Source organism: Lichenostomus cassidix, chromosome 1Ab (genome assembly GCF_008360975.1).
Source record: "Lichenostomus cassidix isolate B80296 chromosome 1Ab, HeHo_3.0, whole genome shotgun sequence".
Lineage (NCBI taxonomy): Eukaryota > Metazoa > Chordata > Aves > Passeriformes > Meliphagidae > Lichenostomus > Lichenostomus cassidix.
In genome coordinates this window covers 924,519-1,067,344 of record NC_139481.1, presented here as the reverse complement: position 1 = coordinate 1,067,344, position 142,826 = coordinate 924,519, and the positions used below count along the sequence as shown (strand labels likewise).

General features: G+C 42.5%; 2 protein-coding genes across 11 annotated transcripts; one reads left to right on the top strand and one right to left on the bottom strand.

The window, feature by feature from the left end:
* The first annotated feature begins 60,624 nt into the window (after positions 1-60,624).
* On the top strand, positions 60,625-132,514 carry CALD1 (caldesmon 1). 9 transcript variants are annotated; one of them, XM_085049269.1, is made up of 15 exons: positions 60,625-60,694; positions 75,520-75,629; positions 108,996-109,142; positions 110,345-111,323; positions 111,883-111,957; positions 114,699-114,841; positions 116,243-116,495; positions 118,052-118,192; positions 124,700-124,743; positions 124,835-124,913; positions 125,887-126,015; positions 127,454-127,549; positions 129,219-129,299; positions 129,698-129,731; positions 130,489-132,514. In XM_085049269.1, exons 2-15 carry the CDS (start codon positions 75,559-75,561, stop codon positions 130,515-130,517), a joined length of 2,301 nt encoding a protein of 766 aa, XP_084905395.1. In that variant the 5' UTR covers positions 60,625-60,694; positions 75,520-75,558; the 3' UTR covers positions 130,518-132,514. The 9 variants fall into 9 exon arrangements, with proteins under 9 accessions (XP_084905395.1, XP_084905393.1, XP_084905401.1 ...); XM_085049267.1 differs by having other exon boundaries at positions 130,486-132,514; XM_085049268.1 differs by lacking the exon at positions 60,625-60,694 and adding an exon at positions 74,703-74,836 and having other exon boundaries at positions 130,486-132,514.
* An 817-nt stretch (positions 132,515-133,331) lies between these two features.
* LOC146442712 (aldo-keto reductase family 1 member B10-like) lies at positions 133,332-140,522 on the bottom strand. Of its 2 annotated transcripts, none has more exons than XM_085049279.1 (10): positions 140,377-140,522; positions 139,117-139,284; positions 137,948-138,064; positions 137,222-137,299; positions 136,631-136,753; positions 136,375-136,481; positions 136,085-136,166; positions 135,004-135,087; positions 134,125-134,207; positions 133,332-133,815 (listed from the first exon to the last, which is right to left on the bottom strand). In XM_085049279.1, the coding sequence occupies exons 1-10, from the start codon at positions 140,443-140,445 to the stop codon at positions 133,773-133,775; spliced, it is 954 nt and encodes a 317-aa protein (XP_084905405.1). In that variant the 5' UTR covers positions 140,446-140,522; the 3' UTR covers positions 133,332-133,772. The 2 variants fall into 2 exon arrangements, with proteins under 2 accessions (XP_084905405.1, XP_084905404.1); XM_085049278.1 differs by lacking the exon at positions 140,377-140,522 and adding an exon at positions 139,850-139,981.
* Between the last annotated feature and the right edge of the window lie 2,304 nt (positions 140,523-142,826).

Here is a 142,826-nt window from a genome sequence, read left to right as displayed (position 1 = left end):
TATCATCAAATTGGAAATTTCAAGTTCCAAAAGGCATTTCCTTCCTTATTCCCTCTCAGCTTTCCATCTCGTGCAGGCAGCAGTAGTTTCCACGCTTGCTGTTCAAGATCCCATGGATCTGGAGAGCTCGTGGTGACTATCATTTCATTCTGCTGAGTGCTTTAAAAGTTGTAATGAGACTGTGTGGTAAAGTTAATAGAGCCTCCTGGTTATTCTCACAGTACTTGTAAAAAATTACTTGGTGTCATGACTTCATATCCAGATGACTGTATAAAATTAGGAATGCTCTAACGCTTGTTCTTCGAGGTAAATATATTTTTAATTCATTGATACCATGAAAATGCAATAATTTTATCAGGGAGATAACTCAGAACTTCCCAAATGCTGATGGATAGCATGGCAAATCTTTTCAGTGTTCAATAATAAAGTTCAAGGCAGAACTCATTGGGCACATGGGAAAAGTTCCCTTTTGCAGGTGATTGATGTGCCAACCTTTCATTCTGCTTCCAGCACTCTCAGGCTTTGAGGTGCAGATTATTTTTTTTTAAAGAAAAGCTTACAGGTTTTTCAGAACTTTTTCTCAATTATACTATTTAGGAACTTATTGTTTTAGCCATGAAGTTGAATCAAAATTAAGTTTCACATTGTCCCTTGCAGGACATTTTTAGGGTCTTGTGGAGTAAATGATTGAGCTCAGAAAATGTCACCCACCTTGTGGTCTGGAATAATGAGATTTGTGTCTAAGTAGCTTTCCTGTGGCATTGGATTTTTTATTAATCAAGTGAGGGGAGGAAATGAAATGCTAGCATGGTTTTCATCAAGAGTGGCTCTTTGTTTTGCAGGATGTTTAGTGCTTACAGAGCTTTATACCATTATGCAGTCTTGTCAGCCCATTTCAGGTAAATTGTTATGGCTGAAAAGATGATGGGCAATTGACATTTATTTGTGATTACTGGGCTGAAGTGTGCCAGTGGGTGTTCAACACACAGACTTACTGGACCTGCTGTTCTCTGATGTCTCAAAGCCTGTTGGTGGAATCAAAACAAATACAATACACAGAATGATGCATTTCAGTCTGAGATCAGCTCAGCTGATCAGAGCATGGAGATGATGATGACTGCCAAGGTCAAGGGTTTGACTCCCAAATGGGCTGTTCATCTGAAAGCTGGACTTGCTAATCTCCATGGGTTCCTTCCAGTTTGGAACACTCTGTAATTGCTCAGTAATTAAAGCACAGGAAATGTATGCATGACAAGTTTTCATAAGCAAGGGAAATACATGCTTTGAATAATTGGCTCAGCTGTGAGAGGCTACTGAAGTCGATGGGAATGTTTTGCAGATTTGGGGTTCTTCCTTTGTCTGAACACTCAGTGGATCCCTAAATCAGCACGAGAGCAGCAGTTCATCTCTCCCAAAATTATCACTGATAATCCTGTGAATGTGAGGAACTGGTGGGTTTTTGGGATGGAAATTCCTATTCCTTAGAGATCCTTTTAACCTGTTTGGGTCCCTCCATGGCTGGTTGTCATAATGCCCTAAAGGAAATGATGCTTGCATTGTTATTTCAGGAGAAGCTGGTACTGCTCTGGCCATAATAGCAACTGGGATTTACCTGGAACCTTGACTATCTACAAACCCAGCATGTCTGTTGGGCTTTTTCCCCCAAGAGGAATAACTTTGCAGTAAATGGGAAAGGCTTAGCATTTCCACCATTTATTAATTGTCATATGAATAAGCTCTAAAGATAAAAAACCTGCATTTTCAGATGTTAACCACATGTTATCCCATAACTGAGGCTAAGTAGGTTTGTAAAAGGTCATGAAGAATGCTCTTCTAAAAGCTGGTAGTCATATTTCACCATGATCTTTGCTTGATACTAGTGATGCTGAAGAATTACTAAAAAAAATAAATGCCTGTGGGGAAAAATAAAACTCATTAAGACAAAGAATACAAATGGCACCTATAAAATCTATTTCTTCTTTATCTGAAAATCTGGACTGGGTGCTGAATCAAATGTTCTGTTCCAGAGATGCAAAACCATGCAGCTTCTGGCTCATCTGCCTAAGTACAGGTGAGGCTGGAGAGCTGCTTTGCAAGGTGGATGTTTGTGCTAATTGTGAATTTGGGCAGCTGGTGATGATTCTCAGCAGCATGAGCAGTGAGAGGTGATGTGTTTGACCAACAACTGCCAGGACTCAGGAGTTCTGCAGGGATTCAGCAGCTGCTCTCTCAGAAGAACTCCCTCTGTTATTTTCAGTTGAAATTCACCCCTCAGAGGTGTGTGAGAGCTGCAGAGGGTTTCACCATTGCCACGATGCCTGCAGGTTGTGTTTTGTGCCAAATGAAGCAGCAACACTCCTGCATGGCATATTCTGTAATTAGCTGTGCAACTCCAGGCCAACGTTTGACCTCAGGGAATTGAATTCAGCTGATTGCAGTGCTGGTGGGAAAATGAATTCCACCACTGAGGCTGAGATCTGATGTCCCCCACAGCATTTGGGTATTCAAACACCAAGTTTTGGGAGAAGTCCATTTCTAATATTCACACCAATTTATCATTTCAACTGACACATTTGGATTCCAGAACAATTGTAGGTTAAACAAAAGGAAAACAGGATATTAAAGGATCTGATGGGTTCCATCCAAGTTTTGTGAGAGTTTCTCTCTACTGGCTCTCATGGAATGTGGTTCACTCTGTAGAAATAACTCTTGAATTCTTTTCACTGGAAACACTGACAAAAATTAATATTCCCCTAAAGTGAAACAGACCTGGGAAACAAAATAAAACTCAGCTCTTGGAGTTGTCCAAGCCAGAGGAAGCACAGAAGCGAAACAAATACCATGAGAATGTAAGGGAAGATTTATTATTTCAGTTTTAACATTTCAAGTATGAATAACAAAGATAAGGGAACTGTGGTCTGTCTGCTAATTGGACTAGTGCTGCAGATAGAGTGAAAATGGAAATTTAAATGTTCAGAGCCTTGCTGGAATTGAGACAGTGGGTGTTTGAATGACATGATTTTTAGGATATATCTCTATTTACATAAACAAAAGTGGGAAAAATTAAATACAGAAAGCTTTTTGAGATCTCGATACATCCACCTTTCATTGGGAAGGAGCTGTTCCTAGTGAATGGCATTTTCCTTTGCTATTTTCATTGCTGTGGAATTGTTTCCACTGTGTAAGCAGAGCAATGTGACTTTTTCTGTAGTGATGACGTTGGTTTGCAGTGCTGTGCAAATGGAAATTGTCAGGATATAAACATGGATCATGGCAGTTTTTGGCATATGCTTATCCCAAAAGCATAATGAAAACTATTTTGTCCTTTTTCTATGCATTAACTGCAATGAATCAGATGATGCAGAATCTCTGCTTTGAGGTTGATTTTTTTTTTTTTTTTTTTTAAAATTTGTTGGGGTTTTTTTGGGTTGAAGTTATTCTGGATGCAGTGCTATTGTGGGAAATCCCCACTCTTCAAGCTGAGAGTGGTTTTACTGAGATTTAAATGGTGCCAGTCAATTTAACTTTAAATGCAATGAGCTTTAATCCTGCAGGAAGGCAATGCTGGGCGTGAAAAAGGACATCAAAATTTCAGTTTTTCAATGGAAAAAAGTTCTAGTGGGCTGTGATAGATAAATGTGTTTTTCCAATACTTATTTCAATACTATTTGGGGAGCAAATCCTGCTTGTCAGAATGCAACAATGGGCATTTACAGAATTGTTGTGGGTGATTTCCAGTTATTTGTTTGGGCTTTGATTGGATTTTTCACTCGAATTTTGGCCTCTGGTTTGCAATTCTTAGTGAAGAAGGTATGAAGATGTGTTTGCTGTGAGTTCTCTTCAGCTGTGGTTTGCAGAAGGTCCAGAATTCCCCTTTGGGCTCTTGGTGCACTCTGACCTCCCAGCCCAGGGTGGCTCTTGAATTGTGCTGGAAAAAACCATCTCATGGCCAAACCCCACAAACCCTGAGTGCTGAAGTCAAGCAAAATCCCTCTTCCCTTGCAGGTGACCTGCAGGAGGGAATTCCAAATGCAACCTGCATGAGGTCACTCAGAGCAGAGGGCAGGAGGAGCAGCATGTGATTTATTCATTCCTCCCCAGTAACCATCCCAGCAAAATGTATTTCTGGCTTTATTGATGTCCGTGGGGTTATTTATAGGCACTGCTGGGGTGTTCACCACTGCAGAGTCATCTCTTTGCTCTCAGGGCACTCATGCCTTTCATGGAAAAGGAAAAATGGGTTTTTCTCTGAGTTTTGCAAGTGAGGAGAAAAGCAGTGAAATTCATCTCAGGCTGAAATTGTTCATCTAACTAAAATTATAGGGTTTTCTTCTAAGGAATGCTGCTGTTCAGCAAGGAGTTTTTGGCAGCTTTTTTAGCAGAAGTTGAAGCAATGAGTGCACTCTGTTTCTTTAAATGCATTGTGCATTAGATGTGAAATTAAATAGAAAAAATTCTGCTATTCATGGTTTTCCTGACTTGCAGCAGTGTTTGTTTATCTAGATGTTTGCTTTTTCTGCTAAAGGGCACAGGGAGTGCAGGAAATACGAATCCCTTCAGTGGCCTCCTTCTGCCTCAATCCCCCAAATTCTGAAGACAATGAAAAGAATTTCACTCGTTAACAAGAAAATTCTATTGAAAGCTTAATTTGGAGGAAAAGAAAAAAAAAAATCATCTTAACCATGACTTTTCTAACTGAAATAAAAACATTGTGGAAAGTAAAGTTCTCAGTTAGAATTTGGGACTGCTCTCTGTCCCTGCAGTCCCTCAGATCCCAGGGGATAATTCAGGATTTTTCCCACCTGGAAAGGCACCATGAGAAGCCCAAATCTGCTGAAAAACTCAAAAAAGTGACATTTTGAAATATTTGTCCTAGAGATCTCGAGAGCTTCTAGCATTTCTGAGGCTAAGTTTTGAAGAAAAAAATCTGGCATAATGCTTTTAATATCAATTTGGCATTTTATATCAATTTATATGATTTTATATCAATTTTTGACTGGAATTTTTTGGTTATCCTAAAAAGAATATTAAACAGCTTGAAATTTTAATCCTGCTGCTGACTTGAATCCTTAAAATCAATTTATTTCCCCTGATTTTTGGGATATCACTATGAAGCCACTGACTGGAGGAAAAAAACCTCTAAAGATTTAAATTAGATAGACCTTTGCATACCTGAAACATGGTAAATAAGCTTTAATATCATCTCTGCTATCATTCTGGGCCAAAATTCTCTTTGCAATGCGATCCAAAAGGAGAACACAGAGATAATTTAGAAAAAAAATCTGTAACTGTCAGGTCTTTAATCTGCATTATTAGCACACCTCGTGTGGTTTCCCTGCAAACCAAAGGCAAGGGGAAAGCTTTGACTCTCTAATTCAGGTGTACAATAAATATGTCTTCTGGTGGATGTTTTATGATGTTTTTTGCCAGTCTTGACAGTGCTGAGACCTGCAAAGGAGCCTGAGGCTAGAAAGAGAGTTCTAAGTAAAGAACAAATGGAAATTCAGAGGAACTGAAGCAATTTGATGCTGGAGAGATTCCTGGTAGGGCAGAAAGGCTGAGGAGGAAGAGGGGGAGAGGAGTCTTCAAAGCCACAGTTGTTAGAAATGAATATTCCAGTGAAATAAAAAAAAAAAATTAAATTTATTTTCTCCTGTAAGGTTGAGGAGGAAGAGGTGGAGGTGACTCTTCAAAGCCACAGTTGTTAGAAATGAATATTCCAGTGAAATAAAAAAAAAAAAATTAAATTTATTTTCTCCTGTAAGGCTGAGGAGGAAGAGGTGGAGGTGACTCTTCAAAGCCACAGTTGTTAGAAATGAACTATTCAAGTGAAATTAAAAAAAAAATTAAATTTACTTTCTCCTGTAAGAGCAAGACCTCTTTTTTAAAGGTTGGTACTGCTCTGCATGAAGCCTTGCATATAATAAAGATGAAAATTCAGGAGCAATCCCTGCTGGGATGCTGGAAGTGCTGAGCTCTGGGGGATTTTGGCTCCTCGTGGGATGGAAGTTCTGCTGGCTCTGGTGTTGCTGGTTTGGGCAGAGCAGTGGGAATGATAGTGAGAAATTAGGGGAAAAAAAGAGCATTTGAACTTCTGAGCAGCAGTTCAGCTATGCACCAAAATGTAAACATTTGGCACAACTGGCTGCATCAGATGTTTCGTATTTCAAAAGATGAGTTAAAAGTTTCTAAAAGCTTTAAGGGCTTTGATGTTCTCTGGTTCCTTCAGAATGAATTCCTCCTAAATGAATCTGGGAGGAATAGATTCCCTTCTTCTATGAACTTATGATATATTTTGGAATTTTTACTTTTTTGTCTTTGCTAAAGGGAAGTGTGGGAATGTATGAAATGAAAAAAAATAGAAATATAGAGACAAGTATCCAGGTTAAGGCTTACCAAAAGTTCCAGAGGTCTTGGCTGTGGAAATTTGTTGAATTTCCACACAACAAAAAGAAATTAAAATTTCAAGTGAGAATATTTACTCTCCAGGATCACTGTCCTTGCTCAAGCAAAACCACATGTACAGCAATTCTGAGCTATGAATGCACCAAGTCCTAGAGAGGAAGATTGCAGAAAAGTCTACCCAATGCTCATGAGGAAAAACAATCACAAAAATACTTCATGTTGGTTATTTTTGCCACGGGGGAAGCAATTTCTGACTAAAACAAAACCATGTCTAACTAATGTTAAACAATCCCCAAAAATGAATAGATGCAGAGTAAAGTCTATCTGTGGGCAGTATTTTGCCACATTTTTTTGGTGAGAGTTGTGTTATGAAATTAAAAGTATCCATCAGTGGATTAAAGAGCAAACTAGCAGATATTCTCTCCCTTTTCTCTTGAAAAATGTCAGAGGTCATTCCAACCTCACAAGGACCCCAAATCAGCAAGAACCATCCTGTCTGGCTTGGTGAGAATTGTGGTTCAGGATGAAAATGGCTTTTTAACTTGTGCCTCTCTATCAAATCTGAAGTTTCTGTGCTCTGAAGCCTGGAAATTCTCAGCTATAAGAACACTTCTCATGCTGGCCAACATTTTATTTAAACTTCTGTAAACACCCAGAAAAAAACCCCCAAAAACCCCTTTACCAACAGCCCACCCCCCAAAACTGTCATCAGGTAATGTGACACAAGTGGAAACTTCTATCCAAACACTTCCCCCTGAATGAAGTTCCAAAGTGCAGCCCAGGGGTGTCTGTGATGGAAAATGTGATGCAGGAGGAGCAGCTGAGGAGCTGCAGCTCAGGGCTGCCAGCAATGCAGAGCCATGGCAGGTTTGTTCTGCTCCTGCCTTCCTTCCCACCTGAGCTCTGGGAGCAGCTTCTGCCACCCAGGCTGGTTTTGCATTCAATTTCCAACTAAAAGTAGGATTTACAAGCTAGTTTTGGGCTGTGCATGCTTTTTTAAAAATTATAAATATATATGTTTTCAAGTAGGATCTTTCAAATGTAATGCTGGTGGAATCATTTATACTCAGGTTGTGAAAAAGGAGTTTTATTCGCTGGAGAATTGAACAAACTCTCAGCTGCTTCACTTCTTTCTTTCCCCTCCCCACCACAGAAAAATGACATAATTTCTCTACAAAGTGCCACAGTGGCCATTTTATTTTCCAGCCCAGCTCCTTCTGGGAATTTTTAGACTTAGTTTGAAGACTCATAAAGGTTCCATGACTCTTCTAATTAGGAAATAAAGAAGGCTCATTATTTCGAGAGGGGCAAAGGACTTAAACCTTTTAAGCAATTATTTCCATGGTGAAATTCACCTATAATTGGGAAATAAAAATAGAAGCCAAAGAGATTAGGATCCCAACAACTGGTTTGAGATGAGAAAGAAAGGGGGAAAGATTTGATTGCCTCTTTTGTAGTAATTCTTCTTGCCAGAATGCAAAAACCTCCCAAACATCTGGGAGAGTTGGGTTAGCAAGAGTGAATGGAAGAATTTAGAGACACAGGAAGGGTTCAACAGCAAGCAGGAGATTATTTGTAGAAATAGAAATAAATTTGTAGAAAATAAAATAACTTTGGATGTGCAAAATCCCCTAAGAAGTGGGAAGGAGAGGAGTGAAAAACAATGGCCCAATTTGGCCAAAATCTTTGAATTTTAGGAGTTGAGGAGTACAGAGAGATATTGCTTAATACAAAAGGAGATATTGTGGGTAGAGAATTAGAATTAGTGTTCTGAGCAGTGATTATATTTGTGTGAGAGTTTTATAAGGAGGGAATTATATCTGAAAATATTCTCAGAAGCCTCCATGCCCAGGGGTAGGGGAAGATAGAAATCTAGCTTTCCATTTTCTTTGGAATATTCTACATATTCAGAATTATATTTTTATATAATAGAATTATATTATATTAATATAATTAATAATATAATCAGAATTATATTAATAATAGTTATTATAGTTATTAATATACTAGTTGTTATTCAGAATTATATAACTATATATATTGTTATTTTCAGAGGGAATTTGTCTTAAAGTGTCTAAAACAACAGGGAGAGTTCAGGCAGCTCCTCAGAGTTTTAAAATCCTTCATCACTCACTACTGTCCCACTTGATTTACTCTGCCTAAGGTGAGCCAACCACACTGGAGCACCAGAATGGCCAAATACATCATAAAAAGCTGAAAAAAAGTAATAAAAGTTTTACACAGAGGATGTGAGCAAGATAAACAGCTCACAATGTGTTTCCAGTGCTCAGGATAGGTGTCTGTGGAGCAAGAAAACAGTCATTGTTTAAAGAAAAAAAAATGTTGTTACACTAGACATTTAAACTTCAATACAACAGGATAGGAAAAATAATAATGCAGGAAAATTGTGAGGTGGCTTAAAGACTGAATTATCCAAATAGTTAGACCAGGGCAGCAAACTATTTATGTTTTTGTATTTGTGCATTCCTTCAGCAGATATTTATATCTCAGAGAAAAACAGGCAAAATCTGGAGAGAAACCTTGTGAGGTTGGGGTGGTTTGGGTTTTGAGAATTTCCATAGAATGAATATAAAGTTATAAAGAAAGGATGATTTTTGCTAAAAGTAGAATTAAAAAAAAATCTGACCTTTTGAAAAGGAAGATGTTTTTGTGTGAGCAAAGGGCTCTGTGATGGCATTGCCTTGCAAGCACAGCCATCTGGGCTGGTTTGGTTTTGTTTTATTTTATTTTATTTGTCAGACCAGCCTCTCATGTGACACTTTCTGAAAGCTGCCAAATCCTCCCCAGTCTTGGGTGGCCTGAAACAATAAGTGGTCCAATTTCCCATCCTTCTGCAGAATGTAACCACCAATGTGTTTTTATTCCTGATTAAATTTGGACAGAGTTTACAGAAAATATTCTTCTCCTCGGAGAAAATGAATCAAAATGCCTTTTACTAATCCTTGTGAGCATGTGAAGCTGAAGTTCATTAGGCAGAGCTTGGGGTGGAGGAATTTTGTAATCAATCACAACTAATCTGGAAGATAAGGTGGAAAAGCAATGGAGAAATTGGTCATTGTGTCAAATGTTTTTCTGGATGTTTCTCTGTGCTTCTTCACACATCCCTAATGGCTGCCAAGAGGTCATAATAGTGAACAGTGAATGAATAATAGAATTCCAGGAGCGAAAATTTCTTCGTTTTGAGTCTTTATTTATAGATTTCCTGAATATCAGTGGAATGTGTTTCACAGGAGTTATTTTTTCTCTTTTTTTGTTAAATGTTGTTGAAGGAATTCTGAGAGCAGTTGTTGGATATTAATGGAGAATTCATTTCTGGGATCTCCCTGGAGGAGGGTGAATTTATCCAGGATCTAATCAGAAATGGGAAATGTTGCCAGTCAGACCATGCAGGGACTTCAGACTTTCTCTGATATTTGATTTACAAACATCTGTGTATGAAACCCTTAGTGGTTTTGAGGAAACATTCAATTGTATTTAACTGCTCAGAAGCCAAATTAAAACAGCTGAGTGTCATTTTATTTCAATCAAATATGGAATATTTAGGACTTGTTTTGAGTACTAAAAGTTGGCAATGAAATGCAGAAGTGTGTTTCTGACCATTATCAATCTAAAGCCTTTTGAAAAGCCAAGGATGCTGAGAAAACCTAACAACTCTGACGTTTTTCCTTCTTTGCTTGTGGTGTCCTAGTGTGCTAAATTCTAGAAAAAGTCAAGCTCATGATACTTTTTTCTAACAAATCCAAACAATAACTATTAGTTTATCCTGATGGTCACAATATCATGTCTGGTGGATGCTGCCAAGGACATCTCCTGCCTTTACCCAAAAGCATTCAGCAGTGGTGAAAAGCCTTTTGTCAAGGCAGGCAGAATTCTGTCCATATTTGTGCTTTAAGAAAAATTCATTGATTATTTTATATTTATTGTCTCTGTGGCTGAAAATTGTAAAGATGTTAACCACAAGCCATGGTGACTATTTTATATCATCAGCATCTGAACTTGAGGCTCTGGGAATTGCTCCTGATGACTTGTGAGACTGAGTGCTAGAAGGGAATTTGGTATATTTATTAGAATATTAGTATATAAATGTGCTTTGCATCTATTTAGTTGTCTAAACTGAGAGAAATAAAATTCTTCACCCAGCAAAATGGATAGATGCACCACACCAAAATGGATGGCAGAGGCAGAATTATTTGCAAGCTTCTTAATTATATTAATTCAAGGTGAGCAAGTGCTCATTGACTCAAATTTGACATTTGACTCAATCCTGAGTGAGGTGATGGTGCTACCTTAATAAAGGGTAGCATGTGGTGATCTAGGGTTCCATGGAAGAATAAGTTTTTTCTTTACATGAAAATCTAATGAATCCTCAACCAGATGTCCTCAAAGATGTCTTTTCAGTCTCTAATGGTGTGTCTGGGTTTGGAGAGGAGCAAATGCAGCACTGAATAGTTGGCAAAACCTCTCCATGCCTCTCTTTCCATGGGAGAGGAGCCAAGAAAAGATGTTCTAATAAATCCATTTTTGCACTCAATGCTGCATCTTCAGAGAAAACTCCTCTGAGTGGCACAGGAGACCTAAATGGAGATCACAAGTACTGTTTGCAAACATGGCCAGTGTGGCATTTCCATGGGAATTGTGTTTTTAATTGGAATCCAATTAACCACCTTGTCCCAGCCTCTGCTCTGCCTGAGCCAAACTGCTGAGGCTGAATAGCTCATCAGCAGCAGAGCACAGAGAGACCTCATTGTCACATTGCTGGGACAATGGGAGGTGACAGAGAATACTGATTTGATTAGCTGATATTTGGTGCAGCCTGGGCTGAGCCAGAGGAGAATCAAGGCCGAGGAATAAATATTCCTCACCCTCCAAAGTGCTGGACCAGCAGCTCTGCACTCTGCAAGCCTCTTGCAAAAGTAGCTGATGGCACCAACTCTGCTGCCTGGAAAACAATACCCAAAATAAAGCCAAACTGACAAGGGGGGAGGATGTGCAGTGCAATTGTTTGGGGCAAACACACTGGATTTTCTCAAAATAAAGCAAAGTGTGCAAGTTTGTGAGCAGTGCTACTTGCATGGCATGAGATTTGTCAAGGCTGGCAGTGGGAAATGGAGATGTTTGGGAAGTGATGCTCACAGTTGGTGCTCTGGGTGAGAAGTGGCAATGCTCCTCAAACTCTTCTGCCTGTGCAAAAGTCCCACTTTCGGAAGCAATGCAGAAAAGCTCTTTTTTTGACTTTTCTCCTCGTGAGTGAAGGTGCTGTGAAGTCTCTGTTCTTTGGGGGGCACTGTGTACCAATAGCTAGGCTTGGCTTTGTCGTGGGGAAGTGTAGGTAATTCTGTCTGCTTTGGAATTTTGGGCCACTGAGGTGTTTGCTTTGCTTTTAGTGAGGTGAATTCACTGTGCCCATCATTTCTTGTTGTGGGTAACATAGCTTTTCCCAGGAGGTTTTTGGATGGCTTTTTAGTTTCGATCTTTTTTAGTATAAAAACATGCTTTGCATCTATTTAGTTGTCTAAACCAAGAGAAATAAAATACCTCACCTAGCAAAATGGAGAAATACATCACACCAAAATGAATGGCAAAGAGGCAGAATTATATGCCAACTTCTGAATTACTTCAATCCAAGGTGAGGAAGTGCTGCTCATGGAAACACTTGACTAAATTCTGCTCTCATGGTGAGTCTCTCTTCCCTGTAGCCTTTCTTTCCCAATTTCAGCCTTTCTTTCCCAATTTCAGCCTTTCTTTAGGCTGAAAACTGATGTCATTTTCTGCCTTGCAGTCCCTGTTTGGTTTTCATGGACTAATGCAGGGAATGCTGTTTGATTCCTGCACCTCAAGCACAATACATTGTTTTTTTCAGGGATTTTTGTTAGCACTCTGAAGGATGGTGATGCTTTTCAGGTAGAAACAGAGCTCAGTCCCTGCCATCCAGGGGGTTTGGGGTACTTGGAGTGAGAGGCTCAGAGCCCTGGGATGTTCCTCTGGATGTGCTGGAAATAAATCCACAATTGGAATAGCTCACTGCAGGGCTATTAGAAATAATAGATATTATTAGATAGAAATACTGTATTATATTATATAGATAGGAATGAGTCCCAGGGAGCCTGAGGCTGGAATTTGTGTCAGGAACTGCACCTTTCTCAGTCCCCACACTGCTGTGTGTGAGCAGCACGAGGTTGTGTGGTTTTCAGCTGACTGACACTGCACTGCACATAGCCCTGCGTTTGAAGAGATGTTTGCATTTCCCTGCTCTGTTTTGTGGTGGTTTTTCCACCCTCTCAAAGCCTGCTGGTGGCTTTGAAGTCTTATGGATTGTGCTGCTTTGGGCCAAAAGATCTTGCCTGGAGCAGCACGTGTAAAATTTTCCTAAAAAGTTCCCTGTGCCTGCCGAGCAGAGCAGCAGCTTGTGTGCCCAGGAGGGAACTGCAGGATGATCCAAGCTGCTCCTGCTGGGTGGGTGGGCTGCTCCCTGCTGCCCTGTCAGTCCCCAGCTGGGTGGCTCCACAAATCCCACCTTGCTGTCACAGCTGGAACAGCTGGCTGGGCTCTGGGTGAGGTGAGCTGTGGGAATGGCACAGCCATGGCAGCACTGAGGAATGGGCTGCTGGGCTGGGGAACCCACCCTGTGCTCCTCTGTGCTGTGAGAGGTGGGAGAGAACCCACACTGCTCTGTGCTCTGCTCTGCTCTGCAGTGAGGGGAGCTGAGAGGCAGCCTGGGGGATGGACATTGCCTGCTGCTGCTCCTCAGGGCAGGGAAATGCAAAACCTGCAGGAGAGCCCAAGTGTGAGCTGCTGAAGCTGCTCCTGGTGCTTTGCTCTGGGGATCTCCTCATCCCACCAGCTCCTGGGGTGATTGTGTCCCTTGGGGGACAGGGGAGGTTGAGTTCTCCTTCCTTCCATCCAGGCAGGTGACACAGATGTCACCTACCCTGGTGTGTGCAGTGAGGCTTCCTGCAAGCTCTGCTTAGCCTGGATATCCTGTGTGATCTCACAGAATTCCCCTCACCTCTGCTCCTGGTGTTCCCCTCAGCACTTTGCTCTGGGAGGGCTGGCAGGGCAGGGGGATGCAGTTGTACTTTGTATTTCAGGGGCTAAATACTCCAATACATCCTCAATACTCCAATATCCTCAATACTCCAATCATCTCCTCAATACTCCAATACTATCATTTTGGACAATGTGGATCTCTGCACCTTGCTGTGCTGGGGGTGTGCAGGAGTGGGGTGGCTCAGAATGTGACCCTGAAATGACAGCTGAAGTGACAGTGACAGTGCTGGGACTCTCAGTGCTGCTGATCAGATACACCATGCCCAGTAAAGAGAAGAGAAATAATTTTGGGAAGCTCAGTAATTAAAATTACTTCATCTGGCAAAGCATAATGTTATCACTCCATAAATACCCCAACCTTTTCCAGGTAGGGCTCCCAGCTCTGGAAACAGAAAAATGAAAACATTAATTTTTCTGTTCTGAGAGTCCACATCCCTCAATCCTGCTTTTTTCTTAGCCTGGATTCTTCAGTGTTTTACATCCTAAAAATCCAGGGGATGCTAAGATCCAGCAGAGATTTGTAATTCCTTCCTAATTAATGTCACTACTGCTTTTTATTGGGTCATGGATCCATAGGCTAATACTTTCTGCCGTTAATGGAAGGACTGAGAACAAGAATTTCATTCTCTCTTGTCTAGTAAATCCTGCAAAACAAAGTTACATACATGCTGTAGGTATTACTTTTAATATTTAAAACCATCATGGCCACATCATGGGAGCTGTCTGGCATTAGAAGAACTTTCCAAAGGGCTGTTAAAATGAAGGGAAAAAAATGCTTTCCAAAAACAAACACCACTTTTTGCTTCATATAATAAAGCAGTGAAATTTAAAGTGGCACTAGAATAATTACGATTTCTTGCTGTGAATCTGCATAGATTTGTCTCTCTTTGAATTTTTTTTTATGCTATGAAGATTAATTTACTGTCTGTGGATCTTTCCTGCATCTCACATGTGACTAAATCTGTGGGGCCAGGAAAAAACACCCTGAAAGGTATTAAAATAGTTTAGCCCATTGAGCTGCAAAGTCATCTTGCACATAGTTTCCCCCTAACTGGTTTTGTGTATGTTATTGTCAAATGTGAATCTGCAGAACATCTCCTGCTCTGGAATTTTCTTCCCTTGGAACAGTCAGCTGTTCTCCTGCAGCCCTTCTTGTGGCTGGGATATCCTCATGTCAGGATCTCTGTGCTCTGCTGCTTTCCAGGCAATAATTTTCATCTTTATTTTCACTCTTAATTAGTTTATGTGCTTTGTATGTTTCCATGGTCAGTCTTTATCTGTTATTTTTTTAAAAATATGTGCTTAGTTTGCAAACTTATCATCAGAGTATGATTAGAGAAGCAAAACAAAGATAAAAATTAATTTAAGTTTATTGGAAATATTCGAAGATAATGAAAGTATTGGTAATATTAGGTAGATGTAGGGCTGTTCTCCTAGGAAATAAACCAGTTTTAATGTCTGAATGAACAGCTGTAGCACTATAAACCAAACCTGTGTATCCAACTAGCCCAGCTTGCCAAGGATCACCATCAAAGCTCTGAATCTCTTTAAAAGTTATTTTTCAGAACATGGCCATTCTCTCTGTAACTCCTATTGTGCTGTTTGAAATGGAATCAGCCTGTGGAGCTGCCAACTCATCTTTCATGTGCCTTTCCCACTGCTGTCTCTCTCTTTCTGCAGAACCAAGCTTGCACAGCAGACTATTTCTGTTGCCTTTTACATGTGGTCCTCGTTAAAAAAAAAACCACAAGGAAGTTTAGCTGCAGCGAAATTATTTATTTTATTTTTTAAAACGGTGCAAAAAGCAAATATGTTTAGTGCATCCCTTTCCATCCAGCACGTTTCCTTTCTCTAAGCTCTGTCTGTGTTCAACAAGACAGCCTCCTTCTCCAAGATTAACATTTCTTATGATCGCTGCTGACAGAGGATTTACTTTCAGAGGCCCTGCTAAGGATAACCAAAAAAGGGCATGTAGCAAGACAGTTTTGGCAGCTCGCACGGATTTTCGGAGCTTTTTCGGTCTGGGTTTTGTGATGAGTGGCTTCCTGAGCATGCCTGGGGAATGACAGGCATCTCTGCAGGCAGGCTGAGCCCACCTTGGCCAGCCTGGCCATTGGCTGCCAGCAGAATAAATTGAGGACAATGCATTCTGGCTGCCAATTGTAAACATCAGGGATATGGGTTCGCTTAGCATGGGCTGCAGGGAGGGGCCAAGGCAGAGCTGCTCTGTTATTGCCTAGCTGTGTGTGTGAGAGAGAGGCTGCTGAGCTCTGCTGCTGAGCTCTGCTGAGCTCTGCTGCTGCTGCTCTGCTGAGCTCTGCTGCTGCCTCCTGCCCAGCCTGAGCTGCTCATCTCCTTCCACTCGCCCGGAGCTTCGGGCAGAGCTCAGGTAAGGAGGTATGGCTGGATTTGGGGAGAGAGTGAGGCTCAGGCTCTGTGCTGGGCTCAGGGTCTGTGCTGGGTGAGCAGCTCAGGGATCCAGAGAGCTGCTGGGGGTTCTGTGCTCTGCCTTCCAGATGTTCCTAGGGAGCTGCAGGGATGTGTGTTTGCTCACCCACTGTACCCACCACCCCAGTTTTGATCCTTTTGGCCATTTTTGATCCTTTGCTGGGTTTCTTAGGTTTTGCTCCACTATCTACCCTTCCTTTTCTTTCTTTTCTTCCATCTCCCCCCCTTATTTTTTTTTTTTTTTAAAGGCATTGCAATGAGAAAGTTTTTAGCACGTTAAGGTCTGGTGAATTGCTTTTAATTTTGCACCTTAATCTGTGGATTTGAGGGCAGCCTGGCTGTCAGGGCAGCCTGCAGGGGTAACTGATACAGACCCAGCCCAGCTCTGGTTAGTGTAAGTGATCTGATGCCTGCTGGAGCAGATGTCCCCATGGCAGCCTCTCACACAAGCATTGCTGACAATAGATGGCATCAGATTTTGTTTTCAGCCTTCAGCACTGCATTGCCAGAATGTTTCTTGTGAAGTTGTCTTTCCTGTTAAAGGGTGGGAGAGAAAAAAATGCACTTGGGTGGGACTGGAGCTGTGAAAATCTGTGTTTCAGTGCTGCTGGCAGAGCAAACTCCCCTTCCAGCTCCTTGACATGAGTTGGGCAGCTTTGTGCAGGGCTGGCTGCTGATAGCAGATATTCTGCAGAGCAGGGAATTTCTCAGGGAAAGGGCTGGGAAAATGAAGAGAGGGAGGGAAGGAGGGAAGCTCACTGCAGATGAGGATTTGGTAGCTGCAGATTCTGACCAAGCTGCTCATCTCTGGCCAGACCTGCAGGGCTAGAATGGATTTCTCTCATATGTCGTGTGTTGTTTGGAAGAATAAAAACGTAACTGTTTTAAAATGACTTTTTTTAAATGGAGTGTTTGCTTTCAGAGGAGAATTTCTTTTCAGAGTATGCAGTTTTTGTACAATTTGCCTGAGAGGGATTCCCGTGCTAAAAGGTGACAGGAGAATAATTTGGGAAAATAACACATTCCCTCCTTGGCAGCAGCTCAAAGAAAATAAGGAGGCAGAGTGGGATATTTTTGTGAGAACCACGTATTTATTATAATTTATCTATTTTAGATACCATGCTGTGAATGGTTGTGTTTGTGTGATTTGCCAGTGAAGAACCCCAGGGCTCTGCCTCCATTCTTTCTCTGTCCCATTAAATGCAGCAGCAAATCCTCAGCTGCAGCAAGTCTCATCTTTTTCTCCTGCCATTTAGACAGCCTGGGATCCTAAAATCTCACACTCCAAAACCAATGGAACAGACCCTTTTAGCATGAATTACAAATGGAGCAAAACTTTTAGTCCATTGGCTTAATTGGATTGCCTTTAAGGTAAAGCAGGGCAGAACTTCCCCAAATATATCTGAAGAAAGTGTAGGAATGCCTTTTTTGGGGAAGCTGCTCTGACAGGCAATCTCAGTTAACACAGTACCTAAATGATGATGGCAGGGCAGAAATACCAGCTGAGATGTCCCTGAACAAGAGACTCAATCGGAATAATTTGTATTTCCTGAAAACTCCTCTGTGTTGCCACTGGCAGTGACAAGAGGATCAATTCCCCAGCTTTCATTAATTCACAGCATCAGTCCTGCTGCAATCAATACCATCATTAATGGATCCAGGCCCTGGTGCACTCTGGCAGTGAGTGATGTAAGCATATTTTAGGAGAATAAGGATTTCCCACAACTGCTGCTTCATCCACTCCCAGCATTATCCTGCCATGGAGCAGCCTGAGACAGGAATCACTTCCCTGGTGCTTTTATTTCTTGTCCAGCACTGATGGACACAAAGCAACAGTGACACTGAGAGATGGGGGATCTGAAAGGGAAGTTTTGAGGGGGTTGAAGTTCCTCTGGCTGGTGTCAGAGGGAAAACTGAACTGCATTTGGATGGGAAGGTTTTTTATTCCTTCCTGGGGTCCCTTGTGGCACAGAGCATCACTCCAATCCCACACAGGGTTTTAGGGTGCAGTGATCATTATCCCACTTGGGGAGATTACCCTACAAAGGCCTTGGCTTTTTCTCTCTTTTGTCCCATGAAGATGCCAGGGAGGGTCTGGCAAGAGGCTGACTGGAAGTGCTCCTTGTTCCCCACTTCCCTTCACACAGCTGGAGCAGCCTGGCCTGGGGGAGATTTTTCATTGCAGAAAAGTGAGAGCCTGCAGGACTTCCTTCCTGCAGGACAAATAGAACTTGAATGTTCTAGTGGTGAAAGTACTCTGATTTCTCAGTAGTTGCTAACGTGAGACCTGTCCTGGTGGGCTGCCTGATTTTTATTTTGTATTACAGATCATTGGAGTTCTTAACCCCTACTTGAATGTTCTAATGGTGAAAATGCTCTGTTTTCTCAGTAGTTGCTTCCATCAGACCTATTCTGGTGGGCTGCCTGATTTTTATTTTGTATTAAATATCAGTGCAGCTCTTAACCCCTGTCTGCCAGGGGTCCATCTGATGGCAGTGTGTGACCCAAGAGGGATAGAAACCATATATGCCTAAGAGTTAGAGGGCCAGGAGATCATAACTGCCCATCTGCTGGGCTCCCCTGGGCAGGGCAGGAACACCAAACAAGGGAACAGGGCAGCAGGGAAAGTGCAGCCTGAGAACCTTTTGCTGCCTTTGAGAGGAGCTGCATGGGGAGTGGGCAGGGTTTGCCTGCAGGGTTTGTCTGCAGGTGTACACAGCCCGAGGCACACCCACCTGGGGCTGCACAGAGCGCGAGTTTGCCTTCAAAGCAAGCTTTCCTTCTTTAGCAATTGTCTCCTCGTGGTAACTCACCCCTGGCAGCTTGTAGAGAGAGAGTTGCTGTCTTCCAGAGCCTTGGGAGAGGTGGGCAGGGATGGTTTGGTGCCGGGCAGGGATGGTTTGGTGCCGGGCAGGGATGGTTTGGTGCTGGGCAGAGCTGCTGAGGGGTTACAGGGCTGGGAATGGGTTTGGGGGAACTGGGATGGGAGGAAATCTACTCCCTGTGAGCAGGAACTTCCTCCTGGGGTGCTGCTGGGAGATGGATTTGCCTCCCAGTGCCTTGTGAGGATTTGTCTAAAGCTGAAATTTGACTCCGAGGCATTTGAAGATCAGATTAGATCTGACCTTTCTGGATGAAACACCAAGGTCGAAGGACAGTTGAATTATATCACATTTTTTTCCCCCTACCGATGCTTTTGTACATTGAACCAGCCCAGGATGCTCAGTACTCTGTAATTTGGGATCCCTCCCACCCCCGGGGGAGCTTGCTCCTGCATTTTTGGGGACAGATCTGATCAACCAAAAAGGTTCTTGGATGTTCCAATCTGATCAGCCAGAAAGGTTCTTGGATGTTCCAATCTGATCAGCCAGAAAGGTTCTTGGATGTTCCAATCTGATCAGCCAGAAAGGTTCTTGGATGTTCCAGTGCTCCTGAGCTGCCTGCCAGTCCTGCTGTGTTAGCTCTGTGCTTCCCACCCTGCATTCAGCAGGAGCTGCTTTTCCTGTGTTTTTCCTTTGGAAATGTGCTTACTGCTTACAGAGGTGTGGGGAAGACAGGGAAGAACTCTCTGAAGTATAGATCTGATCCTCCTGATGAGAAAATCTTGTCTACAGCAGTGTTTGTGGGTTGAATGCAGGAGGAATTTTTTGTGGGGACTGTCCTGCTGGCTTGCAGTGAGGGTAGGATAAAATAGCTGAGGAAGTAGGGAAAGGGAAAAGAAAAAAGGGAAAAGAAAGGGAAAAAGCAGCAATATCTTAAGCCACTGGAGTAATTTCTCCTTTGAATTTTTTCCTGTGGTCATAAATACCTGGTGAGTCACTCAATGGCTGTGTGTCTGTTTCTCTATCTCCAAGCAGAGGATAATCTGTGCTTTCTGTATTTAGCCCATGGGGCTGCTGGGGCTTGGTTCATTAGTGTTTATGAGGAATTTGCAACTCCAAAATGCCAGGTTTAAGCACTGGCTAAAACCTGATTTTTGACTGGTTTCCCAGAAGATCTTGGAATTTTTTTCTCGGTGTGTTCACACAGGTATGTTTGATTTCTAGATTTTGGGTGTAAAACCACTGCAGCCCAGGGAAGGAGGTGGAAGGTGGATGAGGCTCAGTGGTGACCCTGTGCTCTCATGTCTAGAGAGAATTCCCTGGGTGTTTGAAGATTGAATTGCTGGTGCTGCATCTGAATCAGCCTCCCTGTGAAGCTGTCATGTGTATCCCAAAAATGCACGAAGGCAGTTTGAGCTCACAGATCCACCAGAGTGTCACCAGCTTGGAAGCAAAACTGCTCAGCAAGCTGCTGGAGCTTATCAGCTTGTTGAGCCTCACGTTGATGGGAGCAGCTGGAATTGTCACCCCTGAGGCCAGGCCAGGCTGCAGTGGGGAAAATGTTAGGGGAAGATTTCAGGCAATGGAAACATTCCATGTTTTCCACACCCTCTTGTGTAGAGAATACAAATAAAGAGGATTTTCCCTTGAGACGTGCTGGGGAGGGTGTGAAGCAGAGTGGAACCCACCCGTTTGCACATTTTCTGGTTTATGTCCTTAAATGGCCAAAAAAAAAAAATCTTTGGAATTTAGCTCACAGAAGGGTTATAAATAGATTTGTGGAGATAAGGTTTTGCTGGAAATGCTCTGGTTTGGGATCTATTAAAAAGGGTAACTTTGCAGGGAGGATGTTGCTAAATGCAGGAGGACAACTGTGAGCTTCCCAATCTCCCCTCAAGCCTGTGGAGACCTGAGGGGCTTGGAAATCACTGTGCCACTGCTGAAAGGGAAATGGCTTGGGGTGAGGAAGAGCCTCATGATGTATTCAATGGCTAAGGGAGCCTGAAAGTGTCACAGCTGTGTCAGCAAAGGGCCTGAGATCTGTTGTGTATCCTTGTCCAAAGGAGCTGGCTGTGCCTGGGGAGCAGGGCTGGACAAACCCAAACCCTGATTCTATCAGCTCAGGACAAGCCCTGATGGTCCCAGGGGTGCAGGACAAGCCCTGATTCTGTCAGCTCAGGACAAACCCTGATCCTGAGCTCCCAGGACAAACCCTGATGGTCCCAGGGGTGCAGAGCAGCAGCTCCTGGGCTCGTTCAGCAGCCAAGGTTGGATCCTTAGCCTTGTGCCCGTTGGATTCCATTCCTCCCCAAAGGCAGCTCTGCCCCAGTGCAGCAGGCTGTGATCAGACCATTGTTTGGTTGTTATTTGCAGCCTTTGATGTTCTCTGCTGTCTCTCTGACTGCCACAGGGCGTTAGTAGCCTTTCCCACTTCATTCTTTCATTTGGCAGGGAGCTCTCTAATGCTGAAAAGGCCCTCACTCGAATTTGATTTTTTTCCCTTCTTGAGCCACACTGTTCACCCCGCTAAAATCTTTCATCCCAGAAGCACAAAGACATCACCTTTGATAATTCCTCACCATTTCAGAGGATCTAGCAGTGATAATGTGACAACCCAGACCGTGATTTTCTACTAGCTGTTGTACTGAGGACAATTCCTGCTCAGTCTCAGTGGGTTCTGATCCTCCTGATGAGAAAATCCTGTCTACAGCAGTGTTTATGGGTTGAAGGCAGGAGGAATTTTTTGTGGGGACTGTCCTGCTGGCTTGCAGTGAGGCTAGGATAAAATAGCTGAGGAAGCAGAGGAAAGGAAGGGAAAAAGCAGCAACATCTTAAGCCAGTGGAGTAATTGGAATGGAGGATGGAGGAGGCAAAGGACTTTGTCTGCATCTTCCTAATGACCTCGTGATAACGTCCTTTCTCCTGAAAATTTCAATAGCCATCGAGAGTTTGGCTTTGCTCCAGCCTAGTTAAAACCCATAGGTTTGGAAAAGAAATTCCAAGAGCTTGGCTGCAATGTGTGGAAATAGGAATGGGGCTGGGTTAGCTGTGAGATCTACAGCAGAGTTTGGTGAGCTCTGCTTTCCCTGCAGGATTCCCCTGCTCAGCATCACTCAGGATGGCTCTGGAGCAGAGCTTGGTGAGCTCTGCTTTCCCTGCAGGATTTCCCTGCTCAGCATCACTCAGGATGGCTCTGGAGCTGTTTGGGGAGCTCTGATTTCCCTGCTCAGCACCACTCCGGGTGGCTCTGGAGCAGCCCTGGCTCTGCAGAGAGGAGAGGCTTTGCTGCTGGGTTTGGCTTTGGGAACAGCAAATCCCCATGAGCAGAGCCACACCCCTGCCATGGAAATGAGGAGTTTCATTCTGATGTCTGATAAGCCACAGCTGTTGCTTTGCCACTTCAAACACAACTTGGATTCTAAAGGCTGAAGTGCAGCAGTTTAATTGCTGTAAATACGAACAAGAGCTTTCAGGCAATCCAGATGATCTGGAGCCAAGCATTTCTGTGGCCAATGTATGTTATACTGACAAAAGCAGGCCAGCTGAGAATTTCCCTACTGCTGTCCCAGTAATTTAAAACACCACAAATCTCTTTTCTGCTCTATTGGTGGAAATGAAGGAGAAGTTTCAACCTGGGCATCAGCTGGGCTGAACCTGAACTTGATTTCAGTAGCTGTTCTGGGATACATTTAGGGATGGAAATGGTGTCGAGGGAGGGGTTTTTAAAATACCCACTGGATGCAGTCAGTTTGATTTCCTGGAGTTAGAGGAATTCAGAATTCTCTGAGCTGCTTGCTGTCAAGAAGTGACCCAATTTGTTTGGTTTTCTACCCACAGTGACAGCAGGAAATTGGGTCAAAATCCCAGGAAGGAGCATTCACTGGGAAATGGTGTTTCATACAAGAGAGGGCACTGCAGACCCAGAAAGGCAGTGAAATTCCACTGCTGCTCACTGCCTGGTGATTAAAAGGCTCTGCCATATATGGGAAGGTCTGAGCTTCATTCACTGCAGCCACAATAGTAAATTCCTTATTCAGAGTGCAATCAAGGAGCATGATGACAACAAAAAGGAAAAGCAGAAACTTTGGTGTGTAGTTTGCTTGCAGTTTTCTCTGCTGTGTGTAATGAAACGCTCTGTGAGTAGGTTTTTTCCCCATTCCTTTATTTAGATCCCTGTAAATGACACTCAGTCTCGTTTGCCACTTAACCCTCCCACTAAATCCAGACACACAGCCAATTTCCTCTCCTCCCCCCATATAACCCAAACAAGAAATGAACATTTCCTCTAGCAGTGCATATATGAACAGAGCTCCTTGCTCTTCAGTGCATCTCATGTGCATTTATACGACTGAAAGTTGGGATTAATGGACAAAATATTCTCACCAGGTATAAAACACTCACATTAAGAGAAGCAATGATGAAATGTCAGTGTTTGAGGGTTAGGAATGAAACCACAGGAGTGAAGAAAATAAGTTTGTCTGTATAAAAAGGGATTTTTGGGGGAGGAAGGGAGCAATGTGCTTTGGGTGGGAGGTGAGAAGGCTCCCCAGTGCTCCATGCAGCTCTCAGGGGTTTTCTTCCCACCACAGTAGACACCCAAACCAGCAGTTTTCTACCTTTTTTTTTTCTCAGGGATTTTCTTTCCACCACAGCAGTTTTCTACCTTTTTTCCTCAGGGATTTTCTTCCCACCACAGCAGTTCCTAGGCAGTGAAATGCTGCACAGACAGCAGTGAGATGCAAAGTCATCAGAGCACAGTTGGGTTTGAATTTGTGGTTTTCAGTTTTTGTTTGGGGATTGGTACTCTCTGCCATGAGAATCGTGGGGATAAAGGAGTTGGTGAAATTGCATTTTATTTCACATGAAAAAAGCAGTTTAAGTGCAGCAATGGACTGACAGGAGGTTCTCTGCTTGCTGGAGATCCTCTGAAATTTTTGTTGTTTTGTTTTGCATTGAGTACCTTAGAAACACATTGTCTGTGCCATGTTGGTAAGTCTAGAGATTCTCTGGGATCTCCTGAATAATTTTGCCAAAAACCCCCATTCTGTGGCCAGGATGGATCCATGGGCTCTCCCAGAGCTCATCCACACCTCACTCCTGTTTCAGGCTGGGTTTGCCATGGTGTCACATCACCCACAGGACATCTCCCTGGGTTTGAATCCAGCCCTCTGCTCCCCCAAATATTTCCTCTCTGGCCAGCAGTGCCTCTGAGGAGGTGCACTTGACCATTTCCATGCTCAGATCCCCACTGAGGAGCTCTGCTGTGGCCAAAAGCAGCCCCAAGTTGGGACTGCTGGGTAATGCAAGAGTAGCACATGAATAATTCTGTTTTCCAGCTCTTAGAAGGACCAGGGATAGCCAGCTTGGAAACCAAAAGGACTACTTATCTAATCTCATTCATGTTTTTTTCATTCAGGATTTGGATTGTGAGAAACTCTGCTTTATATCAGCTTTTTAAACAGCATCTGGAGCCTTTGGAAAAAGTCCTTGAGTAATAAGCACATTATTGCAATAAGGATTATTGCATGGTCAGAAATGCTTTTCCTTTCTTCTATTTTTACCATCCTCCTGATTCCAAAGGGAGATGGCAGACTTTGTTTTCCTTTTACCTCTTAAAAGAGGAAAATGTAAATGATGCATGTTTTGGAGTAATTTTGCCCTTGGTTTCCTCCTTCCCTAAGTGATTTGTAACCCAGATGTTCCAAAATAGGCAGCTTGTTTTGGGTTTTTTTGGATTTTTTTGGTTTTTTCCTCTGTTCACTCTCATCTGTAAATAGAGGTGAACTCCTTTCTTGGCGTCAATTTATGGCAAACTTAATATGAGTTTTATTAAACTCAATCAAAGTGGAGAGGGAGTGATGGTGTGTTTGCCTTCTGTGTGAGAATATCTGATAAAATCTGCTCATCTCAGTGAACAATGACAGGAATTTACTGTATGTGTGGGAAACATGTAGGAAATACATTTTGCCATAAATGAATGGATTGAAGTGGTGACATGCAATGAATCTGACTCACAGGGCAAAATACAGTTCGGTAGTTCTGAAAGCCTGGAGATGGGTGTGATGAGCTGGAAAAGACATTATAATCTGAGTTCTGTCTCTCCTGTGACCCTCCAAGGCAATGGGAAGTCACTGATGGAAAGGCTGTTGGCATCAGCAGGCAGGGAAATGCTTTCATTGATCCTGGATGAGGCTGAATTTAAATAGCTACACTGAATTTAAATAGCTACTCTCACTGTTTCCCAATTTAGAATGAAATACCAGAAACTATAGGTGTAAAAAACCGCCAAAAGCAGCACCAATCTCCCCCACCAAAAAAAAAAAAAAATTGAAAAGCTGGGAAAGACATGCACGGATCATCTTGTTCTTATCCTCTAGACAGTGCAGGATGAATCCCAAAAGTAAATTCACACCTGTTTTGTCCATAAACACCTCTGTTTATTAATGAAATACAATAAAATATTTTTTTCTTTTTTTTTTTTTTTGTTTCAGTGAGGGTTGGGAAGGTTTGCTGCACTTTCTAGTTTTTAGCAAGGGGAAATAGCTATCATTCTAAAATGTGTTTCTTGGCCAGTGGATGATGCTCATGTGAACTCAAGCAAAAAAAAAAACCAAAAAAAACCCCCTAATGAATGGAAACTTGCAGAAGGGTTAGCAGCAGCTGGTTTTCTTGTGGACAAGGTCTGCCATGATCTCACCCACCTCCAGCACCAGGCTGACCTCACTGCCTGCAGTGGAGCTGCTTTTCATCTGCAAGGGAGTCAGTGAGGCCAAAATCAGACTCTCAGCCTGGGGAGACTCTCTGGGAGAGGGTTTAGTCTGGGAAATGTGCTTGATGGATGTATAAAACATATGGGAATATCTGCTCACTGCACTGAATGTGTCAGGCCACCTGGGAGAGCCAAATGCTGCTCTGAGCAGCACCTGTGGAAATCCAGAATGGGCTGCAGGGAAAATGTGCCAGGGAGGAGCAGAGAGGTGTCTCATTTTCTCTGAGTGCTAGAGGGAGTTTTTCTGGTTGGAATTCTCATGTTTCCTTGATTTGATGGCTAGAAAATACAGCAAAATGTCTCTATTTCTTATCCAAGAGCTCAAAGTAACTTATTCTCTTTTTTCCTGTCACAGTACCAAGGCTATGATGATCAGACAGCAATTGCCTAAATGTTTAAATCTACGTGATTTTATGCACAAGAAATGATGTTATTCTGAGGTTGATGTCAACAGCTGAGGGTCCTAACAACACTAGCTGCAGTATTTCAGTTTTTATGGTTAGCAGCTCCAGTGCTGTCTTTGATTAAAGCAGTGCTGAACCTGAGCTGCAAAATCGAAACTTCTGATTTTTCTAGTCCATCAGTGAGTGAAACCCAAACCCATGTAATCTGGAGAAATAAATGTAATTACTTCAGCAAATGTCTCACAGCTGGCCAGGTTCAGCCTGAGTTACCTGAGTGGTGTCAGCAGACAGAGGTGATGGCTTGAGCTGAGCTTTGCAGGCAGAATGGGAGAGAAAAAATACTGCTTTGCATTCTTCTGGGTGTACATTAAAGTGAATTCAACAGAGCTGCAGAGCTGACCTCTGACACTTCTTCCTGCTCTTTTCTTCTGTTTAAAGCATCTTGGTGAAAGTAGCTTTTTTTTAAAATTTTTTTTCCAAACTCTCTGGTAAATCCGTAGTTAAGTGAGCAGCTTCAAAATTGAGCACTTGATAAAATCTTCAAGATTTTACATTGAAGCATCTGAAGATCTTCAAGATTTTATATTGAAGCATCTGAAGATCTTCAAGATTTTCTCTTGAGGCACCTGAAGCTGTGATTGATCTGTCTCAAGGCAGAAGAGTGTTAGAGCAGATGGGATTCTGTTGGGCTTCACTTCTGGTGCAGCTTTGGTTTTGCTTCAGCAGAATTTGGGATTTTTTTCCCTGTTTATTTATGTAGAAAACCATATTTAGGTTTGTGCAGCAGCACAGAGGTGAAGGGCTGCCTGCAGCAAGCCCTGCAGTGATTGCTGAGGTGGAAATAGCAATCTGATCTTGCTGTGGAAGATCTCTGTGCTCACACACTGCTCTGGTCTCTGCATTATTCTCCAGACCTGTCACTCCCTGTTGAGGACAAAACCTTATTAATCTGCTATCATTCTGCACTTGTTTCCTGAATTTTTGGCAGTTCCAGCAGCTGTTCCTCACAGCAATGCTGTGCTTGAGGCTAAGTGAGGCTCTGCAGAGTGTTTGGAGGTCCTGGAATGAAAGCTGAGATGTTTTAATTCAAGTGATTCCTCCCCAAACTGAGGGCAGGTAAGTCTATCAGCAGCTGCTGAGGTTTTTCTGCTCCTGCCCTTTGATCTTGCAGCTTCCTAATTCCTCCACTTGGGCAGTTTTTGATTCTCCTCTGCAGAGAATGCCTGAAGTGAAGTAATGTGGATCAACTGATGTTTGGGTCACTAATTCAAACAAGGGGAGCAAATTATTAGGTTTACAGTTTTGGTCTCTATTTAGAACCCTGGGGTTTTACAATTGCTTTCTGGGAGGCTTAACATTTAGAAAGAAGTGTTTTGAGCAGCCAGGGTTTGTTCCAGGATGAGATTTAACGTGGGATATTCCTGCCAGGTGGCTTCATTCTTTTTCTCATGTATTCTGGTTTTTCCAAGAGTCATTTTCCTCCTGTGAGATGTTGCTGGGAGTATTTTGTGGCATCAGTAACGACTCTGTATCTTCATCTTAACCACCCTGACTCTCCTGCAGCATCTGGAAAGAAAAGCTGCAGTGAAGTCCTAAACTTCGTACAAGTTTTTGTTTTGCTTTGGGTTGCCTTTTTAATTTTTTTTTTTTTTAGGGAGCAAAATTGTAGTTTCTGAATGACCTGCAGACATTTTGTGGGCAAAATAACTGCTTTGAGGAGTTCCCAAGATAATTCTGCATTGTGTACGTCCCAAAGCAACTTGTAGCTGAGATTTGTTTTGTTTGCTTGCAAAAATAAATGAATATATCATGATGGGCAACGCGTGGCACATAACTCAAATTACACAAACAACTGAGGATTTTTGGGTTCTTATATCTGCCCATGGGTAATATTTAGCAAACAAAGACATTTAGATACCTTCAAGAATGTTGGCTGCCTTTCAGAAATGGTGGAGTTCAGTCAATAAAACGCTCAGCAGAGATTCTGTGTCCCCAAACATATTTTATCTTGACAGGTCATGTGCCATTGAGAGCTGCAGCCACGACTGAAGCCAAGTTGGGAAAAGAACATTTCTGTTCCAGGGCTGCATTTGATGGGAATCTGAGGAGGGGAAGGAGAGAATAGTGAGAGCTCTGAGAAAGCCAAATGCAGAAAGCTTCACTGAGCTGAGCTCCTGGGCTCTATAAATCACTGTGACTTCAGCAGGGCTTTGCTGATTTACATCTCTTGGGCATCTCTTTTGGTTTGTATTTTACACAAACCTAATTGCTCTGGATGCATGGAAGCCTGGGGTTTTAATAGGAGTTGTACTGAGGGTTAGTAGCTTGGAATCTGTGTGTTAAAGTTTGTAATTGCTATCACTGAATTAAAAAAAAATTAAAATTAAAATAAATGAAATGGACGAATGTGGTAATGTCTAACGTCCAGGACCTGGATTGAATTGATTCACATGTTCTCTGCACTGAAGTTTGCTCATCAAACATCTTGTTTTTATGGCAGTGAGTGACTGCAAAGAGTAGGTTTTCTGGGTAGGAGACTGGAAATGAGGAGTTCAGTGGCATTAGGACAGATCCTTTATTGCCCTTCAGTCCTCCCATCTGACAAGAATGTGAAAAACACATTCTGATCCAGCAGGGAGGGTCAGATGGGTTTCTGAGGGAGCTGAAGGAAGCTCAGTGGATCTTGTCCCACTACTGCATGGTTGTCCCTTTGGGTTTATGGAGACAGAGATGGCTGTGGGCAGCAAAGTGCCTTGGCAAGAGTTAATTAGCTGTTTAATTAGCCTGCACGTGGCTCATGGGTTCTGCTCTGTGACCCCAGGGAGGCTCCAGGGGAGGCTGGGGTGTGACAGTGATGTTTGTTGATGGGAAGGTGTTTGTTTGTCCCTTTGCTGGAAGGTGAATTCACTTGCACAAGGACAAAAGCAATTCTCTTGCACTGCATTCTGTTCACTTCAGCTAAAGCAGCAGCAAATCCTTCAGCTCCAGGAGCAGCAATGAGGAGCTGGAGCATCTTCAATAATGGGAAGCTATGGGGTTTTTCCTTCATGGAGAGGTCCTACATTTGAATAGAGAACTCTCACTAGCTGAAGCATTTATTAATTTTTTTTTTCTTTTGATGACTCTTGATCTCGAATAAGATCAAGACTTCGGTAAATAAAATATATTAAAACACACCAGGAGCTTAGATTCTTAAGATACTCATTGTGAACTGAGCTCCTTACCTTTACTTGATTACTCATTTTTAGAGAGCTACCCACTAAATGAGACTCCCTGGCTCAGAGCTGTGGGGACTGAAAGGCACAACTGTAAGGTCAGATCCAGCTGAGGGCAGAAATTACTGAGAGCTGTTGCTGTCTGACAGCTTCCCAGTGATTTAAGGCATGCACAGCAATATATTCCAGCAATGCTCAGGAAATGCTCTTCAGTTCAGCTCCTGAGACAGATTTTCCCACTACACCTGTGTGGTCCTTCTGATCATCTGAGATTATTGCTCAGGACTGAGTTGTGTCTTTGGGGGAAGCATGATGAGATCTGTGTTGCTCAGCCTCTGCTGGAGCTTTTTCTGAATAGGTGATTTAATTTCCAGCCTCTTTCTTGCTGTTTGTCCTGCTGCAGGAATTTCTCCAAAACTGCTGTTCTTCAGGGGTGTTTGCAACATTCTGCTGAAAGAGTGAGACCTGCAGTGCTGGCAAACACTGACAGCAACTCCAGCAGGTCCCCCTGAGAGACAAGAGAGTTTATTATCATGAAAATCCTAAACAGTGGTTGTATAGGACATTTCTGGCTTCTTTACTTTTGAAACAATTTCCTGGTTTTTGTTTTCATACTTCCATTTAATAATTCCTCTAAATGCTGAACCTTCCATTAATAGACAAATTTTGCACTTGGCTAAAAATCCACAAACACTACTTGAGGCTTTGATTCCTTCACATATTTCTTCTCCCCAGGTGTTGAGAAATTGCAGAAAGGTAAAGGAAATCAGAAACAAAAAGGCTGCAGTGGGTGATGGAGAGGTGATTGGGATTTCTGAATGTGGATTGTCACTGGGAGCCAACTGCAGTTAATTCTGTTTTTCCTGAAAGCACCACTAAAAGCATGAAGCAGTTTGGGTGCAAAGTGGCATTTTGGAGGTGAAGTCAGAGTTTTTCAGAAATCCCACTTCAGCAAAAGCAGACATTCCTTTTTTAGCTTTCCCTGGTAGGAATCCAGCTGCACACTTCCCAGCTCAGTTTACTCTGGCTGCAGTCAAATAACTAAAGACAGAATATTGCTCCAGCTGGGGATGCTTAACTCACCAACCATGTCTTAATTTCTCTTCTTTTCCTTCAGCTTATCCTCCCTTTGAAATCTGCTCACCTAAGAATTTTTCTGAATATCATGGTCTGGAATATTTCCTTCCAACAGTATCTGCTGAGTTCTTTTAGATTGCTGATTTACTGCTCTCCTTCCTACATCTTTTTAGGATTTCTGCAATGATTCTCCATTACTGCCAAGCTCAGGGCAGTAATAAAAAGAAGTTTTTAGTCTTGTGCTCAGCTCCTGGTTGTCCCATGTTCTCTGATTTCTGTCATGGCCAAACATCCTCGTGGGAAACTTCCCCAGAACTTGGCATGATTTTTTGTGTTCTGTTCCTTGAAAAATGTAATTTACTGGAAGAATTGTAAGAAGTACTGGATGAGCTGTGTTGAAATGAAATTAATTTTTTTTTTTTCAAGAAGATAGCCCAAACAGAAGCTTTTCTCAGGCTGAAAGATTTTTTTTTTTAAATTCTTTTCCTGCCCTGCAAGAGCCCAGCTGTTGGGAAATCAAAGGGATCTGTGCAGCTTTCCTATTTCCATGTTTTTTCTCTGCAGGGTTTGCAGGGCTGCTCATGTATAATAACCATCACTGTTTGTGGGAGCAAGTCAAAAACTGCCAGGAAATCATGTTCCATTGGTGCAAAGCACCAGCAGGTGTCATCAGGCAGATTAGAAAAAACAAATTTGCAAATTTTTCCTGCCGTACAGCCCTTGAATGTTATTGTAAAGTGAGTAAAGATACTCAAAACACACATTCCTTTGGGTTTGCTTTCCAAATCTGAAAAAAACAAATCGTCTATCTAAAGGCTCTTTAATGGGAAATGATTCCCAAGGGGTTAGAGAGTTTCTGGTTTTTTTCCAGTAACTAAAAAGTTAGCACTGAAACAGGAAGTGCATATAAATATCTACTCAGCAAACCCATTTATATAGTGAAAAGTTGAGAGGTTAAGAGTGTCCAGTTGGTACTGGGAATGCTCCAAGTTCTCCAGGCTTTAGTTTCATTGTTGGGTTTGAAACCTTAGGGGAAAATAGAAATACTTATCCAATATTTGCATTCATCCACATTCTTACAAATTATATGCAAGAATGGTATTTTAGAGATTCCTTGAATTTACTCAGTGGTGGTGGAAATTCTGTGGTCTGCCCTGTCCCAGACCTAAAATATTTCATGTTTGTTGAGCTATTAGGTCTCAAATAAAATAAAAAAAAAAAAAAAAAAAAAAAACCCCTAATTAATTAGAAAAAGAAGAAAAATTAACACACTGTAACAAGGAGAGCAGAAATTTCCTTACCAATGTCCTCTACCAAAAAAAGGGTTTTTTCAGGGTTGGGGAGGTGGGAGAAGCAGAGCTTGGAGGATTTGTACAGAAAATCCTTGGTGGATGATTTCCAAGGTGAAAGGAATACACTGTGGCTGGAGTTGTGTAACCCAGAACTGCCAGAAAAATGCCTTTTTGACATGAAAATCACCCAAACCCCACTGGGATTTTCTGAAGGGTCAGCAGGGGAGGCTCAGCCTCTCCCAGGTGATCCCAAAGCTGCTGTTCCCTGCGGAATTCTGAGGGGATTTTGGGAAATTTCCTCTTCAAACAGTTGTTATTACTGGGAAAATTGGGAAAAATGAGGTGAGGAGCAGAAGGGGAGTTACTGCTGGGTGATGCTGCAGCTGCTACTACTTAGGATTGAGATAAAAAAGGTAAAAAAGCTAGAAAAGCCCAGAGGATGAGGAGGCTGGGGGAACAGGGATGGAGATAAGGCGTTTGCACAGAGCAATCTGTGTCACTCCATAAAGGACTCCATTCACAGAAATTGCTGTCATGCAGCCAAAACCCAAATCTTATATTAAGGAACAAGAAAGGGATTGCATCTTCTGTGAGTGAATGATACAGAAAACTCTAATAAAAATCAAATCTTGGTTCCTCCTAGGGGACAGAGATTGGCTAATAGGCTGTGTGATTCCAGCAGGGAAAATCCTGTGGAATAGTTGGGATCCTGAAGGCAGACAAGGAAATCAGACACACATTTTGATGCTCAGGGTGATAACTGTTGGAAGAACAACGTTTGGTTGATTCTTCTCTTGGTGGTGGTGAGAAAATGGGACAGATTTTGCAGGCTGTTGTATTTCCATTTAGTTGTGATGTTATTTAATATATTTTAGACTAGGGGTGGCGATTTTGTTAATTGTGGCACTGCTCCATCTGGTGGAAAATCACTTTTTCCTGTTTAGCATGGACACTTCATGGAGCTGATGGGGAAAAAAGCCATTGAATGGAAAATCCCACCTCATGTATTTCAGTGGAGCAAAAGGAAATAATTACACTCTAAAGTCCTGGGGGGAAAAAAGACACTCATAGGATGTTACAGATGTATTTTGGTGTGAATTCTCTGCTCTCCAGAAGGTTTTGATGGTTAATTCACACTATCTTCCCACTCATCAGCAGTGTTTTGGTAATGGGTTCATCTTGTATTTTTCTGTAAACTGTATTAGGTAGCATTGCCTTGCTGGCTTCTGTGACAGGTCTGGTTGTAGTTCTTTCTTTTTATTGGTAAGCATAGAAAAAAATTGTTTATAACACTGTTTTTGTGGAATTTAGGAGCATTAAAAATTTGTGGTGGTTTTTTTTTTTTAAAGCTTGAAAAGTGTTAAAATAGATACAGGTTAAAATGTTTAATCTGTTTTTACAAATGTGGTCAGAGTTCCAGAATGAGCCTTTAGTTTTCATCTGAACACTTGGGTTAGTCTGAGACAGACCCAGGTTTAATGCAGAATTGGTCATTTTTTTTGTCTATTCACTGCTTTTGCTCCCATCCCCTCTGCCCACGAGTTTGACTTCTCACTAGGATTCCACAACACATTTTAAATTGCTGTTTTGTGCCTCCAAGTTGTGTTTTCCAAGGAGTGCCTGCAGAGGCTTCTCCCTTGAATCTTTCAGCACCTTTTTTAGCTGTCTCCTGCAGATGTCAGCCACTTCATCAGCCCAGCACTTCATGCCCTCTGTGCAGGGCTGCTGGCCCAGGAGGTTCTCCAAATTGGGGTTTATCTTGTCATCACCTGAGCTTTGGGCTGGAAGTGCTGCTGAGCAGGGCAGGCTGGCAGGGATTGCAGCTTGTCTGTGCCATTTTCTGCCCCAGCCTGCCCTGGCTGCCTCTTTGGGCTCTGATGGGAGTATTGCATCTCCCCATGGTATTCCCATTCCCTGGGGAATATTTGATTTCCCCACGATATTCCCATTCCCAGGGGAATATCTGATCTCCCCATGATATTCCCATTCCCTGGGGAATATTGGATCTCCCCAGGACTGAGCTGGAAGTGTTCCCCAAAAACCTGTTCCCCAAAAACCCCCAAATTCCTGGCTGTGTGAAGTGTGATACCATCTCAGCATTTTAACAAATCTGTCCCACAGCTGGACCTGCAGCATGTTCAGGTGTCTGTTGGGTTATCTGGCTGTGAACTCTGAGAATTGGTGAGGATTTTTATCAAGAGGATTGATCTTGGATTGATGAGGATTTTTATCAAGGGGATGAATCTTGGATTGATGAGGATTTTTATCAAGGGGATGAATCTTGGATTGATGAGGATTTTTATCAAGGGGATGAATCTTGGATCCACTGCTACCATCCTCTGTGATTTCATTGCACTGACTGGCAGTGCAGAGATAAAGAGATCTCAGCAGATTGGCAGAGATATCTGACTGATAACAGCATGATAAGATCCATCTGATCAACACAAATCTGCTTTGTTTTGATCTGTTTGAAAAATCTGTTGGATTCTAAGGTAGCTGCTTGGTTTTACTCAGTTATTCCTCAGTTGTACTCTGAAATTCTCCTTGTTCTCTTCATGTACTGCCAAGCAATACATGCAATTTTATTGCCATCTTCCACTTGATGTAATATGTCTGGGTCTGTGTGTTATATAGCATTGTAATATTTATTACATATATATATATGTATTTTTACACACACCTTTCCAGGCTTTGTAGTCTGGCCAAAGCTGTCCTGCAAGGTGGATTGGTTGGTGGCTTTTTGGGGTTGGGAATGGTGAACAGAGATGACCCCTTGAGCTCTTCCCTGTGCATTGTCAGCTTTGGCAGGGCTGTGTCGAGTTGAAATTGCAGGCAGGTATTTGGAGCAAGTGGCTGACACTGTGCTATCTGTGGTTTGTAATGAGCTTTTAACTGGTGGGTGTGAAATGGAGAAAGCAGGAGGTGTGAAGGAGGTGATTTCTCTCTGCTGCAGTGGTTTGCTGTTCACATCACTGCAGTTGATACTGACTGGAATTAAGTCTGGATTACAATTTGGATTAACTGTAGACTCCATGCATGAAAAAAATAGAGAAATAAATTCCTTCATGATAGCTGATTTTTGCAAAAATGCCTTTGGGTTGAAGTACTCCATGCATTTTACAAAGTTCATGTACCTCTGCAGTTTATTTGAAGAGATCTGGGTTTATTTGGTGTAGATTTATTTCAATTATCTAATCAGAAGCAGACACATAACTCCTTAGGCTGTCAAAGGTATTCAGGAATGTATGACAAACTTCAAAGGAATGTACAAGATCTCCCTACACATCTTACTATACATTTTTATAGAGAAAAGTTAATTAAATTTTCCCTTTCTGCCCAGAAATTACTTGTAGGCTAAATTAAGTCTGTGGGGTTGTAAGGCTTTTGAATGTTCTTTCTGCTGAGCTTTGTGACTGATTAAACATCCAAATGCTTATCTGGATCAAAGAAATAACAAGCAGAGGGGACATCCTCGGGCCACTTATCAGCTGAGAACAATTTAACTGTCAGCTATCCAAGTTTTTTAAAGCCACAGATGGATTAAGCAATAGGCACTGTGGACAATAATGTTTATTTTCAATGAAGAAACTTCCAGGGAAAGCAGGACTGGGAGTCCTGTCTGGTGTGGCATGGGGACACCAGGTGGGACAGGATGGTCCAGCACAGCCTTCCCTGGCTAAAAATGGGATTACAGCTCATTCCTGGGATAACTCCTGTGGAGAATTAATTTATGTTCACTCGCTGGGAGGGAAGGGGAAAAACCAGCTCTGGTTATGTGAATATCCACCATTCAGGTGTGCTTCAGGGACAATATTGCAAGTTATCAGCCTCAGCAATTTAGATAAGAACATTTACTTTCCTACCAAAGACAAAGCTCAGTGCCTGCATATGAACACTGCCAGAGTAACCCTGGCTGATAAATCCAGAGATAACACAACGAGGGTGAGTTAGACATGCCTGGGAGGATATATTAGGAAAACAGGGAGATTTATGGGTGATATGAACATCTCCAAGACAGCAGCAGCAGAATTGTTCCACTAAAAGTGCAGAATTGTTCCACTAAAAGTGCAGAATTGTTCCACTAAAAGTGCAGAATTGTTCCACTAAAAGTGCAGAATTGTTCCACTAAAAGTGCAGAATTGTTCCACTAAAAGTGCATAAATGTTGTTTTTTCTTTCCCCCAGATGTAACAATAAAGAGATCTGACAGAAAGGCTTATCTAATGAGTGAAATGCTGCAATCTGGCAGATTTACCATTCCCTTCCCATTTTCCTCTCTATCCTCTGGCAAATGACTAGGATTTAGAGTTTTGAAATCCATTTTTTGGCATTTTTGGGTGTGATTAAGCACAGGAGTTGGGTTGCCTTTGCTGCCAGCTGGGAATGCCTGAGTACATCACAGGGAGAGTTAAGGAGAAATTATGGTCCTAAAGGAGCTAAACTGGTCAGCAGCAAACAGCAAACATTTAGGTCTTCATTGTACCTTGAGGATGGAAAATATGAGGAATAACTCAGTTTGCAAGTAGAGAATGCAAGTTTCTCTTGAGCAACTTGTGTAGTAAACTGAGGAGTAATTATTTATTAAAATTGAGATTTCTTTCTCTTTGAACTTAGCATTCCTATATAAATTCCTATATAAATAAATTTATTTCTATAAATAAAATTCCTATATAAATATAGGAATTAGCATTCCTGTATAAATAAAGTTCTGCAGGTTTTGAGGAAAGGCAGTTTAATTTGGATATAAGGTATTGGTTGTGTGGGGAAACTCATCTGGTGCTGTGGTAGGTGTGCAACAAAAGGAAGAGTTTTGGTGGAACAGCTGGGAAATAGATCAGAGATTTTGGGGATCAGAAATTAAAACTGACCAAACCCTTTCCATACATGGTTAGCTTGCTGATGGGGAAAAAAAAAGAATAATCTCATTCAAATATGGAGGAGTTTTACACTTGGTGAAGTGTCATTATTAACAATATTTCACAGTACATCACGTGTGAAAACACTTCCTCTGAAAAGTCTCTAAAATCTTTCTGAAAAGGGGATTTGGTGCCAAATTTGGCTCATTGCAAGTGTCACTGGGATTACACAGACTGAAGCACAGTGAGGCTGAAGATTTGATCTTAATTTACACTTGAAATGGGAAAGGGAAGATCAGAAATCTGATTCATGGCTAGTGGGTTTAGTTACCTGGCAGACTTTTGGGGTTTTTTCCTGTCAGCTGGGAAAAAAACCCTAATATATACAACTGCTGCACACAGAAAGGGCACAGAGAAGCTGACAAACACCAGAGATGCTGACTTTGTCCTTTTTGATGCTTTTTTCATTTCTTTGAGAGAAGCTGACCAGAAACAGCTCCACAGAGCATAACCCTTTATTGTTTAGAGCTCTGTAAGTTCCATTTTATTGTTCACAGCGTCGCTTTTTTAATCTCCCAGTCTAAAACGAAACAAAACCTGCATTTTATGATGTGCAAGCATATATTTTACATTCATTTTCGGAACTTCCAATGGAAAGAAGTCCTCCAAGGAGCTGTAGTCAGGTTAGTAAAGCTTCAGTCTGAGGCTGGGAAGTCCTTCAGCTCCATTCCATGCCCTGGATGGCTCTGGCTGTGTGCAGAAATAAAGATGTGAGGATGTACAGAAATAAAGATGTGAGGATATCATTTGGCAGCACTTGTTTTCAGTAGTCACACGATGAAGAACCTGATGGAAAACCTTCAGGGAGTTTTGGATCAGATCATGAAACAGTTTGCCTATGAAACACCACAGAATTTAGGTTTAAGAAGAGATTTTGTTGGAGAGCAGGCTCTTTATATACATGTAAAAAGACTTAAAAATAGGGTTGGAATAACCCTATTTTATTTATTTGGAATAATCCTATTGGGTTGGAAAATAGGGTTGGAATAACCCTATTTTAAAGAAATCCTGGGATTGCTTTAAAATCAAGAAATGAAGCTATTCTGGTGATTTCTAAGGGAAGTGCAAGTTAGCATGTAAGAAACAGATACTGAGGTTTTTTTCCTGATGAAATTGATAATGAAGCTTCTCTCCTATGCAGTTGTAGTCAGGTTTGGCAGAGTTGCTGATTTTCTAATTGTTTTCTGGTTTTCTGATTGTTTTCTGATCTTCTGCTGGCTGTTTTTAGCAATAATCTCTGATCATAATTCACCAACTCACTGGCTGTCCAGTGCCTTAGGCTACTTCATGTCAGTGAAGCCTTTATGAGAATTCAGTACAGAAATGCAGAGCATTTTCATTCCACATCTTGCTCTGCCTGATGCTTTGGGTTGATTCCAGTAAAATGCTGTGTCAGTCAGTGCAGTATAAAATAATTCTAATAGAGAATTATTTATTTTGCCTTGTCATTGCTGGCAGGTGGGAGATCTCTGCACAGAAATGGGTGAGTTTTGGTGAAACTGCTGCATTCTTCTAGAATAAAATAGACCAGCTGAACAGAAACCTCCTAAAGATCACCAGGATGAGTTTGCATGCATGATGGAAAGGTCCCAAAGTCTTGCTAAATCCATGTTTTACACTGTCACACACTCATGGGATGTATAACAGTAGTTATACAGGGGTTTGGTTGTTCTTTCAGATTTCTCCTTAATTTGGCAAGTGGATGATCTGCTCTTTCTGTCAAGGAGAAGATGCCAAAAGCAAGGGCAGGGTTTTTTACAAGTTATTTTTGAAATGCCTTGATTCTTGAATGTCCAATTAGGATATTTTAGACCTGGAAATCAAATATTACAGCAGCTTCATACTGGCAGCCAAAAAGGTTTAAAAAAATAAAAATTCATCTAAAGATACAGTTTTGTTCAGCTGCACAAACCAACAAGGCATTAAGCAAGTAAGTAATTAAGTAAGCTTAGCAGGGGATTCTTATCTTCTGTCTTATGTCAGCTTTTAACCCAAATTGTGTCCTTTGAAGAGCTAAGATGAGCTCTGCTGTGTTCTCCTCTCACACCCATACAGGTTTTCCTGTGTTGGAAGTTTTTGTGTTTGGGTTATTTCTTCTTTTCTGTGCTTCCAATAAGCTGAATAATGCTGATCACACATCTGACAATATCACCCTGTCCTGCATTTCACAGCAATATTGGAAAGCAGTTTCATTTCAATAAGAATTCTTGAAGACATGTGGCAAAATGAATTTTTTTTCTTTTTTTAACACTGTGCTTTGGAGTACAGAGTAAAAACAGCCCATGAAAGAAAAACATGTGAAAGAAAAAAGGAATGTATGTTTGTGTGTTTTGGCTCTGCCTCAATAAAGGTGTGTGACTGAGAGAAGGGGAATTACCTTGTTTGCTTGGTGAGGAGAGCACTTCAGTGCCTGGTGAATGAGAGAACTTAGGAACGATTTTGTGTTGAGGTATCACAGCAAACAAGGCTGAGTGAAAGCCTCAGGAGGAAAACAAGATGTTCTGATTAATCCTAATGTCCACCTTGGGAGCTTCATCTCTGAAACATCCCAGCAGGCAGGAAGTTACACAACTTAAAGCTGATTAACTGCACTGTATGGCACCTTTGAATTTCTATTTTCTTCTCCATCTGTGAATGATGGGGAATTATTTTAACAGCTCCAGTCAGCTGTGCAGGGTGGGAGGTGAAAGAGCTGAGTTTGCACCTGAAAGAACATAATTCATCCATAACTCCTGAATGGCATCTCAGTCCTTGGATTTAGTAGTGATTGGAGTGGATTTGCATTTTGTTGGTGGAAGGAGAATCTGGATTTTCTCTGGTTTAGAGCATGCAAATGTGATTGACTTAAATGGGAATTTTATTCAGTCAAATCTCTTGCTCAAGCTGGTGAGTCTAATGAATACTTCTAATCCCACCTGCTAATTGTGTTGATTAGGTGGACAACAGGGAAGGTAAACTCTATTTGTCTAATTAGAAGCTGATTGTGAAGCCAACTTGTGTTCAGTATTTTTCTTCACCTGGTTTAACAGTTAAAGAAAATTTCTCTGCACCTTGTCCCACCAGCTTTTTGTCTTCTGAATATATGAACATTTGAAATTTTGGTTTTTTTACTGCCTCTTTACCTGGCAGAGGATGGAATCACCAGAGCAGCTTTCCCAGCTGCCTTAAGTCACTCCAGATTTGAGATCTGACTCTGTTCTCCCTCCAGTTCTGCCCCAGGCTTTGCTCAGGGTAATACTTTCTGGTAATATTTTTTTGTACTTTTTTCTCCCCACATGCTGTCTGAGTTCTCCTTTATCCCAGGGGTGCCCAGAGTGGCAGTTCTGTCACTGCTGCAGTCAGGTGGCTCTGAATGTGCAGCACACAAAAAAAACCTGTCACAAACCAGGGCAATGCAGCCCAGCAGCTTTGCACAAATAGCCAAACCTTTTTGCATTTTTGACTGCAGCAGCAGTCAAGAAACCATGCTGGTCTGCAGCCAAAAGAAATAGGGAATTCCCTCAGATTTTTTTTTTTTCTCTGAAGTGATTAATGGGGGAATAATCAGGTTTGGCTCCATACTAATGGGTGCAGTTTGGGTATAAAAATTCAGAGTTCTGTGGCTGTTCTCAGGATTGCATTGCACTGGGATTGGGTTGCAGCCCTGCAGCAGGATCAGGTGAATGGAGCAGCTTTCCCTGCAGGTGGAATCTCTCTTTTCCCTTAATGGCATTGCAGATGCACAGAGAACTCTGCCCTTCCTGCCTTGGGAGTTTCTTCCTCCCAGAGGAGCTGCTGGGAAAGCCAAGGAGCAGCAAGTCAGTTTAGTCAGTGGAGCAATAAAATCCAACAACTGCAGCAAGACAAAGATCTGGTTTGCTTTCTAGATCATCCCAAATGTAGAGTTTTCCCACCTTTGGTGCCTCTCCATCCCCATATGAACTTCTGTCTTTGCAAACACTGGATGACTCCAGGATCCCTGGGGAGCTGAAGAGCAGCACCTCCCAGCACAGCTGCTGAGATATCTGCTGTTTGGGTTGTTTTTTCTCTCCTGGAGCTCTGATTTGTTCAGTTGGGATGGTTGTCACCATGGGCTGCACCTCAGTGCTAGCCTAGCCTGGTTTCCTTTGGAGCTCAAAGTCTGGTGAGGAAGGAGGTTGGTTTGGGTTAGTGATCAGCCTGGCTTGGAACACACTTGATGGTAGTCTTTGATCAAATTGGCAGCCAGAAATTACTTGTGTATTTGGCAATTTTCCACCCTGATTTTTTTTTTAATTGTTTTGTGTGCTGAGGATTATAAGTATGTGGATGGTAATTTAGCTCTCTAAACCACTGGAGAAGTTTCCCATGTCGTGGCTCCACATGAATCCCCTGATTCCTGGAAATTCCCTGGATGGGAAGAGGATGTTTTCCCTTGAGAAGAACTAACTTTCCTGTCTCTGTCATTAACCTGCATGTGAGCATTTGGAGAGCACAGAGTGAGGACAAAGCTCAGCAGGCACAGCAGAATTTCTGCTGGTGAGAGGTTGTGAGTATGGAGACCATTATCTGTCATTAAGGTAATAATGGTGCTGGATGTGTCACAGAAATCAGTGACTCTCCATTCCCCAGTGCTCTGGCTTTGCTTTGATAGGGAAATGTAACAAATTCTGCTTGCCAGGTGGGAGGAAATTTGCCTTTCCATCCCTTGATAGGAGCCTTGCTAAGCAATGATGATAATGATAATAAATGTTCCCAGGCTGCCCTTGTTTTATAATTGCTGTTTAGCCCAAATTGCTCCAAGGGAGGAAACTCCATCATTCTCTGGGTGCAGGTGGAGGTTATGATGTCATGAACAGCAAATTCACTGATTCAGGAGGATGGAACGTTTCTATAAAATAATAATAGTGTAGTTATTGTAGTGAAAATGAGGAAAACAAAAAGGATTTGAGACTTGAGTGGAGAAGCCAACCTTGGTGAGGAGGTGAGGAAAGGACTTGCATTGAATGGAAATGAATAGAAGCCTAAGGGTGACTTTGTTGGACAACATTGGCTCCCAAATATTTTTTTGGCTCCCACAATTTTTTATTTGCACATAGATCTAGAAAGGCTCCAGTTTCAGTCCTTGGGAATAATTAAACCTTAAGCAGTGAAAAAACCAGTGCAATATTCAATTAGTGAGCTGTCCTGACAAAGTCACGTCAAAGTTAATTTTTTTTTTTTTTTTGAGGTTGTTAACTGTGCTGACAGAGAGTTGGTTAATTCTAGAAGGATAATGTTTTGGGTAAATTCCCAGCCTGCAAATGCCTGCAGGCAGACTTGTCCATATTTGTGGTATATTTGAGGTTTAGTGTTCCTCCTTTGGGCCATATATTTTAAAAGGGAATTTTAATGGAAGGAAACATCACTGCAGAGCAACAGCTTTCTCTGAAACACTTCCCAAAGAAATGTTGAGGCCAAAGGTCTTGTTTTCTCAGGGCAAAAGATGTGAATCCTCCACTATTTATTCAGTTATAAATAGCAATGGGTAAGGCTCTGAGGATGGATTCCTGGGAGATTATATCAGGGGTAGTTATTCCCCAAACTAAGCCAAGGCAGTGGTTGTCTTTTAATTGTTTGATCCTCTTTGGCACAGAGAACTGCATTATTGTTAAACAGATTGCAAATAATTATAATCAATTTGAGGTCTTCACTCCTCAGGTGCCTCTTATTCCTCTCCAGTCCCAACAGGAACAAAAATGTGGTTTATTTCTAGTGAGAGATGGCAGTTGAATGCTGGAGGGAATGTTGATGGTGAATGTTTTGGTTCTCCAGCCATGGCAGCAGAAAGGAAAACCCTATAGGAAAACACTGAATTGGGGTGCAGGAGGTGCTGCTCTTGGCCAGCTGGGCTCAGGCAGGGATCTGCATTTCATTTATCCATGAAATATCCACGAAATATCCTAATTCATTTATCCTCTCTTCCCCATCTGCAAACACGAGCAAAGGTTATAACTTTTCAGAGAGATGCTGTTTGAAAATAATGTGTCATTTTCCACTGAAAACTAAATCTGCCAATGCCTTTCTAGTTTTCTGTATCAATAGGAAATATACAGCAACTGAACTGACTGGAAATTGTTTGGTAGCAAATAAATTAGCTGAGAGTTAGGAAAAAGTATTTTTCAGACACTGATGTGGTTTGTGTAGATGTTTTTCTGTTAGTATTTAGCAGAGGAGAAAAAGTAAAACTGATTTCTAATAGTTGTTAGGTATCATTCCAAAATCCTGCAGTTGAACATTTATTTCTGCTGATGTAGGACAGGTATTTAACTCTGCAAAGAGCTGTAGCTAGATACAGCTAGGATATTTGACATTTTAAAGAACTGAAGAGATTTCCCACTGTAACCTTTTGTATGCTATCTGTACCCAAAAAATTACAATTAATACCCAGCACTAAAAAAAAAAAAAAGAGAGAGAGAGGCAGGGATTGAATGCCAGAATTGCTGCTTTTTTTGGTGCTTGTTGGTACTATCATATATGCTAAAGCATTCCAAGCAAGGGCATGTGGCTGCAGTGGAATTTGATGTACAATCACTTTGAGGGAACAGCCTGTGCCTTGTTAACATAACCCATAAAAGGCTTCCAAACTTCCTGAAACCAATCCCTTCTCTTTGCCTGTGATCTCATAGGAAACGAGCTGGGAGAGGCCAGCTAACCCTTCTGCATGAGCAAGGTGGCATTGTTCTTCTAAAGCCCAAAGTGAGTTGTTTCACTGATATAAACTCAATAATCCCCTTTTCTGCTGTTGACAAATCTCTGATATCCAACTTTGCAATGATTTTGGTGGAATTGCAAAGAAGGGAAAGTGGGACGACTGAAGTGTGACTTGAAGAGTGACTTTGATAATGTCACTCATTTACTTTGTCACCTCCTTTTGTCTTAACTATTTCAAAAATCCTAAACCACTTCAGGCTTTTTTTTCCTGCCAATTTTCACTGCCCAGTGAAATTTAGAAGGCTGAAAGGCAAATACATAGCACAAGCAGGGCAAGTTTATTTTACAGTGGGTTCAGAGTCAGGTAAGCAGTCAGCAAGTTTCATAAATGGCAGTAGTGGCAAAAGAGTGAGGAAAATACCCTTTCTATAGGTTTTGCAGTGGCAAAAGAGTGAGGAAAACACCCTTTCTATAGGTTTTGCAGTGACAAAACAGTGGGGAAATACACTTTCTATCGGTTTTTTAGTAGCAAAAGAGTGAGGAAAATACCCTTTCTATAGGTTTTATGTTGTAAAACCTCTTCTGTGCTCATTAGTAGATAAAGAAAGTGTGTTTTTTGTGTTGGAGCCTTGAAAATACTGCTATTTACACAAACCCAGAGAGCCTCATGCATGTTCTTCCCTGGGACACCCAGGATTTCCTCACTACATTCAGCCCCAGCAGGGAATCTCTCCCACGAGCTGCTGTCCCTGAAAACCTTGTAGGGCAGTGAGAATTAACCTCCCTGGCAGGGCAGGGGAGCAGAAGGCTCTGGGCTTTGTCACTGTGCAGAAGGACAATTATGGTGGAGCTGGGGTGAGCAGGCTGGGGCTGCAGAGGCTCTGTGGCACTGTGCTCTGCAGATTGTGCAGTTTGGCTCTCTGCTCTGGGCTCCTCTCAACGTGTTCCTGACCATATTAGGATATGTGGAGATTGGCCAGCCAGCACTAGGATTTAGTGCTTGTGCTCCTGTTTTATAGACAGCCACTGCTTTATTAGAAACTAGCAGGTTTAATAGCGTGAGACACACTGAGCCTGTGAGAAATTGTCATTCAGGTTTGGTAGGGGAAAAAAAAAGAGCATTTTCCAAGAGAAAGGACATGGTTATTACAAAGTTTGTGGTTTCCCTGTCCTTTTCACCCATAAATAAATATTGATCACTCTGTAAATGACATCTCAGTAGAAGTCCCCTAGTTCTAGCCTGTTTCCCTTCTGCCTTTCATCCATAAATAAATATTGATCACTCTGTTAATAAGATCTCAGTAGAAGTCCCCCAGCTCTATCCTGTGCTGTTTTCAGGTACAAAAGCAGTGAGGTGAGCCTGACTGGCCATGCCTTGAGCATTCCTGTTCCCCCTGCTGGGGCAGAGCTACAGAATGACTTGGTGACTCTCAGGGTTTGCTAGAATTTGGTTCATGGAGCCAAACTCCCTGGGAACAGTGCAGGAGCAATGGGTGTGACACTGTGGTGCCTCAGAGGTGAGAATGGCTGAAATTTGCTCAGCAAGGATGGAATATTCCTCTGGAATGTTCTTTCCAAGTGGTCCCTGGTGGGGGTGCTGGGTTGGGATGTTCTGTTTGCACATTTTGTGTGCATTTTATTTGGACAGAGCAGAGAGGAGCATTTTAGATCCAAATCAGAGCCTCCTGTGCTCCTCTCGTTGCTCAAGTTGGATCAGACTGGGGAGGAAATTGTGCCAACATTTCAAACTGCTCTCGGAAGGTTTCAGCTGGAATATCAACAGGACAGTAGCAGTTCTTGGGAAGTCCACCTAATGCCAAAATTCCGTAGAAATGCTTCTTGCATTGAGCTCCAGCCCTACAGCAGAGCTGGAGCTGAAATGGGAACCAACAGAATGTTTCCTTCTTCATTTCCCTCAAGTGGATTCAGTACTGAAGCTGCCTTTCCATTTCTTTTGTTTCAGTGTGATATGGGCATGCAGAACCCAAAAATCACCCAAATAAATCCCTCCAAGTCTGCTGAATGCAGAACAGCAAACTTGGAGGGAAAGGTCCATCAGTGTTAATTGCCACTGTTAATTCAGCTCAAGACAGCTTTTTCTGCTCTGTAAAACAGAGGGGAAAGGAAAAGAGTGCCTGTCAGTGGAGCTGTGCAGTAAACAGCTTTGGAAATACAAGGCTAAAGAAAAATACACAATTGGACTTGTACTGCAATGAAGCATAGTGGTAATAATTCACAATGGGTCTGTTACTGTAATGAAGCAGAGAAAAAGCTCTGATCCTCTGAGGAACCCAAGGATTTTTTATATTATTATTATTTACCCAGGTATGGGTGAGATGGATGGAGTAAAATATCAATGGTGTAACTCTCTGAGCTCTGTGTGGGTAAAGCTCAATGTGAGCAATATTCTCTGAAGAGAATTCCTAAAGAGATGAGCTTTATTGGGTTGGTGACTTTATTGTGTTGGTGACTTTATTGGTGACTACCCAGGATTCACCTGCAGGAACATCCCAGCTCCCCTCTCAGGGTGAAACTGATACACTTTGGATTTTCACAGTGCTGGGAAAGGAAATACCTGCTGTTCTGCTGTTTGAAATTCTCCCATGCACTGTGTGGAGAAGGACTTTTGTTTTTAACCTCAGCACCTTGTCTTCCTTTTGAAACTGCTGAAAGTTTTCCAGATGAACCTGGGAATATCTTGTGGGGAATATGTAGACCTTGGGTGACTGCTAGGTATTTCTACAATTTTTTGGGTATTTACAAAATTTTAGTTGAAATTCATGCAAACATGAAATAGATTTTCAAGGCTGTTTCAAGCCAGGATCTGAGTTACAATAAACATATTGATAAGTCACTTGTGCAAAGGTAGATATTTGTTTTCCTCTTCACAGTGAAACAGCAGTGTAAACACTCAGCATTTACTCAGTAATGTAATATCTTATTTTTGTAGATCTGTGAAAAAAAATCCAGTGTTTTCCTTTTCCCTCCCCACCCTTTCCTCTGGGGCATTGTTAGAGTCTGTCTGATCCATGCAGATCTGATCCAAACCTAGGGAACTGAAACTCTTTTTTCTGGATTTAAAAAGAAAAAAGTGGGTTTGGTCATTTCCCCAGGGCTCAGGAATGTCAGTGATGTCACTTTTCTTCCCTCAGAGCCTCTAAGAGTTCATCTCTGTTCCAAAAGGCCTTGATGTACATTCAGGAAACATTTAAATAAAACCATGGCAACTGGAGTCTCCATCTCATGGCTCAGTGATAAATTGCCCACGAGGGTTCTGCAGGAATCGATAAGAAAGGCTGTAATTTGGATAATGTCATCGTTGGATAAAGTGATGCAAACCCTCCCTGCTGGTTCCTGCTGCTGGCAAAGCCACCTGACAGGTTTGCTGCCTCCTGGCAGCATTTTGGGAGGGTTAGGTGTTGCCTTGGCTGGCAGAGCCTTCAGAGGAGTTAACACTGAGCTCGTGAGGCACAGTGTGCTCACAGTGGGGAGCTCTGCGGGTTTTGGGGGAAGGTTTGTGCTCAAACTGCTTTGGTTATCCCCAAAATTACAGGTGAGCTCTTTGAAGGAGAGTGCAAATGAAGGAAAATAAATGCTCAGTTATCATATTGCATGAATGCCAATTCCATTCTGCCCTGGAACCTCTGTAAACAGCCACTGAATTCTTGTATGGCATCAATGGTATATTTCTTGTGCTATTTTCCATTATATAACATATACCTATACTTGAATTCTGGTTTAGATGATGAAATACCTAGTAAAAATGGGAAAAGGAAGAATAATTTTCCATACCTCATGAGTGATAACGACGAGACCTCAACTATTACTGTCCCTGTTTTGTAACTTAGAGTTTTGAAGTTTCCAGGTGTATCTGGATTAGTGTTAATTAGTGTTAGCTCAGTGTTAACGAGTGATTCTTCTTGTCCTGCTGTCTGTGTTCTGCTGTAGTGATGGTGCTGGGAAAAGCAAGATGAGTTGTTTGATGATATTGAGGTGAGGCTGACATTGGGCTTGAATGCCATGGCTCCTGTAGAATTTCCTGCCTCTAAATAGGAATAAAATAAAAGCTCAAACCCATGGCCAGTCAGAAACCCTGCACAAGGGTGAACACTTGGCAAATCTCTGGATTGCATCTGTCAGGATCTCAGTGATCCTCTCACTGCTCCAAAGCTTTCCCAGCTCTCAGGTGGGAGCTAGCAAAGGTGGGAATTCCTGGGATTTTGTCCCTTACTGTGTCTCAGTGGGAAGCAGCATGAAGAAGGTTTTCAGCACATCAAGTGGCCAAACTCTTAGCTTTGGGTGAGTTGTACAGAGCTGGCATGAAGTTTGTTGCTGAAGTTTGTTTCAGGCAACTTTTTGGTTCCTCTGCTGTGTCCTGCATATTTCATGGTCGATTCAGCTGAGTTCACAGAGCTTTCTGTAAACCTTGGACTTCTAGAAAGAAATGTATGGGTTTGGAAAAATAACAGCTTCACATGGCAAACGGCACTGGCTTTGATTGCTGCATGAAAGGAAGTCTGGGTTTACCACTAATTGCAGATAAAAATTAATATTTGCGAAGGAGACACATATGATTTATTTAGAAGTGTTTTCTGTTGCCATAATGAAATTTCCTTCGGGTTTAAGCAGTCTTTGCAGGAACAAGCAGAGGTCTGTGGCTCATTAGTTGCTGGTGGTTGTCAGAAGCCATTAATCAATTGCCCCTTTTACCAACAGAGGTCCTAATTCAGCAAAGCACTTAGGCACGTGGTTAACTATAAGCATGTGTTTCAGAGCACTTTGCTCAGCCTGGGCTGTAATAGGACTCAAACTTGGATTTTTTTTCCTAGTCTAAGGTTACCCTGAACTGACAGGAGTCACTAATATTTCAGCTGAAGTGTCATGTACCTTCCTCACCTGTCTTTCTAAAAAGTTACATGCAAAGGGGGGGGAAAAAAAAAGGTCAATTTTTCCATCATCTTTTTCAAATCCTGCCTCAAACGGAGGCTATCCTGCAGAGAGATTCCCTGGGAGAAACAGCACCTCATGTGGCATAATCACAGCCCAATTTCCCCTCCCACCACATCCACCCCTCCCATTTTTATTCCAGGAAGAGAACTGAAAGGACCTGGAGTTTTTTCCTTTACATTTATTAATATATGATTCATAAATTAGTAGAGATGGTTGAGAGCTCTCAGGAATTACATCAGTTACCAGATCAATATGATTTTTATGGTTCAGCAGGAAGTTGGATATCTTGAGAGTGAAGGTAAGCAGCACTGTAATCCCTTTAGGATTTTTTGGCATAGGATAAAGTGAAGCCTTAAGGCAATTTCTCCCCATTCTGTGGAAGTCAAAGCTCCCTAGCAGTGACAGCCACGTGTCACACACCCTCTTGATTCATTGCACACTCGCAGGGATGCTGCCTGTTGAATCAGCAGCAGCACTTCTGGAGAAACACAATTTTCCTTTGGATTTTCTCCTCTCAAGCGCTGCTGCCATTCAGACTTGTTCTGCTGGTGAACTCTGACATCACCTCAGCCTGAGGTTGTGTGTGGGAAGCAAAATGACTTCAGTGGTTCACATTTCCCTTTTCTCCCCTGTCTGTGTTTGCCAGCAGCACAGCACCTGATGGGATGGAGCACAGAAACCTTTACTGAGGACATTGCAGAGATCAAAATGACCAAATTGAGCTTTCAGGCTGAAGCACAACCTGCCCTGCTCCTGCTGGACTCTGCAGGCAATAATTAGGGTGGAAAATTTCGCGTGCTTCCTTTGACTTTCTCTTGGTATCCTTTCTATCCCAGAGAGGAGAAACCAAAACACTTTCTATTTGCTGTATTAATAGTTTTATTCCCCACTTAGGGGGAGCTTAAGCACTGTTTGTGTTGAAAAGCATTCCAAGGCCTCAGAGACTTACAATGTGCTCAGATGAGGATCAGAGGGCAGCAGGGGAAGCAGCAGCATTGAGGTGACCCTCTGTCCCCAGTCTCACCCCAAAGCCATATGACACTGTTAGGCACAGAAATCTCATCCCCAGCCCCAGGTCACAGTTTTCTCTTGCTGCTAAAAGGATGATTTTAAAGGCTTGGGCAGTTTTCTGGAGTTTGATAATTGTGGGACTTTCTGCCCAGCATGCTTTTTGTCTGGAACCCTAAAAAGAATTGTCACCCTCACCAGCTGTGGAATCTTTTGGATAAAGATTATTTTGCAACTCTAGCATGAGTTACTGAGGCAGTTAAAAGCAGAGACTTTCCATGGCACGTTTTAAAATCTCCTTTTTAAATTTGGAACATGCCCCTTTGAACGGTTTTGGTTTCAGAAAGTTCACATAACACCTACAGAAGTTTTAAGGTAGCTTTCTTTTTTTCCTTCATGCTTTGATCATGCAGTTGCACAGAATTCCTCACCATCCTGTGCTTTTTTAATGTGCAAGAATTTTAGGAGGTTTCACATCTCCTGCCTCTGTGACTTGCTGTGTGTTTGGGGAATTGCAGCTTCATTGGGCAAAAACCGTGGGCTTTGTGCAAAACTGTCCTGACAGGTGCTGAGCAGCTCTAGGTGGTCCTGGAAAGTGTGAAAATCCTTAGCCATCCATAGAAGACACTTGACAACAGCAGAGATTTGATATCGAGTAATTAAATAAAATCCATGTGGTTTTTTCCAGGCTATGAAGTTTAACAAAGGAAAAGAGAAAGGAAAGGGCAAGGATGGTCAGGGAACAAAGGAGGAATGGTGGGATATGTGTGATAAATAGAGTTTTAACTTTGCTGGCTGTGATGACACTCTGCAGTGATGAGGTGGATGTATTCTGTGATTTATTTGCTTCTGCTTTAAAGCAGTGGAGCTCCAAAAATGACTGATGAACCTCCTTTCAAGGTTCATATCTGACCTAATTCAGTGTGCAGGAGTCTTGTCCTGCTCCCAGCTGCTGCAGAAAGCTGAGGGTTGCTCATCTGAGGAGCATTGGAGGCCAAAGCAGAGAGGCTGGAGAGCTTCCAGCACTGAGAGCTGCATTGCTGGGCAAACAGCAGTCAGAGGCACAGGGCACAGGATGGGCTGGAATTGGCAGATGCTATTTACCAAATGGTGATTGCCAGTTGTGCTGTAAGTCATGATGGTGATCAGGGCAGCAGTTAGAGCAGTTCTGTGTCATATGTTGAGTTTTTAAACAGAATTGTTCCAGTTAGGTGGGTTTTGTATCAGTGTACCATTGAGGATTATTGTGTAGAGCCAAACCTTAGTGATGTGTGTTGTTCCTAACCTTGAAATGGCTCTTTATACAACCATAAATGACATCTAAATCATTGAAAATAACAGGGGCAGGACTCATTTCTGCAGGAAAATGACTACCTGAGGCAGTGCCCTGCTGTACTCTTTGGACTATGGAAGGCAGTATGATCTGTATTTTTGCACATTATTTTTGTGCTACATCTGTTGCAAGATATATCAGTAAATAAATAAAAACATATATATCTAAAACCATATATAAAGTCATTATAACAAGTTTTTAAGCTGTGCATGCAGGAGTGAGGAAAAAAAGCTCATTTTTCTCTCCTTAATAAAAGTTCTTCACATCATCCCAGTGAACAGTGTGTGATGCTTTGAGGGACTAATTTATATCCATTCTCTCCAGTGGAAGGGACTGCAGGCAGAGGAAATCACCTTGTTGAAGGAGAGGCTGCTTTGATTTATGGCAGCTTCAAAGTGTTCAGATTTCCAGTCACACTCTGAGCTCTCCAAGTGCAATAACTGTGTCTGCCCAGGGATTTGTCAGGGCTTAGCTGCATCTGTTCAGAATTGTACTTCTCATTGAGGTAGTGCAGCTTGTTCTTCCTAGGAGAAGTTTGTGTGTTAGCCTGTTTGTGTGTTAGCCAAAGGCTGCAGTGGGAAAGGCAAGATGGAACTGGTGAAATTGGATGTGAGAGCTTTTTGGTTTAGGGGTTGGTTTGGGTTTTTTTTTGTTTGTTTGTGATTGGTTTTTTATTTGGGTTTTTTTTTCTTTGGTTTTTTTGTTGTTGTTGTTTTTGTTGTTTGGTTTTGGGGTTTTTTTGGTTATTTTTTCCTCTTTGAGAGAATGAAGAATGCAATAAATGGATACATTTTAAGCTTTGCTTTCCTGATTTCTAGAACTCTTAAGACTGTGTCAGAAGTAGATATTTATTATAGATGTTAATCTTTCTCACAGATATCTGTCTGAAATCCTATTAGATCGATCTTGGAGATGTAAGAATTGGAAGGTGATAAATCCCTGTATCTCCATTAACTCCATAGGGATTTTCATGTATTCAGAGATATTTGGTCAGCCACCAAGCACAGGTGATCCTCTTGCAGTTCTAAAGGAGCTCTAAAGATATTTCTGCTGTTTTTAATGTTTGGAACAAGACAATACTCAGGACTTGTCTGAAGCTTCCTCTCTTTCCTACATCCTCCTCCTCCCCATTATTTTCCATGATTTAGATGTCATTTATGGTTGTATAAAGAACACCACTGAAAGAATTTGACAGAAACCAGTTTTGTGGTTCTAGGAAATGAATAATTTGTTTCTTTCAGAGAAAGTGGCTTTTTTTTTTTCCCTATAAAGAAAACCAAATAATAACAAAAAAGCTGTTCCACTGGGGTCTTCATTCACAGAACATGTCTGTGACTGTGCAAGTTATTTTGCATTTATTTTCCCTCTTTTATAATCAGCCTTTTGTGAAACGTGAAGGAAGGAGTCATTTCTGTTCTCAGGTTTGTAGAGAGATTGAAAACTTTGAATCATTCATTATTTGAGTGGAAATCCTATGCTAACCACAGACAGAAGTGGCTGAATGTTGACTGAAAGTGAGGAGAGATAGATTTGTGCTTGTGGAAAATGCAAAGTAGCCAAGCGTTACCTGAAGTCACTCTGTGCCTCAGTGGGCTGAAAAAGCTGCAGCTGCTCTCCCCAGTGCTCTGCCCAACTCCTGCAGCACAGAGCTGACATTCCAGCCTTTGCACTGGGGAAAAGGCAAGGAGAACTGTCCAGAGGAATTATGTTGGCCAGTCCAAATTCCAGCTGAGGAATCCCTAGATGATCATTTTTCAGAAGGTTTCTGATCTCTCGTGGGTGGAAGTTAAAATTAGAAAAATATCTGAGGTGATGAATGGCTCAGAGGAGAACAATCTAATTGTTTTGACAAAAGCTGGTTTGCAGATTAAACTCAGAGCTACAGAATTAGCCATTTAACTTCTCAAACCCTCATTCTTCTAGCCATTTGACTTCTCAAAGCACTAGCCATTTAACTTCCCAAACCCTCATTCTTCTCCTTTTTCCCTCCCTTTCTTTGGTTATCTATTTTTAATCTCCTGTTTCTGGACACACAGGTAGAATAAGTCCTTTTGCATGAAGTATTTGTTATGATAAGGATTTTTGGCACTCCTCCTACCTGACAGTCAACCAACACAGATTCCTTCTCTGCTGCTCTCTTGCATTGAATAAATTGCATTTTATAAATGCAAAATCCTGCAGTGCAAATCATCTGTGGCTCTGGTGATTGAGGAGGGACAAACATCACTGAAGTTGCTATAAATATAAAATAATAACATCATAACTCCCTGAAGTGACACCGTGAGGCTGCAGCAACTGAGGAGCTGCAGGAGCTGCTTTGAGCCTCTTGGTGTCATTCAAATCTGTGGCTAAAACTGTCTCATTCCCTCTGTGCCAATCATTCTGCACATCCTTTTCCTCTTCTCTGACACCCTTGTATCACTGCTCTTCTTTGTTTTCAACACCTTTTTCCCCTTTGCTTGAATTTTCTACATCCTCTTTCCTTCCCTGTGTTGTGTTCTGAGTGGGTTTTTCTCTAAAGCCTCATTTGAGCAGATTTATTTTCTATAGCTGTTCCTTCTGTCAGCTTTTCTCATTCAGCCACATAGTAATGTTATTTAAAGTCTTCATGAAGGAGATGCAAGCTGTAATAGGTAGTGTGGTCTGATCAGTTTGGGGTTTATTGAGACCAGATAGCCCCTCTGATGGAAAGAAAAAATAAAAAAAACCCAAAAAACCATAAAGCAAAAAGCTTGTATCACAATAAATGAACCTGAACTGGTGGTTACTCCATGTCATTGTCACAGTGTGACAATTCTGATGGATCAGGGCTCTGCCATTCCTGATGGAACTGATGACTTTATCAGCAATTCCTGATGAAATAGTTGTTCTCACAGCTGGCAGAAGTGTTAACTTGGCATCACTGAGGGAGTGAATATAAACATCATTTCACAGATGAACCACTTCATTCACAGATTTTCAACAGGACTGGGAAAGGAAGATGGAGAGAATTCAAACAGAAATGTTCTTTGAACTGTGTTTTTGTATATTACAGGAGAGGAGAAACCAGTGGAGTGAGCAACTATTGTTTAGTTTTGTGTATTTCTACAACTTAGAGATGAAGGAAATCCTGAGGCTGACAAGAGGGTTCTGTTTCTGTATAGGAAATCCATAAAATTTAAGCCTCAGTCTCCTTGAATTCCACTTGGTGAATGAATCCTGATGTCTATATGATACTCTTGGTGTTTATTAATCTAATATGACCTTTACAGAAAGGTTGCTTTGGACAAATGGCATCGAGAATAAAATGAATAAACTCTCCCTGAGTGTTGTTAACAATGAGAGCTGGCAGTAGACAACATCAACTGGTTTCCCATGAGAAACAAAGAAATATCAAAGGGCTGTAAATAGCATTGCATTTGCTGTTTGCCAGATGAAGATGGAACCTGTGGATGGTCTTGGATGCTTTGCCCATTTTGGCACAGATTTGCATTTTCAGTGGCTTAGCTGCTTGCTCTGAGATGTAAAAGACAAAATATTGCTGTTATATGGTGAGAAAAGCCTCCCAGCCTTAGAAAACACCAAAATCACTGTTATTCCTGCTGCTGTGACTGTTCTTCTGAATAAAAAGACTGATTGCATTTCTTAGTTGATTCCAACTCTTTCCCTCTAGATGGGATCTTCTGCCTTCCCTTTGCATTTTGCAGTTTTATTTATTTTATTTCATTTGGGTTCTCCTGTCCTGCTCAGAATTTGTCATTGTTCCTCCTTCCCTGCCATTTTACAGGAAGGAATCTCCCAAAGGTTTTGCAGTGGTTTGGGTTTCAGACTGAGCTGTTGCAGACATTGAAGAAAAGCAAAAACCCTGTGAGAAGGACAATAGAATCCTAGGAAGTTTCTGTTTTGGTAGTCAAATAGTCATCCTGCCTGGAGAAGGAGTTCAACTGAGAAGCTTCTCTGACTTCTCTATTTTCATGTAACCCTTCAACTCTGGCAGCAATGACTGTCTGAAAGATAAAACCATTCCTCCAATCATGTTTAATTCAATGAAAATCTATTCTTACAGGGAAATTGGTGTAAAACTCAAGGAGGCTGAAGCTTAGCAGGTTTAGGGTTGCCAGTGCTGAGTTGTTCCTCTCACTGCCTTTCTCTGTTCTAATGCTGAATTCAATTTTGTGTTTCCAGAGTTAATGTTCATAGAATTTCAGCTCTGCTTTGATGCTTAATTACCCAGAATTCATTCTGTTGTGTCCTGTTGGTCACTAAACTGTTGAGTTATTTACATTTTGTTGGGATGAGGAATAACATTTGAATTCCAAAGCTTTTTTTCTTGTTTTTTTTTCTTTTCTAGTCGGGGCAGCAATGACCTGAACTCTCTCTAGCTGCAGTAACATTTATTTGTGAGCCAAAGTGCTTGAGACAAAACAAATACATTGCTTTGCCTCATGTGGTTTTCTTTCCTACTCCAAAAAATATGCAAAGCTTAAAGAAAAATGTTCTGCAACTCAGGATCCTCTTTCTCCTGTGCTTAGTGCAGCATGGCAAATAATATGCATTATGGTATTGAGTTAGCTGAGCTCATGCTCTGTGGGCAACCACAGGTTTTCTCTGGAGTCAGTGGGAGATCCAAACACTGGAGGAATCTGGATGTGAGTCAGCAGATACTGACCAGAGCTGGGTGAAAAATTATTTCTGTCCTCAAATTTTCGCGAATTCAAAATCTTTCTGAAGCATTCATTGGGATGCATTGAAGGACCTTGTTAAATAGGAAAGCAGAAAGAGATACAGTTTTAGTCTAATCCATTTCCAGGGCTCAGCTGAAAAGGGATATTTCTGCAGAAAATGTCCATTTAATCAATCTGGTTTGGGGGAGTTTTGCCCCACTAACTCCTATGGATTTTATCAGAACAATGCAGCTGCCTCTGGATATGTATTTCATACAAATAATGGCCTAAAACATCTTAAATAAAACGTGTAACTAGCAAAGCAGATGGTGAGAGAGAAAATAGAAGCTGAATATGTAAGATAAGCTTTTGAGATGGGATGTGGAAGGTGTGCAGAGAAGACCTCAGTGACAGAAATCTGCTCTGAGGTCAGGGATGATAAAAACACACAAATGTGGAAGATAAGTGAATGAAAACTGTAGGGGAAAGAGGCTAATGAGGCAGTTAGCCTTTGAAAAGAGTCAACCTTTGAGTCCTTGGGATGTGTGGAAAGCCTGAAGTGAGTCTTTGGGTTCTTTGGTTTTTCTCTGCTAGTTGGTTTTTCACTCCTGGCTGTGCAGTGAGAACTGCAGGGAAACAGTTCAGGACGTTCACTGCTCTTGGACACAAACAGATTTCCTAAAAACAGGACAAACCCCTCACCAGATGTGTTTGAAGCTGAGGCAAGGCTGAGCTTGCAGGGATTACCATGGGTTTGCTGAAATCTTCATTTAAAGGGTTTTCCAAACAGCATTTTCATCCTTCACACTCTTGCACTTCAGTCATGCAGGTTGCACTGCTAGCAAGGAGCTCAGCAGCAGAAGACAAAATGATTATTAAAATTAAAATGATAGTCTGACTATTTTTAATGAAGGAGGCATTGATGTGAGAGAGAGAGAATGCCTTGAAAATAGGTGGTTCTGTGTGGTGCTGCAGACTGAACTCAATTTTATGACTGTGTTCTTTTTTTGAAAAATCTATAAATACTTTTTTGGGGGGGGGAAGGAGGGGACAGAGAGGGGAGGGAGGTTAGGAGGGGAATGAGAATGAAGTAAAACAAAATTACTTTTTTTTTTTTTTTTTCCTTTTAAAATGGAATGCTAACCAATCCCTTGGCAACAAAGGCTATGTTTATTTTTAATTAAAAAATAACATAGCTGGGTTGACTTCAGTTTTCCCAGCTGCTATTCTTCCATCCCAACAGCTCTCTGGCCTCTTTTCCCTTGCTGATTTCTTTCATCATTTGCACTTAGCCTGTATGTGTTACATGGATTTTATGTAATATTTCCTACCATTGAAAGCAGGGTTAGCAGTCTAAACAAGTAGCTGGGACTCATCTAGATTCTCATCTGCAGTACCTGAAAATTCCCTTCCTTTTGGAAAACTCATAGGTGTGACCAGAATAAATTTTTTTTAATTTTTTTTTTTCCATGTGCACATTCCTTGCTGTTTCTATAGCTGCCAAACGAGGAGAGGTTTAAAGTGCATGTTGGAGTTGTGAGTTGTGTTCATGAAGATAAATCAGTGGGTTTGGCAGAGCTCAGGTGTCCCTGAGCACTCAGGTGTGCTTGGAGGCTGCCAGGCAGCCCTGGTGGTTCTCCTGCAATGATGGATTGCAAACTGCCAGCTTGGTGTTTGCACACCGACGGGAAAGCTGGAAAATGGAGGTGTTTGCCATGCTTTCTGCAGGGATTTCATTTCCCAGCCGTGGGGCAGAGCAGGAGGAAGGCTGATGATCCATTTTTCAGCACGTGGTGACAAAGCTAATCCTTGAGGAGAGGAGATGATGATGTCCATCTGTAGCAATCCCTCTGCTCTCCTGAGGGGACTCAAATTTAAGCATTTTTATAGCCATCTTGAGCATTCAGGAGAATCTGCTACTCTCTGCAGGTATTTTTCAGCTAATTCAAGTTGAGATAGTAATGCTGTTGCTCTGAAGGTTTGTGTAGCAAATGTTTGCTCATCCCTGCTAACTCTGCCAGCAGCAATATGAGCTCAGAGCATCAAACCCACAGATATTCCCAGGCAGGGATGGAGCAGCTGGAATAAAAATAATGCTTTGGGTCACTGGAAACAGCCTCGAGAAGAAGATAAATGTATTAATCACCAATAATGTCACTACTGGGACAATATTTGTGATGCATGATTTGCAAGCTTTCCAGATCTAATAAAACCACTTCAAAAGAGTTTTTTGCATTGGTTTTTTGGGGTTTTTTTGGTTTTTTGCATTATTCCTGAATAAATGGCAGCATTCTGGTGCACTAAGATGCTTTTCCTCTGTGGAAGTTTAGCTCTGTTCATCTTGCCTCAGTCAGAAGGCAGAAAGGCAAAACACAAATGCAGATGAATGACTATAACTTGAAGAAATAATGCTATCCAAGCATTTTTAAGGCACAAAAAGGGTGAAATTGGAGATTTATGGGAAAAAACCCAAACAAATGGGATGAGAGGTTGTAGATACCAGGATGATGACAGTGAGGAGTAGGAGCATCAGGGCCAAGATATTGGTTGAAATTGGGTACAGCAAGAATGGGAAATGAGTGAGCAAACAAGCTGGAGGACAGTAACAGGGGAAGGGAAATGGATAAGGAAGCAGGAGAGGAGCAGAGGGAAAATGGGGCAAAACATCCAGATGGAATGCAAACTAGATGCAAACCTCTGGGATAGAATAAGTGGATGTGAGATGTTATCCTGCTTGAGGAAGGGGATCCAAGAGGGATGTAGAAAGTGAAAAGAATAATTTTTTCCTTCTTTCCTTCCATTTGGAGGTTTCTGGAGGATGGCTGAGCAGGCTGGTGTGTGCTTCCTGTGGGAACTGGACTGCTCTGCTCTTCCCTTGTTTTCGCAGTGCAGCAGCCTTGGCTCAATTCCAGTTTCTTGTTTTGGCATGAAATGCATTACCCCTGCTAAAAGATGGTTTATTTGAGATAGTGCTTGAAGATTTGAAAAGAATCACATAAAAATGCAATGCTTGTGGTCAGCTTAATCATTTGTCCCAAATCTTTATAGGCCATTAGAGAATTGAGATCTTTTGAGCTGAGTGTCACCAGGAAAATAATAAATTATTTTAGTAGGAAGGAGGTAGGAATTTGAAAACTAAAAGCTAGCCTGAACTAAAAGCTGAAATAAATCCAAAAGAAAAGAAAGTGGAACCAAATGTTTGCCTCCATGAAATTTGGGAACATTCATTCTGAGGGTTTATTTTGCCTCCTTACAGAAACCTTCCCCAAGGACTAACCTAGAAAATGGGATCAAACCTTTTCCCTCGTGGGGAGGATGTTCTCCAGGGATTTTCTGCTATCCTATCTCCCCAGAAAAACCCATGGGAAGGGAAAATACAGCAGAGGTTCACATGAACCTTCCCTGCTGAGGGAATGCCTTCCTTTGCACAAAGCTCTTTTCTGAACTGTTTTATTTTTATGGGAGCTCTGAGCTCCAGGATCCACAAATAGTAACTTTTAGTGCTGGCACTAATCCTGTCAGTCAAAATTCTTCTCAGAAATGCTGCTAATTAAACTTTCCTGAAAAGGATACAGCTCAGAATTTTCCCTGCAGTCCTTTCTCTTCCAACAGCCATCCCACTAGTGTGTTTGCATTCAATAGCTGAGGATGATAGAGGAGAAAAACAGAGTTTTCACATGAGACCTTTTTGTTGATTCAGATTTTTTAGCTTCCTTACTCTGTTTCTTTTGAACAGATTATTTTATTTGAAATGTTGAATGATGCTAGCAGCTGTCAAAATATGCTTTAAAGCAGGCAGTTTCCATCTACTGTTTGTTGGAAGAGACTGTTTTCTGAATTGTTATGCAGTGTTCTTTATGAGTTATTAATAATTTGGATTAGAGCTTTCTGGAGCTCTTTTCTGAAAGGGACAGGAGAATTTGCAAGGAATTTGGGACTTTTTATGAGCAGTAAAGAGCTTCCCTCAGAAGCACGTTCTGCAGCAGAAATGCCTAAATCCACTGCCAGTGATGCAGGGGAGTTTGTGTTCAGTTCCAGATTAAAAACAGGGATATCACACACTTGGGCTTTTCAAGTTGAAAAAGTTTCTTCTTCCAGACACACAACTGGAGATGGAATATCCTCCTTCAGCTGGCTTTTCCTTGCCCTGCTGGTGAGAGGTTTGCAGGAGGACAAAGGGCTCTTTTGGAACAGGCTGGCTGTGTCCCTGGCTGTCCCTGGCTGTCCCTGCTGTCCCTGGCTGTCCCTTGCTGCAGCCCAGTGTCCCTGGCCGTGCTCAGCAGTGCTGACCCAAGCAGGAAGGGCTGAGCACTCTGCTGGGTGGTTAGCAAACGCTCTCTGCTCAGCAGCCCAGCTGTGGCCAAAGAAGGAAGCAGTGCTGAATCTGCATGGCCAGAGGTGCTGCTCCAGCCCTCAGCTGCACACAGATCTGATTTGCCAGCCTCTGCTTGCAGGAATAACCATGGAAAGAGCTTGAAATCTGCTTTCTCTTGCTCTGAGCTCTGTCTGCTCCTCCTTTTGGTTGTGTTTAACCTCAGGCAGCACTTGGCTTTATTTCCTGTTTCATTCAAAAGTCTGAGTTTCCAGTGGATAACCAGAAATGAATGCAAGGACCAACCCCAGGCTATTATCTTAAAATAATTTAAAATAGGTTGGTTTTTAAATAGGTAAATCAATCCATTCCCTCTGTTGGTGGCAGGATGTTCAGTATGAAGGTCCTTGGTTCTGAAGGGAATGGATCATTGATGCTCTCTGAAGAAAGCTCACAGTTTTTATTTTTACTCTGCTGTGTCTGTAAACTACCAGAAACTACTGCCTTCTTCAGGGCAGAAAACCCCAATTCAGTGGCTCTTGTTCTTACTGCATTTCCTGCTGTCCATGATGGGTTTTACCAGCTCACCACAAATTGTGGGACTGTATTTTGTCAGGCAGCCCATCCCAGGGCATGACAACCCTTCAGTGAGTTGGCTAATATCCTCAGAGAATTCCTCATCAGACTCCAGGATGTCTCTGGGTGTTCTTGGCTCATTTAGAGTTGATTGCTGTGTGTATAAAGATTTAAGGGTTTTTTTCTCCTGTGCCTTTACATATGAACAGTGAATTCAGTTTGCCCGTACAAATCATTATTATGAACTCATTCCCAGTTCTCAGCGCTGACTTTAAGTTTTATTAAACTGAATAGTTTTGTATCATCTACAGACTGTCATCCTACTGTTTATCTGCTTTTGCACAGCACTTTTGTGAATGTTTTATACTGCAGGGAGTATCCTATAGCCTTAGGGGGAAAAGCTGGCTCTGCTGGGAAAATTCACAATATGTTTCATCTTGTACTAAGAGCAAGAGTCTGTGTCAGCTTCACTTCTTAAAGTGATTGACTTGGTGAAGAGATTTTGGGAAATCAAAGTCTCCTTTGTCAAATTCTAATTCCTAGAGGTTTCGACAGTGGGTTTTGTTGGTGTCTTGCAAACTTTTAAAGTTTTATTCCATACTTAAAAAAACCTTTCTAGGAGTGTCATTAAAAAGAGTGTACCAAAGAAAAATGAAGAATGCACAGTGATTGTGCCTTTGCTAAATAAGGTTCTTTATTTTCTATTTTTGTACAGAGAGCACCTCGTTTGTCTGGAGTCATTTTAATTCATCAAGCAGCTGGTTTGTTACTGAAAAGCTCAGAATATTTCCTCTGATTGCCTTCCTGTGAGTAAGATCAAAGAAGTTACCTCAGACTTCCTTTCCTGTGGTATTCAGAATTTGGGGGTTTTTTGGAGGCTTTTTTTCTGATGTGTGTTTGCTGTTCCTTTGGAGGCTGATCCAAATTCCTCTGGAAAGCAGTGGAGCAGAGCCTTGGCTCCTGTCCCTGTGCTGTCACTGACACCAGTGATGATTTCCCTCACAACTGATAGGAGATTCAAAGCATTCCACGTGGAATTTTACCTTCAACTCAAAATCTCTTGTGTTTTACAGTAACCATTTCATGGGTGTGTAGCATTCTTTGTTTCTCTGTTGGATTTTTAGCAGCTTTTTTCCTGCAATAGGAGTTTTAAATCATATTTACTTGTGTTCTGATCATATTCTGGTGTGTTGCTATCCTGTTGTATCTTCTTTTTGGAGTGTGTGAGAGTCCAAAAAACTATTTACTCACTCTTTACAACATGCAAGACTCAGACATTTATTTTTTTTTTTACAAACACATTTCTTTGGCTGCCAGAACAAGTGAGGCTCACAAACCATTGAGAGGAAGTGTTTACAATGTGTGTAAACTTCAGCTCCTCAATCTACGGAAATTCCAGCCTGGGGACAAGCTGGGCTGGAGCTGAGTGTGAGCAGTGCCTGGGATGGAGCTGAAATATTGCACACCAGGATGGAGTTAGCTTCCTCAGACACCTCCCTCTGCAGAGAATTTGGGGTGAAATGAGCTCTGGGGGATTCTGTGTCCTCTGCACCTCCTTTTGGCAGAGCAGGGTGGAGGAGGTGACACGAGCAGCAGGACAGGGGTGGCATTGGTGCCTAAAACAGGCTGCCTGAAAGAGGCCAAGATAAATTAGGAGAATAAAAGCAGACAGATTTATTTGAGGCTTTCAAGGTATATTTAGGAAAGCAAAGTCCCCCTTGGGGAAAACGCCCAAAATGGATTCAGGGTCAGGAGTTCTTCATCTTTTATAAGTTTTGTCCTGTTAGCATTTTGGTCCTTAATTCTCCAATCACACCTTCAGGTGATGATGTTAACCATCTTTCCTGCTCCCCTCTTGTCCACTGTTTTTTATATATTTTTGGGTCCCAGGGTAATGAGTATGTCCTTGAATCTCTATCCAGAGAGCTTCATTTTGTTTAGGGGATGAGAATGAAAATACCATGGGAGAGGCTATTAGTTGCCTTTAGGAAATCATTAAAGCAAATGGTGTGGAGCAATATCTTCATGTGGAAAGGAAAAAACCAACATTTCTCTATACTGGAAATAAGGAACATCTCTTTATCTGAGTACAAAATGCAGTAACATAATTTAATTTTATCATGACAATTCTGTAAGTCTCCTGTCAGTTCCTGAATCCACTCAAACCTGACTTGGGAAATCAATCTGACATGGTGATATGAATTATTTTCAGCAATCAGTGCTACCCTCAGAGGTTAAGGTTCAAAGTCACTGCCTAGTGATGATTGTCTTTTATTTTCCCTTGGAAATGTTTGTTTTGTTGAAAGATGTTTGCCATTAGGAAACATTGTGTAAGAATGGGTTTGGTCAGCTTTTCTCCTCAATAATCAAGGCTGAAAGCATTTCTTCAGTGTCTCTGAAGACATTTTCCATGGTTTTACTGGGATGAGGTAAAGTGAGATCAGTGCAGGGTCTTCCTTCTCTCATCCACCCTCTCTCTACTTGGAAAAGGAGGGGCAGAACTCAGTCTGTGCATTTGGGACCTGGAGTGACCTCTGTGTACAGCCAGGACATTTTGGGGAAAAGCCCTTTTGTGAGAGGTGAGAAGCTGGTGGGTTTTCTATTGAGCTGGGCTGCTGGAGATGTGTTTGGGGTAGGATGTAAACAAAGCCAGAGCATCATTTAGATAGAGAAAGTTATTCCTCATTGAAGGGTGAACCCAAATGAGTAAATTTACTGTGACTCATCCCAAGGTTTGGCCAAAGAACATTTTTTATTTTCCAGAAGTTACAACACCTAGGAATTGTAAAACAGACACAGAGTAGCTGAAATCTGCTTCTGACAAACCATGCCTTGTCAGACTGAGGTTTGAGAACATTTGAAAAGGAAAAAACAAAATTCTGAATAAGCAGAAGGATCACATGCAAGGACAGAATCACTGCTGGGCTCAGAGAATGGAGTGGAGTTGATTATTTGCACCTTCCCAGCAGGCAGGGAGCAGACAGAGCTCAGTGCAGAGGATGCAGGAGCAGCAGAATCTCTGTTTGTCCCTGTGCAGTAATTCCCTCCTGAGCAGGAAGGGAATGTGCTGAGGGAAGGATGGGCTGCAGTTGGGATTCTTCAGCCTCACTGGCAGCTGCTCTTCCTCAGCTCCATCTCAATGAGCTCTCCTGCCATTCCAACCTGCATTTCTGTCACTGCTGCTCTGGATGTCCAGGGCTGCTGTTCCCTGCTGGGTGTGACTGCAGAGCACACTGATCTCCCCTGATAAATGGGGCCAATTATTCAGAACCCTGGTCATAATTACACTGAGCAGCATTAAAAAAAAAAAAAAATTTTTTTTCCTTGCCTACATTTTGGTGATGCTTTCATATCATGGGATGGAAGAGCTTTGGCCAAAGAGTTCTCCATGATGTGGCAGTGAGCAGTGGCTGAAGTCTCCCAGGATGATCTTGTCTGCAGTGCTGCTGTGCTCTCAGGGGTGCTGTTTGTGGTGCTCTCAGGTGTGCTGTAGCAGCCTCAGCAGCATCTTTAGGTGTTGATGTGAACTGAGTCTGAACTCCCAAGCTCTGCAAGTTCCCCCATGCTTGTTTTCCAACAAGAACCTGATTTTTGCAACTTTTTCTCACAGTGGGTTTGGAATATGAAGTTTTTGGCTTCTCAGTTTTGCTGGAGTCCCTTTGCACAGTTAAGGCTTTCTGCTGCAGGGACCTGAAAATGAAAGGAGATGACATTAAATAGCTTAAATGAGAAACAGGCCCTTTCAAAAAAAAGTGAATTTGGTCTTCCCTAAATTGCTGAGTGCTGACCTTGAAAAAGCCCTTACAGTCTCTGCAGGCAGACTGGAATTTTTTTAGGAGAACAGATACCCCAAACTGCAGGAGATTACCTGAGGCAGAGTTTTTTTTCTGCCTTTCTTTTCAAGAAAAAATTCTTTTCCATTACACTTGGTACCCACATGTCTGTATTAAAGCACTGTTTATTTGTCACTCAACTTCAGAGCTGCTGGTCTAACATTCTCACCCTTCCTTAGGATTTTTTCAATTTGCTAGTTTTAAACATTTACATTCAACATGTATTTCGGTTGTGCGAACGTGCTAAAGACTCCATTTGTATTTTGAATATTGGGAGGGCTTTTTTCATGCGGGAGGCAATGTTTAAATACGTTTTGAGAAGGGGGGAGGCTAGAAAAGCTGTCATCCATCAACTGGAATTAGGGCTAACTTTGGCAGTTTGATGCAAAGCGGAGCTGACTTGGTGCAGACATGATCCAAACGAGCTGTGACTCTGTGATAGCAGCTGCTCTCTGACAGGGGAAAAGGGCACATTGCTGGAATAGCAGCTTTTGTTTCCCTTTGTTCAGCGAGGGAGCCTCAGGCTGAAAATCCCGGGCTGTGCTTGTGTAACATTTGCAGTCTGCAGCGTGTTCGTGGAGCTCAGGGGGATTTGCTGGTGGTTTTCAAAGGCAGGGTTATCAGAAATGTTGTGTTTTTGCTGGTTTTGTCACTGAGAGACAAAGCTCTGCCGTGGTTTTGCCTGGTGGTAAAAGGGAGGGTAATCTAAGTGCTATTTGCCTTCCAAGTGCAAAGAGAATCCTGAGCAGCAAAACCTGAGAGAAGTCCCTAAATCTCTATGTAAAAATTAATTTCATTAGTTATTTTTATTAATTGTTCTCTCAATTATTTTTTTACCGGAATTTTCAGAGTATTTTATTCCATAAAAAGCCTACATAGTCTCTAAAAAACCAAAAATCAGCACTAACTGAGATATCACTGCACATCTGTGTCTCTCTGACCTTCACACCACACTAACCCTGACTACCTCAGGCAACACTAAATTGGCTGCAGGAATCAGTAAATAAACTGAAACAACTTGATTTATTAAGAAATCCAATTAATCCTACTTCTGCCACTGGACTAAGAGCCAGTGAGGTTTCAATATTTATTACTACAGGTATCAGATATACTCTATTTGAATCGATCAGGGAAAGGCAATATTAAGAATGGAATTATTAGCAAACTGATATCTTACTAGGAGTGCAACAAGGAGCAACATTGAGGCTAGAAATGCTAAGAAAAGCAAAATTTAGGCTGAGTATTTTAGACATTTTCTTAGCCATTGTGTGAGATGGTAGAGCAAACAAACCTCCTCTGAAGATGCAGAAAATACAAAATACACAGATGTAGAGCTGTGGCAGGCATGTGTGTGAAACAGCAGAGTTAAGTGTGTTGGAAAATAATAATTCTACTTGCAAACTTATTGGAGTAAACTTTAAAGATGAATACATTTCAAAAGGCAAGTTGAGGATGTAATCACTGTTGAGTTTTCCTGCATTGCTGGTGATAATATGAAGCACAAAATAGAAAATTCCAAGCACTACTAAGCAGGACTTGGCCATTTCTCTTGAGAACATGCAATTTGACTGTGTAACATCTGTTTCTGAAATGGTGGGGAGTATTTATTGAAAATGTCTTACCATGCTAGCCCAAGTGACAGGAGAACATCTTGTTTCCATGAACGTGTGCAGTGGTGTGTCAGCAGCAGAGGTCCCTCCATGACATCTGAGGAGCAAAACCAACCACAAGGAGCTCCACATTCTGTGTGGATTTTTCTGTTGATGTAAAACTCTCCTCAGCCAGCTTTCCCCTTATGGTTCTGTCCCTGCCCAGCTGGAGCATCTCCAGGGGGAGGTTGATGGATTCCAGGGAAAATGGGTGTGAGGAGAAAGTGTTCATCACTGGTGGGAAGGAACATCCAAGAGGAAAAATGACTTGGAGAAGTTCAACTGGTGCTGTTGCAGCAAGAGAAGTGTGTGTTATCAGCTGGGTGATTGCTGCAGAATCATCATCATCCCAGCTGGTTTCATGGTCAGAACCATCCCAGCCTCCTGCAAGCTCATATTCAGGACATCTCATGATAACTTCAAAAAGAGAAGGGATGTTAGCCCTCAAATCCCAGAATTTAAATTAATTTTTATCATCTGAAAAAAGATTCTGATCACCTTTTAATGAAAACAACTTTTGTCCTCATTTTGATTTTTTAACTATTGATTTTTTTTTTTTTTTCTGAACTTCAGTCAAGCTTCCATATTCCTCTCCAAGGTGTTGCCATTCAGTGGAGAACTGATTTTGGCATTTTTGGTGTTTGGGAGAGGTCAGGCCCCACTCTGCACTCAGCTGTGCCTCCCATCCTCTGGGGTGAGGGATTTGCAGTGACTGAGGGACACTCAAGCACTTGGGTTCCATTTCACTATCACCAGGAGACTTGGGAATTCTGGAGAATTCCAGAAAAAACCAAGAAAATAACCCAGCTGGGTTATTCCTAACGTTGAGTTACTCTGGGATTTATAGTTGATAATAAGAAAAATCCCTTTATTTTAGATGCTCCCAGTTTTGCAGATGGCAGGGATGCAAAATAACCCAGCTGTGTTTGATTTTACCCCTCTGGCTGGAGCTCTGCTACCCTCAAGGCCATTTGTGGCTCAATCTGATTAATTTAGGAAGGTCAGCAAACCTTTATTTGTTCTGGTTATTGAGAACCACTCTCTGACTCATCTCTCTGGAAGGCTCTGCAAGCAAAAACTCCATTCTGCAGGAGTAAAATGGGCAAAATTTGACCTTGAAAGTGAGTAAACATTTCAAGATTTGCTTCTGCCACTCAGTGCCACACTGAACATCAGGTTAGCTCTGATATAGTTGTGTTGATGATACTGAATGGGTTTTGTTTTTCTTTCCCCCTCTTTTTCTTTCTTTCAATCTACTTTCATCTTTTAATTTCTTCCCCCCAAAGCAAAAATCCATAAGCAATGGTCTTGTTCAAAGCCTGGAAGCCAAAACCAACCTTGCTTCAGCTTTAAAGCCTTGCTGGAGGGAGCCAGAATCCCTTTGCTTAACTGATTTAATTTTCAAGCAGCATGAATCATGCAGCAACTGCACAAGCTCTGGCTAGAATCTATTGTACATATGTTTGTTCTTTAGGCAGTGAGGAGAGAATACAGAGCTGGAGGTCATTTGAGTTACAACTGCTTTGGGGGATTTTTTATTTATTTTTTTTTTTAAACATTCCTTCAAACAACTGCAGTTGAAGTGGGTTTGTTTATACGGCGTGGAATTGGAAAGGCCCAAACTAACCAGGCTTTACACAGCGTGGCCTTCTTCCAAATTAATCTAAAATATTTTAATCCCTCTGGAGTTCCTTTATCCTCTGCATCTGCGCTGCAGTGGAGACACATTTTTAGCATTTCTTGGAGGAAAATTACCTTTTTCCCCCTCCAAGTGTACTCAGCAAGGTCAGTGGAGCACTGCTAGATGCTGTTTAAACATCTGAGATCCATCAGCTATCTGCACAACAGAAAGAATCAGCCTGAAAGGGCTAATGAATCCTGACTGCTGGCCAAGGAAGGAGTTCCCCCATGGATCTTGGGGCTGCAAACAAAGAATTCATGCAGAATGCAGGTTTTACACTTCAGCTTTTACAATTAACTGCTGAACTGCCCCTAAGAAGGGAGCAGGGGGTGTTTGTGACCCAATTCTGGCAAATCACACCCTCTTGGAGCCAAATCCTGAGGTCACTGCAGCTTGGATATTTGGGGGTTTTATCTGGAAAACTGTTAGAGGAGCATTTTTATCTGAAATACTGTTAGTCAGCTTATTCAGTGGGGATTTTTGGTGGTGGTTTGGATTTTCTGGGATTTTTTTTCTTTGGTAGATGACACCAGGGCTGGTTTAATACCTGCATTTATTCTAGACTCTCTGTTCCTCTGAACACTGCTAGATCATGAAGTTCAGATAACGTTAAGAAAGTCCAAATGCTTATTGGAACCTCTGAAGGAAAAATGAAATGTTCTATGAAGGCCCAGGGATTTACCCAAAGTTGTTTTTTAATTCTCATCCTGCAGGGAGTGCAGAGAAATTAAAAAAATTTTAAAAAGAGCTTCTCTGCCAGCCTTGTCCTTATTCCTGGTGGGATTTGCCTTTCCCAGCTGCTCTTCTGCACAAAGCCATGGTGTTTGGGATGACAAATGGGGACAGTGATGGTCAGAGGGAAATCACTCACTGGCATCCTCACCCCAAACTGTCCTTTCTTCTGAGTGAACAATCAAACCTCAAACACATTTCCCCATCTTTTCACACCATCAGTGGTATTTTGGGATCACTTCAAGCCATCCAGTAATGGAATAAATTCCAAGTGCAGCAGGAGACCACATTGGAGGAAAAACTCATTAAGTGCCAAGGGCATTTCTTTTACTTTTTTTTAACCAGCACTGGAAAATATTCCCCAAATAATACATCTGGATGTAGAGGAAAAGATGAAAACCAATCCTTTAAATTCAGTAGGAGGCTATTTAATGGCTTGTTTAATCTGCCAGCTGGCCCAGCACTGACTTCTTGCTGCACATATTTTGAGAAGACCTATGTAGTTCTTGGAAGTGAGTTTCTATTAAGTTGTAGAAACTTCAGTGTGGATAAATTGGCAAAGCTGCTTTTTGGTGCTTAATAGAAATCAAGAAACTGCTTAGTCATCTCCAAAGATATTTCTGTCTCCTTTTTCATGGAAATACAGAAATAAAATGCACTTAAAGCAGTAGCAAAGGTAGTGATATTGTGAGTTTTTCTCCTCCAGCACTCCCTGGCTAAGGAAACTGGTGCATCTTTATGTGGATTTTATTGGCATTTCCCTGCAATTGGTGTCACCTGATGGGTGCTCTGGGGAATATTTTGGATCTATTTTGTATGCTTTTGGATTTTAATTGGCTTTGTGTGAAGATAGATGGGTGCAACTGAGAGCAAACTTGAAGTGCAGTGTGATATATATATATATATATATATATATATGTATATATATATATTGCATTTATTATTTCTGTTCCTGAACTGTTAGGCTGCACCAAGGCCTTCTGTTTTCAATTACTTTCAGCAGTGGAAAAGGAAGGGAGAAAAGATTTAACTGCAGAGCAACCTGTGTTTTATGTGTAGGGAATCATTTCACAGGATCTGAAGTGACACTTGTCAGTATTTGCAAGTTGTAAAGGTTTTATTTGGTTCAGGTAAGCATTGAAAAATCTGGCTAGTTTAGTTATGATTTTTAGATATATTTTATTTATATTTCCAGATTTTATTTTCTTTGTTCTCCTTAAGGGTGCAAGCTATTTTCAGGTGTTTAAAAAAAAAATTAAATTATTTTTAAATTTTCAAATCTGGAGGATGGATTGTAAGAATGCTCCAAGTTTGCAGCATTATCATCTGGGATTTTGGGTTCTTCCCTGTACACATCCAGCTGCACCCTGTGGCTCTAAAAATGGGACTTCTTGTGCCTTTGGTGCTCAGAACTTTGCCTTGCTTTCCCCCTTTAAATCAAATTCTGACCTCCTGCTTCAACTTTCAACCGAAATGACACCAAATTGCTGCTCATTGGAGATGAACTGATAGCCCTACTTGGCAGGAAATAATCTGAGTTTCATTTTTAGAGCTGACTGGCAGTGGGAGGTGGAAAAGCCATAGAAATGTCTGCAGCTGGATCCATTCCAGGTGGAATTGCACAGATTTCCATGATCTTCTGCCATGGAATAATTGGATTTACAGCTGTGATTTATCTATAGCGACATGGATTGTTTCTGTGTGAGTGTAAAGGTATTGGGAGGGAAGAGGAGGAGAAGTTTAAGAGCAACTGGCAACACCTTGAAAATTTAATGTTCATTTCTTCCAAGGACCTGGTTGGATTCTAAATACTCAGTGTCTCTTAGGGCAAAACTAGGAACATCAGCAAACCAAAGAACTTCAGGTGTGTGGGGTTTTTCTTTGACAATTTTCATTTTTTCTTTGAAAATGCAGTGGTGATGACTAAAACTTGGTGTTGTTGCATCTCCCCTTGGAGTTGATGATGCTCAGCACTGGGCTGGGCTGGACCCTGAGCTGTGTGTTTTAACAGCAAAAGGAAAAGGGTTGAAAACCCAAAACTGAAGCCACAGTAAGCTGGCTGTGTTGTACCTTCATATTATTTTTCTATTACTTTTTTATGACTGACTATGTAGCTTAATATATCATGATTTGGTATTCTGCAATGCATTCCAGAAAACATGTGGGGTTTGAAGCCTGGCTGAGTGGATATTGCTGTTGGAACCTTACCTGAAGATTTGTTCAAACATTTCATTCTTTTTAATGGCATTGCCTTGGCTTTTTAATTCAAGACCAGAGAGATATGGAGAAAAGTGTGTAAATAGAGTGCTAAACATTTATAAAACCTGCCTGGAAACAAATACATTCACAAAATCTATTGGTGAGGTACTGAATGTGAGTGTGGAGGTCAGTGGGGTGGAATGGCCAGAAATGAAGATTGTGCAGCTTCTCCTGCCTGGGTGACACTCTTTTCCATTCTCTGGGTTTTGTTGGTTTTATGGGGTTTTTTTTTTTTTTTGTTTGGTAGGTTATTTTTGGGGTGTTGTTGGAGGGTTTTTTGTTTCTTTTTTGGGGGGTTTATTGTTGTTTTTGTGGGTTTTTGTTTGTTTTGGGTGGTTTGTTTTTGTTGGTTTTTTTTTGTTGGGTTTTTTCCCCCCTATAGAAATCAATGGGAAATCAGCATTATCATTTAACAGGGCAAGAAGTGCATTCTCCACATTAATACATCTCCACTTTAATTCTCCACTTCTTGGTCATCTGAGCTAACTGTTCTTTGCTGTTATTAAGAACCAAGAGCTCCTGGCTGGCAGTTGTTGGTGTTTTTCTGCCCTTGGGGTTTGAGGGAGATGAGTTTGGCCAGCAGCTGGGGTTGCCATGGATTTCAGCTGCCAGACCCCAAACTTGTGACAAAGCATGCAGGAGGACTGAGGGCATGATGAGGCAAATTTTGTGATTAGATTAGCAAAATGCAGATGAAGGTAGAGGCAGATAAAGTGAGGCTCAGCAGTGAAGGATATCCCATGAAGTTCCTGCTTGGCTGCAGCAAACAGTGAGCACAAGGCAGAGCTCATCTGGGGATTAAACACTTTTACAAATGGTTTTCTGGGCTATAAAATCCCCTCAATTTCTGTGTGTTTTGCTCTTGGAAATGGGGGTTTCCTTGTTGTTAGCTGGGATATTTTCATTTATTAAACAGAGGTAAAGGGCAGTGAAGCTTTTACTGCCCTTTGTATCTGCAGCAAGGGCTGAGTGTTTCCTCAGTGATAATGGCAAACGCAAAAATAATTCATTTCCCACAAGAAAGGAGTGCAAGGGTAAGAGAAATTCTGGCTTTCCCCACGTGTGCACAAAGGTACAAGAGGGTGAAGCAGCCTATATTGGCAAAATCTGGGATTACACCAGTCCCTGGTAAACTCATGGAAATTCCATGGTGTATATTGGATAGATTTGGGCTGTGAGGGTGAAATGCAGTCCTGATTGAATTCTCTGGGAATTGTGCCAGGGATTCCAAGATTTCAACTCTGAACCAATAATATTTCAGTATCTTGCGGTCTTTGGGGAGAACATATTTGAAATTCTTGTGAGGACACTGGAAGGGGAGAGTCAAGGGTCAATCCCTCTGCCATGAGAACCTCTGGCTGTGCCAGCAGCTTCCAGCTAGGGCTTGTCCTTCCTTCAGCTGCTGATGGGAAATGATGGACAAATGTCAGAGATCAGGGTGGGAGCAGAGTGTGCAGATCCATGTCGGGGGAAGCTCTGAAGTCACTGTGCAGTGGAGGAAAGGAGAGGAAGGAAGCAGCAGGAGTGGAAATGGCAAATCTGCAGGCAGCCTGCCGAAGGGAGTGGAGATAAATGGGGACTTTCCATGGCAGCTGAGTGGCTCTGAGATGAGAAAATGTGCTTTGTACCGAAAGCAGAGATTTTAACAGATGGGGGTTTTGATTTCCTTGTTGAAATTCTCTGTAATTCACTGCCTCCTCCTCACGAAGTCAGTTGTTTGGAAACAGCCATGGAGCTGGAAGTGAAATGTCCAAACAACTGAAACCAGGACCTTGAGAAAACACCAAAATTTGATTTTTCTTACGCTAAGATTGGTTTGCATTGATGAATTTTCCTTGGAAGTCCTAAGAAGCACAGTCAGATGGAACAAGGCAGAGCTACATTGGAATAAAACTGTGTTCATGTGACCTACTAGATTTATTTTGTTTTAAGTCCCAGATGAGCTATTCTGATTGGGAAGGGATAAAGCTGCTTAATACAAGTTCGTGTGTATGTGTATATATATATATATATATGTATATCTATATGTACAAGAGTTTATTTTCTGCAGGCAACATAAACACTTGGCCAAGCTTACAGAAACGATTGCAGATGTGCTTTTGCATTAAAGGAATTTTCAAAATTAATTTATGGAGCCTTACTGTTGGTAATAGATGATTCCAGTAATATTTAACATCTCAGAGTAAAGAGAAAGCATGCATGAGGTGTGACAAAGGACAAACCAATCCTTTGACCTCCACCTTGTGATTTGAGTGAAGTCGTGCCTGTTCCTAAAAAACATGAGTGGCACTGAATTCTTCTTAAGCAGAGTTAATAGGGGAGCAATGAAAATAATTTCCAAATGTTTTCTGACAGATTTTAATAAAAAACACATTTATTTGCTTTGACTGAAGATAGATTAAGGAACTCTAATTCTCCCAGCTATTGCAGTGGAATGCTTGTCATACCTGCATTTCAGGGGTGCCAGATTAAACAAATCCCACTCAGACTGAGGGTTGCTTGCTGAGTTGCTTTGAGCTTCAAAAGGGGCAACGAGGAGGTTCTGCTCTCACTTCTGAGGTGGAGGAGGTGGAAAGAAAGGGCAGTGGTGGTCCCAGGGATACAGTAGATGTCATGAAGTAATATATTCCTTATGCTTCTCACAGACCAATCCTGTGCTGATGTTGAAAGGTCCACACTTGGGGCTTTGGGCCACCTGAGATGGACACAAAGGGCCAAATGGGCACTTGGATTAATGGGGCACATTGTCCCCATTATTATTAATTGGGGCTCAAGTCACAGAGCTGCATGCAGGCTTGGCTTAAGGAAATCCTTCATGAGAGTTGATGCTTTTGGTGGAGCTATTAAGGAAAAAAGGCAATGACAGGACAATAACTTCAGTCTTCTGTCACCACCTGATCTGCAGGAGGACAGGTCAGGGGACAGTCAGGTGTTCAGCTGCATGGGAAACCTTTGTCTAGATGGATTTGGAAGGTCCTGAAATGTCTCTGAGCTCCCCCAAACTGGGATTGTGTAATAGTGCAGGATGGGCTGTGCTGGTATCTCCTGGATGTCCTGCAGGGCTGAGCCTCAGTCCTTGCAGAGGAGACACTGAATAAACCCTCAACATCCTCCCAACACATCCATCCATCCATCCTGGCTGCACGACAGAAAAGTACCCTGAGCTGCTGCATCAGGGAAATCCTTATCACTGCTGGGCAATCTCCCAGGGCTCCTGGGCAGGAAGAACAGAAATAGCTCTGGGTTGTTGTTATTATCCTCCTCAGACTTCCACTTCCTCACCAGGAAGAGAGCTTGGGGTGTTGGAGATGAGGTGGGGCTGAGGATGGGGTGGGAAGGGGAGGGCTGGAGGTGTGGGATGGACATTGGGAGATCATAAATAAATCAGATGTCACAGCATGTCTGCTGTGGGGAGGTGGAGTGGGAAAAAATTTGGGATTCTCACTTCTAGCACTCAACTTGTCACCCTGGCAGCCAACTGCTCATGTTTTACACCCCTGATGTGGCTGTGCTGCACAGACTGAGTGCTGCTGGGACACTGAGCTCTGTCCTCTGCCCTGAGCGCTCACAAACCTGCTGTCCCCTTGGCCTGCAGTGTCCCCTTGGCCTGCAGTGTCCCCTTGGCCTGCAGTGTCCCCTTGGCCTGCAGTGTCCCCTTGGCCTGCAGTGTCCCCTTGCCCTGCAGTGTCCCCTTGGCCTGCAGTGTCCCCTTGGCCTGCAGTGTCCCCTTGGCCTGCAGTGTCCCACTGCCCCTTTGATCCTTGTCTCCCTGCCAGGGGAGCCACATCACCCTGCAAACCCAGCAAAGAGCTGAGGTCTGTTTGGCTGCACGTGGAGGATGAGATGGAAGCATTTCCTGGGAGAAAACAGCAGCTATGCTGTTGGGTGTTCTTCAAGGGGTACCCAGTGCTAAGGGTGAACACGAGATTGGAAAATAAATCTTGTTACAATTTGTTTTTTTAGATAGATGGGCTAACTGTAAATTTAAAAAAAAAAAGCAAAAAAAGCAGGCAAGTGGCAGCAATTGGAGTGTCTCTGTCAGATTCACAAAATTAATGTTGCCTTTGAAGCTCCATAAAAAAACACCCTTAGAGAAAAGTGAGGAAAATCACATCAACAACAACAAAATTTTAAACCCCCCAATCTGGGAACAAATCAGAAAGAAAAATACCCCCAGGGAAAGCAAACTAATAAAACAACCTTCACCAAACCCCTCCCCTCAGCCGTGTTTTAATCCAAAAAAGGGGCAGAAAAAGCCCCAAATTCCCTGCAATCCTGCAAGGCTTTGCCAATGCCAGTGGTTTTCTGGGGAGGGCACTTGGCCATGGCAGGGACAGAACGGACAAGGCAGACCTGCATTGCAAACAGAGCCCAAATAATGCAAAATACACCTTGGCTTTGTTTCCTCAGCCACCTCAGGAGGTTTTTTTCCAGCCAGCATCTGCACAGTGGCTTTCCCTGCGGAGCGCTGGGCTGGGAAATGTGGATTTTGGGGGTGGAAATGCAGAGCAGAGGAAGCTGAGGCCGCCAGCCCTGCACAGGAAGCAATCTTGGAGCAGCCTTAAATGCCAGATTCCAGGCAGAGAGTTTAACTAACCACTGACAGCTCTGTAAACAAAGCAGGGACCAAAAGAGAGCAGCTTTCCCTTTTCTGGTAGTCATTTTTGGTTTGGGGGCTGCAGGGGAATTCTGGAATAGTTGGCTTGATGGGATATAAAGCGAGGCTGGGAAGGCTTTGTATATGAAGAGCTGTAAAGGGGAAAACACTTCATGGACTGAATCAGAAAGGAGAAGGTAGGGCGCGGGGAAAAGGCGAGGATTGAGCTACAGAAAAAATATTGCTGCTCTTCGTTCTCTGAGCAGGATTTATACACAGTTTGGCTTCCCCTGGGTGGTATTTATAAGCGGTGGCTTATTTTTCTTCTTTCTCTTCTGGCCTTTCTTTTCTCTTTCCCTTTTCTCTTCCTTTTCTTTCTCATTTTCTCTCAATTTTTATTTTTTTGTGTTGGTGCAGGGGGTTGGGAACAGACAGACTGGGACTGAGTTCTGCACAACTTTTAATTATCTGTGCAGCTACAGAAAATAAGAGCTCTCTGGTGCAGCGCTTTTACCGCTTGCGGTGAAAAATTGGAGGCTGGAAGTTAAAATCCTGCTGAATTGTTGCTTTTGTTAGTGGAAAAGACCTGTGACGTTACAAATAGCTGCTCTGTGGCTCGCAGATGGACACAGTCCTCACTGAAAGCATGCTGATTTAATTTTAACTGGGGAACTCAAGGCAGGCACAGGCTATGTTTATCCTACCAGACATTTCATTAATCTTGTTTATCTCAACAATACCGAGAAAGTTCAGTTTTTTGACGGAAAAAGAAAATTACTTACGGCGAAGTTCAGACAGCAAAACACAGCTAGATGGGCTCAGTTGGTTAAATGCCTCCCTTGTGTTTTCCCTCTCATCTAAGTGATCATCTCCCTTTTAGGTTTGGATCCTTGCAGAGCTTGGAGCATCAAACAGCAGCATGGATGACTTTGAGCGCCGCAGAGAGCTCAGGAGGCAAAAGCGTGAGGAGATGCGCCTGGAGGCAGAGAGGTGAGTTGTTGTCCCACCTGGGAAATGCTGCTGCTGCCTTGCCTTGGCTAGCTGTGCCTTTGGGGATTCCTGCCATCAGCCCAAAGGGTCCTTGTGCTGCCAGTGTGTGCCATGAAATAGCTTTGGTGGTGGTGTGGGAGAGATGGGGAATGTCTGTTGTCTAATTCCCTCAGACTGCTGGGAATTCTGGCTTCTGGTTGTTTTGCTATAAATGTGAACAGCAAAGAAAATGAAAATATGAAAATGAAAATATGAAAGTGAAATGTGGGCAGGTGAAATCATCAGCAGGAATGCTCATCCTGAGTGCTGAGCAGAAGGGATTGTGTTTGCCAGATATTTATATATGTCAGATGTGATATAAAGATAAAGTTATGAATTCAATGCTGGGATTTACTTGGTATATGCAGTATGGCATTTGTGTGAATTGTCTGCCATTCCTGTGCAATTGCTGTTGTGTTTGTACTTCCTGTTGCTTTTCATTAATTTACATTTTATGTGGGCAATGAGGGCAGCATTTGATATCAGCTGTTACAGATTTGCTTTGGTGAAATGAGAGCAGAATTTGCTGTGGGTATGGTGATGTCGATTTATGAAAGAAATACCTTTGATAATATTGGGAATGACATTTCATTGATTAAACCCATTTTACACCTGTACAGTTCTGTTTGCTTTAGTGAAATTTCACGTGATTTCCACTGCTGTAAGAAGGGAGAAAGGCTCTGTTTTTGTAGTATCTTCAATGACAGAAAGATTTTATTGTTTATTAACACTGAACTGATTAAAAAAAAAGTTAGGTTTAAGCTCATTTTGTTCTCATTTTTATATTTAATTCTGAATGGGGACTTCATTATCATTTCTGTCCTTTCCCATGAGCTGACAAACCATGGTGTTTTGGATTCTGAATAGTGGAAAAGATATTTTGCAGAGAAGTTTTAAATGGAAGCTAGCAGAACACATCATGTTTCCTATGCCTACTTTGAGCTTTTTAGTAAATCTCTGCTGCCTGAGCAGCTGTCAGATGGCAGTTGGTGATTTTGGGGGAATCCCTGGTGGGTTGGGTGCAGGAAACACCTTTGTTCCCACAGTGCTGCCAGCAGAGCTGGGAGCTGAGCTCTCCTCAGGCTGCAGGCTGAGCCCAGGAGCTCTGGAATAAAACAAATACATGGCAGAGCAGTAAATTCATGGTGGCCACAGGGAAATGGGGCAGGAGGCTCCCTTGGAGCAGGCTGGAGATGTCTCCAGAAGGCAGAGAAATCAGTGTGCCATGGCCCTGAGCTGCCTCCTCATCCAGGAAGGTTTTCATCCCAGCCCTGGGCAGTGTGTGTGTGTTGGGAGAAACTGCAGAGCTCAGAAATTCAGATTACAGCACAGGATGTTTGTGTTCTTGCAGAGCACTGCTGCTGTAAGCACAGCTGTCTGAGGAAAGGTTGTCTTTGTTACAAACCCCAGGATTTGCTGGGAATTGAGCCTTGGGTGCCCTTGGAGGATGCTGGGGGTTGCAGTTTGGGATGCAATTTACAGGAAAATGCCTCTTGGCTTCTCTTTGAAGAGCTGCAGTCCCTGTGTGAGCAGGCAGAGGTGTGGGGAGAGCTGGGCAGCAGCCATGGGGGCACTGGGGCAGTTTGGGGAGGCAGGATGGGCACAGGGCTTGGGATGATGGGCTTTGTCCTCCCTGCAATCCAGGGGAGAGGTTTATCCCATCCCAATATCCCATATCCCATCCCATCCCATCCCATCCCATCCCATCCCATCCCATCCCATCCTGTGTGGTTCTGCCCTGTCTGGGGTGCTTTGCTGAGCTCCCTGTGGCTCCTGCCAGCAGCAGGGTGGCTTGGTGGCAGCCTGGCCAGGAGAGAAGGGCTTGGCCTGTGTCCCCTGTTGTCCCCAATCTCTGCAGATGCACTCCCTGCCCTTTCCCACACATTCAGCAATAAATTACTGCACTCCAAATCCTGCTGTACTCCCCTCGCTGCTGCCAACCTCAAGCATTCAAGTGTCATGAGTCAGACCCCTTAAAAGTCACAAGACTGCTTTAAAAATCACAGGATCTTAAAAATAATTTAGTCTGGCCTTGTTATTTTTGGTTTTCCTTGACAATAACAGAGCCTGATCCTCAAGCTGGGATGTGTCTGCAGCTGGGAGCTCCCAAATCCTGTCCCAGGCAGGGCAGGAGCTGAGCTGAGCCTCTGTCCCCATTGCAGGGCTCACAGGGAGGGAAGGGCAGCAGCACTGGGGCAGTTATTAACCAATAAATTAACCAATAAATACCTGGTGCTGCATTGGTTTTGACAAATTCAGACTTTTAGGGATTTGGGGATCATCTTTGCCTTTAATACTGTGACTGTCACAAGCTACAGAAATCAGCTTGCCAGGCTTGCCTCTGAACACTTTCAGGTGTTTCATGGAACAATCTGCAATCCTAAAGTGCAGAATGGAAGTTCATAAATAGAATGGAAGTTTCTAAAGCTCCTCCATCAGCTCTGAGCACAGATCATCTCCCTGTGCTCTCCCCCAGTGAGCTGCAGCCTTGCTGGGGGAATCCTCTGCTGCCTGCAGGCTTTTCCTCTGGGGATGGACAGATGGATGACTGCAAGCTTTAACACACTGACACCAGCTCAGAAATCAAGTGGGTTTTTTGCATTTGAAGTTGTTATAATTCCGAGGTATTCCAGACATCCTGGATTCCCCACGGAGTCTCACCATGCCCACCCACAAATTTTGTCCAGCCAGAGGGTTTTTTTCACTATTTATATTTGTCTGGATCTCTGGAGGCTCTCAGTGTGTTTGGAGCAGCTCTGCAGACCTGTCTGGGGGCATTTGTCCAACAGCAGACATGTGGGACTCAGTCCAGCTCTCTCCCAGGCTGTCAGATTTATTGCACGTGCTCAGCCTGGCTGGGCTCAGCAGCTCTGCTACCTCGGGGGGAAAAAAAGGAGATTTTCAGGCTGGTTGACTTGTCATGGTATCAGCAATGAATTTTCACCTCTGCTTGTTGGTGTTGGTTTTTTGATCTTGGTTTTTTTTGGTGGTTTGTTTTGGTTTTGGGGGTTTTGTTTGTTTGGTTTTTTTTGGGTTTTTGTTTGTTTGTTTGTTTTTTTTAACGATACTAGGAAGCTGATCCAGTTTGCTCCATTGCCACATCATCACTGCTGCAGATTTCAGAAAGGTGTCAAGGTCATTGGCAGACTGATCTCCATTTAGCTGAAGCTTAACTTTGAGTCTGAACCTCAGTTTGGCTCTGCAAAATGCTCTTCCTAACAGGGTTTCAGATAATTTCATGGGGAAGGAGAAGTTTTGGTCATCCTGTTGTGACAATATGGCAAAGAGAAGGGCTTGTCTAGCATCAAATCACAAATCACTTTTTCCATTCCAAGCCTCTTTTGCTACAAGAAAAAACCTGCAGTGGTTTTATCTCTCCATGAACTTCATACATCCTGAAGTTGCAAATACTTTGAGGGTTCCTGTTTGCCTTTCCACTTTTGGGTAGATCTGAGCCATGACATTTTCTGCCCAGGAGTTAAATCTGAAGACACTGAATAAATAAGATCAGAGATGTGTGAGAGCTGAGAGCAAATGGCAGCAGATGTTCCAGCTGTTCACCTGTGCTCACAGCTGCCTGCAATTCCAGGGCTGACAGGACAGGTTTGGGGTTTTTGGGTGGGTTTGGTCCTTTGCATTGCTCTGTGCAGTTTTTGGAGTTCATTCTCCACCCAAGCACAAAGCATGATATCACTGCAGTGAGAATGGATGCTAAACAAATCTTTGTTGTTGTAGCATTTCAAATGCCCCAGAGGAAATAACCAAACCTATCTAAAGATTGGTAGAATTTTGCTGCTAATTTTACAACTATTGTATTTTTCAGATTATATTTTCTTTAAAATGGAGAAAAGTTTCATAAAAGCAGCTTTGTTCTTCCAAGGAGTTAGAGACACAGAGGGTAAACTTCACTGAGTTCCTGGGCAGACAACAAAATCAGCTCCTCAGCACAGCATTCCAGCTGCCTTCTGACAGAACAAGAACATTGTTGAACTTGTTGCTTAATGATGTTACTATTCTTCAGGGCATTCTGGGCTCAGAATGGTAGAAATTATTAGACATGAGAGAAATTGCAGTTGTTGCCCAGCTGTAAGACTCTCCAAGGAGTGACACAAAAATGAATTTAGCCAGTGTGTTTGTAGCAGCATCTGCTTCTCAGTGTGAGCTTGCATTTTATTCATGGTTTTATGATCTAAGAGCTGAAATTAAACCAGATAAGCAGAAGAGGAGATTTCCCTTTAAAAGGCTGAGGCCAACTGGTTTGCAGGGATAAATCAAAGATGAACTGGAGTCAAACCCTAACAAGTGTTCCACACGAATGAGCAGAGGATATAAACACTATCAGATTGCTGGCAGCCTGGGCAAAGGCAAACCTTCCCTGCTCACTTCAAAGAACCACAGAGGAAAAATGGGATTTGCAAACGAAACTCCAAACTGATTTCAACTTGCAGAAGCATCTCGTTGGGTCAATTAGCTCCTGCATTTTTGGCTTTGTGCCTTTCAGCAAGTTTTTAATCACTGGAGATAAATGTTTATAAGCAGCTTTATTTCTCTCTTTGTAACCTGCTTATTAGCTCGTGCTAAACCAGGAAAATCCCTCTTGCCAGCAGAGTGTCCTTGGGGGATCTTTCCTAGCACGAAGGCTGTGCTTTTTGGGCAACTTAATTCATCAGCACATAGCTCAGGAAATATTTCTGGCCAGAAATAAGGTCAGGGGGCTATAAGGTCAGCTATTCCTCAGGGAACAAATCCCAATCCTGAGGAATGCTGGCAGGGGCTGAGCAGAGGGGCAGGATGGCAGGAGTGGAGCAGGAGCTGTGCTGGTGCTGCAGCTGAGCTCTGCTCCTCCTGGGGAGCCTCAAGGCTGGTGGGAAGTGGAAAAGTAAGCAGGATGCATTTAATTTTGTTTATTGGCAAGTATAAACCCGTGGGCAGTGGATGGGACAGTTAAAAGGTTAGCTTCATCTTGGTTGACATTAAGGAAATATAAATAGATGCTGTTTTGCTCCTCTTTATGTCAGAAGCTGTTAGTTGGGCCAAATAAACTTGCTTGTTAATAGTCTTGATGAAAGGTCAGCAGTTTTGTCATGCTGACAGAAAATCAAGGAAAGGCTTCAGATCTTCACAGAAATGCTAACAGTTGGGAGGTGAACCACCCCAAAATTCTGCCTCTATTCCTCCCACTCAGTGCACTTCCTCTCCTCAGAGGAGCAGAGCTCAGCAGAGACTGGAGAGGAAAACCCTTTGCATGATCCATATACAGAAGGTTTTTTTGTCCTTGTGCCTCCTGATGAGATGATGATAGCATTGTGTTGGCATGTCACATCAGCCATCCCTCCAGATGGAGTCCTCAACCTCCAGCCTGTTTTCTCTCTTTTCCCATGTAGAAAATGTTTGGTTAGAAATTTAAAAAAAAATTTTAAAAAGTGTGTTTCCATAGGAATAGGATGACTGCAGTTTTTTTTATTAATAGGTTTCTTTTACTAGCTGTAAGTAAAATAAAGTGTCCTCACAGCTTTTCCAGGTTCATTTTCAGCCCACACCAAGTGACAAGCCTGCTCTGGGCACTGCTGCTCAGATCATTCCCCAGATTCTCTACAACTTCAGTGTCTTAATAAGGCAGTGCCAGAGCTGGGACAGACAGCAGATGGATTTTCTAAGCACTGGCTACTCCTGGATTCCTTTTATGGTCCAGCCTGCCCAGTGGGGATTCCTCTGAAGGTCAGAGCTGTGAGCACAGTGCTTTGCAGTGCAGTTCTGGTGTGTTTGGTGCCTCACCTGCAGGCTGCTCTGAGACAGAGAAAGAAATATTGGGTAGGAAATGTGGAAGGAAAGGGAAAAAGCAGTTCCTGAAGTGTGTGTTCAGTGTTGATGCTGCTGCTGCACTCACTGCAGGATGTGTTTGGGGCTGTTGTGTGGACAGTGTGGGATTTTGCTGATATTTCACAATAAATACCTCTAAGAATCTCCTCTGTAGGATTTCAGGGATCAGCAACACCAAGGGCAACTGTTCATGTCATGGCCATGGATTTGGTTCTGCACTCTCCCAGCAGGATGAGCTCCAGTGCTAATGACCTTTTCAAAGCAGAGAGTTATGATAGCTGGAGGCTTTGTCTGTGCTGGAATGCCACAAGCTGAATTTGTTTAAGGAAAAGGTTCAATTCCAACCCCTTTCCCCTCCTCTCTTGTAGAGTCTTTTCTCATTAGCATGTAATCATCTCAGACTGCAGGGTTGAGTAAACTCCTTCAGGGCTATAGTCTGATTTCTCACCCAAATTTTTCATGGAATGGATGAGTCATTTCAATATTCTAACAAGAAGGAATATATTGGTGATTAAATTAATATGGGAAAACCTCCTACTAAGCAATGAAAACACCATCATGTTTTTTCAGGCCTGAATAGATGTGTAGGATAGACATCAACTGAATGAAGAAAATATATCTTCAAGGCAAACCTGAAATGTTTAGGCAAAGTCAATGGACCTGTAATCTAATTTTTCATTTACTGATTATTATCAGGTGGACTAATACAGCACCTAATAAACTATGAAGATAATGAAATGTTTAAGTGTGTCACCAGCTCTGACACTGTTTGAGTAAAGAGAAATGCTTGAAGGTGTTTTTTTGGTGACTCACATCTCGAAAGTCTAACTTCCTTCATCTGTTTCCCTGTTGCTTCACTGGCTCCATCCTGATTTCAGCTCTGGTGCTCACATCACACTCACAATGAGATCCTCATGTCCTGACTTTGGTATCATTAGAGCTCCTGCATGCTTGTGGTTCTGCTGACTTGGGAGGAAATGGGATTTCTCTGTCTGTTGGCTGTGTGGTTTTGCTGGGTAGAATATCTTGTTTGGAGGAGATAAAGGCAGAAATGCACAGAAGTGGAGCAAAGACCACAAAACGTGCAGGTTAGCTGATGAAACTTTTTCAACTCCTGTCGTTGCTTTCAGATAACAGAAGAATTCTGAAATTCAAGCAAATCTCAGTGAATATGCTTTAAAGCAGGATAGCTCTAGGAGGAAGGGGTTGGCACCAGTGAGACCCAGGGGATCCCTTTCCCAGGCCATGCCATTCCTTTATAGATATCCCATTGTTGAGCTGTGTTCCCTGTTTCAAGGCTTGCCTTTATTTCAGCCTGAATCCTTTTTTCAGTGGTTCTGCATGTTTAGTAACTCCTCTGGACTTAAAGGATGGAGATTTAAATTTAAAGGGATTTTAAATTTAAAATGCTCTGTCCCATCCTCGTTATTCTGCTGGAAGCAAACCCTGCTAGGATCTCTTGGTGACTAGGAATGACTTTTCCATCACCAACCCATCTTCACTCATTTATTGCTTGTTCTCCCCTCAGCTGGGGCTCTGTCCTGTCATCAGTTTTGCAGCCAAATTCTTTCTGGGAGTCCCTGGGGAGTCCTGCGCAAAGGGAAATGACATCATGCTGCCCTTCAGTCCTTCCTACAGAGCAGCAGCCCTGGGAACAGCCACGTTTTCCTCATTACCCTGAATCTGCAGCATGTGTTCCTTTTCCAGCGACATCCGGCAGCTACCCAGCGTATTGTAAATCCCACTGCTGGCCTTCCAGACAATTGTTTTTAATAAAAATATTCTGAATGTTGTCTTTATTTGGCTCGCATGTGGTAAATGTTGAGGTCTTCAGTGCTCTGAGGTAAAGAATGTGCCATTTGAATGGGCAGCATGGAGTGTTCTTGACTAAAAATATTTCCTTGTCCCGCTGGAGTGAATGATTTTGTAGGCTGCCACCTTTTACACAACCAGAAATGGGATTTTGCTGGAGATGTGTGTGTCTGGAGTTTCCAAAACACTTTTGATACGAAAGATGCATCTGTGAAAGTAAGCTATTAATTGTCACAAGAACTGTCAGCTTTTTCAGGGAATGGGTTTCAGTGTTCATGGATTTCAAGCTGTTCTTCTGCAGCACAGGATAAACAGAGCTGCAGAGTGAGTTTAAAATTAAGATTTTTCTAATGAGACAAGCTCTTTGCTGGTTAGAATTTGGACTCTTTAAAGCTTAAATGTTTAATTAGATGAAGTAAGGAGGTAAGCATAAAGAAATCAGGCCAGAGTAGGCAGCTTGAAAGGTAGCTGAAGGTGATTCCTTCCATTGGGAATAGTAATGCCATTTTTACTGCTTTTACTCCTCCTTTTAGCACTGCAGTGGCTCTCATGATGAAATCTACTCTGACCATTTCCACAAGCAGAGCATCCTGTCAATAACTGACTAACTGTACATATCCTGCATCATCCCTCAGCAGGGCAGTGCTGTTCCTGCAGCTCACCAGAGCAGGAGTGACCAGGGACTGAGCCACACACCTCCCAGAGGGGATGGATTCCTGCTTTCTGCTCTCCTCTTTGCTTTTGGGGTTTTCTCCAGGCTGCAGAATTTGGAGAATGATGTACGAATCACCCAGACCCATCCGTTTTCAGTACCATCTCTTTGCTTCAGGCCACTTTTAGAAGGAGAAGCCACGAAAAGCAGCTTTGGTTGCAGACTTCAGGAATCCTTCTCCACGAGTTTTAAGGTGTTTGGAGGTTTCCTCACCTCCCTGAGGGTTAACAAGAGCTCTGTGTATGTTTTATGGCAGGGAAATGGCATGTGGAGCCTTTGGTTGTCTCTGCCCCTCCCTGCTGGCTCTGGGGTGTCGATAGGGAGATGGTGCAGGATGTCTGCTGTGACTTCTCCTGCCAGGGGGGAGGATGAGGGGACATCCTGGGGATGCTGGACCTGCTGGTGGCTGGCCTGAGATGCCATGAGGTGATTTCAGTAGGCTCCAGGGTGTTTATGGAGCAGCTGTGTTTTTAATAAGTGTTTTCAGAAGCTGGAGAGGAGCAACACCACCTTGTAACTCCTTTCCACTGGATTTGGTGGGATTTCACCTCTACAGCTTTATTTCTAGAGGAGAATGAGGAGTATTTCAGATGCCTGTGGGAGCTTTAGAGTCACATCCCCACTGCTCAGTGGGTAGATAGAGCACTTTAATGTTGCTGAGCATCTGTGTGAGAGAAGGACAGGGAAGACATCTGGAGACTTGTTCTGTCCAAAACCAACAAACACAATGCTGAATTTTTGGGAAAGCAATCACAAGACAGGGCAGGAGCAATACCAGAGCCTTTGACTGAAGGCACTCTTCTGCCATTTGTGAGCTGGATTCATCATCTGGGACAGCAGCTGTGGCCATATCAGATTAGTATTTTCCCCCTGTTTTTATCTTTTTTGTTTATTTTTTTCCCCCTAAACCAGAACCACTGCCCTGTTTCCTGTAAATGTGCCTTTGTCATCATGGGTTCAGGCTGTCATAACCCACTTTACCTCAAGCTGCATCTTTAATCACTCAGTGGCAGAGCTGGGAATGGAAGTTGTGTCTCAGCCAGAGCCCACAGAGACTCTCCAGGGCAGGGAGCAGCTGGAGCTTTGGGACAGAGCAGTTGGCTCTGCAGTTTGCTTGAAAAGCTGAGATTTGGGTCTCTTAAACCCAAACCATTTCCCCAATCCCTCTCTGGGAAAATGCAGCTTCACCTTGGAATAAAGAGCAGGATGAGTCCTGAAAGACAGAAGAGCAGAATGTGACAGTTGAGTTTGTGCATTTAGTGAATGTTGGGAACAGATAATAAATTAAGACTTTTAGGGGTGAAAAAAAAAAGTGACTTATGTAACCCAACTGCGTGTGTCAGACTTCCTCCTCCCCAGTCTCGTTCCCCATTATTTATCAATTAAACATGCAGAGCAGTGAGCTGCAGACCACAGAAGTGGGGAGGGGATGGTGGGATAGCATTGCCATCCTGTTCCAAAAGCTGTAATCCTGGAGAGCAGAGGGAATGAGAGGCAGATGGAGATGATGCTGCTGAGCTGCCATTGGTAGGACAGAATGTTCTGTATTTCCCAGCTCTGGCTGTTGCTGTGGCTGAAACCATTGAGTGTAAATGAAATGTGGATGTCAGTCTGCAGCACTTGGGTGGTTTTCAGCCTCCTCATTACGTTGCTAAACTGTGTGCAATGGATTAATCTACCATTACAGTTCCATGTCTCAAACCAGCTTATTTTGCTGCACAGACTTTGCTCTGCTTCCACTGAGAGTTGCATGCAAGTGAAGAGAATTTGCTCATTCAGGCTCTCCAAGGTGCCTGTTTGCTGTTCCTTCTGCCAGCAAAATTCTGATTGACTTCATTACAAAACTGGATAAATGCTTGTAGGTTTGTTTTTTGTGAAAACCTGAATGGGGAGCTAGGAGAGAGTGCTGAAAACTGGGAAAGCTTATCCCAAACCTTTTTTCACAGATGAAATTGAAGGGAAAGGGAAAAGTTCTGCAAGGTTTCCTGCAAGGTGACAGTGAGCAGCTCTGGTTTCCTCCAGATGGAGAACATTCTCTGAAGATTGATTAAGAAATAATTAGGAATATTTCTTCTCTGTTAAGAAATAAGGGTTGAGGCTTTGCCTTCACTGAGCTGTGACTCTGGTGTCCCAAAATTGTGCTTAGTGACTCCTCTTTTGCTGTGTTTCAAATCAGTGTTTTAACTTAAGCCATCATATTTTACTAGGTGTATTTAGCTTCAAATCTGTGTTTTTCAGTGCTATTTGGAGTCACCAATTGGAAACCAACATCAAAAGCTTAAACTAAATGTGAACTTGAGACTTGTTTAAGATGTTATTCTTCTCTTGAACTGCAGCTCAGTCCAAGTAATGACTTTTAAAAGTCTTTTTCTAATCCAAATCTTAACTTGAACCGAAGGAGCCAAACTGAAACCAAAGCAAAGCTGAGCTGAAAAATATACATGAGCTGAACTTTATGAGCAGAACAAAGTCACTCACACATGTGCAGTGAGGGGGAAAAACCTCTGCTCTGAAATTCTGGCATCTTAATTAGCACTGATTGACACTGAGATGGCAGCACATGCAGCCAGGCAATTAGGGATAACACAAAGTGTTTTACAGCTCAGATTAACTGGGGAGCAATTAGCACCCAGGGGAAGACAAGGGTGATAGGGAGACCTGGAAAGGGACAAAGCAAGATCTCTACACCCCAAAATGTCACCTGAGCCAGGAGGGAAGGACAGAGCTCCTTGGGGGAGTTCAGGTGACCCTGTTAGCCCCACCTGATGGGACACTTGCCCTTTGTCATGTCAGGTGTGGGGATCCCTGACCCTCCTTGGGGCACAGGTGCTCCTTGTCCTAAAAATCCACCCCAGACTGCCTGCAATCTGCTATCAGAGACTAGCTCATTCAAGCCTCTCATGGATTTTAAAAGTATATTTGCAATCAATTTTATATTTCCAAGTTCAAGGCTGAAGGCAACCAAAACAAGGAGAATGTGTGTTGGCAAGTCCTGGCAGTGATCAGCCCAGGCTGGCTCAAAGATTTCAAGGTGGAAGAACACGCTAGGAAAGAGTCAATTTTCCAGCATCTCCCCTGAGCTCAGCAGTGCTCAGCTCAGTGCTGAGCTCATTTCTGACAATGGGCATTTGCCCTGTGATAAAACCAAGTTTTTTTTCTTCCCTCCCTTGAGTGCTTCAGGCTCATTGTCAGCATGCAGGAAAGCCATGTTTAGACTGAGCTGGACCCAGGTACCAGTCTGGCTAGCTGATGCAAGAGGGTTTATTTTCCATTTTAATAGTCCTTTCAACAGCTGCTGGGTTTGTATATAGCTCCTTTGTTGGAATAAAAATCTCTGTTGGAGGCTAGCAGACTGCTATAAATAGCTGTCCAGAGTATTTATGCAGAGGATAATCTCAGGAGAAGATATTTTTAACTTTGCACATTGTTTGGAGTGGGAAATTCTTTTAATGCCCACATTTTCCATTCCCAGTGCCATCAGCTTTTCCCCACCCCTCTCATGGTTTGTGCTTTTCTTGCTCTTTCTCTCTCTTATTTCCTTTAAGGTTCAGAGTTGCAGCCAATCCCCACAGAGGCAGACTTGAGTTTATTATTATTATTTTTTTTTAATAAGGAAAAAGCTAACTTTGGCCTTCAGTGACTGTGTGGGAATTCAGCTCATTTCGTGGGGCTGTCAGGATGTGAAGGAGATTTGTCACCAGGCTGTCACTGTGAACTGGGGAATGAATGAGCATTTGATTTCTCTCACACGTGGAACTGTTGTGCTTGTAGGGATAGCAGTGGTTAATCTATTTTATACTCCCACTGAAAGTATTCTGCTTTTTCTTTGGCAAGTTTGGGAGAACTGCTGCTTGTAGCTATGCTTAAGTTAATGCTGGACTGGAGGAAAAAAAGGCATTAAGCTGAAATATAATTTCAATTTAAAAATATCATGCATGGTAAAGTTTGTTCTTACCAAGTCAATATATAATTGCAATCTACAAAAATCACCAGAGATGTGTTAAATTGAGGCACAGACTGTGGGTCAGAGTGAAAACAGGTAATTTGACATCATTTGGATGGGATGCAGCCAAATGATTTCTTTCACAGCTACCTTGCCTTTCTTATCTGATGAAACTCACATTATTCAATCTGAGTATTTTCCTCCTTTCTCTGTTCTCTAGAATGTGACTAGATCAAATTTCCCACTTCTGCCATGACCATTAGTAGCTTAATTTTCTTTTTTTTTTTTTTTTAACACGAAGCCTTTTTCAACAATAAAATCTCTCCCAGACTGGAGTTATATAACATTCAAGGTCACAGAAATCATAACAGAATCTGCCTCACTCTGTAGGACTGTGCTCATGGAAATGAAAATGACCTGAAAGCTATTTTTTTTGCAGGATTTTGCTACTGCACAAAAAATCCTAAATTAAATTTGAAATTTAATTCATGAGGCTTGGTCCATGAAAGATGATGCCGTTTTTAGGCCCATTGCATTGAGCTGTTTGGTATCTGAAATTTTTTAGTTGTGAGGTAGAATTAAAAAGCCTTTGGGCTTCTTCTCACAGAGCCTAAGGGAAGAAAAACATTTTAAATACAGAATTTTCTGTTGTTTGCACACTAAGTGGCTTTGAATCCAAAGTGCCACATGATTGAAAATCAGCATATTTATAGCTGCATTTGTTTATAGTGTTCTGTGAAATTTGTTTATAGTGTTCTGTGAAATTTGGTGGTGATTTTAAAATTAGTTTGAAAAGGTGTTTGAAATATTCAGATCTTTAATTCAAAATAAAGAGAGGATCTTGTCAATTTGGACAGAGGTAAGGGAACTGTAGAGTGTCACAGTAAGAGACCCAAGACTGGCCATGGTGGTGAATTTCGAAGGAAGCATGAATTTCCTTTTCCTGTTTTTCAAGAATTTTTATGTGTAGGAGGAATGCCTCTGCTGCATAAACATTTTTTAAAATAATGGCTTTAAAGGGCATGAGCAAGAGCCCTGAATCCAAATGTTTTGCTAGCACTTAAAGAATCTTTGTTTAGCTCTTGCTTCCTTTTTTTTTTTCTTTTATTTCCATAGCTATAGTATGGCTGGAGCCAAGATCAGTATAGGGCAGATGTGGGCAAAAACCAATGATGAAATAATAATAATAATAATAATAATAATAAATATCTTCCTGTCCATCATAACCTGCTCTGCTTACCTGCCTAATACTTTAGCTAAAAATTAAAAAAGAGCCAAAACAGGAAGAGGAAAATATAATTTTCTTTCCTCTGCAGATCCAAGAGGGCAGTTTGATCCCAGGTTTTGCTTCACTTCTCACCATATTTACTTTGGGGATATTTGTCATCCTTTTTCAGGGAGAATGAGGAACAGCAGGTGATGTTTGTTTTTCCCCTGGTGTGGAACACAAACCTTCCTGCTGCACACAGTTGGTTCATCAGTTAGCAAAGGTCTGCAGTGCAGAGTCAGGGATGCTCTGGCAATCTGATTTGGGAATATTGGAGGAATATTCTCACTGCCAGAGGTTTTTCTGCTTTGCTTTGGGGTTGATTTTTGTGGACAGTCATGTGCAATGCCATGGGCTGGGTTGGCACAAAATAATATGGATTGTGTGGATATAATGTGGATTGTGTGGATATAATGTGGATTGTGTGGATATAATATGGGTTGTGTGGATATAATATGGATTGTGTGGATATAATATGGATTGTGTGGATATAATATGGATTGTGTGGATGGACACATAATATGGATTGTGTGGATGTAATGTGGATTGTGTGGATGTAATGTGGACTGTGTGGATATAATATGGGTTGTGTGGATATAATGTGGACTGTGTGGATATAATATGGGTTGTGTGGATATAATGTGGACTGTGTGGATATAATATGGGTTGTGTGGATGTAATATGGGTTGTGTGGATATAATATGGGTTGTGTGGATATAATATGGGTTGTGTGGATGTAATATGGATTGTGTGGATATAATATGGGTTGTGTGGATGTAATATGGGTTGTGTGGATATAATATTGTGTGGATGGACATGGAAAGAGCTGCTGGATCTCCAGCCACTCTCTACAATAATTTCTGATCTGAGAGTTGCACCTGAGCTTTGTGTTCACCTCTACTAGGATTAAAGCTCCCCAACCCTACTCAGTCTTTTCAGGCTGGAAATGACCAGCCTGGCTTGCTTTGGTTGTACTGTTGGGCAGGAATTGAGTGATTTTTATGACTTTCAGAATCTCTGTGGTGATTTTTGGTCAGGAAACCTTTTACAAGGTTCTAACTCCTACTTCTGAAAGTGTCTCCCTTCCAAGTGAGGTGAGTGCTTTCGGAGAGTTTCACATAAGTAATTATTCTATTACATATTTGGGATAATAGGAGAAAAGGCTGAAAGGAACTTGCTGGAAGTGGTGAGGCAGAGCATCTGGAGGTTGCAGTAAACCACAGCCCTTCCTTTAGGCTTCACCTGCTCTGTACCTCTTTTGACTCATGAAAATTCAGTAAATTTTGATGTTTGCTCTTCCTTTCTCTGTGGCATTTCAGCACATCCCACTGCTGGGCACCACATTAATTACTACTTAATTCAGCAGCTTTGGGCTCTAAACTGTAACTTAGAGGTGATGGGGTAGGAAAAACTGTCCTTTGGGTCACTCTCCAGTAGGACAGGGAGGTGAGAAGGAGGGGAGAAGATGTTTGATGCTGAAGGGGATCTGGGATGCTGCCTGGTCCTTCCCTCCTGCATGCAGGGCTGGGCAGAGCTGTGGTTTTAGGGAGGATTGTGGAGCAGCTGCAAGAGTCAGAGTGCAGGAAATGCCTTTGCTGGTCCCATCTGCCAGCTGTGGTTTGTGGGCTGTTGGTGGGTGGGATCTGAACGTGTCCATCTTGGTAAGAAATGCCTAAAGCCAGAGCTGCTCATCGTGCAGCAAAGGAGCATTTGCTTTGTCTCCAGTTGCAGTTAAATGCAGAGTTTCTACAAACAAAAACCTCTCAGAGCCACACTGGACCTCTTCAGCCTTGTTATGTGCATCAGGAATAACCAAACTACACTTAAAAACCAACCCTTCTCCTCCCATTTGAATCAATTCCTCCTGATATTCTCAAAAATTTTTGTATCTCCTGGAATTTTGCATGTCATGTCTTATCATGATGAGAGAATTTTTTTTCCGGGAAGATTTTTGAGGTAAAAAATAACCAAAGGTTATAATGGTTCTAAAATAGTCTGTATTTTGTTTTTGTAAATTACAAAAATGTAAATGTAAAAATAGTCTCCTGTCTAGTGAATATTATCATTCATATTTTTCCTGGTAAGGAAGAATGGAGAAAGAAAACATCCCATAGTTTGATTGGGTTATTTGAGAGGTATATTGTCTAGCTTTTGTGTTTTTACCCAAAAGTACACTTTTAAAAAATGCATTTGGGATTCAAATAGGAGGGTGTGGACAGAGCTGGGTTTTGGAAAAAGACTGTAGTTAAGAAGAATTTATTTTCAATAATGCTGATAGGAATGAAACACCAGTGAAGGCTCTGCTGAGCAGGGAGAGCTCTGCTCCATGGGCCAGCTGCAGTGGGTTTGCATTTTTTTCTTTTCCCTAAACAAAATTGCCTCTAAAGGTATGAGCTGTGGCTGGAGGCAGAATGAGCCTTGATGGAATTCTGTGCTGATCCAACCTGACAGCCCTGAGCAAGAGCTCAGCCTCTGCTGCTTCCCAGAGGGAAATCCCACCAGGTAACAACTCTGCAGGCTGGAAGATTTTGGATTTAGATTTCCCTAAGACAAGAAAAACGTAAAGGAAGAAACTGGTTTTTGTGTTGGTTTTGTTTTGGTCTCCTTCAAGAAAGGAGAACTGTTGGAGAATAGATGTTAGATGTGTTCTGTTGTTTGAATAATCCATAAAGTGTTACACTGCTAACACAGTTTAGTGTCCTGTTGGGTTCCTCCCTGAAGAAACTGCTCAGGGACAGTGAGCTGATGTGTTCCTAGGGCATGCTGGAAACTGGGAATGAACTGGGACAGGGTGTGCTGGAAACTGGGAATGAACTGGGACAGGTGATACTGGAAACTGGGAATGAACTGGGACAGGTGATACTGGAAACTGGGAATGAACTGGGACAGGTGATACTGGAAACTGGGAATGGATTGGGACAGGTGATACTGGAAACTGAGAATGAATTGGGACAGCAGTGCTGAGGAGATTGATCAGACAGCAGTGAGTCTGAAATTCAGGGTGGAGATGAAAACACCAAAAAACCTCTGCTGTGACCCATGGAGCTGAAGGGGAACAGAGACATCTCCTTGCCAGTTTGCTCAAGTGGATTTGAATGAAGCTGAATGTACAACTAACCCCTAATTTCCAAAGCATTTTTGTGTGGGTTTAGCAATCTGATTCCTGTCAAACCCAATGACTGTCTCATTGACGCAAATACCAGGCAATAGTTAGAAAATTTGGGAAAGGTATTTTGCCAAGCAAGAAAAAACCCCAAACCTCCCTCTTTTAACATGCATTCCTATAGGAGTCAGAAATACAGAAGAAAGGGGAAAAGCATACTGAAGTGTTGACCATTCTAACAAAAATCATGCTGTCCTGGGCTTTTTTGGGAATGTTTTTTTTTAAGTTTTCCACTGGCTGGAGGCTTTTGAAGGAAAGGAAAGACTCATCTTCTGTCTTGAATTAAGTGTGTTAATGATTAACAGAGCAGTGCAGTATGTGTGGTGCATTTTAATTAAACCAGGAGAGACATGATTTGGATGAGATTGCAGTTTCACTTTGAAAGTTATTAAATGAACTGATGCTGTTTGCTCTCCAGAGGTTCCTGGAGCATCTGGTGAGCTGGGAATCCCTGTGCAGGCAGGGAAATCAGGGTGCTTTTGGAATACCTAGAGGTCATTATCAGATATTAAAAATGAGTGGTGCAGTCAGACAGGACACAACTGATCAATAACCTGCACAGAGCAGAGCTCTGGTCTGAGGATCCATTTCAGTCCAGGGATAGCAAAGGTCCAAACTCAGTATTTCTGAGTTTGCATCCTGAATACCTCTGAGCTGTTCAAGTGGGATAAGGTGTTGAACAGCTTCTGCCTTTGGTGGAATTCAGCTTTTGCTGGCTGAGTTTTTTGGGTTGTTTGTGAAGGGAGATCCTGGCTGGGGCTGGGATGTTTCCCAGGAAAATTCAGAGCATTACAGGATAAGAGATTTGAGTACAGGAAGGTCTCCCATCACTTGGCCAGCAGGAAATGCTCTCCATGGATTTGCTGTTGGTCACTAATCTGTGTGTTCAGGAGCTCTGGCTGAGCTCCACCCATCCCTGCTGGCAGCAGAACCAAGGCAGAGCCTGTTTTGCCCAGAGGTGCATCAATCAGCTGTTGGTATCTCACCTACCTCTCTGTGGCTCCTGGGCTTTGTGGCTGAGCTTGAAGTGCATATTATCTTTGCAGCATGCCTCCAGTATATTAAAAATAACCTTAATAATGTCATATAAAACCTGGTGTTGAAATCAGCTATTGCCAGAAACAGCTGGGGCAGGGAGAACTTACATCTGCATTATTGGCAGATTTCTGCTCTGTGGGTTCTTCAGGAATTATCCTCCATGGCTGTGAGCAGAAATCCTGCAAGTCTGGGCTGTGAGTGTTAGCCTTTGCACTGAGAAAGCTGAGATTTATTAATAGCCATTATAGTCCAGGTGGAAAGGAGAGACAGCAAATTTTAAAGTTTGAGAGGCAAAAGAATAGATTGCTTTTTGTTGCTGTGAGAATTGGCATGTAACCCTGAAATGCATAAAAAAAACCCAACCAAAAATCCCCACACAAACATATAAACAAACAAAAAAAAGCACAATGATGGGGAAAGGGTGGCTGGAGGTGACCAGGGTCTGTCCCTCCCCTGTGGCAGTGCCAGGGTACAGGGGATAAAGGGGATAAAGCCTTTGGGATTCCCTCTCTTGTGTTCTTTCCTCTCTTTCCTTGCCCACTGAGCAGCAGGTAGCTGTCCTGGTGGGTAGATGGAGAATGTAGTTTGGATTTTGTTTGAAAGCAGTGAAAATGACATCAAACAAAAGCTGTGCTCTGGTGGAAATGGTCTCTCACACCCTTGAAATATTATTTCTGCTGCTTTATTCCTGGATTTTGCATTTCCCCATAAGCGACCGACAGAGAATGCAAACAACCAGCAGAGATGGTTTTCTAATCAAGTTTCAATTGACAGTGGAAGTTCTCCTTGGAATAGGATTTTACCACTTGGAGTTTGTTTTGTTTACTGCTAACAGCCACACATGCAGTCAGTAAGTTTGCCATGTGAAAAGCAGGATGGTATTGCCTCAAAAACTGAGGGCAGGCAGAGAAAATGAAATTTTCTTCCCTGTAGAGTCCCAAACTCCTGAATGGCTCTGAGCTGCATTTATTGGAGGCTGGTTGGCAGTTCCAGGCTGCAGCTCTGGCATTCTGATGTTTTTCTGCTGCTCAGGGTTTGTTCTCCCAGTCCTGCAGAACTTGTCCATGCAAATCATTCCATCTTCTGATAAGGCATTTGCTGCCTGCTGGTAGTGTGAACATGCAAATTCCTCTGTGTGACTCTGATTTGCACATGCATGTGCCAAACCTACCTATTTTAATACATAAATCCACCTAGCTTGGAATGTATTACTCACAGGTTACATTGAACAGGTTAACATTTGTGACACTGCTGCTGTTTATGGGCAACTGGGTAGTTGTAACTACAGGTTACTGTTAAAAATGGGGCAAAAAATAGATGTTATAGCTGCAGGATGGATTCTTGGTATTGAACCCTGAGAGAGCTTGGAAAATTTACAACTGGGAAATGGCAGAAGCTCTGTTACTTGAGATATTTACAGCTGGACTTGGGAAAAAAGCACATAGTAAGAGACAGCTCAGCATTATTTGATGACGAAGTGCATAGTCTTGTTTTTATAAGCACTCCAGAGCTATACTGCAAGAGCTTATGTTTGAGCTGCCAGACTTTACCTACAGCATTTATTTGTGATTTAATACACAAAGTGGTGTTTGTGAAATCAATTCCCTGCTCTGCTCACATGCCAGTGTCCCAAATGAAATCTCCTAGGCTGCTGAATGCAGATGATTTTTGCCCTGTGAGATGAGATGAATCCACTGAGTTCCCTGCAGTGAACTGCACTGGGGAATTTCAGACCAGACCTTAAAAAACCCAGCAGACTTTGTCTGCTCTGTGAGAACATGAAAGAGACTGTGGCTTCTTTCCTTTTCCCAGGGAGGGAACAGTTAAAAATACTCTTCAAATGAGGAGCAGATGTTCATGTCATTAGAATGGATTTTCACAAAAAACAGAGTTCTCTTGCAAAATGCCAGTAGCTTCGCAAAGTTCTCTACAAGTTACTTCTTTCAGACTTGTGGCACAGAGAGGAGGCAGAGCAGGGAGAGATATTTAATGTCTCTGAAACCAGTCAGGTACATTTTGGTGAGTTATTTGCCTGTTTTAAAACTGCCTCACCAAAGAGCTAAAGAAACATGGAGGTGTTTGAATAACAGGATGAGAGCAGTGAGCATCCCAGCAAATTCTCTGTTGGCAAACAGGTACAGAAAGGAATGGGCTATGTATGGAAATCCATGGGCTGGACAGTGCATGTGCCTCTCTCAGGTTCCAAATTCACTGTCCTTTCAAAAGAAAAAGGATTCCCAGGCTTTTTTTAATCAGCTCCCTGAACAGTCTGCCTTGCCTGCAGAAGTGGTTGAAGGAAAAATAACAAACAAAATAAGAAGTGGCTCTCTGGATGACCTCTGGACATTCTTACTGTTAGTGTGAGTAGACATTGGAATCTCCCACTAATAATTTCCTTTTGGAAAGCTCTCATGTCTCCTTCCTCCTCCTCATTTTACTGCTTTTCATGTTCAGAAGATAGGAAAGGCCCTGCAGTTCCTTTCATTGCTGCAATAGATGACCTTAAACTCTTCAGAGGCATTTGCCTGCAGTTCATTGTCATCAACAACACCTCCAAGTGCTCTCAGCATTTGTTTAATCTGTTTTTTTCTCCTTCTGGTGTCTTCCTTAGGGGTTTTGGTGTCCCAGATCTCTGGAGCATCAGGACACACGAGGAAGGCAGGTTGAGATGTGTCTCCTGCCCATCATTGTTCATGCTTGAGATGTCCATGAGAATTTTGGAGATTATCTGGGAGCTGATTTGCCTCTCCCTGCTCCATATGCAAGATCTTCACCTCAGGGCCACAGTGTACTCAAACTATCCCTCTTGGCTCAGTTACTGAAGTCAACAACAAACATTTGGCTTCCAAATAATCAGGGATTATTATTATTAATTATTATTATTACCCTGGGCCGTGCAGCACTGCCATGGATTGCTCACTCCAAGGCAGGAGTGCCACCTGCTGAACCCACAGTTCCTCCCACACCCTGGGAGCTGCACTGGAGATTCCCTGTGGAGCTCTGATCCATCCACCCCACTCTGTAATTAATGGTGTTTAACGAGATCCCAGCCTGGGGGAAGAGCTGCAGCACTGCCCAGGCAGGGGATTCACTCTGAGCACAGTTTTGGGTATAAGGGAAGGGGTGGGAGAGCCAAGTGTGTGAAATCATGGTGACTGCTGGTGCCTCCACTGAAATCCCTGTTTGCATTCCTGTTTCCTGATTCCTTCTCTGGATACATGGAAGAGCACTGAGGACAGTCTGTTAGGTTGGATTTAGCTCCAGCCCTGTTTTTATCCCTTTGCTAATCAAAAGATGGATTTACCTTGAGCTTGCAGCAATTCCCACCTCCTTGGATTTGTTCATGTTTGGCAATCCCTGTTTGATTCTCTGATCCAGCTTGACCTTTTCACAGCTCAGATTGGATTGAAATGCCTGCAAAATGCTCAGGCAGTGATTTACTATCCAAAGGAGGTCTGTTCCCTGGACATTATTTCATATCTGGGTCCTGTTACCTCCCAGCAGGCTGGAATGTGACTTTCCTAGGAGCAAATCCTTGCAGAATCACTTCCTGGGAAAGCTGAATGGGCAGAGAGTGTTTGTCAGTCAGCCTGAGCAGCTGAGGAATGAATCTGCAGGGATTTCTGTGACATGAGGAGGATCTATTAGAGAGAATACAGCCAAAAAACCGAAATAGTAATCATCTGATCACAGCAACATGAGGAGGATCTATTAGAGAGAATACAGCCAAAAAAAAATAAAATGATAATCATCTGATCACAGAGCAGAGGGAGTGAAGGGAGGGGAGTGGAATCCAAATAGACAATGAATTTGACAACAGGAAAACCCAGACTGTCATTCCAGGAGCTACAAATGGTTAACCTGTGGGGTGGGAAGAGCATCCAATGAGTCTGCATGCCTGAAAGGATAATGGCATTTTTATTATCTCATTCCACGCCCTGATCATCAGTCCCTTTGCTCCCTGGAGCTGCCAGCAGTGTGCTGTGATTCATGCACTGCAGACATGATCAGCAGATCCCACTGCAGGCAGAGCTTGTCCAGCCTTTCCAAGTGAGTTGCCATTTAGGATCTCTGCATGGATTTAGCCTTTTGGGGTTGTGTAGGAAGTGCTGGGGGTGGAAATGGCAAGGGGAGCAGAAGGGTGGAATGGGGAATGGATATAGATTGGGTTTTTCTGCTTCTTTTCTTGCTGAAGAAATTGTGAATTTTCTTGCTGAATGAATTGTTCTCTATTATCTAAAGCCTTTGGATTTATGCATTTCCCTCACCTGAATTGCAGAGTTTAAACTGTTCAGTGGCAGAGGAATATGTTGGGGGAATTATCTGCTAATCAGAGCTCTGCTGGTGGGAAGTTTGCAGAAGTTTCATAGTTTGGGTGAAATGTTTCTCATAACTGGGATTGTTTCATTCCCTGAGTAAATAAATCCTCCTGGCACATTCACCCTGAGTGTGGAAGGGGAAGTGAGAGATGAAAATCAATTAGCCTGTGTGATAGTGCCAATAATAGGATCTGCTTTATTCCTGTGCTGTGTTGTTCTGCTGCTCTGCTTTATGAGTTGGGCAGCAAACAGGACACTGCTGTGTTTCTAAATTGTGTTTTATACAAGGGTTTGGTTTAAAGCTTGGGAGAGGTTTTGAAGAGCAACTGGGGTTGCTGCATGTCTGTTTTTAGAGTTTCCAGCATGAACTGCTGTGCTTTCAGAGGGACAGGGAGCTGAGGGATTTCCAAAGCACAGCCCCTCCAAGAAGTCCCTTCCAGGAATCTGAAATCCTGCGTTGTGATTGCAGAAATTGGGCAATAAATAACAATTTAAGGAAGATGACATTTTTCTGAGTGTTGCTCTGTGGTGGAACAGCCACAATCCCCAGTGGGCAGCTCTCCCTCCCAGCCTGCATGGGAACAGAGAGCAGCCCTGGGGAGAAGCAACTCCTGTGCTCTCAGTGCAGGGAAAGCAAGGGAGGGAAAGGGCAAAGTGGCTGAGATTTGGGCACTTTGGGGATGATAGAAGTGGTGAAAACCTGGGGGTGAACTGGCTGAGATTTGGTTTTTTAGGGATGATATAAATGGTGAAAACTTGGGGGTGAACTGGCTGAGATTTGGGCACTTTAGGGATGATATAAATGGTGAAAATCTGGGGCAAAGTGGTTGAGATTTGGGTACTTTGGGGATGATATAAATTGTGAAAATCTGGGGCAAAGTGGTTGAGATTTGGGTACTTTGGGGATTATACAAATTGTGAAAACTTGGGGGTGAACTGGCTGAGATTTGGGCACTTTAGGGATGATATAAATGGTGAAAACCTGGGGGTGAACTGGCTGATATTTGGATATTTTAGGGATGATAGAAGTGGTGAAAACTTGGGGGTGAAGTGGTTGAGATTTGGGCACTTCAGGGATGATATAAATGGTGAAAACCTGGATTGTGACTCCTCATGTGCCATCTGGGGCTGCTTTAGTGAGCAGTCAGGGTCTGTTTTCCTAAAATCCTGGAGAGCACTGGATATTCTGTGGATATCCAGATTGTCCTCCATTCCCCCTTGGACAGCAGAGGAAACCAGCAGAGCTGCTTTAACTCTGTGCTGTGCTGGGTGAGTGAAACCTCAGCTTGGGTGTGAAGTGACCTCACTGAAATCCCTGGAATTGGATCTCAGTGGAAACAATCCTTTTCTCTTGAAGTGTGATTAGCTACTGTTGGTTTTGCTGTCTGTCGTGTTGTTTTCCTGTCTCTGGGGAGCCTTGGGTCCTTCTGACACACCTTGAAACCAGAGCTGGATTCTCTTTTTCCAGCTCACAGTAGCATGGCTGGGGGAGAAAAGCAAATTTCTCTTTGGCATGGACTCTGAAGAGAAATCAAATGTGCAGCCAGAACTTGGGAAAACTGATTTATTCCCTTTTAACAAACATCCCTGTGACCTCAGGCCAAAAGAGGGGAGACACCTTCAGCATTCCTCACAAAGGCTTCTTCAAAGCATTGCTCAGAGAAATAGATGATGAAATTCTGCCCTTCCCAGGCTGAGGCATAACGTAATCATTCCATGGCTTCTCAGGAGATTGCAGTGGAACAGAAAAGGAGCATTAAAATCCTTATAAGTTCACTCTCTGGAGAGTCTCCAGGGGAAAGGAGGAGGCTGTTATTGCATGATTTTGAATGAGGTACAATGTGATTGTTAACTTCTTGCAAATGTCCTCCAATGGCCTCTTTATGGGATCATTTCATTTCTGTAGTTTAAAGATGTTTTCTGTGCTTTCGGTGCGCTTGGAGTATTTGTAGAAAATTCTGTAATTGCTGAATGGCTGAACATAATCCTGTTAGCATTTGATACACTAGAAATTAAAAGCAGAAGCTCTCAGCAAAGCCAAGAAATCATTGTGGTTGGCCTGCAGACATGAGATCTGTTTAATAAATGTATGGGGATTGGCTTGGCTGGCTGTGCTGGACACTGAAGTGTTCACTGGGCAGTTCCCAGGGAAAGCAGAACTTCTCTTTGCCAACAGGTAGAATATTTTCTTCCAGCAAATGATAACTTGTGTTCAAACCTCACTTTGCTCGTTGGAAGTTGACATTTTTGCAGCATTTTCTTCCTGTTGGAGGTTATCTTTCCTGTTTCTTGGCTGGATCAGCTCAACTCTGCTATCAGCTGGATTTTTAGAAGGGAGGGGTTGAGGAGAATTCCTCCATGGAGAGCTGTAGTGTTCTCTGCTTCATTCTGCTCCAAACTTGATGCTGGTGATTTTCACTTGAAGGTCTCTCTTTCCCTCTGCTCTTCCCTTCTGCCCATGATCTTCATTCCTGTTCCCCAGAGGGCAAAGACACAAATCCTGAATTTGTAAAGCATTTTCCATTACTGACATAGCACAGGAAGGTGATAATGGATGAAGATATCTGAAGATATCAGCCTGGAGTGAAGTTATTTGTCTCTGTTTTGAGAGCAAAGAATTCTCAATTTCTGACAGTGGCTCTTTCCTGATAAATCGACAGGAAGAACTGAAACATTTTGGAGTTTGGAGTATTTTGGGTGGAAAAAACAGCAGGTAGGGAAACCTGGCAGGTTCTGCAGCCTCCCTGCCCCAGTGAGATGTTTGTTCAGTGAACCCAAAGCAGTGGCTGTGAGGAGCACAGAGCTGCAGTGACCTGGTGGAGTTCTGAGCATCAAACATCCAAAGCTTTGTCAGAGAACAAGGGGCTCTGGAGAGTTTAGTGAATTTTAATGAAAATTAATGGATTTTAATTTAAATGAAAATTCTGAGCTGCATTCTCCACCCTGGGCAAGGCTTGGGTCTAGTCAGGAACTGGCTGTGAATCCAACTGCCTGCAGTGAGCGGGGAGAGTTGCTTCTGATGGAAGGGAAATTTAGCAGAACCAAGAAAAATTGGGGAAATTTAGGCCAGAACTGTTTCAGAATGGTTCAGACCAGAGCTGGTTATGAGTTCACATCAGAAATTAGCTTTGTGTAAATGAAAAGAATAGGAAATTCTTTTTTTTAATGATTTATATTGTTTACATTTTCTATAGAAGAAATGAATGAGTTGCACCTTTGCAATTTTTTTAAAACAAAAAAATCTGCTTTTTAAAAAAAAAATTAATTCTAATTGACCTACCTTTTAAAGAGAAAAGTAAAAAGAAAAATAAAAAACTTAGATGAAGGATTTGCTTTCTCGTTCCAGGCTGAATTGAAATAAAACAGCCCTGAACATTTTCCATATCACTTCACTCTGACAAGGCTTTTTGCTTCTGCTGCAGCAAAAGTAGAAAATTGATTGGTAGTGCAGATTTGAATGCAGATATCTCCTGCACAGTCCCAGTGCTGGCAGAGGTGCTCAGCTGGGCTGGATGGGGGTGATAGAATTTTATTCTGTTTCTTCACAAAACCTGCACTCCCCATCCTCCCTGCTCCCAATTCAGAGCAAAACAGGAGGATTTAAAAAAAAATCAGGGAAATTCTCTGGTGATTATTTTAGTTCATATTTATGTATCTATGTCCAGATAAAGCAGATATAATTTACTCACATCCAGTAAATCAATTCCAGTGTTTAAAAATTCAACCAAGAAAAACACTTCCATCAATCACTGAAATAACTGAAACACAGAGGCTCAACTTACTGTAACTTTTCACTCTATCCACGTTTTATTTTGTAAAAAAAAACCCCAAAACATCCAAAAACCGCTTTTTTTGCCCTGTGTTCATCTGCTGACATTTGATTTCTGTTTTGAGATGTGTAAACTCTTAAACACAGTGAAAAACTCTCCTTGAGTGCAGTCAGGCTGCTCTCGTGGATAAATGGCTGCAGAGCCAACTTCATCATGATATATCTGTATAATGTCAGCCTTCCTCCGTTCCTCCATCCCAATTTCAATTCTCCATGTCACAAAATCTATGATCACATTTTGGAGCTCGAGCTCAGCCCACATCATCCCTTTTAATTTAGCACTCAGCCCTTTTCTCCTCCTCCTGTGCCTCACTTCTATTAGCAGCTCTCTTTGTGCTGATGTGCAGCTCATACAGCTAAAACCCCTTTTCAGAGCCAGAACCTCCCAGCCTGGAGATTCCTAATAAGGGAAAAAAACCTCCTTTTCTTGGTGAGGTAAGAGAGTCAGGCAGGGATAATCTCAGTGCTGATGGAGGAGGATGAGGTGCGGTTTGGCTTTTGCTGACTTGGTTCCTCTTGTGCAGCAAATCTCCAATCCTCTCAGGCAGACAGGCAGGGCTTCCCTTCTCTGCCCTTCTCACCAAAAAGGCTTCAGCTGCTGCTGGGGGATTTCAGGCTGGATGTGGAAATGAGACTTTTCTGCAATGCTGTAATCAGCCTCTTAACTCTGCCTATGTCCCTTCAGGAGTCCCCAGGCTGGGAGCAGTTTTGGGGCAAGAAAATTGGTATTTTCTAGCAATTCCTGGGTTTTGTCTGGGTTTTTTTTAAAGTAGTTTTTAGCTGTTTGCTTTCTGTGAATAGTTTATCAGCTGTAGGTAATTTGTTAGAGAGTCTTGGAGATGGAAGAGGTTTTTGTTGGATGCTAGAGTTCTGTGAAAAAGGTTGTTTCCCCTCATTTTTTAAAGAGCACTGAATCTTAGCAAAAATCCAAAATACTTTAAGATTTGTATTTGCAGAGTGATTAATCTGCTTTGAAAAAAAAATTAAAAGCAGTGAATCTTTTAGTAAAAATCTAAAATACTTTTAGATTTGTATTTGCAGAGTGATTAATCAGCTCTGAATTAAAAAAAATTCAAAGCAGTGACTCTTTTAGATTTGTATTTTAGAGTGATGAATCAGCTCTGAATTAAAAAAATTCAAAGCAGCTAATCTTTTAGCAAAAACCTAAAATCCTTTCAGATTTGTATTTCAGAGGGATCAATCAGCTCTGGTGAGCTCAGCTGTGCACAGAGCATCTCCACCACTGAATTTGGTAGTTTCTCTGAGCAATTTCTCTGGAATAAGGATTCCAGCAGAGCAATGTGAGAAGATCAACACATCTAAGGGGAAGCTAACTGAAAGGCTGAAGGCAGGATGGATGTTTTCCTGTGTTTTCTTGTCATTCAGTTGGAATGGCTGCATTTCAGCCTCCCAGCTGGTTAATTTGCTCAGTGCTGTTTATGATGTCTGCAAGTCGCTGTGACATTAATTTGCTGTTCAGAGTGCTGCAGGTGACCTTGCAGAGGAGCTGCTCCAGGGAACTGTTCTTTACCTTTCATGCAAATGAAACACACACCAGGATTGGCTTGCAGAGGGATGCAGGGGATGGATCTGCCCCTAATTCTGTTAGCAAATGACAGGATCTGCACTCAGGATTAATTCCTCACTGGAAATGTTTTTTACCTTTCATGAAAATAAGAGACACACCAGGATTGGCTTGCAGAGGGATGCAGGGGGTGGATCTGCTCCTAATCCTGTTAGAACCGACAGGATCTGCACTCAGGATTAATTCCTCACTGGAAATGTCTCCCAACCACCCTGAATGCTGACAGGAGGTTTCTCACACACCTCAGAGAGAGAGATGCTTGCCATGGTAAGAGGGAACAAACCCCACAGCTGCCCAGCATCCCTGAGGGGTGTGCCTGGGCAGTCAGCACCAGAAACCCTGACACAGCTGATTTTCATGATTTTTTTCCCTCCATCCACCCCATGTTGCAGCCCTGAGTGTATCTGTAATGCCACATTTTCCCCCCCAAGAGGTTCAGTTCAGTTAGCATAAATGGTTCCCAGTCTGCTCTGTTTCGCTGCTCTTGCATTTCATCTGCTGTGCTGCTTGTGGCATTTATTTCAATATTTAGTCTGTTCAGGCTGTGTCCTCCTAGTGCATATTTTGTGCTGGGAAGAGTGGATAAAAAAAGATTATTCTATTATTATCTGAATAATTATCTGGTTAAATTATATTTCCAGACTCCTTAGTCTATTATTATCTGAATAATTATCTGATAAAATCATATTTCCAGACTCGCTGTGTGCAAACACATGATTTGTACTTTGCTCATCAGCACAGTTTTTGCTCTTTTTTCGGAAAGTTTCAGCCAACATCCCCAGGGACCTGTCTGGCTCAGATAATTCACTATAATCTCAAATCCCCTGGGAAAGACAGAGGAATTCTGACACTTCCCAGAGCCCAGGCTGATGCTAACACCCAACCTTCAGTGGAAAAAGAAATAAAACATTGGGTTCTGACTGTTTGTAGCTTGAACATGGCACATTGGAGACATCAGTTTGCCTGAAGGTGCTGTAAAAAAAATAAATGTAGGTTTCATTCCTCAAGTCTTTTGCATGTTTTCTAGGAAGACCACAATTCTCGTTATAAAGGGGGAGCTTTTTATGTTGGCTGTCTGTCTTCATTTTTAAATTCTCACATCTTGGTCATTTCAGTTGGAGTTTTATTTGCAGTGAAATATAAAAAAAGGAGGAGTTAGATCTCGATGTTGTATGCAGTCAGCAAGCTAGCAGTTTGAGGTACAAAAGTGCCTTCAAAGCCATATTAAATATAGCAGCCCAAAGCCACAAGAAAGAAAACTTCTTGTTTCTCTTTGTGGAACTTGTGGATTGGATATTCCAGAGCAGATCCTGACTTGTGCCTCAGCTAGGCAAGATGCCCATTGTCCTCAAATCATGAAATATTAGTTACTGGTACGGCTGTGGCATAAATTATTTTGGATTTTATATGCAATAAAGCACCAGAATCTGGAGGTGGTGGCAGCAAGCAATTTGCTCCAGAGTCCACAAATCCCACATTAACCACAGTGGAATGAACACTGATTGGGTTTTGCCCCCACTTTTTCACGTTTGGGAAAGGAAATTTTGTTTTGTACACTTTTTTTGCATGTTTGCCATCTGCCAGGGAAACAGATCTGGGAGAACTCCACCGAAGAAATAAATTTATTTATTTATATAAATTAATCTATTTATAAATAAATGGTGAAAAGAAGTTAATAAATTATTAATTATCAGGTAGAAGGCACTCAGCCAATTATTGTTTTCAGCTCAGTTACTCTTCTTTTCACGTGAAATTTTAAAATGAGAACAGATTGACTGCACTGCTCTGCTCACTGACAGTAACACTGCAGAGCATTTAGCTTCACATATTGAGAGCATTAGGTGCTCTGCTCCATTTCCAGCCAGCACTTTTATCAAAATATAATATATGTTGGAGGCAAATCTGACATGGTTTCAGTAGCAGGAGGTTTTCCCCTCGGTGTTTGCAGCCTGCAGTGGATTTCTGCTGAGGTGCTCAGGGTGGTGAGCAGAGAATCTGCTTGCATTTCATGTTATGAAACAGATCATCAGTTTTAAACCATGAGGAAAGGAAAAAAGAAAATAGGAGAGTGAGTGAGTCACTGTGCTTTTGTACAGGCTGGGAGGGTGGAACTGCCAGGCCAGGTTTGGGGCTTGGATTGAAAACCAAAACCTGCAGAAAACTGGGGGAAAAAACCCCTGAGATGAGGCACTGGAAATCCTGGGTGTCTGTGAAACTGAAACTTTTTGGTTTTGCTACTATAACTTCCAAAAAGGCATCCATCTTAATGCAGATTTAAAACCAAAACCAGCAGAAAACTAGGATAAAACCCCTTGAGATAAGGCATTGAAAATCCTTGGTGTGTGTGGGACTGAAACTTTTTTTTTATTTGTTTTTGGTTGTGGGGTGGTGGTTGTTTGGTGTTGTGGGTGTTTTTGTTATTTGGTAGTATAACTTCCAAAAAGGCATCCATCTTAATGCAGAGAGGCAAGAGAGGGATGTTCCATCCTTTCTTGTATGTAGAATTACCCTGACTGTTAAAAACATCTGCTTAATTTCCAGTTTTAATTTGCCTGGGTGAAATTTCCAGCCATTGGGTTAATTTTATCCACTTGTCTCTCCTACATTCAATGTGGAAAAAAAAGAAATGCATGTCAAATTGAGAAATATGTGAAAAATGAAGGTGATAACAGCAGCATTCATGGCCAGCCTTGGGCTGAGCTCTGGTGGCATCTCTGCCTGGCTGCAGCATCACCATCCCTGTGTTCACTCACTGCTTCTGAGGCTGAAATTCTGCTCATTCCCCTGTAAAAATGAACTTCCTGAGCAGAATGCTGGCAGCTCTGCTTGGATTATGGAGGTATGGTTAGAGAAAACAGTTTTCCCCACAGCTGCCCCCCACCATTCAGCACGTTTTGAGATATGGTTTGGATGAGAAGCAGCTGCCATTGCCAGGGCAGGGCTGGCAGAGGCACAGCCCTTGGGGAAGCAGCATGTGCACTTGTTTTGGGGTTGGTTTTTTGAGGGTTTTTTTGGTTTTGGTGGGTTTTTTTGGTGGTTTTTTTTTGGTTTTTTTTTTTGAGGTGGAGATGGATCTGTTGTTGACATTCAGGTTTTGAAGTGTGCCTATCATAGCACAAATTAAATGAACAATAGAGAGATTGGAAATGTATGTAATGATAAATAGAATGGGGCTGAATGTCAGCAGTGGCAGGCAGAGCTCTCCCCACTGGCTGTTCCAACAAAACCCATCTCTCCCCACCCATCCTGGCAGGAAGAGCCTGGATAAACAGAGAGACTTTCTAACTGCACAGAGAGCCAGCAAATGCAATTTTTATAGAGTCAGCCTGGCAGGGAGGTTTGTCACCGAGGACATCTCACTGCCATCTCCCTGTGCCACCAGTTTGGGACACCCAGGGTGGCAGAGATCCCTGCAGGTGACATGATGGAGGGCAGAGGGGGCAGCAGAGGTTGGCTGCAAGCTGGAGGTGCAGCAGCTTGGTGGAGGGTGAATTACCTCATTTCTTGGGGTGGAGCAGAGAAAAGTGAGTCTGTAGAGCAGGGAAAAGTCAGTGTGCAGGGAAAAGTCAGTCTGTGGAGCAGAGAAAAGTCAGTCTGTAGAGCAGAGAAAAGTCAGTCTGTGGAGCAGAGAAAAGTGAGTCTGTGGAGCAGAGAAAAGTCAGTCTGTAAAGCAGGGAAAAGTCAGTGTGCAGGGAAAAGTCAGTCTGTGGAGCAAAGTCAGTCTGTGGAGCAGGGAAGAGTCAGTCTGTGGAGCAGAGAAAAGTCAGTCTGTGGAGCAGAGAAAAGTCAGTCTGTGGAGCAGAGAAAAGTCAGTCTGTAGAGCAGAGAAAAGTCACTCTGTGGAGCAGAGAAAAGTCACTCTGTAAATCATGCAGAGGCTGCTGGATGACAATGCTGGGTGACACAGATCCTCCTGAATGGTGCAGCTGGGAGGTGCAAATGCCATCAGTCATTGCTGTGACAGCTCCAGGTTACTGAGCAAGCTGCATGGGGAGCAGAAATACTCATTTCTCCTGGCTGAAGGTCACTGGTGGCTCCAGCCAGCCCTGGGCTCCTGGCTGGCTCCAGGAAACTGCTGGGAACTGCAGCTGCCCGTGGAGGAAGGCAGAGGATATCTTTAGAAGCACATCGAGAGGCATTGTCAGCTTTTTTAACTGATGATCTCTGATAAGTGTCCAAGGACAGGAAGTGCAGATCTGTTTCATGGGGAGGATTTTGTGGGAATTTTTTGCTTGGGATATTTTTTAATTTTTTTTTTTTTTTTGCTTGCTGAGCAACTGGTGGTTTAAAAAAGGCATTTTGAAGAGGCTTTTAAAACAGTTATTCTGTGTTAAATTCTTTAAAAATTCTTAATTTTTTTTTTTTTAAAACAGTTGTGCTGTGAGGGATGTTCTGTTGGGATAAACGTGGGATAAACTTCATCCTTGTGTGGTTTCACTGCAAAAATAAATCCTGAGCTACAGACCCTGGGTATTGACTCATGGCCATTATCCTTACCTTCCCTGCTTCACCTTTAGTGATTTTAATTGGTCTCCTTCCTTTCCTTCTCATCCCCCACTGTAATCTTTGTTGCTCATGGTTTGCACTCTTTTTGAGAGGAATTTCTGTAAGAAAAGGTTTGCAAGCTCTTGAAGCAGAGCAGGAAAGTAGCAAATCAAATTCTTGGGTGCACTGAGGATGAAAATGCTGTTCTAGGTCTGTTTCACACTTTAAATTCTTAAAGCACCATTGGGGTAATTGGATCCCTGCTGAAGCAATCCTTTCACCCTTCTCTCAGCAAAGGAGAAAAGCAATATCAGAACACAGGGATAGGAGAGGGTTGGTCCCAAAGAATCTGACTGGTGGCTAAATCAAAGTGGTTTAGTTGCTTTTCGTGTTAGAATATTCTTTGCAATACAAACATGATCTATATTTGATTTTATTCAGTGCAGAACTCTGAGTTTTGCTGTGTTTGTGGCTGAATTGCTAAATTAAATGTGGGACCATGTGAGGAAGGGAGATTTCTCATCCATGATACATCAGACACTGCCAGAAGCAGTAAATGGATATCCTGACTGGGTTGGGCACATTTCAGCTTCCTAATTCCCTTTCCCTGCACAGACCAAGAGGAATGCTCTTCCTTTATCTCAGCCAGCAGTACCCTCAGCAGAGATGTGAATGGGACACAGGATTATCAGGATTGGGAGGTCCTGCTCTCCTTTTCCAGCAGGATGCCACTGAATGCAATCATCTGATGGATACAATGGGTTCTCAGCTGCAGGCTTTCATCACAGCCCAGATCCTGTGTGGTTTGGCCTGGCAGGGCTCTGGGCTCCCAGAAATGCTGTGCAAGGCAGATATTTGGCTCTCAGAACCAGCCAGTGAGAGCTGCTGCCACTCTTGTGCCTCCCTGCTTGTCAGCCTGTAAAATTCAGAACACTGTCACCATTTGCAGAGGATGTTTAGAGGAGATTGATGAAAAGCTGCTTTGCTGAGCCCAATTGCAGTTGAGATCTGAGCAATGAGCCCAAAGGGTGCTGTGAGAGCTCTGCCAGGGGCAGGCTGGCAGGATGTGTGATCAGCTACAGAGCTGGGCTGTGATGGCTTTGGTGTTTTCCAGGAGCCAGCTGGCACTGTGGTGTGGCTGCTGCCTTCACTGGCACTGCTTTGCCAAGGTCACTTCTGGGAAACTAGAGAAAACCAGGGTTGGAAATGATTCATCTCAATTTCACAGCGTGTTTTCTACCCAGCGTGTGGAGCAGCCATACTTCCTGTGCTCCAGAAAACTGCTTTTTGTGGTTTTTTCTCGTTCTCCTGCATGCTGTGGCACCTCAATTTGCCTTTCTTTGCTCTGCTGCAGGCTGTCCTACCAGAGGAACGACGATGATGATGAAGAAGCTGCCAGGGAACGACGCCGCAGGGCTCGGCAGGAGAGGCTGCGGCAAAAGGAGGAGGGAGATCTCTCAGGAGAAGGGACAGAGAGATCAGAAATCAATGCCCAAAACAGGTGAGTGTCTGATGGTGTGTGCTGACAAGTAAATGGTAATTTTTGTTCAGGGTAGAGAAGGATTTGGAGGAGTTTGGTTTGGTGCTGGAATTTGAAGCACTGAGTTTGGTCATCTTTGATCTGCAGGAGAACCAAACACAGTGAGGATCAGGCTGGCTGTGTCTGCAGGGCAGGGTGGGAGCAGGACTGACTGTGACATGCTGGGACACTTGGCCAGCTGTCCCCAGGGCTGTCTGGGGGTCATTCCTGTGGGGCTCATGGAGCCTGTCAGGTTCTCCATCAGCTTCTCTGGCAAGTTCTCTGTCAACTTCTCTGTCAGGTTTTCTATCAGGCTCTCTGTCAGATTCTCTCTCAGGTTCCCTGTCAGATTCTCTGTCAGATTCTCTGTCAGCTTCTCTCTCAGGTTTCCTGTCAGGTTCTCTCAGGCAAGGCTGCCTCTGCCCCCCAAACCCCCATTTGTCCTTAAACATGTTTTTTATGCTCAGAAGCCCAGCGATGTGTCAAACCACAGCCCAAACCCAAACGCTGTGCACAAGGACATCTCCTGTGCTGCTCCCAGGGCACTGTGGGCTCACAGCCCATGGGGTTAGGAGTCACCCAGACCTCAGGCTGTGGCTGCAAAGTGCCTGTGAGGTGCTGGGTGTGAACTCCAGAGCACTGCCAGTGTCAGGGATAATGAGCAGAAAAGGAATTATTATGGAATAGGTGACTCTTAGAGCCATAGAATCACCCAGGCTGGAAAAGGCCTTTAAGGCCATCGAGTCCAACCATCTACTCAGGATTGTCCCTGTGACCCCAAAAGCATCAAACCACATCCCTCCTATCACCAAGCACTTGTCACAAGCTGAGTGGCTTTCCAGGCTGCCCATCAATTGCTTAGTTTCACACAATCACAAATATTATACCCAAATTTCCAGTGGCTGCAACACAAGCGATAGAAGAAACCAGAAATGAACATTGTGCTGGCAAAGTGCTGATAGGCACTGAGCAGAAATATTCTATTTCAGGCAAGGAGAATGGATACAGGTAAGGAAACAGCAGCTGAATTTTGGAGTATATAATAATATAAAATTTTGGTTGTGTTTTCCAGCCATGCAATGGTGTTACAGCAAGCTTTTTGCCTCGAAACAGTGAAATGCACATGTTGTTAGAAAGATTTTTAAATTTTTTTTTTTTAATGCCAAGCTGTCCCTTTCCCACAGCGTGGCAGGAGAGGAAAGCAAACGTTCCACAGATGATGAAGCTGCTTTGCTGGAGAGGTTGGCAAGGAGGGAGGAGAGACGCCAGAAACGGCTGCAGGAAGCCCTGGAAAGGCAGAAGGAATTCGACCCAACGATCACAGACGGGAGTTTGGCAGTGCCCAGGGCAGAAGTGAACAACGTGGAGCAAAACGAGAGCACAGGGAAGGAGGAAAAGGCTGAGACAGAAACAGCCAGCAAATCCTACCAAAGGAACAGCTGGAGGCAAGATGGGGAAGAAGAGGAAAAAAAGGAAAAAGACAAGGAGGAGGTGCAGGAGGAGAAAGCAAAGGAGATCCCCGTTGAGGAAAATCAGGTAGATGTGACAGCAGGAAAACCCAGAGATAAAGAAGAGGCTGTAACTGGAAATGCAGAGGAGCACAAAGCAGAAAATGAGACAAATGCTGTGCCAGGAGGGATGCAGGGCATGGCTGATGGTGTGGATGAAGAGAAGGAAAAGGCTGAGGCAGAAAGGAAGGAAGCAGAAGAAAGGGAGAGGTTAAGAGCAGAGGAGGAAAAAAGGGCAGCTGAGGAAAAACAGAGAGCAGAGGAGGAAAAGAGAGCAGCTGAGGAAAAACAGAGAGCAGAGGAAGAAAAGAGAGCAGCTGAGGAAAAACAAAAAGCAGAGGAGGAAAAAAGGGCAGCTGAGGAAAGGGCAAAGGCAGAAGAGGAGAGGAGAGCAGCTGAGGAAAGGGAGAGAGCTAAAGCAGAAGAGGAGAGGAGGGCAGCTGAGGAAAAAAAGAAAGCAGAGGAGGAAAAAAGAGCAGCTGAGGAAAAAAAGAAAGCAGAGGAGGAAAAGAGGGCAGCTGAGGAAAAGGCTAAGCTAGAAGCAGAGAAATTAAAGGAAAAACAAAAGGTGGAAGAACAGAAAATAGAAGATAAGCAGGTAAAAGAGAAGAAAGTAGAAGAGGAAAAACCTCAAGCAGCTTTCTTAAAAAAGCAGGTACAGTAAGCATTTTGCACCAACATAAGGCACCTGTGGTTTGTGTGAAATGTGATGCAAGAAAAGATTGAATTGGAATTTCCTCACGGATCTAGTCCTGTGCTGAAATTACTAATCCTTGTGCTGTCACTCTCTCTTTTTAAAAATAAAAGTAAAAATCCTGCTTATCCATAATGCAGTGCATGACAGGCCTGAGCTCAGCCCATCATTCCACCAAAACCTTGCATGGTCACACCTCTGCATGGCTTTTTGCTGCTTTTTTATTTCCTCACCTGCTCTCAACTGCAGCAGCACACGAGGTGGAGGCAGAAACACCTTGGCACAGAATGTTGTGAGGTGTGGGAGGAATGTTGTGTGCTAAATGCAATCCCAGGAAAGGGAAATGGGTTGGGAAATGGGGAATTTTTGGGGAGGGTGGAGGAGGCACAGCAGCACAGTGGAGTGGTGGCTGCACACAGGATTGGTGTGAGCACAGCGTGGAGAAATAAAAGTGCAAACAGATGTGGTGAGCTCGTGTTAAAAAGTAAAAAATAAATCGTTGAAAACCCAAAAACCAAAGGGGGAAGAAAAAGTGGAAGCTAAAAAGGAAAAGCTGCCCGAAGAGAAGCCTCAATCTACCTCCACAAAAGATCAGGTAACTCATAAAGCACTGATTCAGATGTGGTAGGGAAATTTGAGAGATGAAAACAAATAAGGAAACAACAGAAAGTTCCTTCTTCAGCAAAGTGCTTAAGCTTGTGCTCCACTTCAAGAACATGGTAATCCTGCTGAAATAAATAGGGATGAAGCTACTTAAGTGCTTAAAATTAAGTAAATTCTTAAGTGGTTTGTTCTTTTGGGGCTTTAGAAGCAATTCCTGTTTGTCTTAAAACAAATATTTCAGGAAACTCAGTTCAGTCAATAACACAAGTATGGTTTTTCCCCCTAGGGATGAATTTTTCAGGGCAGTATCAACTAATCATCCTTCCCTGGTTTCCTCTCACTTTACTGTGAACTTTTTCCCTGTGAACGAAATCTACTCTAATAATAATATTAATAATCATAACAATAATGATAATAATAATAATAATAATAATGATAATAATATTCTAGGCCCTTTGGCCACCTGACTGCCTTAACTAATAATTCCCCCCAAACTGCAATACCCCATGATATAAACTGTGCATACCCAAGATTCTTCTTTTGTTTTAAAGAGAAAAACCTACAAAATTTACTGCATTGCATTTCCACTGTAAACACAGGAGCTGGTGCCATGGTGTTTTACTGTATGGTAAGTAAATCAGATTTGGGAACAGTTTATTGTCCAGGACACTGAGAGCACTGAGCTCAGTGCTGTGGTTTTGGTTCTAAAATAGCCTCGAGTCTGGTTAGTGGAAATTGCTCAGAAATTTGGGAATTTTGGGGCCATTTGGGTTCAGGGAGCCCCAGAACTGATTGCTGCCTGCCCAGTGATTGAGGGTTGCTGAGGATCCACTGCAGGGTCATTAATTAGCAGAATAATTTGGATGTTTTAATAATTTAAGCTCAGAGAGTGGTGAGGATTAGCTGCACAAAAAATAAGGGATGGATTATATTAAAAAGGCAGAATCAGCTTCCAATATTCGCCTTTGTATGCAGTCTTTGAATCATACAAGGAAATGTAGAAAAGAGTCTGTGGCTGAGCACAGAGTTGGATTTGTGGGGAACTTGAGGCACAGTTGTCCTGCTTGTGCTGCTGCAGAGCTCAGCCAGCTGTCCCTGGAGCTCTCAGCATGCTTTGGAACCTTCCCACTGCAGGATTATTCCAGGAAATTGGCAGCAGTTGGAAAAGGGACTTGGGGTTTCAGGGTTTCCATCTTTGGATGCTCAAGCTGAGACAATTTAATAGAATCCCACTCCTGGTGCAATTCTGAATAACCACCCTGAGCACTCCAAATGTTTTCAAAATCACAGTTGTTGCTGCTTTACTTGGGAAGAGAAATTGAGTATCAGGATCCCATTCTGCCCCCTTTTCGAGGACATAAAAATTCATTTTCTGAGATCTGTTCCTGAATGTGAATGCAGCTAAAAGGATGCCAATGTTTCATGAACAAAACCCTGCAGGAATAAAATGTATCTCCATAATCAGGTTGTGCTTTTGCTTTGGCCCTCGGAGTTCAGGTTTTGATTAATTTGGCAAGGAAAAAATTGGTCTCTTTTTTTTTTCTGAACTGCTGCAGAGTTTTTGGTTCTTAAAAGTGACCTGAGAAGTTCATAAGAACAAGCTTTCTCATGATGTGAGGCTGCTGGTATTTCCTGCTCCCAGTTTGGCCAGACGAGCTGCAGCAGTTGCTTTTCTCGTGGAATTTGGGGTTGGGAGTGAGTTGGCTCTGCAGGGAAACCCCAAATGCCCCAAATGCCCACAGCTTTCAGCTCACCAGCCAGCTGAGCCCCAGGGAGGAATCCAGTCTGGCAGAGATCACCCCAGCCTTGGTGAATGATTTGCTGCAGTCTGGAGGTGCTCAAGATGTAGAAATCTCAGCTCTCAAATAACAGCATAAAAATCGAACAGAAAAGAAGCAGTGCAGAAAGAGATTAAAATAGAAATACATAAATTTGCTATCCATGCCTTTGGTCATGTTCTATCTTGATGTCAAGATTTGTGAGAGGAAGTGGATATTTCAGTTCAGGGAATATCACCCATCTGCTCCAAGTGGAGTCCTTTTTGAACCCAGCAGAAGCTGAATTAATCTGTAATTTAGGGAAGCAGTGAAATAAGGGAAAGAACTCATTCTCTTCTCGTCTCATGCCTTTGGAATGAGATGCAAAGGTTTCTGCTTCTGTGCTAATTAATCTCTGTTTAGGTATTAAAATTAGTAGGAGAAGGAAAGATCCCAGAAGATGTGCAGTGTTTCTGTAATATCTTGTTTTACCATCTTTTTGAACGGAGAAGCCAAGCTGTGTTAATAGTTTTCTCAAATGCAGACACATTACCATAAATCCTACTGGCTTCTGAAATGCCATTTCCTAACCTATTCATTTCTGAACTGTATTGTTTTAATATTAGTTTTCTCGGTGATTTCAATTAAGATAGAAGAGATACAAACCTCCCCAGTGGGTCTGAGTCCATAAGGCAGCTGGAATTGTTGGCTTTTTGATGAGACTCAGAGAGGTCTTGATGAAAATCTCAGCAAAGGAAATCTTTTGCTCTCCGAATCCCAGGAGAGACATCCTGGCATGAGAGATTTTGCACCAATCAGCCCAGGCAGTTTCAGTATGATCTCCATTCATGCCAAAAAATCTATGATACTTCGATGGTATTTAGAATGTTCTGACTTTATTTTCTTGTTTGTTTGTTTGTTTGTTTGTTTGTGTTCTCGTGGTTTGTCCTGCGGTTTTCTGCTGTGTGCTGAGCAGGTCAAAGATGACAAAGGCAAAGCCCCCAGAGAGGAAATGAAGAGTGTCTGGGATCGTAAGAAAGGTGTTCCTGAGCAGAAGGCACAGAATGGAGAACGTGAGCTCAGTGCCCCCAAGCTGAAACCCACCGAGAATGCTTTTGGGTAAGCTGCAAATAAGAATGAGCTTGCTTATGTTACAGCAGCTCAGGGGCCAAAATCTCCTTTTTTGCTTCTTTTTCTTCCTTTTTATAAGCTGTGTCGCAGTCTGGTTTTTATTTTGCTTTTTAAGGAAATATTTGGCTTGTGGTTATATTGGGAAATTCAAAGAAGGTAACAATTTTCCAGGGAGAATTTTATTTAAAAGGATTCTGTCTGCCGAAAGCATGGGATACATGAGATAGGAACCAAGCTCTTCCTTTTGGCAGGAAACCAGGAATGAGTAGGTTAGAAATGGAATTTTTTCTCTTCCTCTCTGACATAGGCAAAGGAAAGGTTAAGCTCTGCAGGCACTTGGAGAAATCTGAGCATGGCAGATGGGATTTGCTATTGTATCTCAGCATTCCCCTCGTGATTCTTGCGGGAAAAACAAACTTTCTCAAAATAAAATGCAGTTCAAGAGGCCCTGGAGACACCCTGACCTGAGGCCAAAAGGCAGCAATGGGGATGGAAGAGCAGAAATGCCCAAAACTGTCCTGCATGGCTTGGGTCATCATCAATAACAGGAGAATAATTTGCTAAAAATATTCTGGTTGTGTTTTCATTGGCTTTACTTCCTGTGGGAGACAGGAATTAGTGACAAAATGGAGATTTGAGTTTCCACTCTGTTTTTTTCCTATTTCTGTTTTTCTTCTACTGTTCCATGGAAGTGTGAAGAATCCTGTTCAGCTCCCTTTTCTCAGCTGAGCAGAAGACTTTGGGTTGGCAACATCAGTGGGTTTTGGGTTGTTAGGTATCAATTAGGACTCTTGGACTATTTTCTAATGAGTTTCCCCCACAGAGCTGGGCTTTGTGTGCAGCTGGTCTTTGTTCTTTCTTTTTTTTTTTTTTTTTCACATGAACATGTTATTTAGAAAGAATATAACTTGCTTAATTTCCAGTGGTGAGAATTGAGAACAAAACAGTCTTTTTCTGGAGGGTTTATAAAAATTATTTGCCTTTGAAAGCGAAGGATTGGGGCATAAATAGGGACATAAAACAGGGGTGGCACATGAAACCTTCTGCAGGTGAGGAGCTCCTTCCTCACGGGCAGGGATGGGAGAGGAGCTCCTGGAGCAGTCCAGCCTGACAACTCCTGGTGGAATAATTTCCCAATGGAATAATTTCCTGATGGAATATTTTCCTGATGGGATATTTTCCTAATGGGATATTTTCCCGATGGAATATTTTCCCAATGGCAATGTTTGGGGCTGGCACAGTTTGCAAGGAGCTGGAGGTCTCAGGAGGCAACACCTTGGAGCTCCAGGCTCTGGTGGTGCTGCTGAGCTCGTGGCAGAAGGTGGATCTGGACAAGAAGGGAAATCCTGGTGCATAATTTCTCTTTATTTCCCGTTATTTCCACCCCAGGCGCTCAAATTTGAAAGGGACAAGCGCCGAGGAGCCAAAGGCAGGGGTGGAGGCTCTGAAGAGGCTGGAGGATCAGCGCAGGCGCCGCGGGGAGAGCGAGGGTGAGGAGCTGGAGAGGCTGAAGGAGAAGCAGCAGGAGGCAGCGGCTGAGCTGGACGAGCTGAAGAAACGGCGGGAGGAGCGCCGGAAAATCCTGGAGGAGGAGGAGCAGAGGAAGAAGCAGGAGGAGGCTGAGAGGAAAATCAGAGAGGAGGTGAGGGTGAAGGGTGGGGAGTTGGACTTGGGTTGATTGTCTTATTTCTGCTTTACTTCCACTCTCCTTGCATTGGTTGAGAAATCACTCCATTGGTTGATAACTCATTAATTTATAACCCAGTGGTTGATATAACTCATTAGTTGATATAACTCATTGGTTGATATAACTCATTGATTGATCACTCATTAATTGATAACTCATTGGTTTGTATAACTCATTGGTTTATATAACTAATTGGTTGATATCACTCATTGGTTGATATAACTCATTGGTTGATATAACTCATTGGTTGATATAACTCATTGGTTGATATCACTCATTGGTTGATATCACTCATTGGTAGATAACTCAATTGATAACTCATTGGTTGATATAACTCATTGGTTGATAACTCATTGGTTGATATAACTCATTGGTTGATCACTCATTAATTGATAACTCATTGGTTGATAACCCATTGGTTGATATAACCCATTGGTTGATATAACCCATTGGTTGATCACTCATCATCTAGTGAAGATCTGAGGTAAAACAGCATCAAAAGTAGGAAAAAATGTTCCAATTCCAGCCTTAGGAAAGACAAGGCTCTAACACATCTTTTCACAAATCAAGATTTCATCTGTGATAGCTGCAGAATTTTATCTTGCTGGGATTCAAGATGCTGGGGGCAGTGTTAGAGCCACAGAGCCTTTCTGACATTGCACACATTGAATTACAGAGTGCATGTCGAAATTGATCTGCTGCAGATGGGCTGGAATGCTAATGTTATATATAGTTACAGTGGGCTAGAGCTCATTAGGGACATATTCTTGTCTGTTTAAATATTGAGTATCCAACACATCTGTTTTCTTGTACTTCCTCTGCCAAGGGACTCTACAAACAGGATTTCCAAGTCTCTGGTGCATCATTCAGGAATCCTAGTTGTTTGGAAAACAAATGGTAAATGGATAATACTGATCTTATCTGGCAGCTGAACGCCAATTCCTTTAATGTGCTAAGTTCTTCAAAACAGAACTCAATAGATGCCAAAACTGCACAAATCCTGGCTGCTCAGACCCCACTGCCCACAGGGCTCTTGCTTTGAGGGCTTCTGGTTGGAATTGCAGCTCGTGAAAACTCATCTCTGGAGGGAAATCTGCAAGCATTTCATCTTGGGTTTCTTGGCCACCTCTGGGTTTTTCCATGTTAAATATTAACCTTGGCATGATAAGTGTCAGGGGAGAGGCACAGAAGAGCAATGCTGGTTTGATACATGAGAATACAGAGAAATGAGTTTTCTCTCTTTAAGTGGCCTACATGGCAATAAATGTGATTTCACTGCAAGGAGGCACTAGAGAAGCACAACAAATTGTCTTCCTGCCATCCTTAACATGGGATGGATTGGCAATAATACCTTTATACACTTCAGACAAATCACTCAATTTTTTCAACTGGCATAAAAGCCTGTTCTTAAAAAACCTGGGAAGTGTTTGGAAAATGCTGCACAGCCCTGAAATGGTGATGTAGTTTCTAAATGGACAATTAAACGTTCTTCTTTCTTTTTTTTTTTTTAGGAGGAGAAGAGGAGGATGAAGGAAGAAATTGAGAGAAGAAGGGCTGAAGCTGCTGAGAAACGTCAGAAGATGCCAGAAGATGGAGTGTCTGAAGACAAGAAGCCATTTAAATGTTTCAGTCCCAAAGGTTCATCTCTCAAGGTAACCTCCCCACTGACACCTGTGTGCTACATAAAAAATAAAGGGGTTTGTGGTCCAAACTCCAAAAGCAATGTTGTAATCAGACCTGGGAAAATGCTTTGATAGCCTTAGCCTGAAACCTCGAGCTGAAAGGCTTCATTCATTGAGATGACTGAAAATTAGGGTTCCTTCCTAAAAATAGAGACTAGACTGGCAGCTGGCTTTGCTTTTGGTTCTTCTTCTTAAAAAATCTCCAAAGAGGATCATCACCTTCAAGAGAAAGTTCCTTTTGAAACTTAGAGCTATATTACTGTGTTTAATGTATTTTTCTTAATATATTATAGGATTGCTGTGTGAACTGGAGCAGAATCATAGAATAATTTAGGTTAGAAAAGACCTCTTAAGACCATTGAGTCACAGATGTTCTCTCACTCCTTCCACATCCACAACTGGTTTTTTCCTTGCCAGATTACTTTGTCTTTAAGCATTTGCAGCCTAATCATCATTAATTGTAACTGACCCATCTGGGAGTTCTAGCTTATGTCTAATCCCCCTTAAAATAACATCTAGAAGTACTGGGCTGGAGTTCATTTTCTTCCATAACAAGGAATAAAACCTCACCCTTCTGTTGCTGCAGGGTTTCCAAACGGCCTTTTGTGGCCTATATTGTATTAGAAGTGTGATAAATCAATTAAATGGCCTTTCAGCATGGAAGAGGAATCCTGGCCTGAAATTACTGGGAGTGATGTTTTGGAATTCAGTCCAGTTGCTTTCTCAGCTCAAGGTCAAACTGCAGACCCATTACTGTTTTCAAATATCTTTTCTTTATATTTTATTTTGTGACATTAGTCATTTAAGAATCCAAAATATTTGTCAAAAAGGCCATTTAGTGGGAGCTAGGAAAGAGAAGAACCAGGTAGGATCTTGTGAGCCATGAAGTGGATCTCCATGAGATTAAAACTGCAACTGTTGAGTGAAAAACTGCATTTCTACAAAATTAATTTTCCACTCACACAGAGCTACACTTTGATCCAATCTAGGGATTGAGGTCTGGTTTGGGTTCAGTTCCAGCAAATACAGAATTCACATGTTTTTGAATGGACTTGCCTTTTGCTTCTAAGATCTATTTGAACCTGAAATGGGAGGAGAGAATCACAGAGTTGCAAATAAAGATTGCCAAACTCCACGATTTGCTCCTATCAGTTCAACCTGCTCTTGCCATTTGGTTGCTGAAGATGATGTCAATAACAGACACTGTAAATCTGCAGCTCCTTCCCATTCCTCCTGGGAGGATTTCCTTCCTCCTGTTCATTGAGATGCCTTTTATGACAGACATTTGGAGCTTTAATTCACAGGAGGCTCAGAGCAGAGGAAATTATAGCTGAAAACACAAAGTGAAAAGGATCTATAGATCTGATTTTGGGGTAAAGTGTGAAAAAGCACTGGACTTGGCAGGAGGCTAATTGCTTTCAGATACCCTTTTTACTGATGCTACACTATGCTACTAAGTGTATTTTCAGTGGAAAGTTGAATTATTTTCAAATGTTTTCAAGCATCCAAAGTACAATTTTTCTTTTTTTTTATGATGACAATTTCTGCTGATTTTTGTGTCCTGTTAGGTAGAAGTTGTTTGCTACAAAGCCTGATATATGCAACTTTACACATTTTTTCCTCCTTCTCTTGTTTCTCTCTCAGAGAAATCAGAGATTTTTTTTTGCACATCCAGCCTGCTGTCTGTGGGTGGTCAGAGCAGATCTGTAATGCTGTGAGAGTTCACACCCTGAACTGTTCCTTGGCTTTCTGTGGTCAGGAGCTGAGGGGAGAATAATCTCAGTTTAACTACCTTGTGTGCAACTTGGTGTCAAAATGCAGTTATTAGGAGACAGTCTGGTTTTGTTGCCCCAAATTTGGGCAGATTTCTCAGGCTGGGCTCACCTGGTTGGTACTCAGCTTGCTCTGCACTGCCTGAGTTGTCTTCTGGTGTGGAAAGCATCTGGCAGAGGTTTTGTCCCTTGATGGATTTGTCATCTCAGATCTGCCCTGAGTCATGGGAGAATCCCAAATGCACAGCAGTGGGTGGGTGGAATTAATACCGAAAAAAGGGAGGCTCACTGTAAAAATAATGTCTGATCCATGTGCTCATTCTGCCTTCTCCTGGGTCACAGCTGACAAAACAGCTTTATTTCTGCTTCCCTGTCCTTCCTGGATTGGGAGACAGAGCTGTGCACCTCATCCCCAGGGATGCACAGGTGGAAGTGTATGGACAGAAATATGGACAGAATACACAGAATATGTGCTTTATTTAGGAAGACCTGCTGTGTTTATCTAGTCTGGCCTCTCAAAAAAATCACAGCCTTTACAGATTTGCCAGCTCCTGTTGTCTGAGCTGTTAAATGCAGTGTTTTGCTTAAACCTGAGCCTGTGCTTCAGCAGAGCTCCCCAGAGTGGAGTAGTCTGAGCTCCTGGCTGAGCAGAAAACATGCAAAGGAAATGCAGGATAAGCTCATCACTCACTCAGGGACAGGAGCTGCTGGGTTTCTCAGGGCTGGGGACACCCTGTGGGCTGCAGCAACCCAAACTGCTGATCAACCTCTGTCCTGTATCTTGTTTTTTTAAATAAGGACAGAGCCTGGCTCAGCCTCTGCAGCTCTGCCATTGCCTCTGGCTTGTGCTTCCCTAGTTCAGTTCGTGCAAAGTGTGATGTATTTGAAGCATGAGATTTCCTGGAAAATCTTTGTTCATTTTGCTTTTTAGGCAGGCTCATTCCTGGTGCTTTCTTTGCCAAGCAGGGTTATTGACTCCTTGTATTCTGTTCTCTGGGTTAACTGGGAGAGAATAGGATATTTCACTGCTGAGTCTCCTCCTGGGGATGAACTCCAGCCCTAGAGAAGTGCAGAGGCAGTTAGGAGCTGAGGGGAGGGAGGATGGGATATCCCTGCCTTGGGAGAAAATGTCTCCTGGGGAGGAGAAGGGACTTTGCAGAGACATTTTTATTCTGTAAAAACCTGTCTTGTCCTTTCTCATCATTGCTCTCAACACCTGACATGCAGGGCAGTGACTGGAGAGAATTAGACTCCACACAATCAGCTCTTCCTAGATGAGCTATTCCTGCAGCAGAGGGGGAACAGAATGGCAAGAGCAGCACGTGTGACATTTGTTTTCCCACCTTTGGTGCTGCTGGCAGCACTGCAGGCTGCTAGGGAAACTGAGCTGAATTGGCTCTCTGTGCTCAGGTGCTGCTGACAGCAGGGAAAAGCAGAACTGTGCTTGATGGAGAACAAAATGTGTGTTTGCCATACAGGAAGGATCAGGAGAAACTTCTCCAGGGGACTTCTGCTCTGGTGGACTTCCACTGGGATCTCCCACGTGTTGGATAGGAGTAAAAATTATAATACAGGCTTTTCTGTGGGCATTTTATTATCTTTTAAAAATTATTTTTAATTCCTCTTCATCCTTGATGCATTTTTTGAGAAGAGTTTTTTCTACAGATCGTTTGCAATTTTCTGTTGCATAATATCCAATATTACAGTTTGAAACACATAAGGATCATGTAATAGTTTCCTGTGAAACCAGTTTTACTGGGAACATCCAATGGTTTTTGTTTCCCAAGTCATGGTCTCCTAGTGTGTGTTAACTCATTCTTCCTGGTCATAATTTAATTAGGAGCTAGCAGGTTCACTTTTTGGAGTTCATGTTTGTTCTGCAAGTATTCCATGGTGACAAAACACAGCCTAAGCTATTTAACAAGATCCTGTTAGGATGAATGCAGAAAGAAGATTATTCTCATTTCCTGCTCTGAAAGGGAGAAGATACCTTGCATTTTCTGCTAACCACCTTGCTTTGCCTGTTTCTTTTCCAGATCTATTTTGTGATACTGTTCACTGTAGGTGCCAAAGGTGTTCAGTTCTTTGCATGGGGTTTGTGTGATGTGCAGTGATCAATGACCTGCAGATGTTGCTGTGCAGCCTAAATGTGTTTGACTCTTCTGCAGAACACATCTGTGTAGCTTCCTTTCCTCCAGGTCTATTCAGTATCTGCTTCTGGTGTCTGCAGGAAGATGCTGTGGGACAAATTCCCATAGAAATGAGCAGAAAGTGTTTTATTTCTCCACACAAGACACCTACCTGCCCAGCCAGAGGGCTTTGCTCAGCTCTGAGTGTTCCTTCCTAACTCTGCTTTCCTGGTTATTTTCTGGTTTGCTTTTTCATTCTCCTCTTCTGAGCAACCTCTGCCTTTTCCCTGATACCTCAGCAGGTGCTCTGAGAGAGAACTGCTGTTTAATGGGTTAAAATCAGCCCCACTTTTGTCTATTTTCTACAACCACAAGAATAATGTCCAATTTCCCTCCCACCTCTTCCTCCAGTCCTTCCTCAAGCCTGATTTTCCAGGTGTGTGGAAGAATCTCTCCTCCCTGCACATAGAAGATCTCTGAAGATCCTGTAAATGAATTATTGTTGTTTCCTCGAGCCCTGGTTCTTTGACATAGTCCATATTATTTGTCCTGCTGCCCACCAGGGTTTCACTGCTGCAGTCAGGGACAGGCTGGGGAGAAATTCTTGCTGGAATTAACTCCTCATTTTGATGCACTGCTGGTTATGACCCAGAAATCAGCACTGGGGGAAACTTCTTCCATACTGATGCCTTACTGGCTGGAAAAAAGGTGAAGCAGACAGAGCAGTAAAGGGAAAAAGGGAATATTACCTTGGTTTAATAGGATCCTAGGTGCACAACTCCTCAGAGGTGGAAACACCCCTAGAGCACACACTGTACAATGTGTACACAATTTTATGGACCTCATAAATTGACATATCTACCTAAAATCCCCCAATAAGAAACTTAATAAAGGAAGTAATTGTCCCCCTATTCTTATTACCTTCTCCTCAAATGGGATTACAGCCTAGTTGACAAAAACCTGTTCCACAGAGGAGGTTCTGTCCAAGCTTGGAGCCTCTAGTTCTGAGATTGTATGAATATTTTGTCTTCTCACCCTGCAGAACCCCCAAAATAAGCTAAATTTCAGAGTACAAGGGTTATAAACATGTAGGGCTAAGGAGTGTTTGTGAAGGATACACGGAGAGGAAAAGGGTATAAAAAACGTATAAAAAGGACAAAAAATCATCAGGCATCAATAGCATAGCAGACGTGAGGCAAAGTGTTTGAATTTCCCATCTGTTAGGTCTCGTTTGGATAATTTAGCTGCTGGTTTGGTGGCATTTCTGGCTCTGTGGTGACACAGCTGGGATTTCCTGTGGCTCTGCAAGGCTTCTGCTGCCACCTTGTGACATCCTCCCTGAAATGGGATTTATCCCAGCCAAACCCATCCTTCTGCTCTGAGCTCATTTTGGCAATGAAAGCTGTTCATGGAAATCCCTCTGTGAGTTGTATGTGATTTTCAGAGGTGCCTGTGAGCTGCAGGGAGGGAGCTGGAGTTCCTCCAGTGAGCTCCTTGGGCAAATTCTGCACTCGGGTGAGCTGAGGTTTAGCTTGTAAGGGCTTGAGAAACAAACCATGCATGTCCTTGGAGGGATTGCAGTGCTCTGGGACAGCCTGGCAGGCTGGAGGCACTGAGGAGAACCTTTTACAGAAATGCTGTGGTGGGTTTGCTTTAAAGGCATCAATGCCACGGCAGTCACTGGTAAGTAAATTGGAAGGTAAAGTACATTGGAAGTGGAGAGGCTGAGGCTGGGGAATGCCCAGGAGTGCAGCCAGGCTGAGTGTTAATCATTGCAATCCCCTGGAGCTGCTTTGCAGGTATTTTATTTTTAGGTGAAACTGTAGAGCTGGGATGAGAGTGGAACAATGCAGTGGGGATGAGACTTGAGGAAGTTGGATGAAATTATTTTTTGACCCAGAATACAAATAGATGTACACCCCCTGAACCCCCATTGGGAAAGGTTTTTAAACTATTTCTTGACCCAGAACACAAATAGATGCACACCCCCTGAACCCCCATTGGGAAAGGTTTTTAAACTATTTTTTGACCCAGAATACAAATAGATGCACACCCCCTGAACCCCCATTGGGAAAGGTTTTAAAACTTTATTCAGGGACAGAATTTTTTGTTTTCAAAGTTTTGAGAGGTTTGACAAAAGTCATACAGGACCTCATGATTCTTCTTCCCTGGAAACATCCCAGGATTTTCCTGTTTACAGCACAGAAAGTAATGATGAAATGCAAGACACCAGTTTGTATGGATCACATAGATTTTTGTGCATCTCAGTCCCTTTATGAGATACATTCTTCCTGTTTCTCCTTTATGTGTTGTTCATTTATTCTCTTGTTACACATGAGGCACTGCAGAAATGTGTGGGATGCAAACATTCCTGCAGGGAATACATCCACTTTTATCAATCTGTGGAACAATAGGCTCTATCTGTAAGACCTCTGTGTGTGTGACTGAAATTTCTGTTGGAATGTATCTCTTTCAGACTGAATTTCTGACTTTAAAATGACATTTTAGGCTGGCCTTACACAGGCTTGCCTCTTCATTGAATTCAAACTTAAAGCTCTTTTTTCTCTCTTTTCTAGATAGAGGAGAGAACAGAATTTTTGAACAAATCTGCTCAGAAGAGGTAAAGCAAAGAAACAAGAAGTTCAGTTCAAACAACACTGTTTAATTGGAGGGAATAATAATTCTTTCTTCTTTTTCCCTACTTCCTGCAGCGGCATGAAGCCCACCCAGAGCACAGCAGTTGTGTCCAAGATTGACAGCAGACTTGAGCAATACACCAGTGCAATTGAGGTAAATTCATCCCAGCAAAGGGATTTAGTTACTAATGGCTTTGGGGGCTTTAATCAGCCTTTGTGTGCTGCTCAGGAATGGCAGGGATTTTTTGATCAAAAACCCTTCTTTAATGTGACTTCAAGAGCAAAAGGCTTGAGGCACATCTGTAACCAACATCCAGAGACAGATCTGAACAAAACCTCCCATTTGTCTTCCCTTTCATGCTGCAGGTTCTGCTTGGTGAGCTTGCAGCAGCTCTGGAGGATTCAGTCAGATTTCAGTGATAATCACATCTCACATTAAAATGCAGAATTTGATCCCAGTGGTGATTCTGACAACTAGTGGTTAATATGTGCCCAAGAGGCAGAATTGAGAGCTTTTTCTTTTCCCAGTCCAAGGTGAAATAGGAGTTTGATGCCACTGTGTGCAGCTGCCATCTGGCTGGAAATGTTTCCTTTGCTGAGTTTTTGGTTTGTCTGCAAGTTGCCAAATCTGACTTGCTTTGCAGCTGGAGAGGCAAAGCAGCACTCAGGGAGGTTCTTATTCCCATCAGGTCTGTGATACATAAAATGTGCAGGAAGTTTGAAAATAGGAAATAGGAGGAATTTGGTGTGGTGTTTTTAGTAACGTTGCAAAATACACATTTCCCAAAAAACCACCCAAAATTTTCCCCTGACTCTGTATCAGGGTTTCCTTAGCTGTGTCCCTGAAGCAGCCAGGGTTCCAGGGTTCAGGGATTTGAAAGGCAATAAACACAAAAAAAAAGAGTTTTTTCACAGCTGGTTGTGTCCAGGGTTCAACTGCAAATGGAAAATTTGGAAAAATGGACAAAAAAGAGACTTTCAGGGGCAATTCTCGAGTTGGCTGCTCCTTCTCCCCTTTGCATGGTCAGTGATAGAACCACCCAGAGATGATGAATTCCCCAGAGTGAAACCACCCTGCAAACCCAGTGTTTAACCCAACACCACCTGCTGTCCCCTTTTCTCTCCAGGGCACAAAGACCTCCAGACCCAAAGCCTCTGACCTTCACGTTCCAGCTGAGGGAGTGAGAAATATCAAGAGCATGTGGGAGAAAGGGAATGTTTTCTCATCACCCTCTGGGACAGGGACACCAAATAAGGTCTGTGTTTAATTTAACATGGAATTATATAATATAAAGATTTGTAATAGAATTCTTTACATTATATAATATATATAAAATATAAAGATTTGTAATAGAATTCTTTACATTATATAATATATATAAAATATAAAGATTTGTAATAGAATTCTTTACATTATAATATATATATAAAAATATAAAGGTTTGTAATAGAATTCTTTATATTATAATATATATATAAAAATATAAAGGTTTGTAATAGAATTCTTTACATTATATAATATATATATAAAAATATAAAGGTTTGTAATAGAATTCTTTACATTATATAATATATATATAAAAATATAAAGGTTTGTAATAGAATTCTTTACATTATATAATATATATAAAAATATAAAGTTGTAATAGAATTCTTTACATTATATAAATATATATATAAAAATATAAAGGTTTGTAATAGATTTCTTTACATTATATAATATATATATAAAAATATAAAGGTTTGTAATAGAATTCTTTACATTATATAATATATATATAATACAAAGAATTATGCTCTGGAGCTGACCTTGCCATTCGTGTTGCTGTGGGTTTTCTCCTGTTGACATCACTGGTGAGGAAATATCCCAAAGGGTCCTGAAGACCTCAGAAATCCACAAGATGGTTTGGCTGCAATATTGAGCATAATGGAAGAATTTAGTGACCTACTGAGCTAAGTTATGAGACATTCCAGAGGCACATCAGATGTCTTAGACAAGCAGATCTGGGTGGTTCCAGCAGAGTACAAAGAAATTCTTCGTGTTGGGAAGAATTCTTTTGGGGGGCAGAGGAGGATGGAACAGGCGAGATAGTGATGATATTTTATAGAGAATGCATGGAAGTGTTTGTGAGACCTTTAGCTTTTCTGTGTAAATCCTTAAGGCAACATTTTCTTTTTATAAATTGGTATGAGTTGATGAGCATTCATCATAGGTAAAAAAATGAGGCATGGATTGAAGTGGGTTGTTACAGATAGTCGTTAAATTTTAGTAATTTGTTCTAGGTTTTTCAAGAGTTGATGTTTTAAATCTTGGGTCACTTAACTCCTCTATTGCATGTTTTTTTTGGAAAAAAAATTAATTTACCAAGAGAAAAAAAGGACTGATGTTTCTTCCATGAAGCTAAAGATGTTTGGAGTTTGCCTTGTGACAGAAACAGCATGTTTATGTCTAATATTTATTACTGAGCTAGCAGTAAAATGAAAATATTCTTGTGAGTCCACATTTGTCATGCATGGGAAGCAGAGGGCAGCAGGGCTGTGTAATTAATGGGGAAAACAGCTGCAGAGCACACAGGGTAACTCTGTGCAAACCATGGGCTCAGGGAGAATTCAGTGAGGTTTGGCTTTGCTTTGAACCCTAAACCAGGAAAAACAGAGCACAAGGAATTCTGAGGAGGATTTCTCATTTTGCAGGAGACTGCTGGGCTGAAGGTTGGTGTCTCCAGTCGGATCAACGAGTGGTTGACCAAAACCCCAGAGAGCAACAAATCCCCTGCTGCAAAACCTTCTGTGAGTAACCCTGGGACAGCAATCCTTGAGGAGCTCTCTTCATGTCCTGTTGGGAGCTCCTAGGGAGTCAGAAAATGGAGAAACAGGGCAGTTTTAACCTTAAAGCTCCCAGTGAGAGAAGCACTGCTCTGAGAGGGAAGGACTTTATCAGAGTTTCTTCCATTACCATGAATTTAGAAATCACTGGGAATTGGTAACTCACAGACACTTGGGGTTTGGCCCTCACCCTGTAAAAATTGTCCAAGTATGGTTTAAAAGACAGCTGAAATAATTTAATACTTTATGAGCCTAAATGTGATTTCTAACGGAATTTAGCCTTCAGGAAGAATCAGAGCAGAAAATGCTCTCGAGATAATGAGCTGGGAGTGTGGGAAGGAGCAAGCTAACTGTGGGGTGGGAAGGGAAGGGAGGAGGAACTGGAACTGCAAATATCCAGGAATATTGGAGAATCCTTTGTGGTGTTAATGATCCAACTCTCCAATTTGGTTTGATTTTGTTGACCATTTAGATAGTGCTTTCTCCCCACATCCCTGTGCAGAGTTTTCCTGCCCTTTCCAAGAGGTGCAGCCAGAAAAACTTTCTCCATTCCCACTCCTGTTTGTCCTAAAGAGGAGTTGGCACTCTGCAGCATTGCCCACTAGAGATTCTGCCTCCAGATTTTTCTCTCTTTTCTTTTAAGTTGCGTCTTTTAGAGAATGTAAAACTAATCTCTGGTTTTTCCCCTCAGCCAAGTGTTTTCTATCTATGTCTTAATTTCCCTCTTTCTCAATAGATTGTTCTTTCTTCTTTCAATGTCTCTGCTTGAAGGAAGTCGTCCTCCTCCTATCCTCCTTCTTTGGGGGTCTGTTTGCTAAGTTGGGCAGGTAAACCTGTTTCTAATTGACTATCAAGGTTTATTTACATCGAAAATGGGGGATTTTTGATTTTTTTTTAAGTCAGGATAGATCAAAGGGAAGCATAGAATTTCTTATTTAGCAGAGAACTTCTTGCCCTCATCCCATTCCATTTATTGATTTGGTTTATTTATTTATTCCATCACATTCCACCTCAATAAAGAAGTGTTCAAAGGTTTTGTGGTCATCACCATTCTTGCTTTGCAGTGATACTGAATTCAAGGCAAAGATCTCAGTTTTATGTTAAACCCAAATCCCAGATTAATTCAGGACTATGGAGAAGGTTTTGTCCAAGAAGCTGCTTGATATTTTAATGGAGTTTTGATTAAATCTCCATAATATGATAATTTTCAGAGAATACTCCTATTCTTTAATGCCTTTACCCCATCTGGGTTTTTTGGTTTGTTTTTTTTCTGTCAGGCTAGTGGTTGATATATCCTGAGGTTGTAAAGGAAGCAATGGAAATTAAAATGGATTTGAAGGATTACAGAGAGAAATCCTGAAACCATATTTTAGAATGCAGAGTGTGATCTGCTTTCCTCTTGTTTCAATAGCCTTACTCGATTTTTTGCACAGTTTTAAAATAAAATATTTTGATCTGAAATGACTGAGACAAGCTGCTTTTGAATTCATCCCTAGGAAAATTACTGTCCTTGAAAAAAATAGGGGTTTTCCCCCCAAAATTGGGATTTTCTTTTGTAAAGATCTGATTCTTTAACAGGTGAAAGCAAACCTGAACTAATGTTGGATTCTGTTCTCTGACACTACAAATACAGGATTTAAGACCAGGAGATGTATCTGGCAAACGCAACCTCTGGGAGAAGCAGTCAGTGGAGAAGTCAGCAGCTTCTTCTAAGGTAAAACCACTTCTGTGCAGTGTTAGAGGACAACAGTCTGTTTATTTAGTATTATATTTATTATTATTTTATATCATTAGCCACCTTTTTAGCTATGAAAGAAAGTAGAATGAGGTGCAGAAAGCAGTGCATTTATTTTTTAATATTTAATATTTATTTTATATTTTATATTTTATATTTTATATTTTATATTTTATATTTTATATTTTATATTTTATATTTTATTTTATATTTTTATATTTTATATTTTATATTTTTATATTTTATATTCCTGTTTGGCAGAGCTGTGTTGAGTGTGAACTTCTGTCCTTTGCATGGAGTTGATGGTTTTTCCTGTTATAAAGAGCAAAGTTCTCCTAGATGGAATTTTAATAGTGGCTTTTTGCTATTTTAAACAGGTAGCAGCTACAGGGAAAAAATCAGAGACTAATGGTAAGTAATACCCTAATGCATACTTTGCACTTCTTTGTTATAATATCCATTATTACATATATAATATAATCATACATTTAATATTATACATACAATACATGTATTTTTAATATGACAGGTCCACTGTTATCATTTTGAAAGCACTGGTTGGTGAAACACAACATGTTTTTACAGGAAGAAATCAGCTAAACAGCTCCTCCTAGCTTTTTAATTTTATTTTCACCTAAAGCACTCCAAATGAAGCCAATTAAAGTAATGAAGTGGGGAGGAATGGAAATTCACTGATTAATTTTATGGCTTTAAGGATGCTTTGCAATATCCTTTGATTTGTTACCAAGAGTGAAATGATGAATATATAAAGAAACTTTTGGTTTTTTACATTTTAATCTGTGCACACACTTTTGGGGTGTTTTTATGGGAACTTTTATGGGGTTTTATGGTGTTTTTATAGTGTTTTTATGGTGTTTTTATGTGAACTTACTGTGTTGGTTTAGAGTCATGCCAAACAGAATTGTTCTGCTCCTCTCCTCCTTTTTGAACCCAAAGTGCTCAGTGTGAATCCCTTTGGCTTTGGGCACTGCTGAGCTTCTCCTCAAGGGCTGAAAATTCTGATTTTTGTCCTCCTGGAGCAGCTTGGGCACAGCAGCAGCAGCCAGCTATGAATTCTCACATGTTCACCTAGAGCTGTTTGTTTTCTCCTCTAGAGATGAGTTTGGGTTTTTCAAGCCATATTTAATGTGTTCCTCTTTCCCAGCAGGTTTGAGACAATTTGAGAAAGAACCATAGAAGGCCACTGAGGACGCTGGACCAATGGTTTTGGGGGAAAAAAAAAAAAAAAAAAAGGAAAAAGTGCTAAATTGTTCTTTTTATATTTATGTTTATTTACCAAAATGTCTTTTTGCATTATCCCAGTTAAAGCCCATGTATATTAGCACTGTATTTAATAATCAGCCTAGACAGTGATCAGAACAGTCCTGCCTTTGCACAAGAGCCTTTATTCCTAGAGAAACCCATGCTGTGAAATAGAGACTTTTCCTGCTGACAGATTTCAGCTGGCATTAGAGGTCAACCCAAAATGCATGTAAAAAGTGGAGTTGCTTGAGAAAGGTGTGCAGCAAACCTAGAAAACCAATGGTTACTTTTGTGAGACAGAAGTTGTTTTTTTTTCTTTCTGCACTTTAGACTAAGGCATGGAAGAAATATCTTTAGTTGACAATGTAATATTTTCTGTGAGTTGCCCATGTCATGAGAAATACTGCATCAATGACTTGTTTTAAATTTTTTTTTGTTTTGTTTTATACTTTTTTTTTTAAGTATCAATTTTTTTTTTTTCCATTCTAGTTTAAGTTAATACCTGAAATGGGATGGTTATGTTAGCTGACAGCGGTACTGATATTTTTGTTGTTTAGTGACTAGGAATTGAATGCAATCTAGAATATATATATACACACATAGCTTTACAAAGTTTAGCCTCAAGGCACTACTAAAGGTAGAATGCTTTAACATGTGCTAGAGTATTATATTTAGCAATAAACATACATAATTAGCCAATATCACAGCTTAAAGAAAAAATAAAGAGAGAATCACACACTTTTCTATAGTAAGATTTCATAACTGCCATTAGAGGTATGGTGAGATAAGTATTAAAAAAAAAATTTAAATGTCAGTTGCCCAGTGATGGGTAATTAAAAAGAAAGTATAGTTTTTAAAAGAGGAAAAGGTAAGGGTATAGAGGGTCAAAAATAGGTCACTTGTATAAAACGTTGTAGTTTAATTTATATAAAACTACCATAATTCAAAAGAAAGCAATGTAAAGAGAGTTGGAGCTTGTTGAAATGACTGTACACTAAACCTTGCCATCCAGCCATGCTGTACACCCAAAATGAAGTAAACATCAATCTTGAAGATGCTTCTTTTCCCTCTCTCTCCTGAATATCCCATTTCCAGCTGTTTCCATTTGTACATAGCAAACTCATGGCTCTAAGATGGAGCTTAGCTGCCATACAGCTGAGCATTTTCACCCTGCAGTGTTTGGGTGGCAAAAGCTGAGCAGCTCCAGCAGCCCCTGAGCACACTGGTCACAGCTTTGTTGGGCATTAGAACCTCAGGATTTCCCTTCTCACCACTGCCATCCCTTCCAGCCTCTGACTTCTTCATTGAGAAGTGTAATTTTGTATTTCAGCCCAAAGCCAAACTCCCCTGCTTGGCTGGAATATCTTGGTTACATATAGTTATAACTATATTTCATATAGCTATATATACTATATTTACTATAGTTATAACTATATTTCATATAGCTATATATGCTGTATTTACATATAGTTATAACTATATTACATATAGCTATAAATACTATATTTACATATAGTTATAACTATATTTCATATAGTTATTTATACTATATTTGCATATAGTTATAACTATATTTCATATAGCTATATATACTATGTTTGCATATAGTTATAACTATATTACAAATAGGTATAAATGCTATATTTACATATAGTTATAACTATATTGCATATAGTTATATATGCTATATTGACATATAGTTATAACTATATTGCATATAGTTATAGATGCTATATTACATATAGTTATAGCATGGATTTATCTGTTGGGGTGAAACTGCCTGACATTGTCTGTGAGCTGTTTTGTGTTTGGGGTTTTTGTAAACACTCCTCAAGTCTTTCAAATACATCTGATGGCTGCAATAAAACCGATTTGTTCAAACAGTGTATTCTGGAACTGCATCCACAATAAATGGAGTATTTCCATCAGCAGCCCCCTGGTTGTTAATGATGGAGTGGAGCATGAGTGGGACAGGAATTGTGCTAAATCTGTGTGAGATAAGGTGAAGAACTCCTAAACCATCTCTGCTGCTGTCCATCCTGCAGGACACAGACAGGTTAAAACTGGCAGCTTTAACAAACATATTCCCAAGGTGGGGAGAAGGAGATCATTTAATTATCCTGGTTTTTCAGACATGACCCAACTCTGCTTGGCTTTCCTGCAGTGACTCCATTCTAGCCAGACTTTCTGTCAGAATGCCACAAACCAGCTTGGCTTTGGCTAGCAATATCCACCTGAAAATATTTTAGAGCAATTCATGATGAGTCTGCTCAGGTGGTTTTGAAGAGTTTTTCCATGCTTTTCTCAGACAAGCCAGGCTGTCTGAATGGAATGTTCTGGATGCTGCAGGCAGAGCTGCAAAAATCCAAATTTATACCTGGGGCTGCCAGTGGGGTCAGTCTGGGGCTGCAGTCTGGGGCTGCAGGGGTGGATTTTGGGTGGATTTCACTGCCTGTTATCTCTGCCTGTTGGGCTTTCTTCAGCTCTCACCATCATCACCCAGCAGTTCAGTTTTTGGGGATTCAGAGGAACTGCTGTGTGAGGCAATAAGTGCAACTTTATTCTTTAGATCCCACCTAGAGCACAATCCTTTTTTTAAAGCATAAACCACAAAGTTATCTCTATGTATTCTCCCTGTACAGGAATTGTAGGAATTTATTTCTATCTGTATTAAAATCTGTAAAACCCCAGACTTTAGAAAAAACATGCCTAACTGTATAAAACAATTTAAGCACCACACTGATCAACTTTTGTTGTTAGTAAAACTTTATTCATATAAAATTTTGAAGCATGAGAGATACACTCTGTAAAAATCACAACTATATGAAAAGCAAAGTAATGAGAGAATTCATTGATAGGGTTGACCACCCTGGAAATAATGTATAAAAAACCCCATGTAAGTAACTAGTTTTTTGTTAAACATGTCTCTAATTAAGGAAAACCAGATAAAAAGGAAATTAAGAGACACAGTCATTTTACTACTAATAAAAACCAGATTTCTCTGACCCTCTTTATAAAAATCCCAGCCTTATTGATGCATTGTTGCATCAGCTGGTGATCTCCTAAAAAAGGAGGAGAAGTAGCTGCTCAGAATGATTATCAAGTGCAGAAGAAGAAATCAAGGTGAAGCTGCAGAGCACATCTCATCTGGAAGGAGTGAAATGCAGATCTTGCAGAAACCATTTGCATTTAATACTCAGCTTTGAATGGGTAATCCTTGTGATTGACAGCTCTGAAAAGAGAAAAACCTGGTTATCCAAGGGCTGCAGAAAGCAGCTGGAGCAGCATTTCCCTGCTGGAGTCTCCCTCCCCAGTGCCAATGCACTCAGCTTCTGCAGCTCCATGAAATTCAATAACACAGGCTGGTGACAAAGCCCAGGGAATGTCTCTGCTGGTGTTCCAGGCCATGCCTCACTGCCTGGCCTCCAGGGTTTCAGTATGAGCCTCCCCTGGTTTTGGTCATGAGGATTTCAAAGACAGGGAGGATGAAAATACAGACAGAAATAGGACTGATGGGTAGTGAGGATGATGAGGAACTCACTGGAGCACTGGAACTGCCCTCCAGTTCCTGTTGAAGCTGAGGATGACATCCATCTCCTTCTTAGACAGCTCAAAGTCAAACACCTAGCAAGGAAAAAAAATAAAAAAAGCTCTTTTTAGGTAGGTTCATGAGTAGTTAGCTACTAAGTGTGCTTCATGCACTTAGGACTTGAGACAGGAGCACATGAAGCACAGTTGAGCAATTCTCTGAGTTCTCAGCCAAATAACAACCCTTGAAGCCATAAAGAGAGTCCTTCTGAGGTGCTGCTCCCAGCAATGTCTGACATTTTGTGTGGCTGGATGCCAGCAGCTCTGCACTTTGGGTTGTGCTGCACAGAGGAGGCTGAAGATTCTCAGATGTGTCACAAAAGCTGGAGCTACAGGTAAGTTTTCTGCTCCAAGAGAGGACTGCTGGGTACTGACTGCTGATCATTGCCTCCCAATTAGTCATCTAAGAATTCTTGCCAGAGGTTCATGGGAGAATTAACTGCAAGCCCTATCAGCATGAGAGGAAAGCAGCACAGGTATTGTTTCAGGTGCCACACCTCGTGAGCAAACATCCACCTGAGCCTCACTGCCAGGGGAACCTCAAAGGGACACAAACTGCAGCAGGTTTGGGTTCACAGCTGTTCCTTTACACCCCATTTGCTCAGCATTTCCCCACAGCAAAGCTGGGATTGCCTTTCCAGGGCAGCAGAGCTCAGCCAGCCCTGCTGGGACCCATTGCTGTCCCAAAAGGCTTTTTCCCAGCAGTTTGGGAGTGCTGAGCCTCATTGTTCCAATCCCTGCATCCCTGCAGTGCCTGAGGTGCAGCCTGGCAGCACAGAGGGCTCTGGGCTGTCTGTCTGTCTGTCCTGCAGCATTCCAGGGGAAACTTCACCTTCATGTTCTCCTCCACACGGTGAGGTTTGTCTGACTTGGGGATCACAATGATGTCTCTTTGGACAAGGAACCTGATCAGGACCTGGGGGAGAACGAGGAGGAGCATGAGCACAAGGATGCCAAGAAATCTATTCAAATGCACTTTAAGGTCTTTATTTTTTAATCCACAAACCAATTTATTTTTCTACAAGCCTATTGACTGTTTGGAAGACTGTAAGTTTGCACCCAGGAGTTTGGTATGCCAGGATTTGCTCACACATTTGCTCATCTACTGGCAAACTGGAATTCTTTCTGGCCTATGTTCTTTCTACATTGTGGCTTTTCCAGGATTTGTTTTGTTTTGTTTACAGTACTAGCAGGGGGAGAAAAATTGTGATTCTCTGGCTTGTGTTATATGAGTGCTCAGACTCAATGAGCCTAATGAGCCTGCAGATTAATTTGGGCTCACAGGTAAGTACATCACATAGGTTCAGCTGCTGGAAATCCATAAAAGGAAAAACATATTTATAGAATTTAGAAGTGTGTCTGTCCCACCCCACCAAGAGAACTGTTGCACACAATGGTTTTTTCCCACTCGTCTTAAAAGATGATTGTCTTGGACTGCAAGTGTGGCTTTGTCTGAAGTGCAGTTTCTGCACACCCCAGGCAACAATTCATTTGTGTGACTGGCAAACTAATAGAGAAAAAAATTCTTAAATAATCAGCAGCTTTCATTAATTCTTTGTGAGCCCAAGCAGATGGGGAGCAATCAAATAAATCTACAAATTACAGGACTCTGAAGACTAACTTAGCTGGAGAAAAGAATGAAGATTTAGAAAGGTGAACACCTGAGGTAAGCATGAACCATCCCTGCTCAGTCCACCCCAAAACTTGGCACTCAAGACCTCCTTGAAAACAGCTGATCAATTTTATGCCTGATCAATTTAATTTTATTTTATTTTTTAAGAACTTGGGCAGAATGAGGAGCCAAGTTCAGCCCCATTATCCAGCAGATCTAGAGAAAGCAGTGCCTGCTAGGAGTGCCAATCAGCCTGAGACACCTGAGCAGGAGGAATGGTTTGCCTGACAATGCCACTGACCTGGGCAGGGCTTTTCTGGTGTCTGGCTGCAATCTCTTTGATCTTGGGATCCTCCAGCAGCACAGGTTCCCCTGGCTTGGCCCTGGTGAAAACAGAGTTATTGATGGTGGGAAGGTAAAAAGCTCCTGCAGGGAGCCTTACATTGTGGGACATAACCTGCATCAAACAACAGCACTTTGCTCATTTTACCTGTACTATTTACCTAATTTAATAATAATAATTGCCATAGTTTAAGCTGCAGCTGCACTGTTTTATGCTCAGAAAGGTTGCATTTCTCTCATTTCTCTTACCAGGGGCGGTTGGGGGAGCCCAGGGGGCTGTAGGCTGTCACTGCCAGCCCTTTGGATTTACAGTACTTGACCAGCTTCTCCTGGGTCAGGTAGGGATGACATTCCACCTGCAAGCACACAGAGGTGGTGGGTAAAGGTAAATTTTGCTGGGCTGCAGAGCATTAGATCCGGATGATCCTTTTGGTGCCTTCCAGTCCTAACCATGCTGTGATTCTAGACTCCAAGGAGAGATGAGAAATGCAAATAAAAGTCTCACCTGGTTCATCACAGGCTTGTGCTTCAGTCCTGGCTTGTTTAGGATTCTTTCAATCTGCTCATGGTTGAAATTGGAGACACCAATGGCTTTTACCAGTCCACAGTCCACCAGCTCTTCCATGGCCTGATGGGCAAGGAAAACAAGGTGTGGCAAGGAGGTGGTGATATTACTGTTAAACTGCATTCTTTTATGTCTTTCAAGCTTGTGACAAATGAGCAAACAATTCACACTAGATTAGATTCAATAGCAGTATCTCAGTTAACAAAAAAAGAATAGAATTTCCTAACTGTATGAAACACCCAGTAAATTAACAGCCACACCTGGATTAATCTTAATCTTTGGGTTGGTTCTGCCGTTGTGTATATTCAAATATTTTGGCAACAGCAGCTACAGTGCTGACAGATTCCTCCTCCTTAGCCTTACCAAAAACATCTCCTCCTTGCTGCCCAAAACAGGAGGCAGAAGCAGCTATCTGGGTGAAATACAAATTTGTGTTATATTTTCTCCACACCCAAACTCATCCCTCAATTTCATTTTGCACTCAGATCTCTGCTCCATCTTTAGTGCTCTAAAGAGCAAACACTGACTTACCTCCCATGTGTCCAGAAAATCTGTGTCACTGGGAATGCTGTGGCCTTTATCATCCAGGGGATGCAGCTCCTCACCAGCCTGGTAATTCAGGGCAGATAATACACACTTTTAACTGAACTTCCAAAAGTGCAATTCCTATCACTTTGGGCTGCATTTACAGGCAGCAAGTTAGCAGGTTTGTTAAACACATTGCATAACTAAAAATGATGCATATTCATCAGTATTCTCTTTTGGGCCAGGGCCAAATTTCTCAAAATCAGTCTTTGCACGCAAAGAGTGTGGGGATTAGCAAGACTTATGTAACACTGGCAGATCTGGAGACAAGGGAACAGCCACCCCACCACACCTTGATTCTAGGTTTTTGTTTGTTTTACACAGATGCAGCCTGGGGGAAGAAGTGCATTGTCTCTGTTGAGCTTCACTTTTCACTGCTGGTTACTTCAGCCCAAGGCAGCATCTGTGACATGGGAGATGTCCCTGCTGTCCCCACCATGCTGGCTTGGCTACCAGAGCACCCAGGGGGCTCAAACCTACAGCTATCCCATCCCAAAAGGCATGGAAAGCCAGACCAGGTGCTGAACCAGCCCTGCTCAGTGAGCAAATGCTGCTGGGCTCAGAGAGGAAGCACAGAGTGTCCCAGCTGGGACCGAAGGTGTCCCAGGATGGATGGGAGGATGCACTGTGCTCCTGGCAGGTGAGGAGGAAAGGTGTGCAGAGCAGGAATACCTTGAATCCCATGGGGAAGTGCATCAGGTAGAGGTCCAGGTAGTCCAGCTGCAGGGCAGCAAGGCTCTTCTTGCAGGCAACCTTCACCAGGGGCTTCTCGTGGAACGTGTTCCACAGCTGGGGAGACACCAGAGCTGGTGGTCACCCAGCTGAGCGGGGGCAGCAGGGCACAGCAGGGCACAGCAGGGGACAGCAGCTCCTCTCCTGCTGCTCTGGGAGCACAACTCCCTCCCCAGGTGAGGCAGGAGGTGCTGAGGATGAGGCTGGAAATCTCTCACTGCTAACGTAGGACAATCACACCACAGAGCTGGCAGGTGTGATTTCCAGGATTCCCACTTACAAACAGAGATTCTCAGATATAAATGCAATGCTCTGGTAAGTGTATCTGACACAGCAAAGCTGTTCCTGTTAAAGTTATTTTTTTCAGCATAAGTTTTGAGCACTGAGCAGCTCACAGCTCCCTTCCTTCTGTCCCTTTTAACTGCCCACAGTGAGAACAGTTGTCAGTTTTACTTCCTTTTCAAAATCAAAATTCAAGTTGTTGCAATAGAAGATCTTGCACGTATTATTAATTTAAACCATGTTCTTTAGCAAAAACAAAGCTTAACGTGGAAAAGTTTAGTTATACTTAAAGTTTTCTGGTTTTACTGGTGAAAACCCCAAGTCATGAATTTATTAGTTGAACTGTTCTCTTTGGTAAAGAGCACTTATGAGACAAGTGGATGAGATAAAGGAATGAAGAAAACACATATAAAATACTTCAGATTTAAGTCCCATACTTTGATTTCTATTCCCTTTTAGGATTATGATTTGTACATGACACAGTTTTCAAATGTCTTGCTTAGCACTGATGAATCCAGACATTTATATTGTCTTTTTATTCTTTATCTTTCTTGGGTGTGTCCAATTGAACATTGGACACACCCAAGACAATTCAGCATAATTGACAATCAAGGTGAGGAAATTATTAGATCAATAATAGCTGTGCTGTCTTTCCTAAGCTGTCAGTGGCTCCTGCTAAAGCCGAGGCCAAATTGCAAATACAGGAAGGAAATTCTAACACACAACCAGAAAACCACGAAGTGAATAGCAGGGGAGGGAACAGATCCCTATGGTTTTTTCTGCAAGAAAAAAAGCTAAATGCCTCACTAATGTCCCATCCATTGTACCTTAGTGACAATGAAGAGATCTTCCCTTTTCACAGCTCCCTCCTTGATCTTCTGCTGGACTGCACTGCCGATCTCGTGCTCGTTCTGGTAGAAGTAGGCGCAGTCGAAGTGCCGATAGCCAGCACCGATGGCCACCTTCACCACCTCCTCCACCTTCCCCGGGGGAGCCTGAAGGCAAAACAACCCAACCATGAGCTTTCCATGTCCTCCTGCAGGGCTCACTGCTGGGACAGCTCCAACAGCTCCCTTCCCAGCTGCTGCAGTTTTCCTGCAGAACCTGGTTAATGAGCCTAGTTAATCACACCTGGTTAATCAGCCTGGTTAATCAGCCTGGTTAATCACACCTGGTTAATCAGCCTGGTTAATCACTATCACCTGGCTGGAACTTCACCAGTGTCTAATTTGGAGTTGTCCCTCCTTTAGGGTGATTTTTCTGGAGAATAATAAGGTTCCTTCTCGATCAGCTTTTGCTGAAATGCAAAAATGAAACTCTCTTCTGTGGACAGTCCAGTCCTATTTGGTCCAGATGAAATCGTGGAACCACTGAGGTTGGAAAAGATCCATCAAGTGCAACCCTCAGAGAGGAAAGTTTTTGTTAGAAAGCCCCAAAATGACTCAACCTCACTGTTAGTGCTCTGTGGGGAAATAAAGTGCATTATTTCCCTAACTAATGCTAAGGAACCTGTCAGAATTGCCTTCTGCATAGCTGACCAAACATTCCTCCTGCACTGACCTGAAATCCAGGAGTTTCCAGCATTTTACAGGGAATGGGCAAAAAGGGACGGGAAAGGAGTTTGTTTCTGCAAACTCTCAGCCCTGCGGCTGCCAGCAGCACCACACGCTCTGTCATTTCCCCTCTCCGCTCCCCGCCTTGCCCAAGAGTTTCATCACTTCACTTTCCCCAAATCCTCCCTGCCAAACCCCCCAAACCGCGACCCAGCCCGGGGCTGCGAGTCGCTCTCGCTCGCTCTGTTTTGTCGGCTTCTTTCGCCTCCCCTCTATTCTATGCCTCGCTCCACTTTTTCCATCCCCAGATGGTTATTTTCCCCGTTTTTCCCGTTTCCCCTCTCCCGCCGCTCCCCCCGCGCTGGCATCCCGCCGGGTTACACAAGCGGCCGCCATGGCCAGCGACCCACAGGGCACAAATCCCGCTTTTAATCCTGCTTTCAGTCCCGCTTTCATCCCGCTGCTCCCTTTCTTATTTCGCTTTTTCCCCTTTTTCTCTCCCCTCGGCATCTCCCGCTGCCCGCCCGGCGGTACCTGCCAGGTGCCCAAACCCAGCGCCGGGATCTTCATCTTGTTGCTGAGCTGCACGCAGGGGATGGCCATGGTCCGGCTGTCCGTGTGTCTGTCCGTGTGTCTGTCCGGCTGTCCGTGTGTCTGTCCGGCTGTGTGTCCGTGTGTCTGTCCGTGTGTCCGTGCGGCGCTTTTCCAGCCGCTATGAGGAGCGGCTCTGCCCAGCCCAGCCCAGCCCCGCCCGGCCGCTCCCGCCCCGTTCGGCGGCGCACACAAGGCATGTCACCCGGGATGTCACCCGGGATGTCACCGGGGATGTCACTGGGGATGTCACTGGGGATGTCACTCGGGATGTCACTGGGGATGTCACTCGGGATGTCACCCGGGATGTCACTGAGGATGTCACTCGGGATGTCACCCGGGATGTCACCGGGGATGTCACCCGGGATGTCACCCGGGATGTCACCCCGGGCCGTGCCGCAGCCTGCTCCTGGTTCAGCTGTTTCCTTAGCAATTCCGAACCCACGGCAGATATCCCAGCCGCACACTGGGAGTTTGATATGGATTGGGGTTTGCGGTGCTGGAATTGCCGTCCTGGAAGGGCTGGAAAGGCACAGGGATGTGGCACTTGGGGACACGGGCTGGTGGCACACACGGTGTGTTGGGCAGCAGCTGCACTGGTGATCCTAAGGGTCTTTTCCAGCCCTAACCATTCCAGGGTCCCACAGGGGACAGAGGGAAAGGAGAAGAGAGGAGAGGCTCAGGATATAGAGTCTGACCTGCTAGAATTTCTTCACGAGACAATGGGTGTCCACTGGAGGATTTTCTCACCCTCAAGTGGTGCCAAATGGAGTGGATTTTTCATGGTTTTCCTCACAATCATGAGGCTCACGTGGTGTTCCCAAAGGAATCCACGAAAGGGGATTGCAGCCTCACCTTCAGCTCAGCTCTGTTCCCTGTCTGTGCACAGGTGAGCTCCCTGCAGGACCATGGCCTCAGTCTTGTGAAGAATCTCTTCCCTTTCAAACTAAATATGGATTAAATATAGGATGTCAGAGGCTGCAGAAGGGATTTGTGATCACAAGTGCTTTAGCCCAAATAACCCCCTGCTCTTTTCACAGGGTGGAAAGGCTGATGTCTAGAGGCAGCAGGAGATGCTTGCACTGATCTCCCACTCCATTGAAAAGGTTTCCATTCCATTCCAAGCCTGTGCCATATCTATATTATTTTTTTATTAAAAGCACTTGGGTGCTACAGCAGTAGGAGCTGACTAAAATGATGTAGATAATAGACTAGAAAATGCTGAGATGGAGCTATTACGCTTTAATTGAATCAACCCTTGGTCTGAAATGTTAAACTATTAGAACTAATGCAACATTAGTTGCAATAATTATTTAAATGAAATGTATAAACCTTATAATTGGCCTTTTTTTTTTTAACCCATTTGTTTAACAGAGCCATTGACAATTTTCCTCCCTGTAAATCCTTCATCTAAGACATTAATGATTTTGGAGTGAAATTCCTGTGGGTGAGGGAGGAGCCTGCAGAGATTTTGGCAACTCAGCCCCAGAGTGGGCTGGCAGGGCAGAACTGCAAGGACACAGTTACGTGTGCAGCTTTTGAGTTCAAGCATTTTTATTCTCATTTTTTATCTGCGTGCAGGAAGTTCACTCGTCATTTAAAGCCATATAAAACCTGACTTTATGAGGGTTTCAAAGGCTTTAATATTTTTTTTAACCACCATTATTTGCTGGCTGCAGCATGGGTGGTGACTGAAGCCCATGCAGCTCAACCTTTGAACTGAGTCCTGGTGGTTTCAGTCCCTGCAAAGGCTGGAACTCCCTGCAGTGAGTCAGAGGGAGCAGAGACAGGTGGGGACTTGTGCAGAGCCTGGTTAATTAGCTGGTTAATCAGCTGGTTAATCACACCTGGTTAATCAGCTGGTTAATCAGCCTAGTTAATCACTATCACCTGGCTGGAACTTCACCAGTGTCTGATTTGGAGTTGTCCCTCCTTTAGGGTGATTTTTCTGGAGAATAAGAAGGTTCCTCCTCGATCAGCTTTTGCTGAAATGCAAAAATGAAACTCTCTTCTGTGGACAGTCCAGTGCTATTGGGAAGGTTTTTCCCAGATAAAATCATAGAACCACTGAGGTTGGAAAAGATCCATCAAGTGCAACCTTCAGAGAGGAAAGTTTTTGTTAAACAGCCCCAACATGACTCCACCCCACTGTTAGTGCTCTGTGGGGAAACAATGTGCATTATTTGCATAACTAATGCTAAGGAACCTGTCAGAATTGCCTTCTGCATGGCTGACCAAACATTTCTCCACCCAGGAGAGATGCAAAGGCATCCAGTGTGAGCATTTCAGGGCAATTTTCAGAGGTACCTTTGTACAGATACGATACAGACATGATACAGGTATTTCTGTGTCTGCACATGAATTGATCCAAATGCCCTCTCAGCACAGCAGCA

Coding starts and splice junctions, on each gene's coding strand:
- CALD1 (XM_085049267.1), top strand. CDS start 75,559: ATGGATGACTTTGAGCGCCGCAGAGAGCTCAGGAGGCAAAAGCGTGAG. Junction 114,842..116,242: donor CCCACCGAGAATGCTTTTGG/GTAAGCTGCAAA, acceptor TTTCCACCCCAG/GCGCTCAAATTTGAAAGGGA. Junction 124,914..125,886: donor AATACACCAGTGCAATTGAG/GTAAATTCATCC, acceptor TTTTCTCTCCAG/GGCACAAAGACCTCCAGACC.
- LOC146442712 (XM_085049278.1), bottom strand. CDS start 139,966: ATGACAGAGCGTGTGGTGCTGCTGGCAGCCGCAGGGCTGAGAGTTTGC. Junction 138,065..139,116: donor ATCTCTTCATTGTCACTAAG/GTACAATGGATG, acceptor GTGTCTCCCCAG/CTGTGGAACACGTTCCACGA. Junction 136,167..136,374: donor GGCTCCCCCAACCGCCCCTG/GTAAGAGAAATG, acceptor TGTTTTCACCAG/GGCCAAGCCAGGGGAACCTG.